Source organism: Clarias gariepinus, chromosome 28 (assembly GCF_024256425.1).
Source record: "Clarias gariepinus isolate MV-2021 ecotype Netherlands chromosome 28, CGAR_prim_01v2, whole genome shotgun sequence".
NCBI classification, from domain to species: domain Eukaryota; kingdom Metazoa; phylum Chordata; class Actinopteri; order Siluriformes; family Clariidae; genus Clarias; species Clarias gariepinus.
The window spans coordinates 15,073,130-15,183,796 of NC_071127.1; the positions used below are offsets into that span (position 1 = coordinate 15,073,130).

Below are 110,667 nucleotides of genomic sequence, written 5' to 3' on the forward strand. Positions count from 1 at the left end.
TTGCTTTTGCGTAAAAATTGCTGTTATATTACTGTAATATTTGTGTTTTAATTTAGGTGAAAGTTATGTGCATGTATTATCTTGTTCAAAGAATGATTTATAGCCACGTTTTAACTTCTTAGCAGATGTCTAATGGTGGTTTGGAAATGCTTTTAATTTAATATACAGTAACGGTTTTCATGACTTTAGGGAAAATAAAAGGAAATATAAATATCTAAATAAATAAAAAAAACTTTTAAACATATTTATATTAAATAAATATATTAATGTTTTTGTTGAATACAATCATGACTGTTGTATGTTGCATTAAAATAAATAAATAAATAAATAAATGAAGGTGTTATCTGGAGCATGACTTTTTTTTTCCCTAAATTATTATTTTGGGTAAACATTTTTAAAGATTTCTCAGGGATATTCTGCATCACAAATTCTAAAGGGGGAAATGAAATGAAGGCAGTAACTTGACTGTGTATAAATAAAGACATTATGCTTAGAGCTGAAACGATGACCTAATGCATATCTAGACTTTCTCTCTAGACTCAGTTAAATAAATAAATAATTACTTCATTAAAAGCTTTAAAAGGTTTGCATTAAAAAGACATTATAACGCCCCTTGACCTTTTTAGGATACTTACTGTAGTATACAACTTTAGTCATGAGTCATTGCAAAGCATCTCATTAGCCAGGCCTACGGTTTAATTACACTGGTATTTGTTCTATTGTGAGGTTATGAGCCAGCTGTTTGTTATCTCCCTGTAGCACTGAGGGGGACCCGGTCTGTCATGAACGTTTGCATGTGTCATGCTTTCAGCTGCTGTAATGCTTTATTCACATGTCTGTCAGTAACAGTGCGGAGTGCCTTTGCTTGCATGACATGACAGCTTCGCTCTGTCACACTGTGTGTGTCTGTGCTGTGAGGTCACGGCGGTGCTAACGGGGTTAGTCGGATGACCGCAAAACCGGAGAATGTCTGTCCGTGACCTGTGGCAGCAGGAGTGTGTATGACATCATGAGATCAGAATGTCTTTGATGTTATGGAGCAAGGGCAGCTGAAGGGAAAATATAGCATATTCATGACCTCAGAACGGATCCGAGGTACCAGTCAATGTGCCTTTCATAGCGGCTGAGATTAGATAGATTATATAATTTCCGAGGTCAGGAACAGAATGACTGGCTGACCTTTGGGTTGCGGTTTATTGATATGAGAGACAAAAGCGAGTAAAGAAAGTCGGCAATGAACTGATAACGAGTGACTGAGAGACATGTTAAGACCTTTTTTTATATAGCTTATGTTGCACTATAAAATGTTTCAGCATTGAAAAAATTGTAAAAAAAAAAAAAAAAAAAAAAGTATTGCATTTACTAATATGGGTAATATTTTTAAGCATAAAGATTATCTGTAGAATCCTTATAATGTCTATCAGTACTGCGTAAAAGTCTTGAGCCACCATACATTTCTTTATATTAAATCAAACTAAGTGATGTAAATTAAATTAAAGAAATAATTAACAAATGTTTTACTGCCAAAGTGTTTAATAAAATTAAATAAAAATTAAAAAGTTGTTTGCTCAGCAGCAACCTCATTTCCCCTCTCGTCTGTTCCAACCGCTCAGCATTCAGCATCACCAGTATACAGTATACTAATCACCGGCCTGATCATCTCTCATCACCAGCGGCATCTGCATCCGTTTCTCACTGGTTTCTGTCTTAAGGTGTTTTTTTTTTTTTTTTTTTTTAATGATTCATAAGTGGCTTCAAAAACAAAACACATTCCTCTGAAACTGGACTAGACTGAAATGATAGACATAAACGTCCTGCAGGAAGTCTGGAGAATTATTCCCTCAGACTATATTAATTATACAAAGTCAGGCTCTTTGGAAGTGAAATATAAAGAAATCTCAAGATCCTAAAAGAGTCTCCAAATTTTGCACAATACTATATGCTATTAGGTTGGGTTTAAGATCTAATATTTTCAGTATTTCCTGAATTATTATTTTAGGTAAACATTTTTAAAGATCTCCCAAAGGTATTCCACATTACAGACCCTAGGGTGCAAAAGAAGGGAAGGCCATACTGTAGGTTGATTTCTGACATTATGAGAGAGGGCTGATAATAATGAATCAGTTTGAAACCAAATGCAAAAAAAAAAAAAAGGTATTAGAATTAAGGTCTTTATCTTATTCGTTCCATTTTCCTTTCTTATACTGTACTTTACTCATAAGTTCATTGCAAAACATCTCACTAGCCGGGACGATGGTTTAATTACGCTGGTATTTTTGCTATTGCGTAAAAGTTAAATTGGTGTTATGTTACTGTAATATTTGTGTTTTAATTCAGGTGAAAGTTATGTGCATGTATTAGCTTGTTCAAAGAATGATTTATAGCCACGTTTTAACCTCTTAGCAGATGTCTAATGGTGGTTTGGAAATGCTTTTAATTTAATATACAGTAACAGTTTTCATGACTTTATGATATTACTCACAACAACTTATACCTTTTCTATTGTTTTAATATTAACTTGCACTTTTAGTGCTTGCTATGTCTTCATTTTTGGTTTTTGAATTCCACAATTTTGTGCAAAAGTTTCTAAGTAATCACATGGGTCAATGTATGAGATTAAAAATGAGGCAAACATGTGCACAAAGCAGTAAACATAAAAATAGTGGAAAATCTTAAATATTCAATTTTTTTAAATATTGAACGTTAACAATAGTTACTCTTTTTACCTTTTTCTACCTAATATCCTCTCACTTATTCATGATGCCAATAATAACCCACTATGATTTTCCCTGGACCACCAGAAGACAACGTCGAAACATTTTACCACCACCAGCAACCAGCGATTAGTCCATTGTGAAGATCTTATTTCTGTTATTTCCTACATTTCTTCATCTCTTAATCAGTGCTCTCCCTTTAACCCACCTGTTGTCCTTGTATGCATCTCTTCACTTATCCGTGCTGTGCACAGAGATGCTTATGGCTCCAATTATTGACGAAACGGAGACTTAACTGACTACTTGCAGGTCAGCATGCATCTGTTTTTTGTGCTGAAAATAGATCACAAAGGGATTTTCCATGTGAGCAACCAATAATCAAAGCCATCTGACTGGGAACTGAGAACAAAAACATTCTTCATCTTCAAGCCACAAGGTCAAGTGCAGCCTGTAGAACCCAAAGCCTCGAAAAAGAAAAGACTCTTTTATTTATTTATTTATTTTTCCTCTCCTACAGTCACATAAGGCCCTGTGCAGTGCAGTGCTTTATCATCTAGCTCTATCATCTAGCTCTATCACAGTCTGGGACAGTGATGTAATTTCAAGGACAGTTCTGCTGGCACGTCCTCGTTAAACGACCACGGATGCACGTTCCTGCGTTAATCATGTACATCTACATTCCTTAAAATGCCACACAGGTTGAGCACGCTCGCTTGTCTCGAAGATCAGTATAATGTGTGAAATGATGGGCAGGGCTCAAAAAGGTTTCAAAGGTGTACTCCAAAAATAGAGAGATGTATCTGCAAGATAGAAGATAAAAGAACAGCACCTTCATACCTGAATTGGGGCTAATTATCTAATTCAGATGTTCAGAATTTGATAAGGACTTGCAGATTAAGTGTCTTAAATAACTGCACGTACCCATCGTTCCTGTTTTAGCTCAAAAGAGCAAATAAAGTTTATTTAGACTTGAATTCTGCAAGACGATGATTGACTAACATAAATGTTACAAGTTCAAGTCAAGTTCAAGTAGGCTTTTATTGTCATTTCAACCGTATGCTGTTTAATACACAATATTCCTCTAGGATCAAGGTGCAACATACAACATAAATTATCATAAATTAACTAAGAAATATAATTAGCTGACTAGCTCGAAGAAGACAACATAAATTAACATAAACTAACTAGCTAACTAAGAAACCTAATTAGCTGACTAGCTCGGACAAGACAACATAAATTAACATAAACTAACTAGCTAACTAAGAAAGCTAATTAGCTGACTAGCTTGGACAAGACAACATAAATTAACATAAACTAACTAGCTAACTAAGAAACCTAATTAGCTGACTAGCTGAGACAAGACAGTTTGACAAGACAACATAAATTAACATAAACTAACTAGCTAACTAAGAAACCTAATTAGCTGACTAGCTCGGACAAGACAACATAAATTAACATAAACTAACTAGCTAACTAAGAAAGCTAATTAGCTGACTAGCTTGGACAAGACAACATAAATTAACATAAACTAACTAGCTAACTAAGAAACCTAATTAGCTGACTAGCTGAGACAAGACAGATTGACAAGACAACATAAATTAACATAAACTAACTAGCTAACTAAGAAACCTAATTAGCTGACTAGCTCGGACAAGACAACATAAATTAACATAAACTAACCAGCTAACTAAGAAAGCTAATTAGCTGACTAGCTCGAAGAAGACAACATAAATTAACATAAACTAACTAGCTAACTAAGAAACCTAATTAACTGACTACAGTAGCTTGGACAAGACAACATAAATTACCACAAACTAACTAGCTAACTAAGAAACCTAATTAGCTGACTAGCTCGGACAAGACAATATAAATTAAAATAAACTAACTAGCTAACTAAGAAAGCTAATTAGCTGACTAGCTCGGACAAGACAACATAAATTAACATAAACTAACTAGCTAACTAAGAAAGCTAATTAGCTGACTAGCTCAAACAAGACAGATTGACATTTTTTTTTACCTTTTTTTATACAAAAGAGAAAACATAAAGTGCGCGTGCAAATAAGAGTGACAACGCGACAAAACACCATTATGAGTTATCCACAGTGTCTATTTTAGCCAGGGGCAGTAAGAATTAGCTTTATATTTTCTTGTTGGTTGTGCATGCCTTCCAACAAAGTCACAAAGTGTCACTAGATATATACCAATATACTTGTACATATCAGCCCAATTAGAATTTTTTTCCCATGGAAAGGATAGATTGGGGTGGAACAATTATACCTGTACTATGGTATTATTTTACGGTATCATGGTATCATGGAACACTATACCAATAGACAAATCTGGCCTGTCAAGTTGCCTGCATGGGCCATACAACAGCTGTTTAATTGCTAGCATTGAAAAAAGAAAAATAGTTGGTCATAGTGGTGGGAGCAAAGATATAGGGCTACTCTCCATCATTTTGGTTTATGACTATGGTGCATGTGCAACTTTTTCCTCACATGTGCAACTCCTGGAGGTTGAGAAGGTTGGTAGTTAAATAGAATGGTACTGTTGTTCCTCGGTTTAGAATGTTCCAGTAAATGATGATTGGCGTTTATGGAGAATTCTACTTATGCACCACTTTTTAACTTCATCATTAAAGCCTGGCTTGCATGCACAGGCGCACGCTAAGATATTTAGGTGATTCTCAACTACAGTATGCATAAACAAATCAATGTCAGACACGTGTGAACTCCACCTAAGCTGTTTGCTCTAAGCATAAGAACTTTAGATATGAACGAGAGCCAAAAACGTGACAAAAAATGGGTGCCAAAACTCATTCAGGAAGGCTAGAGAACTATTTCTCAATATTATATTATATTACATATTATATTACATTATACAAAAAAAAAAAAGAACAAGAATGTCTGGCTCTATTTTGAAGCAAAATATGAAGAAATGAGTGCTAGGTTGAGAACAATGAACAGTACTGTACACTATCCGATAAATCTATAGAGCAACAAGGTGTTTTAATTGGGTTTATTGATTTAAAACTACCCATATCTAATGTGAAACTCCAACAGGCTTTGGAGTATCATACAGGTATGAGTACTGTATATACAGTGATTTTACAATGACTTTAAATGCAGCTCAGTCCTTTAAACTTTGAGAAATGAAATGTTTTATGAAAGAAATTTGATTTTGAGCATTCAAAGAACGAGCGAACAGCTTGACCCCAAAATTATTATTATTTTTTTTTTCAAACATTATTATTATTGTTTAAACATTATTATGGTTCTCAAAATAAAATGTTTGTTATAGACAGCCTTACATGTCAGAGAATAATAATTTGCCTAAATGAGTAAAAGTCTGACAATGGTGTTTATCATGTTCTGCTGTAAAAACTATTATTAATTATACTGTACTTCTTCTGCACTTTAAATCTGCCTACATAATTTCTTTTTATTTCGTTTTTAACCATCTTAAAATGTAGAGACATAGCTGATTGCAGTTTACTTCCCATTACCCAAATTGTTCGTACAGCTTTCAGGTGACTGCCTTCAGTTTCCTCCCTTCCTTATCATTAGTTTGAGAGCGTGTTGTGAAATATTGCATGGGCGACAATTAGTTGTGCTTCCATGACCTTTCCACGTGCATACTGTATTATCTTACTAATAGTACTGATAGCGATGTTTAATGTCTTTCCTACAGTATATAGCTCTGTGTTATTTTTTACTTTATACTTTACAAAGTACATATTGATATTGTAGTCAATGAGAACTTGGAGAAGTTCCCTCACCTTTGACATAATTTCTACTGGTTAATTGAAATCTTCCAAGCCAGTAGAAACTTTTATTATTATTATTATTATTATTATTATTATTATTATTGCAGCATTATAGCTACAACTTAATTAATTTTTATTTACAATTTACATATAATTTATTTGTTGTTGTTGTTGTTTTTGGCCAGAAGTACTTACTTGGAGCTGTTTGTAATAATTAATAATTAATTAAAATCCGGCAAATATGATGTATAGCCAGACACTAGCTTCTGAGGGATCTTTGCCCATTCCTCTTGAGCAATGTCCTAAATGTCCCCCCCCCCCCCCCCCCCCCCAGGACTTCATCTGAAACCAAGCCTTGGTGGACTTACTGAGATATGCTTGGAAACATTGTCCCGTTGAAGCTACAACGACAGCGAAGTTTCAGCTTCCTCAGTTTCAGATAGCATGACATTTTCTCAATGGACACTTGCTCGAATCCCTCTTTCCCTCTACATGCTGCAGGTTTCCAGTGCCAGAGGAAGCCAAGCAGCCCAAGAGCATCACTGAGCCACCGCCATGCCGAGTGAATTTTTCTGCATATGCTTCATTCTTTCCCCTCCAAATATACTGCTGATATATATATATAATATACCTACTGTGAAGCATGGGGGTGGAAACATCGTGCTTTGGGGCTGTTTTTCTGCAAAGAGACCATATGATATAACATAGCTGATATAATATACTTTATGGGGCCAAAAGTTTGAAGTTTTGTTTAATCAGTCCTACAATAAAATATTCCATGTGTTTTTATATGGTTTTTGGTATATTTGAGCTGAGTTTTCTTATGTTTTAGTGTCTGTAGGGGGTTACATTTTGGGGTGTGGGCATGGAGACCTTCTGTGTTCGATGTATGCTTTGCGACAATGACAATTGTTTAAAGCACTATACAATTAAATTAAACTGAATTAAAAAAAAATTCCTATCTACACTATACAGTATGCAGTACTGTATACACAATATATATTTGCAGTAAATTTAAAGTCACGGATATAAAAAACAATATATACAGTATATATAATTTTACGAAAAAAAAAAAAATTTAGTGTTTAAGCATTGCTAGCATACAGTACTGTATGTGGCAATAAAATAATAAGATGACAGGGCATGTTCTTAATGTGCGTCAGTTCACCCCGGTCATCGCAGGTCCTTTCTAAGAAAACAGATGCTATGTTGTTGTTGGTTTTTTTTTGGTGGGAAAAAGTCATCTGTGGTTAACTGGGGCATTATTGACATTTAAGAGCGGTTTATTCTTCCGTCAGTCTCACTGTTTTAGCTATATCTCCATCCCACGCTTTAAACGGCGAGGAGCTCCTCTCAACTGTAATCATCGCTGTTCACCCTTTCCTCTGTCTTGTAAACTAATCCTTATCACTGCGAGTGGGCGAATAATCTCTCCACTGAAAGGTCACAGTGTTGCCATAAATAAACAATACTTTTGGTGTAATGTTTCCTTATTTCAATGCAGTTGGGGTTTTTCCGTTCTTCTTCCTTTTGATTTCTATAGTTAACCTAGACCTGCAGTAACTTTTTTTTCCTTCTCATTTAAAAATAGAATGTGTTTTGCCAGAGATGGATGGACATTCCTCTGCGGCATGTTGCTGCCTTACAGCTTCAGGGTCATTAGTGAATTAATCCCGTAGCTCGGTCTCTCAGTCAGTGTCCGCGTCTGGATATTTTGACGCAATTATGTTCATAGAGTTCTTCTATTCCATCACCAAAAAAATAAATTGACGGCAATGCTTACTTGATGCTATGCGTAAATGCAAATTCGTGTGTGTGAGTGTACAGTGGGGCAAGTATTTAGTCAGCCACCAATTGTGCAAGTTCTCCCACTTAAAAAGATGAGCGAGGCCTGCAATTTTCATCATAGGTATACTTCAACTATCAAAGAAAAGCTAAGAAAATAAAAATCCAGAAAATCACATTGTAGGATTTTTAAAGAATTTATTTGCAAAATATGGTGGAAAATAAGTATTTGGTCAATAACAAAATTTCATCTCAATATTTTGTTATATACCCTTTGCTGGCAATGACAGGGGGCGAACATTTTCTGTAAGTCTTCAAAAGGTTTTCACACACTGTTGCTGCTATTTTGGCCCGTTCCTGTTGATGTTTTGGGGCTGTCGCTGGCCAAGACAGACTTTCAACTTCCTTCAAAGATTTTCTGTGGGGTTGAGATTCTGAGGGTTCATTTTTTCCTTTACATGAATCAGTCATCGTGGTCTCTTTGCAGAAAAACAGCCCCAAAGCATGATGTTTCCACCCCCATGCTTCACAGTAGGTACAGTATGGTGTTGTTTGAATGCAACTAAGCGTTCTTTCTCCCTCAAACACAAAGTTCTACTTTGGTTACATCTGACCATATGACATTCTCCCAAACCTTCTTCTGGATCATCCAAATGCTCTCTAGCAAACTTCAAATGGGCCTGGACATGTACTGGCTCAAGCAGGGGGACACGCCTGGCCCTGCAGGATTTGAGTCCCTGGCGGCGCAGTGTGTTTCTGATGGTAGCCTTTCGAGGGATCAAGGGACATTATCAGTGGTCTTGTATGTCCATTTTCTAATAATTCTCCCACAGTTGATTTCTTCACACCAGGCTGCTTATCTATTGCAGATTCAGTCATTCCACAGTCTGGTGCAGATCTACAATTCTGTTTCTGGTGTACTTTGACAGCTCTTTGGTCTTGGCCATAGTGGAGTTTGTAGTGTGACTGTTTGAGGTTGTGGACAGGTGTCTTTTATACTGATAACAGATGCCATTAATACAGGTAACGAGTGGAGGACAGAGGAGCCTCTTAAAGAAGAAGTTACAGGTCTGTGAGAGCCAGAAATCTTGCTTGTTTGTGTGACCAAATACTTATTTTCCACCATAATTTGCAAATAAATTATTTTAAAATCCTACAATGTGATTTTCTGGATTTTTTTCTTTTATTATTATTGTAGTTGATGTATACCTATGATGAAAATTACAGGCCTCTCTCATCTTTTTAAGTGGGAGAACTTGCACAATTGGTGGCTGACTAAATACTTTTTTGCCCCACTGTGTTTATGATGCAATACATGGGACTGAAGTCTCTTCCAGAGCGTATTTCCACCTAGAGCCCAGTGGTCCTAAAAATGGCTCTAGATCCATTGCAACCCTATCTAGGACAAGGAAATTAATTACCCTGGATAAATAATAATTCTTGCTTGTATTCTAACCCTTGCGTACGACTACGATATTTGTAACAGCTCTAAGAAACACTTTTACTATACAGTATATCATAAAGCACATGGAGACCTGATCATCATACCCATATTTGGTTCTTCCCAAAACTGTTGCCAAACAGTTGGAATGTCTTTGTATTCTTTAGCATTTAAAATTCCTTTCACTGGAACAAACCCAAACCTGTTCTAGCATCACAGTACCTCTGTGCACAAATCAAGTTCCATAAAGACATGGTTCGCCAAGGCTGGAGTAAAAGAACATGAGTGTCCTTCACCTCAATCCCATCAAACACCATTGAGATGAACTGGAACACGACTGCAATCCAGAGCTCTTTACCTAACATCAGTCGATGACCTTCAATCCTTGTGTAGATGACTGAACTGCAGCCATGCTTCAAAATCTGGTGGTAAGAATTTAGGTTATTATATAACAGCAAAGTGGAAGTAAATCTGGAATGGGATCTTCAACCAAGCATGGTCAGATATCAGTGCATATGATTTTGTCAATATGTAGGAATAGATGTTACGACTTTCTGGCTATGTATAAAGAGCAGCACAACATTTTTTTGGACTGTGTGTCCAGTTGTCTGCCTATCTGACATGTTTATCATTAGATCGATATCTCAAGAATGTTTTATGTGAGTTATATAGAATTATCATTGTAACCAGCAGATGAACCAGTTAGGTTTCAACATTTATTTAAAAAACGGGTTTAAGTTCAATTGTCTGAGCTGTTTTTTTTTCAGTAGGCTCCCTGATTTGGACCTGTGTGCTGTAAGTTTGCATGTTCTCCCTGTTCTTGGTGGGTTTCCTCTGGGTACTCCGGTTTCCTCCTACAATCCAAAGACTAGACTACCTGGGATTTCCAAATTGTTTATAGTGTGAGTGTGTTCAGGCTTGTCCCCTTCCATGGATTGGAACCCCATCCAGTGTGTACCCCGTCTCTTGGAATAGACTGCCGGTCTTTTTTTAGAATAAGTGCTATAATAAATAAATGGTCTTCCTTTCTGTTTGGAGTAAATGTTACGGTTAGTTCATGCATATGATGAATGAGTAACAAGAAGGACTATACTAGTTATACTCGTTTTTGAACTCAGTGTTATACAGTACCAGTATATGCTGTTTGCCATAATGGTTTACTGGTTGCATAACATTTAGTGCAATTGTGATGCAGGTTAAAAAAAAAACGGTTGGGTTATTTCCAGTAGCAAACATAAAGAACAATGAAGAGGGTTATGAAACCATTTTTGAAAGACTATACACAGAAGGGTCCATATAAGTTTAGCGTAACATTCTCTCAGACGCTTATGTGTACAGTACGTGAACATAAACTCGTATAATATCTGCCATTTCTTTTAAACAAAGCATTTGTTAAAACGCATTCCTCTGTGAACAAGTGAAAGAGAAGGTGTTTTCGGGGCCTTGTGAAGTTCCAAATAGCCCGTATCGTTGCAATTGGAAGGAATGCATTGTTTACACTAAACAGTTCCCTGATAACGCTGGTATGAATCTGCAACAATACAGCACTACAGCATTCAGGTCAAGAATGTGCACGTGTGCTTTAAACGATGGAGGTGATATGATTTTTTTTTTTCCTTTTTATCATAAAATGAAACAATAATTTAGTACCTACTGGAAACGATTCGGAAACTGATAGAGTCTTACCAGCACGTAAAAACTATTTATAACTCATATTACGAATTTGTATAGGCAGAGAATAATGTTCAGAGTTTATATATATATACTGTATATAATGTTGGAAACATCATTCCAACTGTAAAACATGGTAGAGGAAACATCACGATTTCGACCTGCTTCATGATTAATGAATATAATAATTATAATAACGGAAACATCATGATTTCGACCCTGATCGGGGCCTGACCAGCTTGCTGTCATTGATGGAAAGATGAATTCCAAAAGTGTATCAAGAGATCACAATTTATGACAAATTTTTGCAGAAAAACATGAACTTTCAAATGGTATACCGCATAATATCTATCTATCTATCTATCTATAAAATATACATTTGAATGCAGATATATAATCAGCCAATAACATGGTATCAACTCAACGCATTTCGGCATGTACAGTAGATGACGATCTGGTGACGGTCAAACCAAGCATCAGAATGAGGAACAAGGGTGACTTCGAAACATGACGTGTTTGTTGGTGCCAGACGGACTGGTATTTCCCCAAACTACATATCTACTGTTAAAGGGTCGGAACGAAAGAGAAAAGATCCGGGGAGTGTCCGTTCTCTGGGCAAAAATGCGTTCTTCATGCCGGCGCTCAGATGAGGATAGATTGATTGGTTCAAGCTGATAGAAAAAGAAAAAATGGCACCAAGGAGCCCATTACTACCACAGTTGGATGGATCCATGCTTTCATATTCTTTATTCCAATTATGAAAGCATGACCTTACCATCTGAATGTCACAGCAGAAATTGATACAGGCAACGTTTTTCCAATCCAACCCTGTAGCCCATCTGCCTTAAGGTTCATACGTGTTGTGCCTCCAGCATACCTTGGCATAGCCTGGTGGTAATGAGATGTTATTTGAGTTGCTGTTGCCTTTCTATCAGCTCAGACCAGTCTGACCATTCTCTTCTCTTGTTGTTTTTGGCTCGTTCTCTGCTACTCAATGTTTCCTAATAAACTTGCTCTTGTTTGAGTGTATAATAATAAGTACACTTTCTTCAGAAGCACACCTGCCGCGGCTTACAGTATTTAACACCACAACTTGAAGGAAGGGAATCCGATTTCATCCCTACCTTACTGTTACTCTTCAAGAGCTAGAAAATCGCTTTCACACAGCATAAGGTGCCATTTTAATGGAATATTTATAGTCAAATACCACTGGGAGGAAACCTATTGTAGAAACTGTGGGTGCTGGTAGATAAAGATATAATTATAGCACCATTTGTATGCCGTGCATTCTTTTATATTTGTTCAGGTCTGGGCTGATTCGTACAGATAAAGGCGGGAATGGGGGCAGAGGGTATTGTGTCTCTGTAAGTGAGTGCATATTTTAATCAAGTTTACATTCTTAGAGAATAAAAAAAAAAAAAACGTTCTTTGAATAGTTAAGGGCTCTTAGCTTCCAAAGGGGGTTACTTTACATCACTACATAAAAGAAAATTCAGCTCCTTTAACTAAGCATAGCTGCTTTACCATTTAGGTATTGATTATCATGATCTACTGTACATAACCACATATTTTTCATAATTAGGAATCCTGACTGTGATTCCTAAAAAAGAAAAATGCACAGTAGGGTGTAGGATCTAAATGTGAAAGGGCGTTCAAGTTAAACAGGACTTGTCAGGAATTTTCTTCAAGACTTTAAGCACAATATTTACATTTACATTTAGGCATTTGGCAGACGCTCTTATCCAGAGCGACTTACATTTTTATCTCATTATACATCTGAGCAGTTGAGGGTTAAGGGCCTTGCTCAAGGGCCCAACAGTGGCAACTTGGTGGTTGTGGGGTTTGAACCGGGGATCTTCCGAACTGTAGTCCAATGCCTTAACCACTGAGCTACCCCTGCCCCAATATGGTGATGAGACTCTTCCATCCATCCATCCATCTATCTAGAAACCTCTGTAGTCCAACTAGGGACCGTGGAGCCCAATGGTGATTACTCTTTTAAACGGCTTATTCCCATTTTACCATCGTGGTGGTACCTCCAGTCAACATTTACACACTACGGGTAATTTGGGAACGCCTATTAGCCTAAGCTGCATGTCTTTGGACTGTGGGAGGACTCCGGAGAACCCGGAGGAAACCCACTAGGCATGGGGAGAACATGCCATGCACACAGACCCTGGGGGTGCAAGGCGAAGGTACTAATCACTAGGCCGCCATGCTGCCGATGAGACTCTTAGCTGCATCAAAGCATTTCAAAGGAGCGAACGTTTTAAAGAATGCCCATAAAATCTAATACTCACTTACTCAGTCATCCTCTATATTGTTTTATACTGTGTACAGCCTATCCCAGGAGACTTAGGGCGCAAAGCAGGATACACCCTGGATGGGTGCCAATCCATTGCACACTCAATCACACACTACGGGCAATTTGCCTAAGCTGCATGTCAGTGTCTTTTGACTGTAGGAGAAAACTGTAGGACCAGGAGGAAACCAGGGAAACTCCATGCACACAGGCCACAAAGTGGGAATCGAACCCAGACGCTAGAGTGCATTATCTGAGGGGTATATCATCAGGATCATTAACAGGCACACGTTGCCGGGGCTCTGAGACCTGTGTTAACCTGTTAAAGAAATATCATAATATTGGACCATTAAATTATTTTTAGAGTGTCTTCGTATGTGTACCTCTTTAATCACAGCATGATCGAGCTGGCACAAGCTCCACAGGTTTGTGCAGAACCTTATGATGCATCAGAGTGTCGTCTGAACAAATGAGTCAATAGAAAAAAGTAGACATGAGGAACAATGTACGAAAAATTTATACATTTGCTTATATTTAAATAAGGACCTAAAAATTGTGACAGATTTTAAATAAATTAAATGTCTCTAATCATGAACATTTAATTTTTTTTTAAAAAGAAGCAAGTTAAAAATTGACTCAACTGCATGTGTCATATGGTACTTCACAACATTTTTGTGGTGTGCACCAAGAAAACAGCACAGGCCTGAATGTTTGACCCCTGCATTAATACGGGTGTGGTGGCTCTATTGAGCATTTGAAGGCATTTTTTTTAACCAGTCTTTGCCTCCACTTGTCCTCTTAGAGTGAATCATGGCTACAAATCAATATAAGCCTATTATGACTGATCACCCTTATCCTTACTAATGAAACATTTTCATCATGATACCAGCATGACTCTGCCCCATCCACAGGGCACAATGGCTCGATGAGCATGAAAATGATGCAAATCATATACTTATGGTATTTATGAGATTTTTGACATACTGTATAGTATGTAGACAGTAACATATGAAGCTACATTTCTGAATAATTTAATTACTATTACTATACTGTCTTTTTAAGTGCATGCCTAGGTTTTGCCCACACACCTTTTATAAGGGATTTTATTCCGCTGTCTTTGTTGGAATTTTATTTTATGACCATAGTATTATAAAGTATGCAGGTGGTGTTGTTCGGGTTTGATACTCACTTTACATTGTTGTTGTGATGAGCCCCACTGTGGTGGTGGTGTTGGCAAACTTGATAATGTGAATCCTACAGGAGCTGTGGGTCAGCAGCATAAACAGCAGTAGGCTCAGCACACACCCCTGAGGTGCTCCAATGAAGTCTAAATTCAGTTACATTGCATGCAGTCCTGCTTTTAAGGGTTGGAGGTATGAGGAGTTTTCCCTTAAGCTCTGACACTTCAGCCTTCCTCAGCACCAGTCAAATGGTGGTGGCTGAAAAGCACTACGTCGGGACAAAGGTCTGGCTCATGAAGCTGTTCATTTGGACATCAGCCAGCTGGACCTTGCAGGATTTGAAAATGCAACCTGAAAGGTTGTCATGCTCCATAGCCTTGTGTATGTAGTATAAAAATAAAATAATGAAATGGTAGTGTTGTCATAAATGTTTTATGTTATCTATATATTTTTTACACTTTGCTCTCCGTTATTTGTTTTGGCTGTTTAACTCTTAAAACTCAAGCCGCACGGATCGGTCCCGGCAACACAGCATTGGTCAATGACTGGTTAATGAGCTTCATACATCAAACTAAGCATAATATTTCAGATACTGTAGAACATATTACTTTTAAAACATAAATTTTGCAGCTACCGGTGTATGGGATTAACATTGCAAAAATGTCAAACTCACCAAGTACTTGTATTATTATTATTATTATTATTATTATTATTACTGTTATAATTATAATTAATAACTGAAAAACATTCTTACAAAAATTGTGATCAAATGTTTTTATGATTTTTTTGCATATTGATTACACTTTAATGATCACACAAAGATGAACTTGAGTTTTTTAAGGAAAAAACTGTCCAAACCTACCAGGCTCTATTTAAAAAAAAGTAATTGCCACCTTGCTAAATTATGAATAAACTAATTTTTTTTTGCAAAGCTAAGTTAACTTTTACTTGCCACACCCAGGCCTAATTACTCCCAGAACTTCTGAATCAAGAAATCATTTAAATGGAACCTATCTGACAAAGTGACGCACACTAAGACACCTAACAAAAAAGGCAACATGATAAAAAGAAATTCAAGATAATTCATGTCATTAACGTATTTCTGTATGTATTATTAATATATTAGTCTGGAAACAGTAACCAAGCCATTTCTAAGGCTTTGGGACTCCAGTGAATCACTGTGACAGCTATTATCCAAAAATGGAAAAAACCTTTAACTAGTGGTAAACCTTCCAGTGTACCAAAATTACTACAGGAGCAAAACGAAGACTCGTCCAGGAGCTCATAAAAGAAGCCAGAACAACATCTAAAGACCTGCAGGCCTCACTCTCCTCAGTTAAGGTCAGTGTTCATGATTCAACAATAAGAAAGAGACTGGGCAAACATGGCATCTATGGGAGAGTTCCAAGGGGAAATCCACTGCTGACCAAAAGGACACAGAGGCTCGTCTCTCATTTGCTAAAAAAAACCAAACACCTTAATTATCCCCAAGAATTTTAGGCAGATTTGCTTTGGACCAATAGACAAAAGTTCAACTTTTTGGAAGGTGTGCATTCCGTTACATCTGCCGTAAAACTAACACAGTGATTTATTACAGGGATTACTTTTTCACATAGGGTAGGTTTAACAGTTTTTTTCCCATTTAAATAAATTAAATCGTAAATGATCAGAATAATTTCAAAGTGTGACAAATATGCAACAAAAAACAGGAAGGGGGCAAATACTTTTTCACGGCACTGTACGTGACCCCGTGCTGAAGCACTGTCTAAAAAAAATAAATATTCTGGATTTTTGCAACGACAGCGTACGTGCTGAGGATTTAACCTATGACCTTGTTTTTATCCTTATGATAAATCAAGAGACACACAAGACCCCACACAGTCTCTCGCTCCAACCCTCTCCGAACCGACTGCTTACATAAACAACCCGGAGTGAGATTAGATCATCCTGGACGCTCATCCTCATCGCTGTCATTCTGGAGATCCTAATCAGAGCTAGACGAGCCCCAAAAGTTTTAGTGTGAGATGTTAGGGTACGAGGCGGGGTACACCCTGGTACACGGGGTGCCAATCCATTATAGGGCACGCACACATCACACATACTGTACACACTCTATTCACACACTACGGGCAAATTGGGAACGCTGAGCGGTCTAATCTGCATGTCTTTGGACTGTGGGAGGAAACCGGAGAACGCAGAGGAAACCCACCAAGAACATACAAACTCCATGGACACAGAGATGGGAATCGAGCCCGGACCCCAAGCACAGGTGGAGAACATGCACGCAGCGGAACATTCCCGAAGTGGGAATCGAACCTGGACCCTAGAGGTGTGAGGCGACAGTGATAATCACCAAACCATGCTGTTACCGCCATCTTGTGGCCGGAACGATAAAAAAAATAAAATAACTAACTAATTAACTAAAATAATTAAGAAATAACTGGTATGAATACATAAATCATCATTCACACCAGGTGAAAAAATAAATTTGTGTTTTATTATTATTATTATTATTATTATTATTCGAGGTGAATAATAAGTAATAATATTTTGCTTACAAAACATACAATGTTCTTTGCCCTTTATCTTAGCATAAAAAATGTTATTACAGTAAACTATAGTACAGTACATCATATACTGTATCATCATATACCATAGTATTACCGTGGTACTTGAGTCACTGTTCCATGGTACAGTAGATGTCATCATCCTTACTCTCAACACCCTTATAATCACCTAATAAAGTGGCCAGTGATTATGATTATACTGTATATAATGAGATATAAAGGGCATCTATAAATGTAATGCAAACACTCAGGCAGGAATGGGTTACACAACTTTCACACCCTAACAATAGCAGACAAGTTACATAAGATGAAGATAAAGTTGGAGTCAGTAAGACTTGACGAAGTCATAAACCAGTGGTGGCCAAAACCACCTGAGTGACTAGCATGATAGATGCGTTTGATGTTCTAATACAGATGTAATTCACTCCCCAGTCTGAGGATGTAGATCATATCCCAGTAAAACACTATTGCTCATTTTATGGATAAATACATAGCTGACGTGGTTTCTATGGCTACTTCCTTTATTGGCCTGTAAATATTATTTTGCTCATATACTCCCACAGTGAACTGAGCGCTTTATTATCTTTATTGATTTGTGGATGTTGGCAAACCCCTTTTTTTTTATAGCTTGTATCCGACCTCGTGGGTGAATTCTTTGTTAATAGTCGAGTAATTGTGTAATCAGCTGTATGTCTATAAATGCTGACGATAAAATAAGAGCATGTGTGCAATTTTTTTTTTTACACAACCAGACCCACATTCAAATTCAAATTTTCATATTCATATTTGTCACATACACAGTCATACACAGTACGATATGCAGTGAAATGCTTATACGACCGCCAGTGACCTTAAAAAGAAAATAAAAACTATATATAAGGAATAAATATTAATAAAAAGAAATACGAAAGAAAATGTAACTAGTAAAATAAACTGTACAAGTAAGGGCATAATAAAAATATTAATATGTGTGTGTGTATATATATATATATATATATATATATATATATATATATATATATATATATATATATATATAAATATTACAAAATATAGAAATATAGGGATATAGGGGGGAATATATATATATATATATATTCCCCCCTATATCCCTATATTTCTATATTTTGTAATATATATATATATATATATATATATATATATATATATATATATATATATATATATATATATACACACACACACATTTATTTGCATGAAAAGTGACTTGAGAAAGTGTCATGTGCAATGGTCAGATATATAAATATGTATTGCATGAATGTGTCCATGATTGTCCTGTCAATGTTTAATGTTTATGTCCTGTGTGGTGTGGTCCATATGCACAAAGTTAAATAAATATTTATTTCTGAATTATGATTATACAGGAGAAAAAGATAGAATGAACTGAATCATTTACAGTATATGACAGATAACACTAAGGAGCTCATCAGGAATCAAACTCGTCACACAATCATGACCAGTGGATTTACATTCCACACATCCCCGGTATAAATCAGATTAGATTATTTCTAAGATAAAGCAAGTAAAACAATAAAAGTGAAAATTAAACAAATATGTTTTAATTAAACAGAAATGCATAAGTGTGCACAGCTCTTAACTATTAATTTATTAAAAAGCACACATTTACTGTAATACGGCACTCATATATATATATATATATATATACACACAGTAAGAGGCTACAAACTTAGCAGTGTGAAAATGCTCCAGACTTATGCGTTTACGTTGAAACTCATCAATACAGCCCTGCTGGGATTGGAACTGACAATCTTCCTATGAGACGCCCAACAGCTCAATCACTGGACTAAATACAGTTTTAACAAGGTGGTGTTTATATAAATACATTATATATAAGGGCAATTTGAGAACGCCAATTAGCCCACATCCGCGCACACACACACGCACACACAGACCCACACTATGGCCAATTTGGTAACCACAGCCAGCTGACAACTCCGTGTCTTTGAGGGAAACCAGAGTACACAGAGGAAACCCACAAAACACAAGAACATGCAATCTCCACATCAGAGGTGTGATCTGAACCACCGACCCGGCCAGTGTGAGGCGACAGTGCTAACCACTAAGACACTATGCTACTGGTTCCTTTTTTAAAGCTTACAAAATGTTTAAAATTTAATTTATATATATAAATGTAAAACAAAAACAAAAAGTAGAGGGTTACAGAGTAGTACAAAAACAATCCACTAGATGGCAGAAAAGATGTAAACATATAAATATAAGTGATAAATTTATTTAAAAAATATATGTTAGTTATAAAATAATTTAAAAAAAAGTGCAGGGGTAGGAAAAAATTTGATAATCAGTGATCATCATTCATCATTATTGGATTGGAACATAAACAATATTCTCTTCATCTGTATTAATGTTATACAAGAAAACACATACATCTATAAACATACTAGAACACTCCTAGACAATAAGAATATTTTCTTTTGACTGTGTAAGCCTGCTTTGCAACAATGATCCGTGTTAAAATCGCTATAAAATATAATAGAATTGAATTGAATCAGTGATATTTACTGATTGGTTAATGAGATTAGTGATGATCAGTTATTATTTGCAGCGATCAAAAATGATCAGTAATTTGTTGAAGGGATTAGTGATGATCAGTGATCGGCTGAAGGGATCAGCGCAGTGTGAGGTGACAGTACTAACAACTAAGCCACTAGGCTGGTGGTTCCTCCCTTAAAGTAAAACAAACAAACAAACAAACAAAACCAAAAAGGAAAGAAAAACAAAGCAGAACGAAAGCAATTTAATACATGCCAGAAAAGATTTATATGCTTAATTGAATTAAATTTGATTTGCTATTGTAAGTGAGGAAGTAAGTAAACAAACAAAATTAGCCTAACCTGCATATCTTTGGACTGTGGGAGGAAACCGGAGTACCCGGAGGAAACCCACCAAGTCCGGGTAGAACATGCAAACTCCATGCACACAGAGACGGGAATCGAACCCGGACGTGCAGGGTGACAGTGCTAACCACCACACCACTGTGCCGCCTAAAAGATTTAAACACTTAATTGAATTGAATTTGGTTTCCTATTGTATGTAAGTAAACAAACAAACGAGAAAGTTGAACAAAGTAGTAAAGAAACAATCTACTAGATGGCAGAAAAAGATTTAACCCTTACTTGAATTCAACATTGTTTGCTATTGAAAGTGATTAAGGAAGTAAACAAACAAACAAAAGCAAACCATTAGATGGCAGAAAGTATTTAAACACTTTATTTAAATAAAACATTGCTATTGTAAGTGAAGAGGTACACAAGCAAACAAAAACAAAACACAAAAGGAAAGAACAAAGTAGTACAAAAACAATCCACTAGATGGCAGTAAAGATTAAAAAACGTATTTGGATGAAACATGGCTTGCTATGCAAACAAGCAAACAAACAAATAAATAAATAAATAAAACGTAAGTTTGTAAAAAGTAACCATGTAAGCTATGTTAAGAGAAGAAATATCGAAAACTAGCTCTTATCCACTCTCAAAATCTACAGTGTGTTACACAGCAAAAAAAGAAAAGAAAAGAGGAGTTGGAAACAACTTGGCAACCCTGACCGCAGCGTGTATAACACACACACAGAGCCGAGGCAGGTCGTGTGACTGCTCTGATAAACCTGATTCATGTCTGCGTTGATTTCCAGCACAGACGGAGTTTTATTTTGTTAGTTTTTTTTTTTTCAGATGTGTTCCGAGTTTCTGGATCTTTCCACTCGATTTTATTTTCAAACAGATTAAAGTTCACATCTTATCTGCAGCACAAACTTGAAAAAACAACTGAACTGAAGCTGTGCTTAATTTATGGAAGCGTCTCCTAAACACACACCGTGAGCAGGTAAGACCAGGGGAAGGTTTATCTTACATAATAATAATAATAATAAAAACACACGAGCTATATTTATGTATAGTTGTCACGCGCGCGCACACACACACAATTATATAGACACGCGCGCGCGCGCTCGCGCTCACGCTTTCCTGCTGTAACCTGTTGCTTGTGTACACGGTTACAGGCTAAAGCTAACCCCGCTAGCAGGAACTTTGGAATTTGAAAGTTAACGATTTTTAACGTTCACACCGCGGCTTCATCAACGTCTTAAATGCTGTGTTATGAATATGAATAAAGAATTATCAGTTATATTAACGGTCTTGAGTGTTATAAAGTAGAATGTTTTGCTTTGTTTGAGCGCAGGTAAGTTACAAGTTGCTAGCAGTTTAGCCAGTTAGCCAACCACACAGCTTGTTGTTTTTAAGGTCGTGTACTTTCATTATTTACACTTTATAAATAAATAAACTCTTTTTTTTGTGTGTGTGTTGGTTGTACCGACTGATATCATTACAAACCAAGACAAATGAATTATTTTAACGTTATTTGCTCTAATTCACATATACACCTGTTGTATGTTAATTAGACTTTAGTATTACACTTGTGATTTTATAATTCATTCAAGGGAAAGTAGCAACCTCTAAAAGTCGCTTGGTGACGTCACAAGGTCATATGCAGACTTTTTTCAAAAATTATTCATGATAGTCCTGTGTGTGTCAAATGACATACAGACAGGGTGAGGGGGCAATTACTTATGCCAAACTCTAGCACTATTAGTACCCGTCACCGACAGGTTAAGAGTTTGTAGAAATAGTTAAAAGGTTAAAGCTGATGATAATCAGTGATATTGATATTATTTCAGGTTGACACTCGTGTACATGTCAGTCTTTCTGTACGACAGAATTCTCTGCATGATTTATCAATTAACAGAAAGAAATAAGTTCATCAGCCAAATACACACTTCCTGTTTGGTATTTGGAGAGTGAATCACAGATGAGAAATCGAAAAAGTAGATCAGATAAAGTTTGATCTTAAAACAACTCCAGCGAGTTAAAATTCACTTATACCATTTCAGCAATGAAAATATAAACTAATCCCAGTAAAAATATTCAGTTTAGCCTTTCTGATTAATATCTATTGGTGCAGGTGTTTGTTTACATTGAGCAAGTAGCTGATTAGTATGAGGAGAATCACCAATCACCTCCGGATACTGTAATATCACAATTCTTACATGCCGATTCACTTACAATTGCACTTTTATAAATATTGCGATTTTTATATATACTGTATATTAGTGATGGTTCGCTCATGAATGATTCATTCTTTTTGAACGAATCTTTTCAGAAGAACAAGTAGTCTCGGAGAATGATTCGTTCATTTTCTGCTGGGTGAGCATGCGCAAAGCATTGCGAAACCTCTGTAGGTTATGTACAGGAAACAGAATTAAGTACTTTTACCTTTGAGTCTTTTCGATCCGAATCGTTCGTTCTTTTGTCATGTGACTCCCATAGACGCTATGCAGTGCAATAGATAAAAAAAATAAATTAAAAAAAACGAATGACGCAGACTAGAAGTTATGAGAGGTGAGCTACTCATGCTGTTTATTATAGTATGTCCTTAGCTGCATTGTAATATTTTCATTAATGAAACTATAGACAAAGTTTGTGTATCTAGACGTACTGGGGGACTGTTAATTGAAACGTTGTCAAAACCTGTGATTTATAATCCGGCACATGGTGGCTCATAACTTCACTTCTACTCAACATTTTGATTTTGTTCATGGCTCAGGTTTAACTTTATGCAAATAAATTCTATAACAGACAAAACGGTACATTTTGCTTAGATCTTCTCATATTCCATAGATTAAGCCACAGTTTGTACAGAGTGACCACTTTTTCTCATGGGTAAAGTAGCAACCTCCTTTGTACCTTTGTTCTTGATTGTCCTTTGTGTGCCAGATTACATAGAAACATGATAAATGGGAAATTACTTATGCTAATATTGTTGTACATTAGTTTATAGTTTTATAATCAGAAATAATTTTAATAATAAAATAAAAAAATTATTAATTAATAGTCCGTTTCCTAAATAAAAAGGATTTTTACTCATTTATAAAAATACTGTTATTCAGGGTAGATGGTAGGTGTTTCGCCTGCCATGCGGAAGGCCCGGGTTCGATTCCCAGCCAGTGCCCAAACCCCAGCCACTGGATGCAGTGCTGGTCCCAAGCCCAGATAAAAATGGGAGGGTTGCGTTAGGAAGGGCGTCCAGCGTAAAACCTCTGCCAAGTTGTAGTGTGGACTGGGTATTCCGCTGTGGCGACCCCTTGTCGGGAGCAGCCGAAAGACCAAGAACAACATAATACTGTTCTTTCTACTGTACTTCACGTGACAGTGAGTAGTTGTAAGGTTAAAGTAAAGAAGTGCAAGTGCTGGTGATCATTAATCGGTTGATGAGAACACAAGTAATTAGCGATCAGGAATTGTTAAACTGTCTTAGCTAGTGATTGGGTGAAGCGATCGGTTCGTGATTTGGTTAATGTGAACATTGTTGTGCATTTTATTTTACTATATAGAAAATAGTAGATTGTAAATAATTTCTAAAAAATGAAAGAAGTCTTGTTTAGTGATGGCACTACGTACAAACCAACCTTTTACATGTTTACAAAATATTATGTTTTATACTGACCAGGACAAAGACAAAAAGAAGCTCTGATTTCACAACACAGAATTTCTAAGGGGGGGAGCAGTCGTGAGCTATGATTGGATGATGGGATCAGTAGTAATCAGTGATTGGCTGATGATGTGTTTCCCCACAGGTCTAAAATATACTTGCGGTCGTGGGCCGCTGGTATTTCCTGCAGTGAAAAAGAGGTCTACTACATACAACATGTTGAACACTATTCGAACACCTACACATATGTGAAGAATTAATTGAAATAAAAAAATAAAAAATTAAGAACTAAACACTCTGAAACTAAAAGGATGTTTTATTCAGTTGAAATCCAGTTAGTTCTTTTGTCTTATTAACTTGCATTAAGAGGAAATCTGAGCGAATGCGACGTTTATAGTTGTTGTAACTTGAGGGTTACCAGGTACTCTACTTGCTTGTTCAGGCGTACATTATGTAATGATGTTGAAAAATAAACAAAACTCTCTACCACATGACACAATCTCGTTGTAAAGGCTGTTTATTTCCACAATGGGGCGGCGCTCTCGGTCATGCATTATTCATCTTGTCACAGGTGATGTATTGATGCTTAATGGTTTTAAAAACATGACGTTTATTGTTAGGAAGCTTGCACAGAGCGTGGGTGTATGGTTCTAAAGAAAAATGGGAATATTCAGATGTGTATTGCGATTCTTCTGTGTGTCAGTACATGTTGCCACACTAAATCCAAAATCGGAATCGGACGCAGTTCCTGTATAATTCTACAGGTGGTACACTTTAAAGTACATGCAATCCTCGACTTACAAACGAGTTCTGTTCCGGGAGCATGTTTGTAAGTCGGATTTGTTCTTAAGTCCAACAAAGTGGGTCTTGTACGCCTTACACAAGAATATACAATGTACAGCACACCAATCCACTTAACTAACTCTTCCCTTACCTAAAAACCGTAACCATGCTCAAGGAAATGAATCTCACAGTAAAATGTAACAGTGTCATTTTGTCTTAGCGCTGTTTTATACTATATTGGACTGTGAACTCTGAGGATTTATTCCGAAATATTCAATTATCATGCTCCCGGACTGATTCATTGTACAATTTTGTACAATACAGGGAGCTACTTCTGCGATTTGTTCGCATCTACGAATGTTTGTAGAACCGCAATCCGTTTGTAACTTGAATGTTCGTCAATCAGGGACTACTGGTATCAACCACAATGACTCTAAAATCAAAATCGTTTCAGTTTCTCTATAATCCTACTGGTGTTACACTTTAAACTATTTACCCATGGGCAGGCAGCACTGCATCCTGTGTGGTACGAGCAAATCATTTCCTAAATTTGTTCAGAATTGTAACAAATTCTTTAAAAAAAAAATAATATCGACTCTGGATCTTTATGAAATCGGAATACTTAAAATTGCGATACACAATAATCGGCACTCGGGTATCGTAATATCGTATCGGGTCATCCTTTGTGATTCCCATCTTTACATTTTACCACCTTAAATATGTAAACATGTATAATTTCTTTTTAATAGATTTTAAAGATTATAAAGTTTTTTTTTTTCTTTCCATCTTTACTGAATATAGTGCTGTTTAGATCTACAAGATAATCATACTGTAGATTTGTGTAATTATCCTGTAACGTGATTTAAATGACTGATTTAAAGCTGCAGTTTAGTACGACTGATTTCATCCTGATGTTTTAAGGTTAAGGTCAGTACTTCATTGTTACTTTTGTTTTTTTGTTTTTAAAGAAAAAACCTTGTGAGGATTGTGATTATGCTATAAACCGTCGGACTGTGTAGTTTATTGTGTTGTGAATCAGTAGCGATTGTGGTTTTTGGGTTAAAGCCAGCCTCCCGCTCTGAGCATTCCTCCCGAGTGTCACCAGCGAGTCAGGACAAGCGTGCTGCCCGGTGGTGCAGATATACACACACACACACACACACACACACACACACACACACACACACACACACACACACACAGCTGGAGAATAAACTACCCGAGGCTCTGCTTTTAAGATCTAAAGAAATGGAACCGATTCTGACTTAAAGACTGACGACAAGTTTATAATCTGTGAAACGCTGCTCCGAAGGTAAGCCGTTTATCTTCGTGTAAGCGATCTCGTACTTTGTGGAAAGTTTTAATAAAAAATTCTGCACAAGTACCGAGAGACGAGAGACGGCTGAGAGACACTGCTTCTTGCGAATCTGATATCTGTACGCAGTATCTGCACGGTCTTGTTTATCGTGTTTGTGCAGGAAATGGTTCCTATTTTCCTTTTTTTTCCTTTTTTTTTTTTTTTTTTTTTTTACATTCCCAGAGCCTAATTGTCAACAACACACATAAACAGAGCCGACGGTTAGGGAGAAAACAAACAAACAAAAAAAGTAGATTTTTAAATAATTTTTTTTACTTTTAGTTTGAGAAAAATGCATTTTGCTTTAAAACCGTGTCTGAGAGTTTCTTCTGAACACGTGTAATTCCCTTAGGTTTGCATAATTGAATGTTATCAGATTCATTCAGTGATTTACCCGCGCAACGAGGTGTTTAGCAGTCGGGTGCGGTAGGAAGCAAATTGGGAAATCAGGAAACTTTTTTTTTTTTTTTTAAACACAGCACTTTAAAGTCTCCTCAAGCCATAATCTGATACACACACTTTTATTATTATTATTATTATTATTATTATTATTATTATTATTGCTAATATTATTATTTCAACACAGCTTTCTTTTTTTTCGTCACACATACATGCTGTATTCACACATTTATACCGAGCATTATGTTTTCACTCAGTAATAAGAGTTTTGCCATTTCTAATTAACAGGCGATTACGTTCTCAACAGTCAGGCGTAAAACTTTAGAAGAGTTTCCCATGAACACGTCGGTCTGTGAAGGAGAATGAGTTAAACGTGTTTACTGTGTGAGACACTCCCAAATGGTTTCTCATTTCTAACATGGGTGCGTACTTTCTCACAGGGAATTCTACAGCATATGTAACTTTTCTAACAGGAAACAATAAGCTCAGCAGTATTTAAAGAGAATCTTGTGATTTTTTTTTTGCATTGCGATTTTTGAGTTATTCACTTAGCTGTAATGTTTTTTTTGTTTTTATTTATTCCAAGCAGCTTTATTTGTTTACAGACTTCATAGTATTAATATCTACCAAACGTACCACATAAACACTGAAATGCTGTGTAACTTGTGTAATTGATTAGTACACAAACAATAATTAAATTTTTTGTCCCTGCTAGGTTTTTTTTTTTTGCTTTATACTCCAGTCCAGTAGATGGTGGTATTACGCTAACCACCAACAAACTTCAAAAGAAGAAGCGATACAGTTGTAAAACACAGAAGAATTAAATTATTTGTTTTTTTCTGTTAAAACTCTATTGTAGATCATTTAACTATTGAACGTTTACCTAATAAAAAAAAAAGAAATCGATTCTGAATATAAAAAATTGACTCTTTGATTGAATGAATTGATTCACCCAGAAAAGTTTCCTTTGCTCGACTGAGTCATGTATACTGTAGTGGATCGTTTTTTCCTTTTTATTTATTAATTTTTTTTCCTTTGTGGAATACCTTTCAGGTCTTGTAAATTAAACTTTTGCAGAAGTGAACAGGAAATGAAGCCTTTTTTTTTTTTTTTTTTTTTTTTAGGCAGTCAGCATTTCTAGCCTGTTACAGATTCCTGGTTTTGAGATGATGCAATTGTATTTATTTATATATTTATTCATGTTATTTATTTATTTATTTATTTGTATGAATCAATTGGTCAGTTTTTGATTCAGAATCAATTGACACTTTGTAAGTTTTGTAAAAAGTTTTCACAACTTTTGCAGAAAGTACAAACTCCAGTATTGCTTCATTTAAAAAAAATAATAATAATTGTGTGTTTGAGTGGTTTGTGGAATAACGCCACTTACTGAACTGGAGTGTGTAGGAAAAGATTTTCTGGGGGAAAAAAAGATAATTGTTTTTTATAAAACATGTTAATACTTGGTAAATGCCTAAATGATTATTCAGCAAACTATCCAGTACTGAAACTCACGCATTTGCGTTTGTCGACGTGACCTCGCTCCGGCCGTACGCGTTTCCCAGTAGTGAAAAGGAAGTTGTGATTTGCATTTGTTGATGGAAATGGGTTTTGACGGAGGAAAATAGTATTTATAGTCAAGTATCATCATGAACAGGGTTTGAAAAAATGTGGCAGAACAATTCCTTCCCGTCCTCTTTTCTTGATTCTAACAAATGATTAACTAAACTAAATTATTCACGTGTGTGATCCACAGCTCTGCTTAAAGACTCGGTGTGTTCTAAGATGCTTTTCTGCTCACTACGTTTGCAAAGAGTGATTTTCATTTTATGCTTCACATCAGCTTGAAAGTGTCTGGCCGACATTAACGAGCCGTTTTTCCTCACAGGACTGACGCTCATGTGGTTCTGCAAAGGCAGCTGACGTGAAAAGCCTCGATCAGCAGTTTCTGAAATCTGGAACCACAAGATCACACTGAGCCGACAGCTGCCTCCTTTTACTCTCGGTCAGAAACTGTGTCCTGCGTCACTCTTGAGACTTTGTCGATTTCGACATCGAATCGCGTGCACAGTGTCTCATTTGTTAGCCATCGGCAGCAAGACGACTACAAGAGAGACGAAGATATGAACCAGACTGTTTTTAAGGAACCCAGAACTTGTTTCAAAATCTCTGTGAGTGATACGTGTGTAAGACGTGTGAACCCCTCCCCCCCAGTTGAACTTTGCTCTTTGCTCTGAAGAAGGAAGCAAATGACACGGTTATAAAAAAACGCGTATATTATATCATTTATCTCCGTCTTTAAACCCGCTGAACCGTTCAGCGAGCCTGTGGTTGGTTACGTGTTTACGCAGTGACTCGCTACTCCACAAAATCCTGATGATGATGATCATTTGAATATAAGCGAAGCTAAAGGACAGCTGTGTACATATTGGACTGCGTACCGCGCCTTTGTTCTGTCTGAGGATATTGTTGTCCGTGGTGGAAAAGAAGGGGGCGTGGCCAGACATGGGGAAACACTCATTTAAGGAAAAGCACGTAAGAGTCGACAGCAGCGTGAGAATTTATTCTGGATCTGTAAAACTGACTAACAAGAAGCTATCAGGTGTATATAATTTATTAATCATTCCTAAAAATAAAAGTAAAGAAGCTTGTGCAGGAGCGCCGTCGTATTTGGAGAATTTTTCTTTGCATTTCTGGTCTAACCTGCTGATTATTTTTATTTATTTATTATTTTTTTTTTAAATGGTATACATGTATAATAAGATTATACACAAATTAGTTTTTAACTTTGCTTTAATAGAAAATTCAGCCGTATGCTCCTAATAAAACATGGACTATTAAGTAACCCACAGACTGAAACCTGTTTTTATTTACAAAGGATAAAATACAACTGAAAATGAGCCGACACCTACAAACCAGGAAGTTGCTGTTGTTTTTTGTTTGTTTGTTTTTAACTTGAGGCTGATGATCATTCCTGATTTTTGTCAATCCCTGACTGATCGGTGTGTCTTTAGTCATACTGGACGCCTGATCAGGTACAAGCAGCTACCATAGAGACACATATATACCCCGTGTCCACTGCTCTGGTTCCCGTGCCGGTTCCCAATTTTGGAACCAGTGCCGCGCTTTTCCACAGAAAAAAAGTTGGTGCCGGTGCCCTAAAATAAGCACCGAACCGGCCCCTGAACTCTGCTGGTCTGGGTGCGAGAACCCGTGACGTCATGAGCGGTGGGCGGAGTTATAGGGAGCGTTAAAAAAAAATGGCAGAGAGCCAAAGTCCATTAATGTGGAGCGCGGACGAAACAAAAGCGCTTTTGGCATTTTGAAAGTGCTTTAAGAAAAAAAAAAGGTGTATGAGGAAATAAGAGAAGAACTAATAGTCGCAGGCTTCACACAAACAACCGACCAAATAGTGAATAAGCTAAAAAAAAAAAATGAAGAAAGACTTTCAGCGGTTATAACACGTCGAATAAACTGCTTTTGGATAGTGAAATACATTTTCATACTAGTTTGGAGAATAACCAGTAATCGTGGAATCTCGAAATTCAGACCCAAATTCCACATGTTCGGAGGGACATTATCTTGAAGTGCTTGACTAAATTGCACAAACCAATAGCGGTCAGGATACGCTGCACGAGGTCTGCTATTATTTGGATGTCTATAACCCCGGTATCGTTTCCTGAGAACACTTGACCCCAGAGTCTGGTTCATTTTGGTACTTCAGTGAGAACACAATCGTTCCAGACTTTGGGAACCGTGCCCGAGTCTGCTTAAAGAGGTTGTCTCAGGGACACTACAGCACACTCGGCGTGGATTGAAAGCCAATCGTAGCTGAGAATGAAAGCAGATCTACGTTTAGATGGAACGTCATCAATCCGTCCTCTGACGTACACAGCCATGGCTGATAAAGTAGGAAGAGCGTTGCTCTTGACGTTCCAACCCCCCCCCCCCCCCCCCTCTTCTTCTACTTCTTCGTCTTTTGGCTCTTCCCTTTTAGCGGTCGCCACAGCTAATCATCTGCCTCCATCTAACCCTATCTTCTGCATCATCTTCTCTTATACCAACTAACTATCCATAAATCTCTTCTTTGGTAAACCTAATATAAATCAATCATGCTTAAGGTGAAAACTCTCTTGGAATCTAATTAGCCTTGACTGCTAAAGTTCATCTTTCTAATAAGCAGTCGTGGGTATTTAATAATCATAATTTTTATGGCTTTTCCTATTTTCTCACTTGTGTGAGCTTGTAGCTGTATGTACCTTGATCCACATCTCATTTTTTTTATAGTATATTTAATTTAAATGATGTACAGTATAGCAAGTTAAAGTAACAGGAGTGACTGTTTTACTGCGACAGGCTAAAGATACAATTAAAAAATTGTGTATCAACTTCAGCAGCGACCTTATTTCCCCTCTCGTCTGTTCCAACCACTTAGCATTCAGCATCACCAGGATACTAAATCTCTGGCCTGATCATCTCTCATATAATACATACACCAATCAGCCTTGATGTTATGTATGTATAAATATTGACTAGATCCCCCTTTCCCCGCCAAAACAGCTCTGATCCACCGAGCCCTCTGAAGGTGTGCTGTAGTTTCAGGCACCAAGCTATCAGTAGCAGATCCTTTAAGTTCTTGTAAGTTCTAAGGTGGGGCTTCCATGGACTTGTTTTTCCAGCAATTACCTTGGACCCTCAGTTCGATTAAGACCTGGTGATTTTGGACACCTTTGATTTGACCTGTTCCTCCATCATTCTTGAAGGATTTTTGCAGTGTGTCGGGTCACATTTACATTTAGGCATTTGGCAGACGCTCTTATCCAGAGCGACTTACAAAAAGTGCTTTAATGTTTACAACATTGGATACATACTTACACTGGGTTAACTAGGTTAATAACTAAGTACCATTAGTCCAACACATCTGAGTTTTTTTTTTTTTTTTTTCCTTCTTTTTTTCTTTTTTTTCGGGGGGGGGTTAGTCCAAGTACTGGAGAAACAGATGCGTCTTGAGTCGTCGTTTAAAGATAGTCAAAGTCTCTGATGTACGGACATCTAGAGGAAGTTCATTCCACCACCTAGGTGCCAGAACAGAAAAGAGCCTGGATGAATGCCGCCCTCGATCCCTGAGAGATGGTGGGATGAGGCGAGCAGTGCTGGAGGATCGGAGGGAACGTGGTGCAGTGCGTGGTGTAATTAGCGCAGAGAGGTAAGTGGGTGCTGGGCCATTTTTAGCTTTGTAGGCAAGCATCAGTGTTTTGAATTTGATGCGGGCAGCTACAGGAAGCCAGTGCAGGGAGCGGAGGAGTGGGGTGGTGTGGGAAAACTTGGGAAGGTTAAAAACGAGTCGTGCTGCTGCATTCTGGATCAGTTGCAGAGGACGAATCGTGGACAAAGGCAGGCCTGCCAGGAGTGAGTTGCAGTAGTCCAGTCTTGAAATAACAAGGGACTGAACAAGCACCTGAGTAGCCTGTAAAGAAAGAAATGGGCGAATTCTTCTGATATTATAAAGAAGAAATCGACAAGAGCGAGTAAGGTTAGCGATGTGTGGGGAAAATGACAGATGATTGTCCACGGTTACCCCAAGATTGCGGGCAGTGGTTGAGGGAGTGATTTGGTTGTTGTCCATGGATATCACAAGGTCTTGACCTGGAGATGAGTCACAAGGGATAAACAACAGTTCGGTTTTACTGAGATTGAGCTTCAGCTGATGAGCAACCATCCAAAATGAGATGTCTGCCAGACATGCTGAGATCCGGGTGGAAACCTGAGTGTCAGAGGGAGGAAAGGAGAGAACAAGTTGGGTGTCGTCTGCATAACAGTGGTATGAGAATCCATGCGATAATATGACCTTACCAAGAGACCGGTCACGATATCCTGCTGCCAGGTCCATACAGTTACCATGATGGAGTGTAACTTGGTCAGCAGCAATGTTTAGGCAGGTGGGACGTGTTAAAAGCCCTATTCATATGGGATTACTCTTGGTATTATCTGGGGACGAAGCCTGCGATTTTACTTAAATACAAACAAAGCTCTGTTCTCGATTGTATTGTTGTATGGTGTACAGTGTAGCGATGTGACGCAGCACTTAAAATACTTTCAGAGCTCTCCAACCCAGCTTCTATTCCTTGCAGAAAACAAAAACCTTGAAAGAAATCGATATACGACTCTGACAAATCCTGGCAAATCGCGAACATGTGGATTCACACGGGAATAATAAATATATATTATCGTAGGACCTCTGTGTTGTAGGTCAATTTTTACTTTACAGATTACAGACGTGACCAGTTTGCACAGGATTACCATCACACACAACCTCAGCAATTATTATAAATGACCAGGGATCACAGCTCCGAGTTTAAGGAACTGGACTACGGTTGGAAAGGTCCCAGGTTCAAACCCCACAACCACCGAGTTGCCCCTGTTGTGGGCCCTTGGGCGAGGCCCAACTTGCTCAGATGTGTACCGAGATAAGTGTGTCTGCCGAATGCCTACAGTAAATGTAGATGTCCTGTGCAAACAGGAAAAAAGTAACATCCACGTGAATAGCAGGACACCACCCAGAGCATCACACCGCCTCCGCCGGCTCGCTTTCTACCCATAGTGCTTCCACATACTGTGCTTCCAGTGCCGTCTCTTTTCCAAGTGAGGACACATGTTTCTGTAACAACCTCAGCAGCAACCTCATTTCCCGTTGTGTTCACGACAATGTAAAAGAAAAAACGTTCTCTTAATGCTCACGTGTCCATTGCAGGAGCTTTCCGCAGTGGACGCGGGTCAGTGGACACAGATCCACACTAGCGCTTCTATTGGACATCGGTGAGCTGAGGATTTACTTTAAAAAAAAATCACTTTAGGGACAAAATGTCCGGTTGCTGCGTCACACTGTTTATCCCACCCACTTCCAGGTGCCATTGTAACATTATTATTATTTTTCCCGCCTTGTTGTTGCTAGCTCTGTGTACTCTCTGTACTTTCACCTCTTTGCACTGTGTAAATACACCAGAACAGGATCAGGTCACTTTAACAAACCTGTCAGTCGAGCTCCAGCTATTCATTTCCTTGTTTACATTTTTTTTTCCCTTTGTTTAAACAGTACGGGGTGCTAAAGAGCTAAAAAAAAAAAAAAAAAGTCCACTGATGTTGATTTACGCGAGTAACATGGCAGCCCAGAGCGTTTCTGGTGCTTGTGTTCACTCGCAACGCCTGCAGGGTGGAACGTACACCAGTGCATTGTGGGAGCGCCGCTCATTCCACAAGCTTGGGAAGGTGTGTAACCTGCTGTCTCAGGTCCAGGCGTGTGTCTCCGAGAATTCAGTTTTGACTAATACTTTTATTATTGTTGTTATTTAATTCGGCGAAGACTCTTTACATCGACACTGTCCTGCCTCGCTTAGAAATGACTGGCAACCCAAAGCGCTGCCAAATAATGCACAAATTTGAGAATGCATTTGGTTGTTCCAGCTCAGGCTTGCAATTCCGTTTTGGTTAATCAACCACCTGAGAAAGGTTAAATATTTTAGGTGATATCGATGTAGTATAAAATCAAACCGTATTTGATTCACGTGCGATTAAATCAGTTGTGCAGTTTAATCAATCTTAAATTGTTTGATTCAGTTTTTGCGTATCAAGTTTTTGCGTAATTTGCAATGTTTGGTTTGTTTGTTTGTTTGTTCATTTATTTGATTTCTTCATCCGTAGTAGGATTTATGGCGCTTTGCAAAAACATATTTCAACAACAGTTTTGCCACAATCTTATCTTTAATCTGAAAGTAACTGTTTTGAGACTTGCGAAGAGGTGAGATGTTTTAGCTGCTGTCAGGTATTTAACCTCCTGTAGATAGACTGAGGAAAATGAAGTAGTATTTTTTCTCCAACTTTGATGTTAGATTCAGCTTTACATCTTTTCTAATAAATCCCACCTTTAGTGATATGATTGGATATAAAAATTAGGTCTTGTCTATGATTGATTACGTGCTTTACTATCTTCTATCTATACATATAATAAAACTGTAGTCAGCGTGTCTGTACATTGAAGAAATTTTTGTGGGATGTAAGATGAGTAAAATGAGTTTGTTTGTGCAAGCATCACGTAAAAACTACTAAGCGATTTTTAATAAGGTTTTCACAGGTGTGTTTGGCCGAGTCTGAGGTAACATATAGGATCCGTTTCATCACAATCGGCCCACTGGAAGAGATGATGTGCTGCTTTGAAATATAAATGGAAAATATTTATCATTGTATGATTAAAAAAAAACAATAATCTTTAAAAAATAATTAGTTATTTTTAGAATTCAACAGATGGCACTGTACGTAATTATGAGTGTGAAATTGAAATCTGCTTAAATTGTGGAAATTCTACCCAAGAAGTCATGTTTAAAATCTAATTATTTTACCTGTTGGATACCCGGACACGCCCTGAGAAATCCCTGACAAAACTGCTAATTTTTTCTTTAACAGATTTGAAACCAATTTTAAATGTATACATCAAAAATGAATAGCAGATCCTTCTACATAATAATAAACTAAAATAAATCCAGACGTTGGAACAAAACATAGATTACCTTTTCCGTAATCACTGTGATCAGGTCATTTGAACAGAGCGCTCGAAAGCTTCACACAGAATTTTACTATCGTGAGAAAATTCACCACAGTGTTTTTATTATCGTGTAAAAACCCTTCTGTCCATCAAACGTATTTCATTCAACTGTCATTTTTTTACTCCTCTGAGAAACTTTGTTTTATTTTGTTGACACTTTTGAAAAAAGTTTTTAAAACAAGTAGATCCTAATTTAGTTTTAAAATTCTTAGAACTAAAAAAATTAAACTTAAACATTTTATCTAGTTTTAAAATCGAATACTCGCCTTGAGTATAGCCGTAGAAGCTGGAATGGTGCTAAAAAATAAAACAAAAAGCAATCTTCTTAATAAACGTGATCTCATACTTTATTATATTTATTCCGCACACTTAAAAAAAAAAAGTTCATTCCAAAATTCTATTCAAAAGATGCCACTGTACATAAAAAAATATTTTAAAAAAAGCTCTTATAACTGTGCAGTGAAATTAAAAATATATTTTTTACAATCAGTGATCCTTCCTCAGCCAAAGAGCTAGGGTATAAAAGTTCTGAAAGAGTTTACAGAGTAGCAAAGGAGGCTAAAATCTCCCTCCAGGAAACTCGTCACGTTTACTCCCTTGTGGGGCAAACAAGCGCAGGAGGGATATATTTATTCCAACAAGAGAGAAACGAGCAGATAGTCTTCACACAGCTAATATTTACTATTAATCGTGCCGGATCAGATCAGATCAGGTTGGACTGTTTCCATCGAGGTGTTTTTAATCTGATTGGGCTGTTTATTTTATAGTGACCTAAAACAGAACGCGCACAAAAATTTGTTAATGCTTCCTGCTTCGGGTTTAATCTCATTTTGCAATCAAACCCTTTATTCGATCAACCTGCTCTGCTCTGCTCTGCTCTCTGGGGAGTTATGACATGTTCAAACCTGTGTAATATGTACGTAGCTAAGATTTGCTGTGTGTGTGTGTACAGAACAACACTAATGGCTCATCAGCTCCAGAGGTTCACGTTATAAATAGTAAAACAGCAGTTAAACAGGTCTGACAGCCGCAGCAGTAATAAAATCACGTCCTATCTTCCTGTCACAGGCCATCTTTTTCAGTTACTAAAGCTGTACGTTAGCGATACAAGCTGAAATGTTGGGTTATAATGACGTTCTCAGCTTTTTTTTTTTAGATAATAATGCAATACAGCAATCGGTATTTAGTATTTTATTCTTCAAAACCTGCTGGATCCGGTATAGAGTCAAAAAGACGTCTGCAGTACTCTGGTGTCACTCGCTCAATCCATGCCTACTTAATCATGTAAAGGAATCGGTTTCTTGACCGCTCCTGCCACCTTCACCATGCCCAACAGGTTTCTACTGGGTTTAGATTTGGAGATGGTCGACCATGACTCTAGAAGCTGGACACTGTTGTCTCATAACCAGTTTTCCACCAGTTTGCACAACTCTTCAGCCAGATAGACTAGAACTAACCACCTGTATTGGGGACAACGATAAATGCAGTCTAATGGATGGCACACACTAAAAGGTTTGGTCCAGGGTCGTTTATGATTTCTTTCTACATTGCGGTAAAACAATACAGAAGGCGTCCAAAATATACAATAATCTCCTCTGAACAGTTTATATTGAGATTTATCTGCTACTTATGATCTGTAAAGTCTTCATAGGCTACGTTTACACTGCAGGTCTCGATGCCCAATTCTGATTTGTTGCCTATATCTGATTTTTTTTGATCGTCTGGTTACACGTTTCTTCAACCATGACCCGAATCCGATCCAAGTGTTTACACTTGCCATAGCATCTAAAACATCGTGCATACTTAAAGCGAGGTTCTTGCGCCACACACTAGCCAAGATGGACGAAGGCGAAATATGCTTGACGCTAGCTCTGCGATGTATGCAAAGTTCGCAAAACGTCACCATGTTTTTGAAGCGGAGGAGGAAAAAACGCCATAATTGCAGCCTGTGCATATGTTTCATTCACCAAATACTGTTTTCTTAATGTTATTTAGCCTAATTAAGCATTAACACGAGGCGGGGGCGCTTTTCCTCTTTCATGTCACTTGCGATGTTATCATTTTACACGCGGTTCCACTAGAAAATAACATTACGTCATTAAACCGCGAAGAAGTCGCAGTTTTAATGACGTACAGAACACAATGCCTCAGGAAATCCAATCCGTCTGTTTACACAACAATCATATTAGCACATATCTGATTTAGATCTGATTTATTTCCACATGTGAAGGAGGCCTGAAACCGATCTCGAAATATCAGAATGCATGCGTTTTTTTTTTTTCCTGTTTACACGGATATAAAACATATCCGATATGTGTCACATATGAGCAAAAAATCGTTTGACTGACGGTGTAAATGTAGCTTAAATGGACTTCTCCTCTGCAGCAGAGGTAAGTTTTGGTCTTGCTTTTCTGGGAAGGTTTTCATGAGAGACAGTTTTATCATGATGCTTGATGGAGTTTACAACTACTGTTCTTGTAAAAACAGTTTCAGAACTGTGTCTTAAAATACAGCGTTGTTGTTGTTGTTACTTAATTTCCTGATGCCATGTGTCTTTACACAGGTCACAGTTTTGGAATCACCAGTATTTTTGTAGAATGTAGTAAATAAATTACTAGAAAAGTGACCCCAAACTTTTGACCAGTAGTGTAAATGTCGTTCTAACATTTTGGGTTTTGCGGACGCCTCATTCCAAAAACTAGGAAATCCAAAGCTGAAGTAGAGCTGCGTATTCCTAAAAGACGACGTTGTTTATACAGTACGTATTAGACTTTAAAGCAACATAAAGGTTTTGGCAGAGAGTTGGAGATGTCATTACGCAGATACACAAACTGCGGCGCTTTTCATTAACGATGCTGTATTTAAAAAGCATTTTATATCGTAAAGCAAACCCTGGATTGTGTCGCTTTTAATGTATTATAATCCCTTTTTTTTCTTTCGTTAGTGACGCTTTATCTAGAAGTAAATGTACTGAATTAAATCATGAAAGGGACAGGCAATGCCTTGGGGACGTGGGCCTACAACCAGATGGTAGCCGTGCTATATACAGTATAACGGCACTCCAGTTAATGTGTGGAAGCACAGAAAAAAAACATAAACAACGTAAAAAAAAAGAAAATAAAAAGTAAAATGGGGTATGCTTTACTTTTGTGCTCCTGTCAATCACAGCAACACTAGCTGTGTCTTAAGGGTCTTTTAATTGTGCAGAACAACAGAACACCATTATGACATTAAAAACCTTTTTATTTCTCTATATAATCTCCTGCTACACTAATGCACTTACGCCAGTGTTTCATTAGTACTTGGAAACCATCAAGGTAGAAAGTTCTCTTGGTCCACCCGAAGCCATGATTTTGCGGATCGTTAATTCGGAGAGTCCCGGTTTGACCTGAACACCCCCTGGATAAAAGAGAAAGGATAAACACTTTTTAAGTGTGTTGATGTGTTAAGGTGTGACTCAGTGTGTTTGTTACAGTAATTATTTGTAACAGCTGTCGTCCCTAACACTGTACACTCTGTACACTCAGCTTGGAAAGACTAAATAAAGTGCTTCATGATGCCCCTGATTGTGTAATAGTAAGTAGTAGTTACTCATGTTGGTTTCGGTATCAGTGATATTTGTGTCGCAAAAAACATCTGCATATACTCGGTCCAAAAAAAAAAAAAAAAAAAAGATACTGTCACGTCAGTGTAAGAAATAATAATTTTGGAAATATTGTGGTGTAACTCGTATAATGTATTAATTTTGGGCAGAAAGTAGTTTTGACTTGGAAAATAATATTCAGACACATAGATTATGCTTTATTAAAAACTAAACCTTAAAGCCAAACAAAAGAAACCCAAATAAAAAACAAACCCTGAAAAATGAATGAAAAGAATAACACAACACAAAACGAAATGATGGGGGGGGGGGGGTATCAACAAAGCAAACGGAAAGGAAAACGGAAGCTAATTTCCCACTGGGATTAAAAAAGTCCTTTGAAAACCAAATTAAACACTAAAGTAAACAAAATACCTCAAAGCAAAAGAAAAACAAAGAAAATCCATCATTAAACGGAAAATAAATAACACAAAGGAAAATTAAGCAAAGCACAAAACTAAAAAAAATAAATAACAGAAAAATACAATAAAAAAAAAATGAAAGAACAACAAATGCCCCAAAAAAACACACACAAATAAAAAAGCTAACAGGAAACTAACCACAAAACAAAACACAGGAAAAAAAATACAGGAAATAAAAATAACAGCAATCAACAGAACAGGAAATGTAACAGAAAGCTAAAGACAGAACAACGTTAAGAAAAAATAAATAAGAGAAAAAAAAACACAGTAAATTAATTAAAATCCCACCTAAAGGGGAAAAAACAGGAAACAACACAAATGTAAACAAAACAACAAAAAATAAATAAAATGTAGCCACACACACAATAAAGAAGAGAAGCAAGATTTTTACTAAAACACACACAGACACACACACACACACACACAGACACACACACACACACAGACACACACACACACACACACAGACTTGTAAAGAGCAAAGCAAGGAAGTGGTTACAACTACACGGTGAGGAGCGACGTTTGTTTCGATTGCTTTTCGAAACTGCATTCCAAAGTGCAGCTCGACACTGTATTCATCTCCACTCAGGACACACACACACACACACACACACACACACACACACAGCACTCTTTCTCTGGCAAGTGTGTGAGTCATGTACGGAGTGCTTTGGGCGTGGCAGAGCGCTATTCAAACACTCCTATCACGGTGCACCAGGTCGAGATTGTAGAAATCTATAGAAACCTCGAGTGGCAATGAGGAAACGAAGAGACGTGACCACGTGACCACGTGACTAGTTATGTTTCTGTTCCAATTTTTTATTTCAGTCACAATTATACATTTATATTTGTTGTCTATGTAAATAATTTACTTCTATCGACTCGGATTTGTGTTTACTGTAGACTGTGTAAGGAAAAGAAAAGATGATTATTTTCCTGCAAAAACACGTTCTTAAGTTCTTTATATATATATATACATACAGCGCCCTTCACAATTATTGGCGCCCCTGGTTAAGATGTGGTTTTAGGCTTCTAACAAATTAATTTTTATTGCAGAAGCATAATCTCACACTGAAAATTGTAGGACAAAAAAAAAAAAAACACGGTTTCATATAAAACAATACATATATTTCTTAATGAGAGATTTTTTTTCGCCACTGATTAGTTGTACTCTGAGCTTAAGGACACATCTTTATTAAGGGTGCCAAGAATTGTGGAGGATAGACTGTACGTTAAAATGCTTTTTTTTAAAAAAACTTTGTGAAATAAATTAGTTCCTACTATCAGTTCCTACAATCTAATTTTTTCTAGCAAAGCAAATAGTTTTTTTTTTTTTTTTTTTACTTGTTTCAAGTGAGGAACCACAAAGTAAGTCCTGATGACATTTCCGTCAGTATAAAACCGAAACGAGTAGTTGCACAATAAAGCACTGACACTGACTAACATCGACTTTATTTACTTTAAATATAAAAAACAATTTTTTGGTATAGATTGATTTTATACTCATTTTCTTTTGATTGTGTAAAGCTGGCTCGGTGATGTTAGGACATTAAGTGTGTTGCACATTTGTCATGTTAGAATGTTAACGCCTGGTTAGTCTGGTTAGTGGATCCATGCCAAATCTTATACACACTGTACTGCTGAACTACTCGGCAGTAACACGACCACATTCTCACCACACACACACACACCCAAGGTGTGTGTGACTTTCTAATGTGCAAATTTGAAATTAGGAGATGTACAAGTAACGCCTCTCCTTAGTCGCCCCTTTTTTTTTTCCCTCCTCTGACCTTGTTAAATGTTTCATCAGAGTTAACACAGGAGCTGATAATAACGAAATAAAAAAGTTTCTAGCATGCTTCCCCACAACACGTAATCATAAACTGATATGCGAGGAATAAACAATAACAGAAGCACGCTGTGATTAACTGTTATGATCAACCTTGGGTTGATGTGAGCAGGAAGCCGTTACCACACTTACCGAAGTGGTTCATCCATCACCGTTTTCAACTGATTACAGTGTATTTATAAACTAATATTCTCTGTCATTATTGCTAATAATTTATTTAAAATTCTGTAACAGTATTAGTTGTATTCGTAGTACCAGCTTTGGGAGAAATAGTTGAAATTGTGGTAGTAAAAGTAAAAAAAAAAAAAGTAGTAGTGAAAATAGAAGTATTTCTAGTAGTGATGGTTGAAGTCCTATCAGTCGTGTTAATTATAGCGGTATTAATAGTCGTTAGATCAGTAGGTTTAGTTTTAATAGTATTTATTGATGTAGTGGTAATAGCAGTTGAATTAATAACAATAGAAGCAGTAGTAACATTGGAAGTTATGTAATGTTTATGTAATAGTAATGTTTATAGTAATAGTGATGGTAGAAGTAATACTCATAGCAGTTTTATTCAAAAGAGAAATATTAATAGTATTGCTCTTAATAGTTGTTGCAATAGTAGTGGTTGTAGTAATGGTTACAGTTGTCAGTTTGTTAGTGGAAGTTAGTAGAAATAACATTTATAATAATGGGAGTAATTTGCATAGTTATATATTTGTAGTATTGTTGGCAGTTGTACATGTAATGGATTGAAGTCCTAACAGTCGTTGACATAAATGCAATAGTAATTATACTGTTGTTAGTAGTAATAGTAGATGTGGTGCTAATATGTAAAGCTAGAATAGAAGTAGTAATCATAGATGTCATAAAAGTAGCATTAATGGTAGTTGTAGTATTGGTATTGTTTGTAGTGGAAGTAATTGTTGTCGTAGTGATACATGTACAGTAGTATAACAGTAGTAGTATTAGGAGTTGTAGTAATAACAGTAGTTTTGATAGTTGTAGTAGTGCTATTAATAGTTGTAGTATTAGTAGTAATAGTTATGTTAGTAATGATTGTACTAATCTTAGTTGGGGAAATGGTAGTATAGATGTTCTTGTAATAGTAATAGAAGTTAAGAGTATTAGTAACAGTTTTAGTAGTAAGTGTAGTTAAAGTTATAACAGTATTATTAATAGTTATAACTGTCCATAAGGCGAACATTTGAGTTACGAACTTTCGAAGAAACATAGATGTAGTTGTGTTTGTTAAATCATGTGCATCGCGCATCCCAGGAGGTGGATGGAGCTTGCACGGAAGCAAGCATAAAAGCAGTGGCGATAAAGCTGGTACAGCGAGGCTGTCATTATTTATTCTTTTAACATGAATCGTTCACCCAGCAGCACGATTATAAAAAAAAACAAGGATCATGGAACATGTTGGTTTTATACTGTATATAGCCAATTGTATTAGTATTCTAGTACCTAGACAGTGTTTGTTGGACTTACGAACAAACCTGACTTACGAACAAGCTTTCAAGATGGAACCCGTTCATATGTTGGGCACATGCTGTACGAGTAAAAGTGGTATCAATAGTCGTGTTTAATGTCATGACAGTTGACAATACTGGTAGTAATATATTAATAGTCAATATCTGTAGAGGTAAAGTAGTGGTAACAGTTGTATCAGTAATAATATTCAATAATAACAGTAGTATTATGGTAGTAAAATCGTAATTACTGCTAATTTTAGTAGTTTTTAAATCGTGGCACATTAGTATCTGAAATGTAGCTTGGCGTTTATAAATATTAATGTTGTTGTTTTATGATGACCACTGTGAAGGAGAATGTAATTTAATAGGTATGTAATACTTTTAAAATTTTAAGATTTTATTATTGCTAATGCTCCACTACTTTCTTTTTTTCTAAATTTTAGATACCCCGAGCTGCTGCGATATTGGAATGGAAAAACGAGGTAAGACAACAATTTGTTTGTATATCTATCTATTTTATTTATTTATTTTTTTCACAGTGTGATTTTAGTTATTTTTCAAACACTCAGCTTTAAACCAATGAAACGGCCTGGTCTTTTCTTCCTGACAGCAAGTCATTAAAGTGAAAGGTACAGTCATCGGTGACATCACTGAAATGCAAATAGGTACACTAGGTAGGCACGCGATTCGCTCCAGCCGATCACATGACCCCAACGTCTGTCGAGTAGGTGATACCTGATCTCACTTAGCACAGCATACACACCTTCAGGTGTGCCGTTCTCTGGCTCTTTGTGTTTTCGCGTGTCTGTGCGTGTACACGTCTCAGTTTGTGGACTCTATGGATGAAGAGAATCACGTTGTAGGACAAGGAATTATCTCAGGTAGGAGAAATTCTGTTTAAGAACCTTAGTGTTTGAAAGAATTTGTGAAAAGCCGGTATTTTGTGTGTTTTTTTTTTTTTCCACTCCCTGTCTGAACGGTCACGTGACTTTGTAGCCTTTTCATGGCTGAGTGCTTTATCTGTTTCAGCACACCTGATTAACTTTAGCCGTGAGAGTTTCAGCAGGGAATATCAGCCTGTGCTTTGTTCTAGTTTATACCAGAGAGAGTCTCTTCTTTCTTTTTGTTGCATGCTTTAAGTTTGAAGTGTTTTTTCTTCTTCTTTACGCCTCCGGTCAAACAGCACAGCGTTGTGTATAGTTTCTGTTTAGCAAACAATGTGTTTAGTACCTTTACTTCTAACTGAAATAGTGTTTAAGTTGCACGTCACCTTGCTAATTTAGCTTAACGTCACCTTGCTCTTTTAACTTAGCTAGTATTTATTATTGTTTAGTATATTTTTTATAGAAATGGCACCAAATAACTTTTTCTTGTTTGCTCCCAATCTCTAAAATCAATCAATACCCAGACAACTATTTTTTTCTTCAGAGTTACTAAGCTTTCTCTCTTTAGTTTTATTTTTTAGACTAAAGTACTTATGAGAAGAATACATAGCATAAATCACAGCATGTACACAACCATTTAAACTTGTATGCAAAATCACTTGCATTTGAAATGCCATAAATATAATAAGAGTCTAAATTCAAAAAATATTACAATCCTTACTTTTATTACTGGATCAAACCATATTTTTCACCTCCGTCATCCGGTCCACCATTTTAGCCTGGTATTACTGGCGATACGCATGATTGGTATTGGCACATTTCCAATCATACGTACGGTATCTGATCAATGACGTTTCTATCAATAATAATAATAAAAAAAAAACTATAATTTAATCAATTAATTTTTTTCTTTTGTGATAATTATACTAGTATGCGGTAGTATGAATATCAGAAACAATACAAAAGTGGTGGTTTTGGTGATATTAGTAAAAGTACTAATAGGAGTTTAATTATTAGGGTTAATTGTGTTAATAGTATTAGTGCCAGCTGTTGTAATAGAAGTAGAGGTGATAGTAGTACTAGTAGTAGTAATACAGATGCATCAATACTGTAGATATAGTGGTAGTCACAATAGTAAATTTCAAATTCAAATTTTATTTGTCACATACACAAACATACACAGTACGAAATGTAGTGAAATGCATTATACGCCTGCCATTGACCCTAAAAGAGAGTTAAATTTTACAAATAAGAAATAAATATGAATAAAAGAAATACGATAGAAATTAAATTAAAAAATTAAATTAAACTAGGAAAAATAGAACTAAAAATAAAAATAGAAATGTGCTAGGAAAAAAAAAATAGAACTAAACTAACTAACTAACTAACTAACTAACTAGTAGTGTTAATGATCTTAGTTGTAGTGCTATGTTATGTTATTGTTATGGTTATTAAAGCATATAGGTATAGTATGGTATAGATGTAATATTAGAGGTAATACTTTTAATATTACAGAAGTAACAGTCGTAGGAATAATAATCACCAGGGATCACCCGATATGATATTACAATACCTAGGTGCTGATGATTACATTTTTGTCTCTAATCGTATCATAATCTAATAATTTTCAAACCCTTTAGCCACACACCTCCCCCCGCCCCAGATGTTTTTACAATTCCAAACAAACTTAGTAAATCATTTGCTCCTGCTACAGGATGCCACGCTGCCTGTTAATGTGAAATTAGTCTTGAGCACTCCCCCTGCAGGATTATAGAGAAACTGCAACATTTTAGTATCTCAAGTACATTTACATTTAAAAAAATCATGAATTGATGTACAGAAAGTCTTGATATGTAGCTAAATATATTTTTTTTTCCCATCTCAAGAAGATGAAGGTCGTAGTACCAGTAATGGAAAATATAATTGATGTAAGAGTAATAAATCATAGTAATATTAGCAGCAGTGCTAGTGGTAGTAATACTAGTAAAAGACACAATTTTTATACTTGTAGTTTTTGTTATAATAGTATGGTAATATGAGTAATAGTCACAGTAATAATGATAATTGTACTAGTAGTAATAGTTCTCATGGTCACAATAGTAGTGGGATTCGTAATAGTTCTTTTTATATTTGTGAATGCAAATAATAGTAATTAATAATAGTGGAAATAATATTTATAGTAATAGAACTATTAATGGTAGTATAAATTGCTGGGACTAGTAGTGGTGGTCGTAATACTACTATAATAGCTAAAGCAGAAGTGTTAGTATTAAAGAAAAGTAAAATAAAAAAAAAAAGTAGAACATCAACGTATTGATTCTTTAGGAATAAGATATCGCTCCTTCTTCCCCAGGTTCACAATTTACACACATTGATGGCAAATGGAAAAAAAAAAAAAAAAATATATATATATATATATATATATATATATATATATATATATATATATATATATATTTGTATCTAGTTAGTGATACGATTTCCTTCATGTTAAAAGGCATCTTAAAAGCAACTTTCATGACATTAGATATTAAATGAAAACCTTGTGGTGATAATTTGAGATTTTCTTTTTCTAAATAATTAAATTTTTATTATTTTACATTTAAAATGTTCACACTTGAATTCCAGTTAAAGGTGCAGTAACCAGTTTGTGCTTTAGAGGGAGCTTGTGAATCCGTCCGGTGCTGCTGGAGATTTCCTTCACACGATCATCAGACCTGTTTAATCAGCGTTTTAGTTTTGAAGAAGTAACAGTTGCTTCCAAGAACAATTGTGTGTGTTTTTGGAATCTTTATGATCCACTTCCTTCTCAAACATTTTATCCAAGACTGTTTGCACAAAGTGGATACTGATGGGTTCATCATGTACTTGTTAGTTTTTGCCTTAGAGAGATTGCATATGATGGATTATATAGTTTTAGGGGCACTGTTTGGGTGGAAAAAGAGAAGAAAAATTCAAATTAAAGAAAAAAGTATCAGAGCAATACAGAAAATGGCATTATAATTTAAGATAGTCACAGTATTGCAAAAGTAAAATTGTTGACTTGTGTATATAAAAACAAAAGTTGCATTACTTCCCTAAAGAAATTGCATGTAAAATAAAAGACATAATACTAGATAACAAAAATTGAGAATGTAATCCCAACAACTTCAGAAGAAAATTAATATTCAAAGGAGTACAGACGTCTGGTCATAGCCATAAAGTTGTCATTGTTTTATTACAGTACATCCAGTTGAAAGGTGTTTTAAAAATAAGTTGCTGAAATAATTATAAACAAACATTTTGTTCCAGGTAGCTTAACTTGGTTTATATTATACACAAGTCATTTAAAACTGTTATTTTGTGTATTATGTTATTAGAACACAATGTTTACTCTCTGTAATTATGTGATATTACAGGTCTCACTAAAAATACAACTATTGAATAACAGAACACAGAACCTTAGTCATCCTCTCTCGACCATGGCAAATTTTTCAAATGTATAAAAAAAAAATGAACAGAAATACAAAAACAACAATATAAATATAAATTTATTTGTAAGAGAAGTTTTTGAGATAAAAAGTCAAAATTCAAGAAAACATGCAATGTCAATTCAGTTCTAACAAATCGCTAAGTATGAACGTTGTTAAAATCTGGAACGGGGTTTTAGGGAAATTCTTGATTCTTTTGTTGCCTGAGAAAAGTCAGTGTTTGCCGTTCAAAGAGCATGTATGGAAAATAATAATCAGGGCGATCAGTCCTGCAGATATTAAGTTCTTACATAAAGTTTTATATATATATATATATATATATATATATATATATATATATATATAAATATAAATATTAGTGTTGAGATTAAAAAGTCTTTTAACAGTACTCAACTACTACACAGTAAAATGTACAAATCTAATAGAATAAATTATACGGAAGTGATATCATTTCACAACATCATTATTGGATTTGTTTCTAAAACTATACAATATAAATCAAGCCACTACATTTACTATTAAATCTATGGTAAAATATACCCGAGTAAACTGGTATGTTAAAACTTCATAGTATCGCCAACAGTCATCCGACTCCACAGTTTCCGGTCCTTCTGTAGTTTGTTCCAGGGTAAAAATGGTGCACCAGGAGGTTAAGTGTTTATTTATTTGTAAAAAAAAATTGACTTAAAATTCCTTAAAATATACCAAATTATGGGTATCAATGAAAGAAGATACTGTATTATGTAGTGTAGTATATAATACTGTACATATATACATACACGTCCAGGCCATTATTTATAATGAATTATCTATTTAATATAATTTTTAATAAATTCAATAATAATTGAGATTAAATTTCAGCTTTCAGCTTTTATTAATGGGTTTTTACATTCAAGTGTAGAAATTACAGCACTTTATAAATGTACCAGAAGGTAGTAAGTCAAAATGATCTTAAACCGTCTTCTTTTTTTCAAGGGGACTTTGCGTTGTGTAGTTACACAGAATATTGTGTAATTATTAGAGTAAAAACTCCCTTTTTTCTTTATATAATCCCCCCCTACACTAATGCACTCATTCCAGTGTTTCATTAGTGCTTGGATACCATCAAGGTAAAAAGATTTTACAGTACACCGGAGCGTACCATAATCACCGTTTAAACATAGGCCACGATCGTCCTTCGCGGACGTACAGCCCATCTTTAAGACGTTTGCTCTATTCAGATATTTAACTGAGGCCAAGAGCCTCATCACCGAACTGTGCTTGAAATCTTCTGTAAATGTCAATCTATTTTTACAACTTCATTCACAAGAAATGCCATCATGACACACTCTTCCACACACTCCGTTTTGCACTGTCTGACCATGCGGTAATGGGAAACCCGTGTCGCTGACCAGTGCGACTACCAAGACGCGCTCAGATCTCTCCTGCTCGTGAGACGACATGTCCTTAAGCCTTTACTGCAGCTCTCTTGTTTTGGTCTTCTTCAGTTTTAGCTTCAGCAAGTGAAAGGAATTCAGGTTACAGAGCATGCTTCGGGTCATCGTCCATCTGAAGTGTTGTGCAATGTGTTTTAAAGCATTTGGCTGAATCGAGGCTGATAATATAACCCTGAACACTTTTACTTCTTTTCTCAGCAGTCACATCATCAATAAACACAAGATAATACGGAGGTCGGGATCCATAGCCATTTTGATATATACCTCAAGATAGATTTTAGACTAACGGACGATTGAAACGGACCAGACCTTATATTCTTTAACATCATCTGAAGTCAGCAAGCCATCCGAATCGGTCCTTGAGCAGTCGTTGCAGTAAGGGAGGAAATCGATGTCTGCGTGGAACATCAGTCCTGACAGATTTAGTAATGTTTAACGCTCTCATCTTAAGCACCGTGAAGAAAGAGACACTCACTTTCAGCATACATTGTGCCCTACTGTAATTTAAACTTTGGGTCTCCCTGTGTATATACGGGACACGTAACAGATTCAGGTCTGACATCGTCTCTGCTCAAACATGATTTGGCGTTTGGTTTTCCTGGATGTTTGTGCATCCAGATGGGTCACAATTTGGACGTAAAGTTACAGCACGCTATTGTAGCAGAAGGAAAATTGAGTAACGCAGAAAACTAAAGAAGGATTCTCCAAATGCTAAAGGAATTCCAATGTAAGAAACAAATACCGAATAATACAGCACCTGAACGTATTATAATATTTGATTATTACTGCAGTACAGTATAACCAAACACATGCAAGTTATTTTTATCGTTGTTTGTTGTAAAAAAAAAAAAAAAAACAATCCAGAAGAACAGCTCAAGCAAGTTTAACCAGATTTCTTCATTTTCTCCAATATGGAACAGTCTCGTATCCAGCCACACTCGGTTATTGTTTGTGTAACAGCACAAGTAGGCGAGATCATCGTGTCACATTCTGGAAAGTTTGATTAAAGATTATTTCTCAGTCAGGAGATCCCAAGTTTGAACCTCGACAGTGCTACCTCCAGGCTTGAGGGTTCGAATCGTGCCTCCATTCTGGTTGCATGGTGTTTGCATGTCTGTGTGTTTGTGTTTCCTCCAGGTACTCCGGTCTATGTTGATTGGAGCCTCCGAATTGCACATAGTGTATAATTGAGTGCGAGTGTGTGTGTAGACATTTACTACAATAATAACATGTATATAGTATATATAGTAGGGATAGCAATCACAAGGGTCCAACCAATACAATAATATTACGATATCCAGGTGCCCATTCGATTGGTATCGTACCACTGTTAGTACCACAATTTTTTATTTTTTATTTTAAATACCCCCATTATCTATAAATAATTGTAGATTTTGTAAAAAAAAAAAAAAAAAAAAAAAAAGATTTTCTACTCGGGTATGCAGCAACAACGTTGAACAAATAAGTTATGAACACACAAAGTATAAAAAAATAAACTAACGAAAACGTTGTAAGCAAATTTAACCAAAAAAAAATCAATGATATAAGTAAAAAAATATATAAATGAATAAATAAATTAACATCTCTGTAAGGTATTTATAAGTAATGGGTATGAAAGACAAAGTTGATTAACAGTTTCCACCAGAAATTTTATGGGAAAGAAGAGAATATGTTCTTGACCCTTTACAACTTTGTTAAAAAATATATTCTTTTAATAATATTATATTACACCCATTCTATACCAATGATAATTAAATAATTATAATGAATTACAATGACTAATGAATTTCATCTCTGTCTTTGTATTATAATGTCGTCATGAATACATCATGGTCAAATCTCTGGTTTTTAGTTTAGGTGAAGACGACAGTGATGGTTTGCTCTCATAATTACATATTACCTGGCCAAAAAAAAAGAAAAAAGTCACACAGAAACAGAATTTGAGTCCCTAGATGTCTGTTATGTCAGGAAAAGAAAAACTCCGCAGATGTGATAACCTGGTCACTCAATACATTCAGGTCGTCAGCTGACTTAATTTTTTTTATGCTACATAAAGTCGCTGAGCCTAGAACTGACCAACTGAATCTTAATTCAAATTTTCAAATTTCGTTACATATGCAACGTTCATGCAACTGACTCTTTGTTTAATTAGCATAGTTTTGGTTTTAACTGTGTGCACAGGATGATATGTAGTGAAATGTTTTAACAAAACATGGGTGGTCCATGACCTAAAAATTAAAAGAAAAAGAGAGTATTTTAAATAAAGAATATAAAATAAGAATATAATTATAAAAAGAAAAGAAAAATAGATTATGAAAAAATATTCAATTAAGGAATATAAAATCTGAAATATAAATATAATTTTTTTTTTAAAGTACAGTATAGAAAATATAGAAAACTTTTAATTCAACATTCAAAGAACTTTGTTAATTCCGGAGGGAAATTGCTACAGTATGTCTTGGTAATACAGTTGCTTTGATTAATTTACCGGAAAGAAAGAAAAAAATTAAACTAAAGGAAAAAAATGACAATAAATAGAAGTAAAAAATAGAATTAAATATAGCACACAGTATATATGTGTTACATATTGCACTTGAAATGTAGTTTAAATGAAAAATATTGCACAAAGGTCTTGGTAATTAGATATTGCACTTGGAACTTACCTTGAGTTGTGGGAACAGCAGTGTCAGTGTCAGTAGTTTGGCTGGAAAATCGACATTATGAACTGGAAATAAAATAATAAAATTAGAATTGAAATGGAATTGAAATAAAAATGTTCTTTCCCGGTTTTGGTAATGTGTTGAAGTAGCCCAATAACTTGACCCTTCCTAAATGGTGACTTTTTATAGCCAGGTTGTGTATTTAAGGTCACCGTATGGTGCGGCATGTACGGCATGTGCTGATAAATCGATTTATGATAATTGCATGATAAATGTCGTAAAACCCGATGTTCCGCTTTTATTAACTTGATCAGTTGTGTTAATGTCTCTTTGCAACAGACTTTTTTTTTAGATAGTTTGTAGCTTTGCTTTTAACTGTGTGCACAGTGAAGCATGGTGGTGGCAGCACCGTATAGAGAGTCATTGCTTTTGTAGGATTTTTTTATTTTTTTCTCTCCATAATCAGGTACTGATATTTGTTGAGGTGCCTCATGTACTGTAGCTAGACAGAACTGTGCTTATTCATTTCCTATTATTATTATTACCTTTCTATTAGACGAAATGAAACCTTAATAAACAGTCCTTGACTTCTCTAAAACTCTGATTTGATACTACCTTGTTCCCCACAATGCTTGGTTTAATCCCCGAACAGACCTCTGATCTAGAGGTCATTATGTGTGCTAACCATGCAGCACAATTACAGCTGCTGTAAATCATTAAAAGTTTTATCCTGGGTTGTAAAAAAAAAAAAAAAAAAAAAAACAGGCCAGGAATGTGCGCAACAGCTCGGGTCAAAGGGGAGGCGAGTTTCTCACACACCTGCCATTCGCCATTCCTCTCGTTGTAATCAGACGCTCGTCTGATGTCACTTCCTGCCACTTGCAAATTCCACCTCACTAGCAGTTCATCTTGCAGCGAGCTCTTGGGTTACCTCTTCTATGTAGAATGACGTGTGACTTCTCGAGGTTCCTCCTTCGCCTTACGGGAACACAGGGTTTATCCAACGCAGCCGCTTCGCTTCCATGTGGAATTCAGGCGCTGAAAAGTCTAGCAGAGGAATGACAGGAATGATCTGAGCCTGCTGCAATACCTCAGGCTTGCAGAGTAACTTATTTACCAAGTCAGAGGGAGGGACCAACAAGCGTGCAGAGAGAGAGAGAGAGAGAGAGAGAGAGAGAGAAACTCGTATTGTGTGCGAAGGTGGGACCGATAAGGAGACAAACGGAGGGAGGACAGCGAGCAAGCCGTGCAGGCTTGGGTTACTCTTTATGTTCGCTTTCTGACTAGGAAAAAAAAAAGAGAGCGAGGATAAGACAGTGTTTTGCCCTCCCTGCCTTGGGCCCGGGAGCATGGGCCAGGGCGATAGCACACAGGCTCACACACAGGCTCACACACACCACTCTACTCTTAATGCAGGTAAGTGTGTGGACTCTGACTCCTTAATATATTCAGAATGGCCTCATTCTACAAACTGTTGAACTTGTCGGGAATATTGTGTGAGGGTGTTGGCTGGAGATCGCGCCATACAGAGCATACGAGTACATTACAAGCTTCCTGCTTTTAATTCGAGCTTTGCCTATATGAAAACCAGAGAGGAAATATCCAACGCGTGTGGTTTTGGTCGAAGCCAGCATCACATCCTGGTGATCTTTTTGCTTGCTTAATAAGCACCGTCTCCTTTCTCAGACGTTACCAAATCGGCAAACTCTGCACATTTGATGATCAGTCAGAATTGTTAGCTTCTACCAAAATAAGATTGGAATCGGTTCTGTGCGTAATACACATTTGTTCATAGTGTACAAGATGTTGTGCTATATTTATTTATTATATTGAATGATTGAAAATGTTTTTAAAAAGTTGAGAAAAGAACTGAAAGGTCAACAAGGATAAAATGAAGGACAAACTATTTCCATTCATTCAATATTTTCAGTCATTTGTAATAAAGATTATAAAATGTATAGTAATTTTACTTTATGTGACATTACTGTATTACAAGCAAACATTAAGGTAAAGAAGCCTAGATTTCACAATATATTATATATCGTACAAAAAACCCGAGGTACAAGGTTATTACATAATGTCGGTCAAAAGTTGAAATATTAAAATAAATGAGTATTTCACGATAATTTTAATGAGGGTATCATAACGGACGGAAGCAAACTTTTTCCACTTTCACAATAAAGGGTATAAAGTCATAAATTTTATAGCACAAGTAAAAAAAAAAAAATTGCTTGGGTATTAATTGTATTTGTTGTCCAATCTTTGAAATTTCTAAAAAGACTGAAACATGCCACATGTATACTTATTATTATTATTATTATTATTATTATTATTATTATTATTAACAATAACAGATGTACAATTCGAATAATTGTTTAATGTGTTAAGTAAGGATTGAAACACAACAGTCCGTACAATTATTGTTTATCCCTTTGTAGTTGTGCAAGTCATCAACCTGTCACCTTTTTTTTTTTTTTATATTATTTTATTAAGAAGTTAAAGTTAACCAAGAAACCTTGAACACAACAGTCCTCCATCCTGACATCTTTCCTGTCAGAGGAAAGACTCTTTTTTTATAAATAAAACATTCAATATCACTTTACAGAATGCTCCATCATATTAAACATTATGCGTCATTGTTAAACAACACGTTTATTTAACACTCATTTATCATGAGTAAACTTTCCTGTTATTAAGACTCGGAGCTAACCCATATCTCAGACCTTTTTGGCAGAGCAAGCCGCATTGTGCCGAAGTAAAATTCCCAGTGGTTTTCATCGCTCAACTCTTAGCGATTTGGGTCAACGTTACATATAAAACGTTAAGAAGTACCGCTATGAATCGTGCCGAAGTCATGCTGAAGTGTCTGCCGTGGCCAGATGTTACCACGTACCTACTACATCTCATGATTTGCTATGAATTGCAAGACCTGCTTTGATTTCTCACAGTGATTTGGATACGCGTGACTATAGAAGCTGACAACCTGCTGCACAATTCTGTCGTAAACATCACCATACGCTGTGTATTTTCTATTAGAGCGTGCTATTTAGTAGCTTAGAGTGCAGGGTTTGATTCAGACATTTTATCAGATTTGTGACCGCTTTTAACAAGTGCACCGGCAGTGATTGCTCAGAACTGTTCACAATCCAAATTCAAGTACTGTAACTTACGAACTGCTTTGGCTTTTGTAAACTGCATAAACAAGGAGGCTTTTATAATTTTAATACTCTGCATTCCATTATGTTAATTTCACACACACTCAGTCACTGTTACACATAATCTGTTTTCTTTTAAGGCATGAAATTCAACTCATTGCTTATTAAGAGCATGGATTTTTTTTTTTTTTTGTTAGACCTGTCAAGCTTGCACATTTATAGTAGGTATTACAGGTTCATACTGTAGTTTTTTCATAGTTAAAGTTAGAACCCTTTCTCCAAGAACTTTAATATCTGTTTGTAGCATAACTGTTGAAACTGGGTTAAATGGCATAAGTGCTATTCAGACGTGATAAGATTTCTGGACTTCGGTCAGTTACACAATGTTCCTTTAGGACGGCTGAAAGAATTTGGTTGTTCTGCAGCTAATAAGTGACGTCTGTGTAGTGCTTTCACTGTGCATGGTTATCATATTAAACCTTCTGTTCATACCCCCCCACACACATTATATCAATACAGACTCCTTGCTTTGACCTTTGAACTATTACAAAGACTTGTTTTAGCTGCATGTGGCTTGCGTTAATAGGCATGATCGCGGTTGTACTTCTAGTTTAACCGCGGAAGTAGCTCTTTTGTACTGTACAACATATAGACACTGCAGTGCACCAGATACCAATATTTACAGTTATATACAGTATTTTCAGGGTGTAAGTGAATGTGTAAAACATCTGAAGTAAATAATCCTAATTTTGAAAAATCCTTAACAAAACAGAGTTCACAGTCCAATACAGTGGAAAACAGCTCTGAGACAAAATGGCGTCCGGCATTCCCCTCACGATTTAAAGGCACGGAGACAACACTGTTACATTTTACCTGAGATTTATTTCCTTACATACAGTAATGGCAGTGTGGGAGAAGGGGACAGAGATTTAGTCAAGTGGATTGGTCTGCTTTGTATTGTATATTCGTGTCAAAGGCGCGTGAGACTCGGACTTGAGAACAAATCGGATTTAGGAACGTGCTCCCGGAACGGAACTCGTTTGTAAGTCAGGGATTTACCGCATTTATATTTACCTTGGACTGTTTGTGTGAAACATCCAGAAGTGCTGCATCTGTTTTTAAGTATTCTCTAAATGTAGACTCATCAAAAGTGGAAAAGCCTGCTGTCAGGTTTCAAGCCTCTGGCATAGCTTTGGATTCCTGTTCCTGCCTGATGCTGTTGTCATATGTCTAAGTTATTGATTTGGCAAGTCGTACGAATGTCTATGCTTTCTTAACCAAGTGTAGCAGAGTGGTGCAAGTTTGCCTGCTGTCTTGTCAAAGTATAAACAGAGATGCATCTTCCTTTATTAAGTTTTATACCTTGTTCGAATCTGCTTGCTCCCATCAATGACCAATACAACTAGAAAACTCTGGATTGCATTAAAATACTGCATGCATTTACTAATATACCGCATGAACCTCTCGTCTGGATGTGTTACAGTACATGGCCATACTTTATCTTGTTCATGTATGTGTCTGTGTCACTATCAGTCATGCCAGCTGCATGCGTGTCTCTGATCTCACTTGATTAAGGCTCCCTGAACGTACTTTTTCTGCGAGTACTCCGATACTCACTCGGTCACGTGCCTCGCTTTCTGTTGTGTAACACAGCTCCTGTAAGGCTGCCATGGAAATACAGGTCACGCCGTAGTCTCTGACATCACGCCGCCTTTTATTCTCAAACACACACACACACACATGCGTGTGTCTGGGAAACATGTGGGCCATTATTATAGAGAGAGTCACTGATCCTCACACCTATAATCCCTTGGTTTCAGTCCAGCCACAGTCTAAAGTAAAGACGATGAAGTTTTCACGTAACTTTATTGACTTCTGTATAGGACAACATGAAATGTGCTAATAATGGGAGTCTGTATGTGCTTTATTACTCTTCCTGTAGAATAAGCCCGAGGATTTGTTGCCATGTGTAAACACTGAAGGGACTCCCGGATATGCACACACACACACACACACACACTCATCTCGCCGAAGTGGTCATGCAAGACTTGCCTCATCTTGTGTCTCGGACCAATTTGACTTCTCTCTCGCTTTCTTCACTTCTTTTCTACATTATGCACTTTATTTATTTTTATTTTATTTTATTTGAGCTTATGCAGAAAAACAGCTGACGAGTGTTAAGTTTTTACGAGAGTTTTTTATTGATTTTTAATTTCTTAAAAAAATCAACTACAGTCTTTGCAGAAAATGCAAACCACTTTGAAAATCTCAATGACCAAAAACAATTAAATTAACTGATGAAACAGTTTGTCTGCACAGATTTACAGCTCTAGAGCGAACATTTAATATTCACAATGTATAAAGTTTAAAAAGTGGCTGTAAGTCTCAGCTGAAATATTCATTTTAGCATTTAATTTTTTTCCTAAGCGAGAGAGGAAGAGAGAGAGATTGTTATGACTGTGATGGGCCGCTGTTTTTGTTTTGGCTCCATTACATGTAAAAGATACATCTGACCTTTTTCCCACAGCCACAAACCACTACTTCATTGTTGCTTCCAAAATCCAGAACGCTCCTCAGATTTTTAGACGTGATCCTGTTTTCTCAAGTATCGGATTTTCAGATGTTGTTTTGAGAAGTGCACCTTAAGAAAAATACTAGAGGAAACCCATAAGTCAGAATTAGTTACAGTACGAGATGGACGAACCTTCAAGGTAGGCTTTAAGGAAAAGCTCCAGTGTGCTGCAGAGTTCCATCGAGCCTGGAGACTTGATATAAAATTCGTGAAATGATCGCGGTGGATGTCAAGTTGTATATTTGGAGCGTTTGGGGTCCTCAAAACAAGCATCTGCAGCCATCCTTCTGTTTTTTCGGCCTTATGGAAAATTAATACCAACCTGCCTGTTATAATAACTTAAAAATGATAATAATAATAATAATAATAACCAGCTGCCTGGTTAATTTAGGGTGGAGAAAGAAAGCATCATGAAAAAGCATGTTTTATGCTTTTGTGATTTCACACTTTTTTTTTTTTTTTTTTTTTTGTCAGGACATAGCTTTACATCTCCATCACACCTACACATATAAAAAATTTGAATAGACTTAAAACACACACACCTTCAACATGTCATGTAACGCATTCCCCTCTCTACAAGCTTCTACAGATAGAGATATCTCCCTTTTTTCTAACAACGTTCCCTCTCTCTTTCTCACATTCTTCCTCCGTAGATGACGAGGTCGACAACCAGCAGAACGGCACGATAGGGGGCGACACCCCGAGCTCTGGCACCGATGGATCTGCGTCCAAACAGAAGGGGAAGTTCTCCAACCTGGGTAAGATCTTCAAGCCCTGGAAATGGAGGAAGAAGAAGGAGAGCAGCGAGAAGTTCAAGGAGACGTCCGAGGGTACGGATTCCTTTTTTTCCGCGATTCGAACCTAACCGAGTTTCCTTGTTTTCTGATATTTTTAGGCTTTTTAAACAATGCTGGATTGTGAATCCAGCCCTGCGGAACGATAAAGTCACTGCTTTGTTTCGTTAGCTTGTTTGTTTATTTACAATCTCCTCTAAAGTATCCAAAGTAGTTCTCAAATTTGTTTCTAAGAAAGAATAAAATGCCTGGTGAATGCAGAAAATTAAAGTTACTTAGATCTCCGTCTCTCTGAAAGATTCTCAAAATCCTCGTGTTTTGTAAGATTATCATTTCTTTTTTTTTATTTGCTGCACTTCTGTCACCTACTGTACAACAGTTTCAAGACCATTTAAAAAAAAAAAATGATTTCAACAATCATCAAACCAAGTTTCACAGTGTTAGTTAAATATGATTAGTAGTTAAAATAGCTAGTTTTTAAGTAGCTTTTCATTTTTGTGCTCAAGCAGGCAGGAACGACTTGTACACAAAAAAAGAGACACATCAGAACCACTGTCTTTTCTTTGCCTTCTATCTTGTCTTATTTGTCTTCTCTGTTTTGATAGTCCTGGAGAGGAAAATTTCAATGAGGAGACCCCGACAGGAGCTGATAGACAAAGGAGTACTAAAGGAAATCTCTGAGAATGGTACATCAGCTGTCAGGAGACATTACATACGCACGATCTTATAATTTAGTCAAGCTTTTCTACAGTTGCCTTGATAAGTCTATATAAAAATACTTTGCCTTCAGACTTCAGATACAGAATTTATGGATCCAATCATTTTATTCTATCAATAGTGTCCGCTAGTTTTAACGTGCTTTACTGTGTGTTGCAGAAAATACTAACGCAAAAGTTCCCTCAGTAAAGAATGGCCACGTATCCGGGGACCAGGGGTCAGAAGTGGGGTCGGAGGTCAAGTACAGGCTGCATGGCGAGGACGGAAAGACTTCTCTGGCACCGGAGCCCGAGCGGCGAAGCCGGATACCGTCGGACGTGACCCGCAACCGGCAGCCCCTAGACGTGGACGCGCGGACACGCATCCCATCGGACTCCGAGAAGCGAGAGCGCGACGACGCGAGGTACCGCGACCGCAGGGACGAGCACCGTGAACGCAGAGACGAGAGAGGGGACCGGGGGAGAAGGGACGACAAAGAGGACCGGGAGAGGCGAGATAGACGAGAGGACCGCGATTCGAGAGGAGATTGGCGGGACAGGAAAGACGAGAGGAGAGAGAAAGACGTGAAAGCGGACAGGGAGCATAAGAGGGACGAGCGGGACGAAAGGGAAAGGAAGGATGGAAAAGAGCGGAGGGACGATCACGAGAGAAAGGAGGAACCTCTGCGACGCGACGATAGAGACAGGAGGGACGATCGGGAAAAAAGGAAAGACGACAAGGAGAGACGCGAGGAGCGGGAAAGGTACGAAGAGCGAGACAAGAGAGAGGACGTCGTGAGGAAAGACATGAGGAGGCTCGAGCTGCCGAAGCTGATCAGGCCCCAGTCCGAGATGGATATGAGGAGTGTGTCCGACGTGGGACAGAAACTGCGGCCCGTCTCCGAATCCGACCAGAGGAGCACACTGCCACGATACACACCCACTCAGGACGACCTCAGGGCACGCACAGGTGAGGCAACACACACAAATTTTATTATTTCATATCTTATAGTATCACAGTATCATTATTTCACAGGTGAATGAGACACAAATGTATTAAGTAGCTGTATTACATTAAGACAAGATCAAACAGTCATGTAGCACGCCATGTTGTGTGTGTGTGTTCTCTCAGACACGCTGTTTCCAAAGTCCCGCATTGCGTACGTCTAAGTTTGTGCTTTCTCTTTTCATTGTGCCGTGTTGCAGGGTTGTTTTTAAAGTGTTCCACAATCTTGTTGTGCACAGATTGGAGTCGCTCTGCTCATCTTTACTTCTGAGAACGTCTGAGAACGTCTCTAGGACATCCCTTTTATGGCTAATCATGTTACTGATCAGGGCCCGTATTCACAAAGCTTCTTAAAATTCTCTCAGATAGCTCCTATCTTAGCCCAAAAAGTCCTAGCTGGGAGTCCTAGACTAAAAGTGATTTAGGAAAATTCTCAGAGCAACTCGCTTTTTGTGAGAATATAATATATGATATCATAATGTTTGCATATAAAGATATTGTATAATCATGACTACAGGCTTCTTTATGCCAAGTTACTGTTATAGGCTAAATGTCGTAAAGTTAAATTAAAACAACCAAATGTTGAAAATGTGAAGCAACCGATTTGCACACAGTAGTTACTATATTTAAATTCTTACATTAATTTACTATACTGATTTTATTACTTGTAATTCATTTTCAGATTGATGGAAGCAAAATGTCTCTTTTTTTTTTTTTTTTTTTTTTTTTTTTTTCAAATTTCCATGATTGTAGGACAGTCTATTTAAGTTGCACTTTTGGATGGTATGTAGCCAACAATCCAAGAGAGATGGAAGGAAGTAAAACAAAGAGAAAATCAAATTGGACAGAAGAGCAGTGTTTACTTTTAGCTTTACGTTCAGTGTTTGGAGAATATTTCTTCTTTCCGCCATTTTGTCCTCTGCTATAGAAACTTTTAAGCCTCTTAAAAGTCCTCCTCTCTACTCTTACTGTAACATTTTTTACCTTAGGGGCTGTTTTTAGGGCTAAGATGTTTCGTTAATCATTTTTATCTTAAATTTAGGATAACTCTTAGTTAAGGGAAAAAATTGTTAAGTTCATAATTCAAAGAATTTTCTTAGGATTCCATCACTAGGAGCAACTTTCAGGTGTAAGAAGTTTTGTGACTACGGGCCCTGATGTCAATTAACTTGTTTGAATCTTTTCGTTAATTCTTTGCTTCTTCAGCCCTTTGTTGCCCGCGTCCTAGCGGTTTTTGGGACCTGTAGCAGGCATCAAATTTAAAATGAGCTCATTTTAGTGGATAAAGTCTCATTCTTTAAGTTTTTATTTTATAAAAAAAAAAAAAAAGGGTGCCAATATTTCAGGAATTCAGGTTGTAATTTTATTTAACTGTATTCATCAAAACAAGAAGTAAAAGCATGCACACGTCCTTAAACGTTACATTTTATTTAATGTACGTGTTTCATGCAGGTAGTACCATAATCATGTATATAAATTATTAATGCATTTTTAATAGCTGACTAATTTTGTTCCCTGTCCATTTGTCTGTCTGTGTCCATGTGTCTGTCTGTTATCTGTATGTCTGTGCTAGCCTCTATGGGCATGCGCTTCACTCCTTCCTCCGAGTCAAAGGAGCAGCAGCCCCCGCCCAAACAGGCCATCCTTCCCCCAAAATGGCTGATGTCCTCCACTGAATCTGGACAGGCCTCGTCCCCATCATCTTCCTCGTCCTCCTCGTTGTCATCGTCCTCCTCATCCTCAGCTCCGCCCATTGCCAAGCCACCTCCTCGCACCGTCTCTTTATTGGTGGACAACACGTCTCGTCAGAGTTCGCTTCCCGCGGTGCAGATAAGAAATCAGGAGCACCCACATGCTGCCCCGGATCACTCCGCCCCTGGTACTGCTCCCACTCCTGCCCCTGTTCCCGCTCCAGTTCCCACTCCTGCTCCTACTCCTGCTGCCGTTCCCACTTCCGCCCCTGCTCCCACTCCCACTCCTGCTCCACCTCCCACCACATCCGATGCCCCCGTACCTGTCAAGATGCCACCTGTTCCCCCTCCCAAACCCACCAACCGTAACAGTACAATAATCCTGCAAGGTGAGCCATGTCTGCTTAACGCTTTTCTTGTACTGCATTCCTTCTAATAGCTCAAAACCTACAGCTGATGGTTGTTTGCTTTACGAGGTGTGTGTTTGCTTTTTGTACCTAAAAGGTCGAAGTACTTACTGCATGTTCAGGTCCTGGAGGACGGGAAAGCGTAACGGGAATGATTTTTTTTTTTTTTTTGTGTGTGTGTGTGTTTACGTTGAACTTTGGTCGAGTATTTTTCCCAATGCTAATTAGAACTGATCTGGATGACACTACCGCTCAAACGTTTGGGATCACTTTCAAATAACTCCATGCTCGTACCTGATTTTTTTTGTTAAGCAATGCTACAGGTGTCCAAAATATACAATAATTTCCTCTGAGCAGTTAATATTGAGATGTGTCTGGTACTTACTCTCTTTAAATCCTTCTTAACGGCTCTTATCTGAGGTACAGTTGGTTAATTGGTGATTTCTGAGGCTGGTATCTCTAAATGAACTTTTCCTCTGCAGCAGAGTTAAGTCTTAGTCTTGCTTTCCTGGGAAGGTCTTCATGAGAGACGGTTTCATCGTAGTGCTTAATGGGTTTTGCAAATGCACTCGACAATACTGTTTTTGCAAGAACTGTACTGCTCTCCTTATGTGTGAACACAAATCATCAGCAAGCCAAACCCCAGCAAGGGTACGGTTTCTAAAATCCCTGGTATTCACTCCAACGTGTATTGAATGAGGGGGAAACCAATTAGTTAGCATTTTAACTAAATGCCAAAACATTTATGGACTGAAAAGGCAGAACTAACTGCTTGAGCAATCAGAACAATTAGCATATGAAAAATCCTTAAATTACAGCAAAGAAAATGGTGTCAATTTACACATAAAAAAAAAAAAAAGAATTGGCCACTTACCGACCATGCTTTAAAAGACATGAACATTACCGAAAACTGGAGTAGCAGTCACATGGAGTGTAATGCTCAAGTAGACCAGAGCAATAGTGATGGGACGGGGTTTGAACAAGTCTTTAACGTGAATCAGAAGAACGAGTAGTCTCGGAGAGTAATTCATTTATTTTCTACTTGGCACGCATGCTCAAAGCATCGCGAAAAACCTTCATAGGTTATGTACAGGAAACAGAAATAGTGTAGTTACCTATCGAGTCCGATTCTTTCATCACGTGACTCCCATAGACGCTGTGTAGTGCAATAGATTTAAAAGAACGAACGACCTGGACTAGAAGACTCGTGAGAAGAACTTTTTATTTCAGTTTCCTGTGTAATGCACTGCATAGCGTCTATGAGAGTCAGGTGACAAAAGATCGAACGACTCGGACCAGAAGATATGAGAGGTGAGCTGCTCATTCTGTTTATTATAATATGTCCTCAGCTGCATTTTAATATTTTCATTAATGATACTATAGCCACAAATTTGACGTGTCAGGGTTCTGTTAAAAAAAAACGAGTCATGAAAATGATCCAAACTTCATCACTACTGTAAGATGGCTGCTCACTCTGCGTCTTAAAAACATTGACGGTTTTTGTTGCTGTTACATAATTACCTAATTCCATACGTGTTTGAAATCCGCAGTATTACTGTAGAATGTAGAAAATAAATCCCCCCAAAAAAGTGATCTCGAACTTTTGAGCGGTTGTTAACATCCATAAATTCCTATAGAAGGAAGCTCAACCCCAAGCATGAGCGCACACATGTTTGTTTGCTGCGTGTTTTTTCCAATGTAGTGTGTGTACTGTATTTCATTAGAGGTTATTAATAAGGTTGGCTTCCAGAGAATCTTTAAGCACATCTAATAGATGTACAGAGAATTAAACTTCCTGTTCGAAGATTCATTTGATCAACTTTTCAGAACTGGAAATGCTGGCTTGAGACAGGATGCATATTTCTGCAAGGAATGCATGAGTGAAACAGATAGTTAAGCATGTGCAGAGAACAATACAGGTGTCTGTGGTAAGTGTGAGAGCAGGTATGGGCTTGTCTCTGCCAGGTGTGGGCTTCTCCGTCTCTTTCTCTCGTTTGTGCTGATGATCTATAAGCTTAGCACTCACAGAGAAAGAACACGCATCTTTTTTTTCCCGCACCTGCTAATGGTGTGCATACAAGCGTGCCACACAGGCTGTGCGAAGAAGTAAATTATTACTGTTTGCACAAAGCAATACTCTGTCTCAATTAATGTGTTCAAGGTTGATGGTAATCTTTGCATTTAGATATGATCTGTTTTACACCTTGTGCAGGAATTCTCCGCTAAATAAAGTCTAGTGTGTCAACGAGTCTAAAGGTCACCTAGTGAAGAGGTTACATGCGTGTTTTTTTTATTTAATTTTTTTCTCCGCAATACACTAAACATGGTGTCGCCGTAAATTTTGGCTCAAAAGTGAGGCCATATCAAATAGAAATGATGTTTTTTGATTTCTATTTTAAGTTTTGTTTTTCACGCACACAATATATGCAGTGCTGTGGAAAAAGCACCTAGATTAATAAATTAAATCATCGTTTAAAGACACTTGTACTTATCCAGGTTATCTTTGTGCAATATTAAAATTAGTTTGATGATCTCAATTATTTACGTCACAAATATGAAAAAAAAAAAAAGACATTTTCACAGCACAGTATATGACTGCTTCGGACTTAAAATCGAAAGGTAGTAAAGATTAGAAAGATTATAAGAGGAGCATTGCACAAGAAGAATGCAATTAAAATTTCCAGTTAAAAACAAAAAATAAATAAAGATAAAAATGTAAAAAATTTATATAGAATATAAATAAAATAGAATTTAAAAACAATTACACAGAATGTGCAGAGTGTAATTATAAACTGAAGTATTAAAAAAAGGTCATAAGGGCTCTCAGTTCAGGTGTTTTACTGTATACAGATATGTTTGATCCAACTCATAGTGGTGTTTCACATTACTGCTTTTTATTTTTCGAGACGCGTCTAAACTTCCGCCTCAAGAAGAATAAACTTATTGATCTGGACGTTCATCTTTGAAAATGCAGTTTTTATAGTTAACTTTTCCTTTTCTTAGAGTAAGCCATGCCGTGTCGGGCTTTCGGTTCTGTTTTTTGCGTATACAGTACATGGTAAAATAGTGCCTTAATTGGTTCTGATGAGTGACGCATATAGCCACGCGCACCTAGAGGGGGAAAAGCACTAAATTATTGGTATATAACTGGACGTGTTTTCTATATTTTACTCCACTTCTGTTTTATTTTATTCTTTGTACACAATGTAAATTTTTTTTTTTTTTTTTTTTTTTTTTTTACAGGTAAAGGTTTTTTTCTATATTTCTAACTAAAATTGTACTTCATATCGTACTGTGTATGTGAAAAATTTTTGACTGTCACGTGGTTCAGATAAAAACCGCAGCTCAGGCATTGAGTGTTGACTGATGTAGTAGATCTGAGACGCACTTTTTTACTTGAAACAGGTTTTATCTGGACTTGGGACGGGCGCTAAGGTTGCTCTCTGGCTGTGTTTGGGGCATTGAGCGGGCCAAGCCTACCACCGAGCCGCAGATGCCTACTTGTAAAGATTTTGAAATCAATAACATGAAAAAGGGTAAACAAAACTAGGGTGTGATGGAGACTGTAGACCGAGGGCGATCAGTCTCATCCGTAAAGGGACAGGGTGGCCGCAGGCGTATTGAAGGCAAAAAGTACTGGATAGTTTATTAGAGGTTAAGACTGACAAATGTAGTCTACTTATAGATACTGATACTAGTATCTTTTGTAAAAATGGAAAATGTGATAAAACAAAGACTATTTACACAAACATTCAATTGTACAATAGTCACAAAAGAAATAGAAAATCTGTCGATAGGTTTTTTGTTTCGGGTTTCTTGAAGAACTTCGAGGTACTTAAGGTGAAGACCATTTTAGATCTACAGAAAGGAAGGACTAACGAAAGTGCAGGTTTTAGGCAGGCAGGATCTGGCTCATCCTCTTGTACACTGTTTGATAAGGAATAATTGGGAGATGTTCATGAAGGAGAAACTTGTCCTTGTCTTTACCGCCACATCTTCACTGGGTCAAGACTGAGTCGTAAACCTAAAAACTAAATGTGTGTAGCAACCAAAAAAAACCAGCCTTCTTAAAACCAGGGCTTTAAGGGACTACAGGTAGCGGTAGATCTGTACCACCAGAGAAGACCACCATCTGAAAGATTGTTCCACTAGCTGTCAACTAGTATTCTGCATTCCTCCTTCAAAGGTGTACAAGGTGAACAGAAATGTGGCAAGAACTTTGTAAATGGCCTATGCTTTACTTTCTTGCTGAGGCGTGCAGTTCTATGTCTGGTAGTTAGTCATGCAGGACACCAAGACCAGTATGGGATTTGACTCTCCCAGAACTCCCTGTGGCTGACAGGTGAGCCTATACTGTGAAACCATGAGGTGACCATGAGCAAGTGTTTGATGTCAGTGGACCATTAGGAAGTGTTTGATGAGGTAGCTAGGGATTTGGGTCTCCAAGCTCCTTTTTTTGGATACAGTAAACAAAGCAACGAGACCATCCTTCCAACCCGACTTTGACTAGCTTGATTGTTTACACCTGGTTAGGGGCTCGACCAGGAGGTTGGGTAATTTCAATTCGATAGTCATTTTCATTATGGACCAGGTGTAGTGAGAACGTTTTCTGGAACATAGGGGAGCTGATGGCGCCTAGTTGGGGATACAAATATAATGTACCCTCAACCACACTGCCTTGATTTATTTCTCTTTAGCCGCAACCTTACCAAGGCATGGTAAAGCTCAGACTCCTCTGTCCTGGACCAGACGGAGATGGCAGACTGAACGTGGTGCTTATCCCTCTCTACCCAGCTATCCCTGTCGCCCCCATCCTTATCCAGGTGCCCCCGCCCTCTGTACCTCCCGATGCCACAAAAAAAAAAGCATTACTCCTCTCCAGACCCAGATCATGCATGTGGTTTGTCTCGGTGGTCCTGTTCCAAAATGCACAAGACGCTCTGTCAGATACTTGCTCTCCTCTTTCCTACATACACGCAGCGTTAGATTAATACCTTCACAGGCTTCATATGGATAAGCACTTAGAATAGCTTGTAAAGGAGAGAAGTCAGGAGCTTCTTTTGCATTGGGATAAGACCTAGATGCCAGACCGAACTAACACCCCATGATCATCCACGGCTAAAATGCACCATATACATTATGTATTTCCGTGTGTAATTTATTTATTTTGTGTCCAGCATGATGGAATACCAATCATCGTCATGCTTCCATTTACAATTCTCTAACAGTTGTGTACACCATTAATTTTTGTTTGAGCACATGTCCTAGGTACTAACAAGTACATGAATTATGCGACTATAATACTTTGCTAATTACTTTTGACGATAGTTATGATGTCAGCTATTTAGGAGTGCTCAGAAGTTTAAAACTCTCTATCTTTTCTCATCAACACGGCAGACGCACCCCCGCCACTGGTGGTCTCAAACCCGGTTCCGGCCAAGCGTTCTCCCCCGATCCCGCCTGCGAGGAGGCTGCTCGTCCCTAAACGCAACTCGGAAGAAGCCTCGTCCAATCAGGCCGAGCCTCCCGCCAGAATTTCCTCCCCCAGCCAAGCAGAAGATACCAAACAACCCAGCTCTCCGGTCGACGCGGTGTCTCCTCCACCCTCGCACATCCCTCCGTCTCCACCCGGTGTCGCCGTGGATCCACCGAGCCCCACCACCGAGCCGCCGAGCCAGCCTCCACCCCTACCGCTACACATCCAGATCCAGCGGGCACTCGCCAGCCCCAACCCCGTTATCCCCAACCCCAACCCGGATGGCAGTCATCGAGCCCACTCCCTGTTGTTCGAGACGCCGCCAGAAATCATAGTCGAGTCGAGCGGTCGACGTTCACTGCCTGTCACCATCGAGCCGCTTAGACTGTAAGACTTTTAGATTGTTAACATTTAGAAACAGTGTTGTATCATTTACACAAACCGTTTTTTTTTTGTTTTCTTTTCTTTTTTTCACCTCACAACATGTTTTTTCTGGTTCTCTCAGGCCTGAGGATGACGATTTTGACATTGAAGAAGAGATGCAAAAGCTGCATCCTCCACCTCCTCCTTCGTCACGGCAAACCCTGCCACCAGAGCTGGAGACGGGGAGCAGGCGGGGGTTAGTGGGAGACCACGCTGTTATGGTCATCTTCGAGGATTCGGACAGCGACTCAGACGGACCCATTCACTACAGAGACGACGATGACGATGATGAGGAAGATGAGGAAGTGCCCACAAGTAAGATGCACCAATTTCACCGTTCATTCATGCAGTTGTTTTTGTTTTTCCCCTGGTGTAGCAGCAAATGTTAATGAGACCTCTTAGGGTGCTAGGCTCTTTCCTAATCGGGGTTTTGTCTCTTCTAGCTGGTCTGGCAGGCAAAGTGAAACGAAAAGACACCCTGGCTCTAAAGCTGGAGAAACAGCAGGAAAGGGAGGAGAAGCAGGGGCAAGCAGACACCTGGAAGACCCGCGAGCAGTGGGAGGCATTACGCAGCCAGATCGGCTCCACCCTGACACGGTATGTATGCTGTGTGTGTGTGTGTGTGTGTGTACACATTTGTCACAGCAAATCAACAGATTGTCATTACATAATAAATAAGCATATGGTTCGTGTTAAAGGTTGACGTGTTAAAGGTTCCATATTGTATCGTTTTTAGGAGACTGAGTCAGAGACCGACACAGCAAGAACTCGAGCAAAGAAACATCCTGCTAGGTCAGTATTACCGACAAACTTGAGCGCCGTGCTGAATTCTTAACCCCAGAGAGTGTGTGTACTCTCTTCGTTTATTGAAAGTTCTTTAAACACTTGCTTTCATTAATAATCTATGTACAAGTCTATTAAACAGACCCCCCCCCATTGTAAAGTTGAGTTAAACCTTATCCATACTTTTGTAAGCAAGGAAAGGAAGAAAAGTTCTGTTTGCTTAGAGATGTCGTATTAGATTAATGCAGGCTTGTAAACACATGACTAAAAAAATAATATTCCTAGTTCCACTGAAATTATGATTTCCTACCGATACAAGCCGTCTCATGCATCTCCGAAAAGAAAAAAAGAAAGTGTATTTTTTTTCTCTTTAATTGAGCAATAAGTGCAGCAATTAAGTTTTTTTTTATATTATTTAAAACTTTACTGATACAGTCAGTGCAGTACCAGTCAAAAGTTTGGATTTATTTTCTACATTCTAGTACAATATTTTTACGATTTTATTCCTATTTTTTTCTTCAAAACTATGAGATAATACATAGTAACAAAACATGAAGTTCAGCCTTTCTGGAACGGTTCTTGCAAGAACAGTATCGTCAAGTCCATTCGCAAACTCCTTCAAGCACCATGATGAACCTGACTCTCATGAAGACTGCAGAGGAGAAGTTCATTTAGAGTCACCAGTTAACTTCAGAAATCACCAATTAACAACCAGAACCTCAGACTAGAGTCGTTATGAAGGATTTATAGATCATAAGGAGCAGATAAACCTCAATTTTAACCGTTCAAAAGAGGTTATTTGCCAATTCTCGACATCTTCAGTATTGTTTTACACTGTGGAAAGAAATAAAAATCAGAGGACCATAGAATTAAAAGCTGTATCCTGACCTGGTCGTTTAGCTTCTCATTTTCTTAAGCAACCATGTCAGGAGATATATTTGTTTTTGGAAAAAAAAATGCTTTTGAGAGGATAGGCGACTATTTTATATTTGGAAATTCCATATGAATTTCTTTGTTTGTTTAAAGTGAGGGGAAAAAATATCTAGTGGAAAAGATGTCTAAACGTGTATGTATGATAAATATGGTTGGTAGCCAGCACTTCAGATGAATCTCTGTAGAACTCTCTCTTGTTCCTGCGTGTGTGCGGACGCAGACGCGTGTCCACAAGTTTGTGTTCTGCATGTTTTCTCCTCAGCTCATGAAACTATTCGCTTCTCGTTCTAGCCAAGAATGAGGCAGACAGGCGAGCCGAGCGAAGCGAGATCAAGCGCAGACTTACAAGAAAGGTTAGATCTCTTTGTCCCTCTTTGTCCCTCATTGTCTCTCTCCCTTTCAAAGCAGTTCCTTTTTCAGTATGTTGCCAGAGGCCAGTGCGTATTCATCTAAGTATTTCCTTCCTACAGTTGTCTCAGAGGCCCACCGTAGCCGAGCTCCAGGCCAGAAAGATCCTGCGTTTCCACGAGTACGTCGAGTGCACGCATGCTGAAGACTACGACCGGCGCGCTGATAAACCCTGGACTAAACTCACTCCTGCCGATAAGGTACAGAGCGGCTCACGTTATAATCATCACGTAATCAGATCCAGATTTCTCAATTGTTCGTATCGAGTGCAAGCAGTATGCAATGGCACGTTTCCACATGCACAACGTCCTTTAGCTTGTTGTTTTCGTGTGTGAGGAAGTGCGTACTGTATATGTTTAGAGCACAGACACCCCTAGTGGGAGAAAAGTGTAAAGGCGGGTGAACTTCTTCTGAGAAGCTGAAATCACACAGCTGTAGGGCCACAAATAATTTGTACTATTTGCATTATAAGTCATGCAGTTACTCAGTACTCATTACTTAGTTGTACTTTTTTTTATTTTTAACTTGTGCTTGTTTTAGTGTCTGCTTACTTATAATAAAGACAAATATTAACACTTTAGTAAAACGAAGTATTTGAATTAACTCACGTTGATACAGAAAAGGTGTATTATAAGTCTATTTTTTCTTTAAAAATTTTAAAACCAGGGTAAACATGAAGCAGTGACAAAATAAAATAACGACCTTGTCGTTGTAAAAATTAGCTTGTTTGATTTATATGTAGCATGTTTAGCATTTTGCTGCCAGATTGCGAAATGTTTTCCGTCCATGCAAGGTTTTTTAGTGGTGTAATTTTTTTTTTTTTTTTTTTTATTCTTTAGTTAAAACTTGTGCACGTAGAAGTACAGTTTGTCGTAGACCCATAGAGAGGTGACGATTCATGCAGCTTATTCGGCAATAAGTTGCTAGGACTTTTTAAAATCGCATTGGGACCAACTTTGATGGATTCTCGCGCAGAACAGGAATTTTACAGAAATATCAAATGTACCAAAGGCTTCCAAGCTGTTTCAGAACGTACCCCGCAAGAGGGTACAAGTCGTACCCCTGGGGCGCGCAAAAGGTGCCCAAATTCACCCCATTGAAACAGGAAGTGCTCACAAGTACATCTTCCCTGCTACGGTAACTTCCATAGGAACTTTGAAAGCAAGCAAGCACGACTCATTTTCTTCAGAAAATTCACTTCTCTAGTTTTTCCATCATATTTGCATTGAGTGGTAGTTTTTAATACTTTTAAGCAGTAAATGGGAAATCTAATTTGCAAGTGCAAGTAGAAATGAAGAAGAAATAGGATAGCCATAGGATCGGTCTGAGGAACATGGTCACATGCTTGTGCTTGATACGCCAAACTAAGCTCTCCACTGAGCCTTGAGCGTAAATGTCAGATTGTTTGTATGAATCTAAACCCCTCTTAACGCGTCTTTCTCCGTCTCGTCCCTGTTTTCCTGCAGGCTGCCATCAGGAAGGAGCTGAATGATTTCAAGAGTTCGGAGATGGAGGTTCATGAGGACAGCAGGATATACACCAGGTAAAAACATCTACGTGTACATTCAGTCGTGTAAAAAAAAAAGTGTTTAATTCAACGTTTCCTCCAATGTGTTTTTTCATCTCAGGTTCCATCGGCCTTGAGTCGACACCAGACGTCGGAGAGTAAAAAAGTTCTGGAAAGCCGTGGAAGACACTGATGTTTCAATTTGTCTGTGAGTTGAGGATCGGAGCATGGAGTGCCAATCCGCTCTGAACTACGCTGCCATGGGCTCTATGGGGTTCCTGCTGACTTTAGGACTTTAAGACGGCAGGCATCCAGGCTTGGGCTGCACACACGGCTCTCTGAAGAGATCAGACTCCTCCTCCTTCTCATGTATAGCACACAGCCTCTGGTCCAAACACCTAAACACCTGAACTGCCTTTGTTGTTTAGGTTTTGTTTGGGTGATGTGATGCATCAATACTGTCCTTTTTTATTATTTCTTAATCTGGAATCTTTATTAAGTTTTATTTATGGTAACGATGGCACTGTGATCTTTGTACTATGAACAAAACGTGGCAGTGGCATCAGCGCGTTGTGCGTCAAGGCGTTTTTTTTTATTATTATTGCAGTTAAATGCTATAAAATAGTGGCATTTTTAAAGTGGAAATTTACTTCCCACAGGCTATAAATCTAATTCCAAGGATTTAAGGACCAACCTGTGTCAGCTCAGATGATTCTGAGACTGAGAGCGTTCAGGACGTGCATCACCAGAGCTCTCTTTATACCTGAAGAGTTCTTTCTACAGCAGCGTTCCAGACTCTCACAATGATCTCACATTCAAAGGCGAGTCCAGTCTGGACTTAATTAATCTACCAGCCGAGAGGGATACAGAGTTTGTTGGATGCGTACCCACAGTGTGACTAGTGATCCTATTAGTCGGCTACTTCGTTCAGTCCCTGATGTTTGCGTGAGAGAACAGGAGTGTGTAATTTTATTTTATTTTTCTCCTTCATATGCTGTAAGCCCTCTGCCTTATAACTACTGACAGGAATACCGTATTTGGTGCCTATAATCTAATCAAATCTACTGATGGCATTACAGTATATTTACCACTGCTGTTTATCTCCCATACTGTACAGCTGTATAAATCTCAGGACTAGAGTACTACTTAAGACTACCGTCTTCTCACTGTGCATTTTACTGTTTTTATTTCATTTCTATTTTATTTTTTTTGTCGAACACTGACGTTGTGCAGTTCAGATTTTTTTGTCATTGCTGCCAAACACCAGCGTGGCACTTCTCAAGGGCTGCAATGCAATTTAACACAGATAAAAATACTGAGAAACTGTTGTTACGAACTTTAAAATGACAAACACTTTTTTTTTTTTTTTTTTTTTGTACATTTATATTGCTTTCTTTTTGGTCCGACTGTTTTTAAAGCTGTTAGTACAGATTTTTTTGTACAGATAATATACACTGTAGATTCCGATCATTGTGTAATTTTGTCTTCCAGATGTTTTAAAGATGTTTTAATTGTAATTACGGTATTACTTCAAGATAAAAATTGTGCATAAAGCACGCAAAGGTTAAATATAAGATGCATATCTATGATAGTGTAAAGTAGTGCAACATGGTACTGAGAAAATCTTTTATTTTTGTCTTTTTTTTAATGGTGAAAGAAAAGACTGATGAACGTTCACTTCAGAAGTTGATTAAAACTCTCAATTTCAGATTTCAGACCATTGTGTGTCGAGCGGTCTTTATTGGAAAAAAAGCTTCACTTAAATTGGTTATCTGTCGTCTTGAATAAATTTCTTCAACCTCAGCAGGCTTTTGAGTACACTAATCTTTATAAAGTGCTTCATACGTTTTAAACTTTCATTAAATCCTAATGAAGTCACTTATTTAACCATTTGATTCTAGACAGATTAAGCTGTAAGTACATTACACCAAATGCACAGTAGAAATCACAGCGATGGTAAATAGTGAACAGCTAAACAGCTGGCCGATTAAAGATTAGATTTTGGAGCAATGGGGGAAAAGTCATGTGGTCTGATGAACCCAGATTAAGTCAGCTGACGACCTGAACAGGAATATTCCAGGATTTGAATTAAATGGGGCAATAAATAGTGCTATAAAGATTGGACCTGAGTTCTGAGATAAAAAGCTGTATTTAAGAAAAATAAACAGAAAATAAACAACTGGAATATTGAGCCTAATATCTGAATAATTCATCAAGTATTGAGAGGATGGGGTTTCATCCTGTTTTACATTTTTGCTTTTTTTTTCCCCCCACCAAAGAATTGGGTTTTCGGCTGCAAAACCTTTAAAAAGCCCTAATTTAAACACACAATGCTCCCCCCCCCCCAAACTGATAAACATCTGGGTCTTATTCTGCAGCTGATTGCTTTTGAGCTGTCATGCACTGCTCGGCCAGTTGAGGGCGCTCTAGTATAAGCTTCCTCATTCCATCAGTCTTCTGCAGTAAACCAGTAGATGGGTAAAGTCAGGCAGGCGTCACTGTGTCTCTGCACAAGTTTAAAATCTATATCTTAACATGCGAGAACTGAAATGACATCAGGAAGACGTCTTGAGGGAAACCTGACTCGAGTGCTGCTGAGTGATACCAAAAGTTATGATTACGACTCATTCTGTTCTGCAATTATACATACATACAGTATAATAAAGACAGAAATACTAAGTATGTTAATTAAAAATCGAGAGACTTGAGTATTGTTATATCAGTGAACAGATGAGTGAGTCTCAGGCATAACAGCAACCTTTAGAATATCCCATAATATTCACGACTTATGTATGATAACATTAACATTAATATATAACTTATGGTCATGTACTGGTCTCTCTCGCTTGTCTTTCATGTCTCTCTCGTGTCTTTTTTCCTCTCTTATATCTTGTGTCTTTCACATGTCATGTGCTTCTCTCTCCTGTTGCTCTGGTCCCTCTCTCTTGGGTCTTCCTCCCTGTCTCATGTCTCTCTTTTGTGCTCATCTCTCTTTCTTGTCTTTCATGCCTCTCTCTCGTCTTGCATCTCTCGCTCAGCCCTCTCACCTCACTCTCTCATCTCTCTAGCGGTCCTCACTTGAGAGATTCTTCTCCCTCTTTTACATCTCATCTCTCTCTCTCTCTCGTGTCTCTCTCACTTTTTCTTGTCTTTCCTGTCAATTGTCTCTTTTCCTTCTCATGTCTTTTTTCCTCTCAACTTACTTTCTCGTCACTCCTGTATCTCCTGTCTCTCTCTCTCTCTCCTGTTGTGTGTCACACTCGTCTCTCCATTTCTCCATCTTGTATCTCTCGCTCAGCTCTCTCACCTCCATTTTTCGCGCTCGTCTCTCTTGTGGGCCACACTTGTCCTTTCTTCCCTCATTTTCTCTTTCACATCTCATGTCTCTCTTGGTTCTATCCTGTCTCTCTTTTGTGTCTCATGTCTTTTCCCCCTCTCACCTGACTCTCTCATCTCTCTTTCTCATTACTCATGTATCTTCTGTGTCTCTCCCATTCTCTCTTTTGTTTTGTGTGACACTCATCTCCATTTCTTGTCTTTCATCTCTCCCTCTCTCGTCTTTCTCCCTCTTGCATCTCTCGCTCAGCTCCTCACCTCCCTGTCCCTTGTCTTTTTCCTCTCTCTCTCTCTCTCTCTCTCACCACTTAAAGCTTTTGAAATTTTTAATTAACAAGCTTATTGTTTGTTGAGCTCAAGCTCATTTGCAATGGATGAGGTTCTCAGATCGATGTTAGCATCCTCTCCAGTAAACTTCCTTCTTTTGGCCTTAGATGCATTTCTACTGCTGTTATTTTTTTTTCCTTTTTTATCCCCCTTTTGATTCTTCTCCCCGTCTCTCACTCTCTGTGTGTGTGTTTCTCTAAAGCTTGATACTCCACCCATGAGAAACAGCATGAAGGCTGTTATGCAATGAGCTTGTTCTGCATCTCAGCTCCCACAGGCCTAACTGATTTACCCCAGTATTTGTGTTTAGGCTTCAGTTTTCCTTTTTGTTGTATCAATTTCACACATAAGTAGATCTTGATTGTGGGTGACGGCATGAAAAGCTACAGGGTTTCTTTAACTACGAATTACATAAATGTTGAATATACAGTCAAGTCTGGTCCTTTGATGAGGGAAAATCACATTTAAAGATTTAAAAATTCAACTTTACGTTTGTCTTCCCATCGTCTCCGCCAGCTCATTGGTCATGCACAAGCGAAAAAAGGAAGAAAGTCATCGGAAAGCTGATTGTTATTTCACATTCCATTGGCGAAAATGCAAGCGCTCCTGCGAGAGGATCTTCATTATCGAGATAAGATGGTCTTATTAAACTTTATCTATTCCCAGCTGCTAATGTATTCTGAACTACTGGCATTTTGGGGTGACTTTGACTGCGCTGTATTTGTGCCAGACAGGAAGGTTTGAGTCTTTCACAGCCGGCAGATCTCCGGGGATTTTCATACACAGCAGTCTAGAAGGAATAGTGTGGAAAGTGAATTTCAGGAAGATAAAACAAACAAAAAAAAGGAAATAAATAAATAAATAAATGCCTTGATGATGGAAAATGTCAAAGAATACCCCTACTAGAGGTAGCTCAGTGATTGAGGCATTGAGCTATTTATTGGAAGATCCCAGGTTTAAACTTTACCACCAGGGTTAGGCCCTTAAACTCTCAATCGCTGGCCTCCCAGGAACTCCTTTAATGACCCAAATGTGTGAAAAAACAAAGGGGAGGTCACGATTTTTGTTTATTGAGATATAATGTATGGGTCATTCTGGATGAGGTCGTCTACCACAACATAACCCAGGTTCCATTCCTTTCAGGTTCAATCCTTATAAAGTAGATGATGTGAGTACATACTAATGTGCCAAAATTATCCATAACATTAGTGTTTAAGCATAAACAGGTGAACTGAAAAACATTAATCTTATTGCAATGGCACCTGGAAGTGGGTGTGATATACTGTATTAGGCAGTAGGTGGCTGAGAGAGACTGGGTCCATGCAGATCCAAAACTACAGCTCTTGTTGGCAGGCTGCAGTGGTCAGGACATACCAGAAGTCGTCTAAGGAAAGGAAAACATGGTAACCTGTGAACTGGGTCATGGGTGGCCAAGTCTCATTGGTGCAAGTGGGAAGCGAAGGCTGGCCTGTTAACTCTGATTCAATAGAAGAGCTATACTAGTCAAAAACACATGGTGCATCCTGGTTTGTTGAGTTTCTTTTGAAAATGGAGAATGAGGACTAGGAAGGAAGTGTTTGATGGGTTTTCTTATGCAACAGGACTAGAGGGAGCTCAAGACCAGAAGGTGGCGGTAATGAAACATAGTGAAGGTCAACCACCAGTAAACACGAAGTAGACAACATAGTTTGTTGCATATGATGATGCATTGACTGGTGCAGACCGGGCATAGTGCCAATGCTGACCCGTGTCCCCCACCAAGAGCTCCTACCATGGGCATGTGAGCATCAGACCTGGACCACGGAGCAATGGAAGAATGCAATGGAAGGCCTGGTCTGATGAGTCACATCATGTTGATGGCAGGGTGTGTGTTCGTGCTATCCTTGAACAGAGATGGTACCAGGATGCACTATGGGAAGAAATCAAGCCAGCAGAGGCAATGGGATGGGTGTTCTGCTGGGAAGCCTTAAGTTCTGCCATTCATATGGATATTACTTGGACATGCACCACCTATCTAAACATTCCTACTGACCGAGTACAACGCTTTCACAGGGACAGTATTCCCTGATAGCACTGGTGTCTTTCAGCAGGATAATGCACCCTGCCACACTGCTCGAATAGTTTGAGAAACACAAGAAGATCTTTCCTCCAAATCCCAATCCAGTTGAGCAAAATATTCATGGAGATCCATGGAGTCTCCACCTCACATCTTACAGGATCTGCTGCTGATTGCTTGGTTCCAGATACAACGTTGGGTTAGGTCCTGTGCCTGCGCTTTCTTTCTATAAGACTTTCTGTGTGGTGATGATTAAACACCTGGCTATGGGACTACCTGCGCCTTTGGGTGACAGACAGTGGGAGGATACAGGGTGAGGTGAGACTTTTGTGTGGGTGAGAAGTGTGACTGTAGAAACCTTGGCCAATTTTATTTTATTTTTTTTAATTCTGCATGAGTAGTATATTTTTGCAAGAATGCAAGAAATAAAGACTAGGGCTTCACTATTTAACGTTAACATATAGGGTGTTCAAATCAAACTGGGACTTTTGAATAACAACACAGTTATGAGAGGAAAAGCTTTTTTTTTTTTAATATATATATATATATATATATATATATATATATATATATATATATATATATAAAATCCACTGCTACACTAATGCATTTATCCCAGTGTCTCAATAGTGCTTGGATACCATCAAGGTCAAAAATCTTCATGTCTGAAACACTGGCCTCCCAGGAACTCCTTTAATGACCCAAATGTGTGGAAAAACAAAGGGCAGGTCACGATTTTCAAGAGCTGGGCGCTCCACTTGTTGAATGTCTTCGGGAACGACTGGAGTGGGTTCAGAGCCACCTCGGCCGTCATTCATGGACATACGGACACCTTTAAAACGTTTGCACCGTTCAAATGTTTTATTGCAGCTAAGAGTCTCACCACTGTATCTTCTGCAAATGTCAATCAGTTTTACAGCTTCATTTATAAGAAATTTCATCACAAGTCCCGGTTTGACTTGAACAACCTTTGTATAATGACCCGCTTAACAGGTAATGTGTTCTTGGCGGATATGGACAACTAAAAGACCGCATCATGTGGTTGATTTTGTAATAAAAGAACAAAATTCACATTTTTCGCTACAAATAGATTATAAGTATTTCCATTTTTTTATAATATAATGAGACTCTTGTGATCCTAAAGTACTGTTTGCATCCATCAATGCAGTGAAATAATACGTCGTGATTTTGTTCTTTTTTTATTATATGAATTTACTTGAATGTTTTATGGTTTGTAAAGTGAAGGGCTATTAAAATGTACAACAAAGCTTCTACTCAATAAGTGCTGTTCACGAGCATGAGTGGCCACCTACCCTGCAATTACATGTGTGTTGAACACAAAACAAATCATTCATATTGTAGTCGTAATTCAAATTGTAATCAATAAGGCCGTGTCACACCACCAGGTTGTATATCAGGTTTCCATGAACCCATGCAGATTTATGTTTTCTCCTTTATTTCCTTATTATTGTATTCCTTAAAAGGTTCCATACTGTACTATTTCTTTAACAAGTTAATAAAAGATGAAAAAAATATATGAGAAATGTTTTGTTTTCTGAACACGCCACATTTTTGTCTATATTCAATTTCAATTCAATTTTATTTGTATAGCGCTTTTAACAATTGTCATCTATGTAAAAACAGCTACTGCTCAGCAGCAAGCTGAGGGAGGGGATCTCTTTTATGAGGTCACAATGCCGAAAAATGTCATTTTAAGCGCTGGCCAATACAAAAGTGGAAAATGGTCAAAAAGTAGGATTTTTTTGTTTTGTTTTGTACACATACACTACACTGGAGATGAACATGATCATTGGTAGATTCTCACCCAATACCCAAACCCCAGCCACTTGATGCAGTCTTAAGCCCGGATAAAATGGGAAGGGCATCCAGAGTAAAACCTGTGCCAAGTTGTTTGCAGATCAGTTGGTCCACTGTGGTGACCCTTGAACGGGAACAGCCAAAAGACTAACAACAACAACAACAACAACATATACTGGAGATCCATCTGAATGTCTATATACAATTCCGTCTCCATCCATCTAGGAACCTCTGTAGCCCAACTAGGAACTGGGGAGGCCAGCGGTGACCACTGTATTATGAGTAATTTGTGAAACATCAAGCAAGGGGAAAACATACAAACTCCATGTACAGTATGCTGATTCTGAGACAGGCATCCAACCTTTTTTTTTTTTTTTTTTACATTACATACACATTTCCATAAGTTTCCTTTAATTGTGTAAAAAAAAATATATAATAAATTAAAAGCGCTATAAAAATTACAAAGGAACCATGTCACCCTTAAAATTATTATTATTATTATTTTTTATGGATTTGGTGACAGGTCACTATTTAATATGGATTAAGCACAGTTTTGTCATTATTATTATTATTATTGATTTTATTATTATTATTATTAATAATAAAATCAACAAAACTGAACAAAAGTTATATGCACAAAAAGTTGATTCTGTTCGTTCCTTTATTCTGTGTGCACGGGGTTTACACATGTTATCCATGTGTATGTTTGGTGGGTTTCCTCCTGGTACTCTGGTTTTCTTCTGTATTCCAAAAACATGCAGAGAGTAATTGCCGTTTCCAAAAAATACTGCCCGTAGTGTTGTAATGTTGACCAGAGCTCCTACCACGGTCATAAAATTGTTAATAGATACAATAGTCATCACTTCCGTCCACGGTCCCTAGTTGGACTACAGACGATACTGGATGGATGGATGGATGGATGGATGGATGGATGGATGGATGGATGGATTATCAGTGTAAAATGAATAGAAAAACAAATGGGTAACTAATATGTAGAGTAGGAAGTGTTAGGCTGGATAGAACAACAGCTAATCACTGCTCAAGTTTCTGAACATTCTTATCGATGCTTTGGCGCTCTCTCTCCTCTGTGCCTTTTTGCTGTGACTCCCAGATACATAAACCTTTCATCAATCATGTTTCTATCTGTTACACCGATGTGGAAACTATTTAGATGCTGTTATCACTCCTCTGACAGGATGAGTAAAGTTTCTATCGATCTAATCACTTAGAGAGAAGCACTCAGCACAAACGCGCAGGCTGGCAGGGGCACGCTCTCCTGCGAGACCGTGTGGGAGGAGTGTCGAGGGACGGCAGGGTCACGGAGTGGTCGCGTCCCTGACCAACGCAGTGTTTAAACACACTGCTGACTGAAACATCTAATACAACTGAAATATACTGTATTATAGCGACAAATGTAATAACCTACTGTACGAACATTGTGGAAAAGTGATAAAGAGGAATAATTCATTAGCTGTCCAACAACAAGGTTGTTCAAGTCAACCCGGGACTTTTGATTGTGCAGAATAACACAGTTATAAGAATAAAAACTCAATTTATTTCCCTATATAATCCCCTGATACACGAATGCACTTACCCGAGAGTTTTCTTATATATATATATATATATATATATATATATATATATATATATGAAACTCTGGCCTCCCAGGAACTCCTTTAATGCCCCAAAGATGTGCAAATAGCTTGGAGGACTGTTTGATGTGGCAATGACTCACTGTAATGTGGAAGTGGTGCGGTGGTTCATTGTCCTGCTGGTTTTGTGATCAAACTAGTCTGTTTTATGATTTAATATCTTTTTGTAATAGATATTTTTTGGGCAAGTTCTGCATCCCTTACTATACCACTTTATCCTGTATTCAGGGTCACTGGGGCCCGGAGTCTATCCCAGGAGGCTTAGGGCACGAGGCTGGGTACACCTTGGACAGGGTGCCAATCCATCACAAACTACAGGCAATTTGGGAACGCCAATTAGCCTAATCTGCATATTTTTGGACTATGGGAGGAAACCGAAATACCTGGAGGAAACCCAGCAAGCACGGGGAGAACATGCAAACTCCAAGCACACAGAGACGGAAATCAAGCCTGACCGGGAATCGAACCCGGACCCTGTAGGTGCAAGGCGACAGTGCTAGCCACTACACCACCCTAGGCCTCGGCCAGAACTGTGTCCTGTGTAGGATTGGTGCCCCATATTTCCCCAAATGTTTCCTGGGTCAGGATGCAGGTTTTAAATAAATTTCAAGTATATAAAAAAAGGAAAAAGTAGATGAATATGATCTAAACTGACAAGTTGGCAGGGTCTTCCGAGCACCTGCTGTAGCATGAGAATCAAGAAATATGTCTTCTTGATGAGAACGAATATTAAGATTAAGATAAGATGCTTTAAAGCACTCATGAAAAGTGCTCCATCGAATCTAGCAACTGGAGGATTTGTATAAACGTACTGCGGCACTAATCATAGACTATCTGAAAAGCCGTTTTTTATTTCGTCTTTTCCGTTTAATCAGAGGACAGATGCATTTCCATCAGTCTGAATTTCCATCTCCTGCTAAATAAAAGAAGGGGAGAATGACTCTCACGCTGTGGTGCTGCTTTTTTAATCATCTGCAGATCAAATAATAGGAGAGCGATGTGTCTCTGTAAAGAGCGCCCTCCCACCCCTATACATCTCTGCTCTCTCATTACTCATCATCATATTACAGAAAAGGCGTCAGGAGAATTTCAGGCCTGGTGACATTTTCTCTAGGATGTAAACAGTGCTGTTAGATCTGGACCAATTAGAGTCAATCAGGGTTCTTCAAGTGAAAGCAAATGCATGCATGAAAAAGGAACGAGGAGAAATGAATATAATGATCAAATGGCTGTGTAGCATCTTTGGTAAAGCTGTTAATTTGCCAATGCCTTGGGAAACAAACAGGCGTTTTTCTTTGACGGTGTTAAAAGTGCAATTCCCAAAAGATAAGAAGAGCTCTGTTAATTATACTTGCAATATCAGCCACATCCCTGAAGGAAGGCTAACATTATGGCCATGCTGGGTCTCTAGATTATCTACTGTAGACAGTATTTTCTCTATATGTTGTACAACTACGTTCACATTATAAGCGACATTGTGATTTTTTTTTTTTTGTGAGATCGGATTTGCATTTCATGAAGATTCACATTCGTAATTGGAAAAGTGACTTTTATTCGACTCTAATACTGTATGGACACGTCTGTCCTCTGAAATGGCATGCATACATCTTTGCTCACGGCATCTGGATTAAAACATTCTTGTGCAACCACTTATTCATTTCAATGTGATTTTGATCTGAGTTGGCTGTATTTGTTGAGGTCCAGAAGAAGGAAGAAAGCCAGACGAGCACCCCATGGATGCACAGAGGCAAAAAGGTCACATGGGTTCCGATTTGACATACTAATTTATGTCATGTGAACTCGTATTGGATGTATGTCTAATCTAGGAACACATACAAAAGTGAAACAGATGTGGTTCAAAAACATCAGATTTGTCAATTTAAATCAGACCTAAAAAACTCTAATGTGTCACATTAGGGCAAAAAAAAAAAAAAAAAAAAAAATCAGATTTGAGTCACAACCTTATAATTAAACTTCAAATTATTGAAAAACACATATTTGTAATAAATAAATAAATAAATAAATAAATAAATAAATAAGTATTTTTTTTTGTTTTTCCACATTTTTTTAATATTTAAATAAATGTGCCTTTAACTACTTTTTTTTTTTTTTTTTTTGCATATACACGTTTTTGAAAAATAATATTTCCCTACACATGTGAGGGAAACTTTTATATGGTACTGTAAGTTCACTGACAATGAATAACAACATTAAAAAAAAACAACATTTATTTTTATTTTTTCAATGAAACATCAATCACAAAATTAAAGTATTCAAAAAATAAATTTTATTAAAAAAATTAATTTCCAAGTATTTTTTTTTTAAATTGTATTCTATTAATAGACAGTAGGGTCAGGGGTAGCTCAGTTGTTAAGGCATTGGACTACGATTCGGAAGGTCTCAGGTTTAAATCCCACGACCACCAAGTTGTCCCTGTTGGGCCCTTGAGCAAGGCCCTTAACCCTCAACTGTTCACATATATAATGAGATTAAAATGTAAGTCACTCTGGATACGGGTGTCTGCCACATGTAAATGTAGTGGTGGGTTCTTGGTGGGTTTCCTCCCACTGTCCAAAAACATGCAGGGTAGGGTAGGCTAATTGGTGTTTTCAAATAGTACATAGTATGTGAGTGAGTGTGTGCCTTGTGATGGATTGGCACCTCATACACTGAATCCTGCCATGTGCCCCAAGTCGCCTGCGATAGGCTCCATGTCTCTTGCAACCCTATACTGGATAAGCGGTACAGAGAATGAGTGAGTGTGAGTATAGATAGTTCAGAGATCCTGATTTAAATTTAGGAAAGAACATTAGTAACAATATCAATATAAGGCTTCTTATTTTGGACTTGTTAGACTATGCATATTCAGGTAATCATTATTATTATTATTATTATTATTATTATTATTATTATTATTATTAACAACAACAGGTTTATACAGCATTCTGGCTTTAAAAAGAATTGTACATATCACTATAATGTGTAATATATTTAATAATTAAGTTACCATCAACTTCACTAATTACTTAATTATGTGATTGAAATATAATAAAAAAACACGCCCTTAGTTATCTCCCATGTTCTTTATTACTTTCTGATTTATCGTAATTAAGAATCTCACATGACCATCCTGTAGCCTGGAACTATTTCACTTTTTTTTTTTTGGACAGGAATTTTGCATCTTCCAATGAACCAATGAAATGAAGTCATTTTTTAAAAGACAAGGATCAGTTATTAAATGTAATACACTTAGTTGAGCAGTTTCCTCATGCCTCAAGTTTAAAAATGAATACGTGAGACAATGTCCCTTCATCACAACAATAAATACATTTAAAGTGAAAAATTTTAAATTTGGAGGACACCGTGTCCTGGAATCAATAAACAAACACACAACTGCGGTTCAACAATAATATTAAAGCATACTGTATATTTATATATTTAATCCCTAGCCTGAAAAATATTTATATTTTAAGGTAAAGGGACTATTTCTGTCAGGGATATGAACCGAGCTGCTGATTAAGACTTGTTTGCTCCATGGAAATTCAAAATCAGGTGTGAGCTTTGGGGTCGGATGAGATGGTGTGAACCTGTCTGACAAACTGAAACATCTAAAAAAAAAGCAACACATCACAACTACGATCTGAAGAAATTCAAGGAGAGATGAAAAACAAGGTAATTGGCATGTTTCAGTCTGAAAAGGGTTACCAAGCCATTTCTAAAACTTTGGAATGACGGTGAGAGCCGTGATCTACAAATAGAGAAAAATTGGAACAGCCGTGAACCTTCCCACATCGACGACTCGTCCAGGAGCTCATAAAAAAAAATTAAAACCTCTGAAGAATTTAACAATAAGGAAGAGACTGGGCAAATATGGGATTCATTCATGGAAGGAGTTCCAAAGTAAAAGCCACTGCTGACCAAAAAGAACACAAAGGAAGTACCCCCAAGACTTTAGGCAAATATTCTGTGGACCAGAAAGACAAAAGTTGAACGTTCTGAAAGATGTGTCCCAGTACATCTGATGTAAACTACCACAGTGTTCCATAATTAAAACATCATACCAACAGTAAAACATGGTGGTGGTAGTATGATGGTCTGGGACTGCTTTGAAGCATCAGGACTGGGATGACTTTCCATAATTGATGGAACCATAAATTCTGATGGAGAATGTCCGGCCTCAATTCTCACGCACATTTGGATTATGAAGCAGGACAACAATCCAAAGCACACCAGCTTGTCCACCTCTGAATGGCTCAAAAATACAAAACCACTGTAAGTGGCCTAGTCCAAAGGAATTACTTAAATCCAACTGAGATCCTTAAACCGTCTGTTCAAACTCTCTAATGTGACTAAATAATAATAAAAGAGAAAAAAAAATTATCCTCCACAGCCATGTGAAAGACTCCGTGCTAGTTTTGTTTGATTGCAGTTGTTGCCGCACAACCAGTTATTAGGTTTAGGTGTCAATTACTTTTTCACATTCTGTAGGGCCAGGTAGGTTTGGAGAGCTTTTTTCCTCCTTAATAAATGAAATCATCATTTAAAAACTACATTTTGTATTTACACTTTGTTTAATATTAAAATTAGTTTGATGATCAAAATCAATCAAGTGTGACAAATATGCAAAAAAAAAAAGTAAATAATTTCACAGCACTCATATATCAAATTTAATATTTATACCAAACTTTCTCGCAAGTTAAACACGTACAAATGCCAATATTTAAACCCAGTATTGTTCTTTCAAAAGAGATTTCTCCCGAAGCGAAATTGCTTGGCTTTAAATTACATTATTTAAACTAAGTGTTCTCTACTTGTGTCAGCGCGCAGAACCCTCGCACACGGCGCACGACCAGGTGTTCCACATTTTTGCTGATTACCCACCTGATGGTGTTGCCTGGCAACTGACCCTATAACATCCCCTGGCCTTATCTCATTTTGAAACATATTCTCATTTCCTACTTGTTAAATGCTTGATTGTAAAAAGAAATTAAACAAACATTTCCTAAATGTAAAAACGACAAGGAACAGCAGTTTTACTAATTGTAGAGCAGAAGGTGAATAGGACGCTTTTGACTTCATAGAGAAGATACTGTTAATATTAGGCTGATGCTCATCCTGCAACCCAGGGTCTGCGTTTATGGAGTTTGCATGTTCTCCCCGTGCATTGTGGATTTCCTTAGGAGATAGTCCACTCACAGTCCAAAACACATGCATACTAGGCTAATTGGCGTTCCCAAAATTGCCCCATAGTGTGTATGCCCTGCTACTGTAAGGATTGGTACTCTGCCTTGTTCCCAAAGTCTCCATGGATAGGCTCTAGAACCTTGCGACCCTGTATACAGGATAAAGTGATATAGGTGAGATTTATGATCTACTTTTTTTTAAATCCAAAATGTTTTTATTTGCACTATTCATAAAGCTTAAAAGCTTTTAATGTTCTTTTGGAACATCAGCTCTACTTCCTTGGAGGTTATGTTTGAAAAGCAATTTCTCAATGATTTCAGCAGGACATTCTCTCTCTCTTATTGTTTGACTTGATATCCTGATACTTGATCGAGCCTCAAACTGTTTTTCTACTGATGCTAGGGTCACCACTCTTACTGCACTCGTACAGAGACTAGATCACATGTTGTAGTGATCCACGGTTCCATGGCCTGGATGGAAATCACATTGATCACCCTGAATCCTAACTTCAACTTCTGTACTGTACTATGTCTACTTTTCAGAACACTGCTTTAGTCTTTTGCTGAAAGACATACTACTGTATACAAGTCCAAAAGTTTTACCACACCCTGAATCTTTCTGGTACAAACAGGGACCACTGAGCCACTTGACCAGTTCATGGGCATTGATCCAGATCTGTGGGCATCACCGAATAGAAGAGTTAACCACCTTGTCAACTGCTTTTTCTTTAAAAAGATCCAAACAGATCCAAATATGTTCAAGTTTGACAAAGCCATGCTCAATAAATGGGTAAAAGGCACGGCAACCAGCAAACCTGTTAATGCACCCTGGAGTTGTTGAGGGCACCGTGTCAGAGAAACACACTCTACCCCAGCCTCCTCTTAATTAACAGACAAAACAACACCACACCAGAAGGGACGGCCTGTCCACCGAGTTACAGGATCCTCCTTTGGTCATTCAACACTATGCATGAGATTTATTTCATATTAAATTAAATCCCAGCCCTCGGTATTGCATGACGTCTGTAACAAATGAAAATGTACTTTAGAATAAAGATTAATGGCGCATCTATTAACCTAATGATTTTCTAATGTGGAAAAAGCATTGATGTGTAAAAAACGGAAAAAAAATAAAATCATATGAGACAACAGCTAATGTGTCATCTAGTGCAGGTTTCCTATTTCTGTACTGTTACAGATGACTCCGTTCCATACGCCATCATCATTACCCAAAACTGCACGCATGGTCGAGAGCATAAGGGACAAAAGATTTATACGGAACATTAAATTTCCACTGCTTATAATCATGGATGAATAAACGTGTGAGTCATGGCTTTGCCTCTTTTTTTTTTTTTTTTTTCAACCGGACTTTACTAATGGTGCCCTACAAAGGCACCATGTTTTTAAAGCTCACTTGGCCTTTTCACTCATGATATTAGGCTATACACAGCTATATTTTTCTGTTTTAATAGAACTGTCATGACTAATTATCTCCCAAGCAGTCAGAACTGCTTGTGTATCGCTAAATACACCACTAGGCATATTTGAGATCATTTCCTAGGTGGCTTTAATAGACTTGTTTATGTACAGGATGTAGTGATGCTACATGATTGATTATCAGGAAAACGGATCGGTGTACATTTTATTTTCATTTTATTGTCTCCAGGTTGCGGGAAAGACGCATCTGTCTGTGGCCACATCCTCGTACAGTCCTGATCTCGCTCCAAGCCACTTTCACCTGCTTGGTGCCAATGTAGGAGTTCCTGGGAGGCCAGCATTTCAGACATGAAGCATGCTTTCAGATCATGTCTCCGGTGTAATGAGAAAACTTTCTACCTTGATGGTATCCAAGCACTAGTGAAACGCCGGGATGTGTGTAATAGTGTAGCAGTGGATTATATAGAGAAATATAGATGCTTTATATTTCTAGCACCGTTAAACCAAGCGCACAAGCGAGGCGACAGGGCTGATTCGAACGCCCCTCGTACAGTATAATATGTAGAGTATTCCCTTGTCAGGATATGTAATGATTTTTTTCGAGCTAAATTTTTTCCTGTTTTAATAGAACTGTCATGACTATTAATTTAACTATTTCTTTCACTTTTGAACCCTTAAGGGGTTCCTGTCATTGCATGTTTTATTCGATTCCTTTCTGTGAAACAGTATGTGAGCGGGGTCCTGTCTGCACTTTGCTGCACTCGGAGGAAAGTAAGACATTTTTAGACACTCCTCAGATCAAAGACATTGCACATTCAAAAGGCAGAGAGAGGAAGCGCCTATACTGTAGCGCCTCACGTTCGCGATCAAAGATGAGACTAGAGCAGGTAGTAAATATAGGGACAGCGTTAACTTACAGTATCTGTTTTTATTTAAGCCGTTTGACTAAGCTCTGTGGTTTACTCTTGTTTTTGTTCCAGCAGCATTTACTGTAGGGTGTGATAACAGCATGAGGCGACAGTAAGGACGCCAAATGACTTTGGCAGAGACTATGTTTGGTTTGGGCCAGTGAAAGCAATCAAGTGTGAAATACAAGTCAGTCCATGTTTTATTCTTCTTTTTCCTTTCTTTTTTTTTCTTGTTTATATTGACCACTTGCCATTAATTACATATCTGCTCCATCCCTCATTCCGTACAGCAGTTGCCCGAACTGTTTCTTCGCACCGTTCTCTCCAGCCCCTCGCAAACCGAATACATAAACTCACAGCTTGATAAAGTAGTATTTGATTACATTTTTTATGCTGAAATGCAAACCAGCATTGCTGTTCCGTTGATCAATGAATGGTTAATGATTTTCATAACTAAGAGCTAATGAAAAGTAGGAGCTGCACAAACGTGATGCGCTTACAAATACATCAGGAATTCCAGACAGAGTGAATTTATGTAAGGTTTACTCCTAACATGGTAATTTAAATTCAGTCATTTATTATTGATCTTAATCATTCCATAAATTTCTCTACTAGTTATACAGTATATGCTGACCGCTACATCACAGCGCCAACCTTGATTGCTTCATACTAAATTCAACTCAATTAAATGATGTTGATTAAAGAAATGAAAGAGATGCGATTTCTTTTTTCTTACCCAGATTTCCTCGTATCCACTTCCTCCCTGCCACTAGGGGGCTCGCACATTAAAGCTACTACTACCACTCAGTCTGGAGGGCCAAAGACAATAGCGTGTTTTCTCCGAACTACGTGACGTCAGTCAACCACATCTTTTTGAACTGCTTGCTCACACACCATTTAGGGCAACATAACACACTGGACGAACAGCGCTATCTGCTCCTTCCGCTTGCGTGAGCTCACCGATGCCCATGATTGGCTGTAGAGCCGTGATTAATGTAAGAGCATAGAGTGCCTTCTATCACACCCCACTGAGAGACCTCAGACCATCAGCTTTCTCTAGGCCCCCAGGCTGTGAAAGGCTACATCATCACTCGGCAATCAAACTAGTGATCTCTGGATGATAGGGCAAGCACTTTACCACTGCGCCACTTGGAGGCCTGAACAGAAGTTTTTTCCCGGGACAGACTGCAAAGTACAAAAAGATTTTTGAAAAATTGTACAATCCCAGCCGCAACCTCTCTCACTGCTTCATTCCTTAGGTGTCACGATTTCTAAATCAGCGTGTGTGTGTGCGTGGCATAATTGCAGGAGGCGAGCTGGCGGTTCAATATCGGATTTTATTATTAAAGCAACACATAAAATAAACACCGACATAAATCATACAACGACAACAAAAGCTAGACGCCTGACTGCACTCCAGTCAGGCTATTTATAATTAACTTAATTATCTTACCTCGGTTCAGGTGAATGCTTGCGTCACCTGACCGAGGTGCAGCCTGGGAAACGAAGTCCAACAAAACAAACTACAAACATAAAAAGAACAAACCCAGGCGCTTTGGCGCCCTCTAGGGGTTAACCATTACAGTACCCCCCCCTAAAAAACGCTCCTCCAGAGCGTTACCGGAGGACCGGGACTCCCTCCCCAGCGGTCCCAGTCTGGATCCCCAATACTGAGGCGGTCGATCCCCTCTTGCGAGCAGGGCTGGCAAGCCTGCGTAATCCATGCCCGCATGCGAGGCTGAGGAGCTGGAGCGACGCTCGGCGGCGGCTGAGGAGCTGGAGCGACGCTCGGCGGCGGCTGGGGATCTGGGGCGACGCTCGGCGGCGGCTGGGGAGCTGGGGCGACGCTCGGCGGCGGCTGAGGAGCTGGAGCGACGCTCGGCGGCGGCTGAGGAGCTGGGGCGACGCTCGGCGGCGGCTGAGGAGCTGGAGTGACGCTCGCTGAGCTGGGCGACGGCGGCGTCACTGGAGCGACGTGCGCTGAGCTGGACGGTGGCGGCGGAGCCGGAGCGACGTGCGCTGAGCTGGACGGCGGCGGCGGAGCCGGAGAGTCGTTCGCTGCGTCCGGCGGCGGCTGAGGAACTGGCGCGATGTCCTCAAAGCCGGGAGGCGGAGGAAGAAGCGTGCCGTCCTCGTAGCCAGGCTGAGGGGCTGGCTCGAAGTTCGTGCAGCTTGGAGGCGGCAGATCGGCAGTGCCGCACACGACGCTTGGCGGCTGTGGAGCGGGAGCGATGTCCCCCATGTCTGGCAGAGATGGCGGCGGTGGAGGAAACATGTCCTCGTCGCCGCGCAGCCGCGGCGCGTAGACCTCCGCGTTGACCACAGGCGGGAGCGGGAGGAGGAGCGCGTCGTCCAGATTAGAGAGAGGGAGAATATCCGGAGCTACAGCGTGGCTCTCTCGAACCTGGACGAGCAGCATTTGGAGCTGCGCCACCTGCTCCCGCAGGTCTGAAATGCGCTCTCTGTTTTGCTGCGCCAAAAACGTGTAGTCATCCACTGTTAGATCCACGTCACCGTCCTGCCAGGCCTCCTCGGCCCGTGCCTCTTGGATGGTGCTTGGGACCATGTATCTCCCCGCTGCCTCACCTTTAAATGGCGTCCGCCGAATGGCGAGTCTGCAGCCTTCCCAGCTGTGCCACGCTCTTGTCTCTCGCTGCTCCTCGCTGTCTTCCAGCCAGTCCGCCGGTTCGACGAGTTTGCAGCCTTCCCAGCTCTGCAAGAGCTCTTTCTCACCTTGCTCCTTGCTGTCCTCCAGCCATTCCGCCAGCTCGGGCGAGATGGTAATAGGGCCCCCCCAAAAAACATCTGGGGGAGCGACCTCCGCTATGCCACTTTTACGGTCTAGCTTTCTGTCACGATTTCTAAATCGGCGTGTGTGTGTGCGTGGCATAATTGCAGGAGGCGAGCTGGCGGTTCAATATCGGCTTTTATTATTAAAGCAACACATAAAATAAACACCGACATAAATCATACAATGACAACAAAAGCTAGACGCCTGACTGCACTCCAGTCAGGCTATTTATAATTAACTTAATTATCTTACCTCGGTTCAGGTGAATGCTTGCGTCACCTGACCGAGGTGCAGCCTGGGAAACGAAGTCCAACAAAACAAACTACAAACATAAAAAGAACAAACCCAGGCGCTTTGGCGCCCTCTAGGGGTTAACCATTACATTAGGTTAGATGTTTGTGTTTGAATGATTCTAACGGTAGGTCATTGTGTGATTTAAGTTCTTCAGAAAGCCTGGAGACCTATAACTCAAAACTACACTATGCAATCCAGAAAGTCTGGCTCTTTGGAAGGAAAATATGAAGACTTCAATGCTGCATCAAGACTTTTCCACAGTACTGTATGTTGATACGTTAACCCAGAAGAGTGACATTGAAGGCTTTCCTTGATGTTTGCAACACCCCAGTGACTTCAATCAGTTAATCACAGGAAGAAAAGATAATCTAACTGTTTGCTGGGCTTGACTTGGCCAACCTTTTTAATGCAGCATTGGATCATTATCATATTCCCCAGCAAATCAAGGGAATGACCCCCAACTATTTTAGGGATTCATATTGTGGTCCAAGACTTGCACTTCACAACCCAAGGACCTGAAAAAAAAATCATTCTAACACACTCCCCTAACTTGTTTATCATGGTAATTAATTTGCTTTAAACAGTGTCAGGAAGGGAACCTAGAGAGTCGATAATGGAGTCCAGCATTTATGGAGAACCTGATTATAACATTATCCCAGGTACATGCAAGCAAGGTACTGTAGATCTTAATGGTGCTTGATGACTTGGATACATGGGCGAGAATGATGTTCAAACCAAGGAAGACAAGATGCATGATTATCAGAAATGGGAACGGGACCAGCAAGTTCAATCTACAGGAGATTATACCATCAGTTGTGAATAACCCAATAAAATATCTAGGAAAGTGGCATGACCCTCTTTCTGATAGATGGATACAAATGATAAAGGGGTCAGTTTTACCTTTAAGGCCTGGTTCTTCCAACGTGGTCTGCTACCAAGACCCATATGGCTTCTAACTTTTTCTGAAGTGCCTACTGTATAACATCAGTGGAAAGAATCGAGAGACAAGTGAAAAAATATCTTTGTAGGTGATTCAGAATTCCACCAGAAACCAAGTCTAGGCAGTAAAGTGCACATAGAGGACAAGTTGTATCTAACAGTAAATTAGTTAACATTTCACATAGTCCTTATCTATACTTGTACATGACTTTTCTGTTTTTCTGTGTACAAAAAAAGCTTATGTAAATGATGTAAATTACATCAACCACCATTTATTTTCCTTTAAGAAACACTCTCTGGCTTATATTTATTCAATATGAATTAAAATTGAATCATTTCAACTAATAAACTAGTTTAAATGGTGACACTAACAACAAACCCCAAACTCCTAGTGTATAAGTGGACTTGTATCAATATTCTTGTATATTACTTACAGTATACAGTACTGTGATATATACACAGCTAACAAAATTCAAGCAAACTTTACTGTAACCAACACTTTGGTGAAGCATCTTCTTGGGTTCCTACCAACAAAGCCGAGTTTAGCTTGATGTGGCATTTTTATTCCACTCTTTTTTGCAAAAATGCTCCATATCTATTCAATTGTGAGAGTAGCAACAGGTATTTTTTTAAGACGTTGTAGATCTGGGCTGTAACTGGACCATTCCAATACATTGCATGAGCTCACAAATGCCCATGATTGGCTGTAGAGCACAGCAGGCCTCCCAACCCCATCCCCTTGAGAGATCTTGGCCAATTAGCTCTCTCTAGGCCCCGGCTGCGAGAGGCTACAGCATCACATGGGAGTCAAACTAGAGATCTCTGAATGATAGGGTGAGCACTTTACCACTGCGCCACATGAAGGGGCGGTAGCTCAGAGGGTTAAGGCTCTGTGTTACTGGTCAGGAGCTTGGCAGTTCAAGCCCTAGCTTCACCAATGTTGAGCACTGGAGCACAGTTCTTACCTTTATCCATCTCCAATCCCCAAAGCTGGTATATGCACAAAATGAATTTTACTGTGTAATAAGTTATAAGTAATGAATAAAGGCTTAACCTGAGTAGGTGATGGAAGGTGACCTTTTGCTTTATTTGTCTAACAGAGCTCTGCCAGGAATTTGCCAAAAATAAGTTGGTTTGTGGAACTTTTTGGGGGCTTTTCACAATTCTCTCCAATTAGACTAAACTAGAGACACATCTTCATGCTGCCACCACCATGCTTCACCTTTAAATTTTTTATTTTTATGTGTATACCAAGCAAATCACTTAGAATTATGCTGCAAAATTTCTACCATGAACTCGGACTACAAGACATTTTTTCACAGTGTTGGGGGTGTTTATGCAAACTTAAAATGAATGATGTACTAATGTCTAGCCACCTTGCCCCATAGCCCAGGCATGAGGAGCATGAGAGATTGTCAAAGAGAGTCATTACATGCCAGATTTTCCTGCATCTCTTTTAAATGTTGCTGTAGGTCTTCTGGCAGCCTTCCATGTCTTTTTGTCAAATTTGGATGGATGTCTTGTTCTTGGTAATATCACTGTGGTGCTCTATCTTCCCCAATTGTTGTTCCGTTCACAATCTTCTATGGTACATTTAATGCCTTTAACAAAAAGTGTCCTGCACTAGCTTTTATCTCTTGGTGGACCGTTGCTTCAGCATTGAGATAAGACCAAGAAGATGCTAAAACTTTTTTTTTTTTTTTTTGTGGGGGGGGGGGGGGGGGGGGTGGTTTTAAAAGGCAGTGGAAATGTCCTTTAGTATGTTAATAGGGAAAAAAAAAGTATTATTAGCTTAAATCTGAAGGAGCTGTGTGGCCAAGTGACAAAAACCCCATACAGGTTCTCTTTAGAAAAATCAAATCTAGGTCTGCATGAAAAGAAAATAGATGTTTGGAACGAACGAAACACAATATTGTCTTTTATGTTGTAGGGCTGAAATCATCGTCACCGCACAAAGCTCCAAGCTGTGCCTTTACAGGTTCCAAAAGCTCCATGCTGACACCCAAGAAAACAGGCATTCATTCTGTCCATCCGTGCATATTTGAAAGGAATAAATGAATTGACTGTCTGCTGTCTGGATGTCTAGTCCGCAGCAGGAGTGAACAGAGCGACCGAAATTAAGTCTGGGGTTAGATCAGTGTGATGGCAACAAAACAGACTCCAGTGAGTGAGCGAGGGCCCTTATGGTGCTGTGTCCGTGTGTCTGTTTGTCTGGCTGTATGCTCCCATGAGTCTGTGATTTTGAACGAATATGACGGATCCGAGAAAATCTGTCTGGTGTGTGTGTGTGTTTCGCAAAGGGGTCCGATCTCACACTGAGCAGCAGCACTGATGGATCAATCAGCCCCCTCCAGTGTGTTATATGTTATGCCATCTGCCACTGATGTGTGTCCGTAAAATGCTATTGTCTTAATGTCACAGATTTTCTGAACCGCTCCCCTTGCGATGGTGGATGATGATAATAAAAGGGACAGAAAAGGATCTAAAAAGCCATTCCATTTTCTAAAAAAATCTTTTGGTCCATGATTCTTAGATACTTTTTTTCAGAGACAGTAGCTTGAATAATCACTGGGAAACCTTATGAATGTCGTGTGCACTGTACTGTATGTAAAGAAACTAATTAAATTTACATTTAGGCCGACACCCTTATCCAACCCGGCTCAAGGGCCCAGCACGGACAACCTGGTGGTCATGGGGTTTGAAACTGGGACCTTCCGAACTGGAGTCCAATGCCTGAGCCACTGAACTACTTATTCCCCACTAAATTAAATATTGTGACAGTATTCCAGTACCACCAATACAAATACACTTTTAAATGAAGTATTTTTAATTGCTTATAATTAAGCAATATTTCCTTGTTCCTGTGTGTAAAAAGCCCATATATGGTACTGTATGTTTGCAGAGGTTAAAGAGGTAGGTATTAAATAGACCTGGGGATTATGGAGTCCGAATTTAATTTTGCTGCTGTGCACTGACGCAGCAACGAACAGATTGGTTAGGATGACCAACTGACCTTAACATCTGCCCTACAGACAAGGCCCATATGTTTAACAGACACAAAACCTGATGTTCTCCAGTAACACAGTCCATCCCTGATACCCCAAAACCCACAATCTTCTCCACTCACAGAAAGTAAACATCATTACTACCAAACCGCTGCATCTATTCTAGGAGTCGGACATTTGTCATAGTTGACATCTCTGTGTTTTTGTTTTAAAAAGTCCTGCCCTCCATCATCTAACTTCACTCAGGGAAAAAAAATGACCTCATGTCTCAAAAGTATGATGGAAATAATGTTCAGACTTTCAAGTCATTTTATACTAAACGGACATGAAAATAATGTAATAAAAACCTGTCTAACATTTTATGAATTGCACGTCTACTTACTGTGTAACGGAGTGACGTTATTGTCTCTACATGGTGGCTGTCACATGTCACAGTCACTGAATTCAAAGTTAAAGATTAAGCCTAATGTTATCTACAGTACTGTATATAGCAAGTCACAGCTAGTGGAGTCCTGGGGTTAGAAATAATAATTAAACTACATAATGTACTTATAGTGCTTTTCCACTTAAAGTCACTTTGCTCGCAATAAGAGCAAAAGAAAAAAGAAAGGAAAAAAAGCTACAATTAAATACAATTTTAAAAGGGCTTAGACTGTACTATAATTGCTTGGAAATTATTATTTTTTCGGTCATTCATTAGGGGAAAATACAACAAAGGGAAAAGTGGACAATTATTTAGCCAATGCGTAATATGTGGTTATGTGCAAAAGTTAGTATCCCCTCTTTAAAGTCTTTTTTTTTTTTTGTAAAAGCATAATAAAAAATATATCAGGCTAAATCAGTATTAGTAGCATGGTGGCTTAGTGGTGTGGTTAACCTTGCACCTCCAGGGTCCGGGTTCGATTCCTGCCTCAGGTCTGTGTGCATGTTCTTGTGCTTGGTGGGTTTCCTCCACATACTCAGGTTTCCTCCTACAGTCCAAACATGTGTAGATGTGAATTTGGGAACAGGTATTCACAAATTACCCATGTGTAAATGCATGTTTAAATGTTGACTGGAGGTCATAAAATGGGAACGAATAAATACGGTGGGCACCATTGGCCTCCTCAGTGCCTATATGGAGACTTAAAGGTTTCCACTGTACAGTAGATGGATGAATGGATTATCAGTATTTGGCAAATATAACCTGAGGCAAACATCAACATGTTACTTTTTAACCCTGCCATAATTTATATAACAAAAATAAAGCCAAAATACTAAAAGGGCAATACTACTGTACAGTAAGTACCCCCATAGTTTAACAGCTTGTAGATCCACCTTTAGCAGCAATAACTTGCACTAATTGGTTTCTCACATCATTGTTAGGGAATTTTGATCATTTCTTCTTGACAATATTGCTTCAGTTCATTAAAGTTCTTAGCCATTTGCTTATGCGCTGCTCTCTTTAGGTCCCACCACAGCATTTCAGTTGTGTTGTGGTCTAGACTTTAATCCAAAATCATTGCGCTTTTTTTTTCCACCCATTCTGATGTGGATTTACTGTTGTCCTGTTGCATGACTAAGCTAATTCGACCAAGCTTTGCCATCGAACAGATGGCTTCACATTTGTCTCTGGAATACTCTGGTATACATTGGAGTTCAAGGTCAACTCAATGACTGCAAGGTGGCCAGGTCATTGAGATGACCTTAAACTCATCTTCTCTTGCTGCAAACATGTATTGACTTTTTATTTTATTTTATTTTTTTACACAAGGTAACAAGGAGCGTCATGCATGTTTAATTTTTGGATGTTTAAAAGGCTGCAAACTCCAAATAAATAATGGCTGCAAAAACAAACCTAGTCATTGGGCTCGTTTGATTGATGTGCAGCAACAATTGCTTCCCTGAGACCATTGCTTATGTCGTTTCCTCTGTAATGTGTGAAAATGTACCTGAACTCTGGAGAGACCAGCAAACTGCCAAAACCCCTGCTTTTGTAGAAGTCTGCAAAACTGCTGATGATCAATTAATCAGGGGCTGATGATTAGCAGCACCTGGCTGGAACTTTTTTTGCTTCATTTTTGTTACATAATGGCACAGTAAAAAAAATATATATATATCTTGTTCGTCTGAGGTTGTATTTGCCTCCTTCATGGGCAGCACTGACGTTCTTCAGGAATCGGTGCTGCATTGGTTTTTCTATGGAATAGAAAACAGAAGACATAAGTGCCCATGATCCTGCCACCAGTTTACTGGTATATAATGGATATGGCAATCTGTTCATTTTATTTTTCACTAGATTTTAGAATGGTTTAAAAACATGGACTCCATGAGGTCACAATTGCTGTTCCAGTTCCAGATCTGCTTTATGGCCTAAAGACCTTAGATACTTTCAAACCCTTAGACAATTTTCGAAACTTGCACAATATTTAAAGTACAATTGTTCAGTATAAAGTATTTGCAAGAAATATTCTCATAATCTTATTATTGCAATTGTACATCTGGTTCATTTTTTTACATGGTTAATGATTAAGTGTTTTATTAAAGCATTTTTAGAGGTACTGTAGTTGCAGTGCCGTTGCTGCCTGATTCCCTTTTATTCAAGTGAAAAGAAATCAAAGATGTTTTCTGTGTGTGTGCTTTCAACTTGCAATGTGGTAACAGGATCGATCCAGCAATTATTTTGTAAAATAAAAAAGCTTTGGCTCAGTTTGTGCGCTAAGTGTCAATTTAGTAGCAGAACTCTACAACCTTGAATAGCAGCAGGCGAAAGAGCCCAATGCCACCAAACCGGCCTCCAACTTCCATAGATCTGGAGGGCGGTTTGGTGGCATTGGGCTCTTTCGAGCCCAGTCTGATTGAGCACCCATGGGGAAAAAGGATCTGCTGCCAACAACCTGGTGCTAGACACCACAGCACACCCCTAGAGGTCTTGTGGAGTCGTGTCCAGAGGGAACAATCCTGGGCTTAATGGTTTGCATTGTACAGTAATTATATGCCTGATTGGTGATTTATGAATGACCCTTCTTAGCTAGAGGCCAATAAAATTCTGTGAGATGAAATGATCTCAGAGGAAATGTTGGCACTGAGAACACTAAAGTTTAGACTTTGTCACACTCCTTATAAATTAAGTGCAAAGGGTTCTCAACTGAAAGCCATTTTCCATCTGTGGTTCAATAATATCCCTCACAGTGCTGCCCTTGAACGCCCTCCTTTGAGTCAGCTGTGGTGCTTGACGATTCTGCAGAACAAATGTTGCCTTTAATCCATTGAAATTAAATCTTGATTAATGACCATTAAATTTAAACCCCTCCAACCCTGAATTAAGTCATTCTATGCCCAAGCCTGATTACTTATTATTAAATTGTGATTTTTTAACATATGCATTTTGGTTAATTTGTATCCCCTAACAATAAGGGTTTCTAAAATCAAACCCAAAACTACATGGCTGTGTGTGAAAAAGTGTTTGCCCCCTAAAACGTAATAGCTGGTTGGTCTGTTACAGCGCTGTGGAGGAATTTTCAAAAACCACTTGTAAATGAAAAAAAGTTTAGACCTTGGAGCGATGGAAAAAGACCATGTGGTCTGATGAGCTCAGATTGGCCCTAATCCCAGAAAGATGAGCGTGTTAGTGTAAGAAGAAAACACCATGTAATGATCTGGGGTTGATTGAGTTGATCAGGACTACTCAAAAAATGAAGTCAGCTGATGACCTTTGGGAGGCGTGTCTGGTGTCTGGGGATGGTTTCACTCTACCATGAAGACGGTTCTGGCCTCGACTGGTGTTGGCAGCTGTTTCTCTGAGGACTTGACTTGGCTGCAGTTGCTCGATAGTTCAACACTGGAATTTCCTATGAGTCTACCCGAGTCTCCAATAACTACCTGGACTCCATATTAACATCAACTGTTATGCTGAACTAGCTGCCATCTAACACACAGTATGAATGCAGATCAATTCCCGCTCTCTGTTTCACCCAAATGAGGATGGGTTCCCTGTTGAGTCTGGTTCCTCTCAAGGTTTCTTCCTATTGCCATCTCAGGGAATTTTTTTTCTTTCCACTGTCGCCCTCGACTTGCTCACCAGGGACTATCTGATTATTTTGATTCATACACGTTCACATTCCATACAAACTTAAATAATTCTTTTGATTGTGTAAAGCTGCATTGCAACAATGACAATTGTTAAAAGCGCTATACAAATAAAATTTAATTTAATGACCTGAATGTACTGAACGACCAGGTTATCACATCTATGGAGTCTTTTTTTCCTGGTAAACAGGTACATGTACAGTATTTTTCAAGACGCTAATTGTGCATCTTGTAGATAAATTGGCCACCACATTGTCTGCTGTGATCATAGCTAAAAGTAATTAAATGAAATTTAATTTTTTTTTTTAGTCCAGGCAGTGTATGTTTAAATCAAATTGTCATCTTAGAAATGCCATGAAACATTTAAAAGTTTGAAGAATGTTTTATGAATAGTCATGAAGGAGATGTCAATAGAAGCCTGTAGCAGTCTAGTGGATGCCAGTCAGGCAATTAATTACAAACTGTTAAAAAGTATTATTCAAGGCAGTGATTTGAGTTTATTTCTCTTTATACCTGTTGTGGTGAGAGCTGCGGCTTGAGTGCCTGATTAAAACATTAAAGCGTTTATCCTCATAATGATACCGAATAATGGTTGTATTCACAACCAATTCACAGCTACAGTATGAATAAATTGCTACATTACAGCATGTGATTTCCTATAATAAAGCAACCCGAGTGCATATTCTTGAGGGTCTGGAAAGGGGGAAGGCGTTCTCCGCACAATTTTCTTCCTCAGCAATTTATCATTCATAAATTTTTAAAAAGCTATTCACAACCTTTGGTGACATGAGAAAATGAGAAACTATTGACTACAGAAATTGGTTTGCATTTGGATGCCACAAACAGAGCTTGATCACTGCCTTGGGAAGCAGTGAAGACTACAAACCGTAGAATAAGGAATTCATCACATCTCATCAACACAGCGTTCCCCCGCAGACAAAAATGAACAATATCTATCTTCGGCTTCCATTGAATGTCATTGCAGATTTCTAAAGGTAAGGCGTATGCATCTTAAAGATGCTTTCCCTAATGGCTTTCTTCAAAACAGGATATTTGTCTCTCTTTTTTTCCAGCAATATGAATAACCACCACATGCTAGTTCTACTGTATTACAAGTACTATATCAGTCATTCCATTTGAATGAAGACATAAATCTGATTGACATTTACAGAAGATTTCGAGCACAGTATGTCTGTGAACCACAATCCTGGCTGAGGTGGCACTCAGCACTTGAATCCATGGATAATTTGTCATGAACTTGCAGATAAGATGCATCCGTCTGTGAGAACTGTGCACACAATCATTCACCACTTGCACATTACAGGAACTCCGCTGGGAGTTATTGCTACATCCCACAAACAGTCCTTACTCCTTAAGCCATTTTTACATGATTGGGTCATTAAAGGAGTTCATGGGAGGCCAGTGTTCCAGATCTGAGTCAGGCACTCTGATCATGGTTCTTGCATAATGAGGAAACCTAAATGGTGTCCAAACACTAGTTAAATGCTTGGATAAGTACAATATTGTAGCAGGGGATCATAAATAAAGGATGGTTTACTCTCATAACTGTGTTCTGTTATGCTCCGATTTGACTCGAATACCCTTTGTACATATACACTCACCTAAAGGATTATTAGGAACACCATACTAATACGGTGTTTGACCCCCTTTTGCCTTCAGATCTGCCTTAATTCTCTGTGGCATTGATTCTACAAGGTGCTAAAAGCATTCTTTAGAAATGTTGGCCCATATTGATAGGATAGCATCTTGCAGTTGATGAAGATTTGTGAGATGCACATCCAAGGCATGAAGCTCCCGTTCCACCACATCCCAAATATGCTCTATTGGGTTGAGATCTGGTGACTGTGGGGGCCATTTTAGTACAGTGAACTCATTGTCATGTTCAAGAAACCAATTTGAAATGTTTGGAGCTTTGTGACATGGTGAATTATCCTGCTGGAAGTAGCCATCAGGGGATGGGTACATGGTGGTCATAAAGGGATGGACATGGACAGAAACAATGCTCAGGTAGCCCGTGGCATTTAAACGATGCCCAATTGGCACTAAGGGGCCTAAAGTGTACCAAGAAAACATCCCCCACACCATTACACCACCACCAGCAGCCTGCACAGTGGTAACAAGGCATGATGGATCCATGTTCTCATTCTGTTTACGCCAAATTCTGACTCTACCATTTGAATGTCTCAACAAAAATCAACTCATCAGACCAGGCAACATTTTTCCAGTCTTCAACTGTCCAATTTTGGTGAGCTTGTGCAAATTGTAGCCTCTTTTTCCTATTTGTAGTGGAGATGAGTGGTACCCGGTGGGGTCTTCTGCGGTTGTAGCCCATCCGCCTCAAGGTTGTGCGTGTTGTGGCTTCACAAATGCTTTGCTGCACGGTTGTAACGAGTGGTTATTTCAGTCAAAGTTGCTCTTCTATCAGCTTGAATCAGTCGACCCATTCTCCTCTGACCTCTAGCATCAACACGCCATTTTCGCCCACAGGACTGCCGCATACTGGATGTTTTTCCCTTTTCACACCATTCTTTGTAAACCCTAAAAATGGTTGTGTGTGAAAATCCCAGTAACTGAGCAGATTGTGAAATACTCAGACCGGCCCGTCTGGCACCAACAACCATGCCACGCTCAAAATTGCTTAAATCACCTTTCTTTCCCATTCTGACATTCAGTTTGGAGTTCAGGAGATTGTCTTGACCAGGACCACACCCCTAAATGCATTGAAGCAACTGCCATGTGATTGGTTGATTAGATAATTGCATTAATGAGAAATTGAACAGGTGATCCTAATAATTCTTTAGGTGAGTGTATTTGCCCTTCATTCTAATCAAGTTTGCAGTCATATTTCCCTAAAGTTCTCCTAAAGTCTGCAAAGGTTTAACAAGAATGTTTACAGTTTATAGAATTAGAAATACACTTTATGGTCAAAAGTATGTGGACACATGACCGTTACACTAACATGGAATTGGTCTATTTGGAAGGCTTCCCACACACAAAGTGGGTTATGAGGATTTGTTTATTCAACCCCAATGTCATGCAGTATTGTTGGGACTGAGACCAGGGATTATAATCAGCATCAATATCAATTCATCCCAAATGTGTAAAAAGAGAAAACATAATTTTTAAATCAACAAAGATTTTTTAGACAATTGTGTGCTTTCAACTTTGTGGCAAGAGGTAGAGAAAGGCTTAAATAGGGGGTGGAATGAGTTAGAAGTTTTTTTTTTAGACCCCAACAAAATGCATATGATGTTTGCAGGCCATTCACGGCAGCATAGGGAATGCATTCTGCAGATATTTAACTTTTATTGTGTGCACATCCTGGTTCGGAGATAACGTGGGTTTATTCATTGAACACAAACTCGCTAAGGAAAAAAAAGACAAACATCCAACATAAATACAACCAAGACGCCCCCTGGTCCCTCAAGACGGGTTAATCCTTCTCTATTGTCCTTTTAGTTTTATATATATATTTTTTTATCTTTTTAGTTTTCCTCTTTTTTTTTTTTTTACTTTTTAACTTTCTATTTATTAAATTTTTTGCTTTTCTCAATGCTCCTAGACCTGGGGTTACCTAAATGTCCAAATGTCTGTTGCTTTGTGTTGGGGGCCTATATAAACTTGCGTCCAGGTGTCATGCATCCCCCTGATTGCCATCATGGCGGCGTTGCCTAGCAACTGCATGTGAGGGTGGCTGTGGGCCTGCCTGACTAGAAACCTGTGGAGTAGTTGTCTGTGGGTTTGCCTGCCGCAATACCCGCGACATTACCTTCATTAGTGAGAAGCAACAACAGCAAATAATAAAAAAAGAAAGAAAGAAAAAAAAAATTACAGTTCCATGTTTCAAAATATGAAAGAATAATGCAAGAGCATTTAAATCTTAAGACGTTAAAGTAGTAATTGAACCAAAAACATGTTCGAATATTCAAAATATTTATGCAAAACACCTTAATCTTGATCTTAATCTTGAGCTTTCATTTATTTCCCTTTTAATGTGAGCATGTCCAGCATTTTAATAAATCTAACTACTTAAAATCCATTGTCGTTGTTGTTTTTTTGACAAACTCACCAATTTTTTTTCTCAAGGTATAGATACCATGTTCGTATACCATATACCAGGGCATTTATTAACAAGATTTTTTTAGATCTTTTTGTCAGATGTTACTCTAAAGTATAATTAGCATTTCATTAGTTTTAAAGGCTTTTATTGACAATTACATTAGGTTAATGCATTACGTTTTTTTTTTTTCCAAGACCTTTGTGATTCAACTTCTGGGCCACATCCTGACTGATGGCAGCCCATTTTCGCATAACTATGTTTGGAGTTTGTCAGAATTTGTGAGGATTGACCACAAGTTCTCAATAGGATTAAGGTCTGGTGAGTTTCCAGGCCATGGACCCAAAATTTCAACGTTTTGTTTCCCGTGCCACTTAGTTATCACTTTTGCCTTATGGCACGGTGCTCAATCATGCTGAAAAAGTCAGTGTTTGTCACCAAACTATTCTTGGACAGTTTGGAGAAGTTGCTCTTGGAGGATGTTTATGTGTCATTCTTTATTCATGGTTGTGTTCTTAGTCAAAATTGCGAGTGACCCCGTACCCTTGGCTGAGTAGTGACTCTACACATGGATGGTCTCAAGATGCTTTAATCTTTTCATGACACAGGACTAGTAGTGCTCTTAATTCATGACCACAGGACCCGCTGGAATGCCACAGTCCCTACATTGGTACTCTATAAAGTCTTATGGTGCCTACCATAGTACCACATTACAACAAGCAAATGTGAGGACAGTCTATTGGTGGCCTTAAAATCAAATAGGTGTCTCCTTTGTAATCTTGGCTTAGCAAATTGAGTCAATGCAAATCAATGGCATATCTGGTATACACACACAGTAGGTTCTCTTCTGTTAACCCTTCTCACACCTCATCCCCCTTTCACATATAGCCCCCTTAATCATGTAAATGCTATCGTGGCGGACACTTGCAGTCCATAGAGACATAATTGTTCCTCTTTTTTATTCTTATAGACTGGAGACAGTTGGGAAATAGACTACCAGCCAGGGTGAACCTCTGAATTAATGATGCTAGCTGTGCCAGCTGTGCAATGGCTGTAAACTTTTAAACTTTACATCAAGGCACATAAATCTAATAGGTGGTAATTGTATGCTTCAGAGATCAGTGTGGCTTAAGTCCTTGGCTAATAATAAGGTTAAGTTTATAATGTAATGAATTAATCACTTGATCTGTCCGCTGTGTTTTGATTATATGCTTGACGACTTCAGGGGAGAAATCTAAAATGTGTGGAAAGTTCTATGCTTTATTCCCAGAACAAAGAAACCATACAAGTTTCTGTCCAAAACCCAAGTAAATACCAAGTAAAGAGTGGTTGTATCACTGACCGCCATGTAAACTACACTATAAGAGGGCTGCATGAGGTGTCCAAACGCCCTTATGTCATTAAGTATGGTCCACACACATTCTAGATCAAACCAGAAATATGTCATCCAAAGTATGATGTATAATAAAGAGAGCATCCTATAATGATAAAGGAAAGTAATAATAATAAAATGAATAATAATAATAATAATACTTTAAAGTATCCGTGTAAATAGTTCTCCTTTCATGCAGAATTGTGGCAGCTCTTCCAACTCTTCACATCTCTTGTGGCCTGATCTTATGGGTCTATTCAGCATGCATGATCACATAAAGATTTCTCAGTATATTGGTTGGGTGTTATCTAAAAAGCAAACCATATGCTCTGGTCTCTGCAGAGCTGTATAAAAAATATGGCACGAACAAATAACAAGTCCCCAACCCAACAACTTTCTTCATGATCTTTTCCAGTAAGAAGCTCTTCAATCCGGAGGATGTTTTGTTGAAAATAGATTGTACTTTTGTGTGTGCAGTGAGGTATGGTGTCCTAAATCCTAAATTCTAAGTTCTGAATATCTCATCGCATAGAGGGCCTGTGTGGTCTGCTTAGGATGCCTGTGGTGAGAAGCAACGGTTCCACTTGATCATGAAGACCATCTTGGACTCGGCTGATGCAGACAGCTGTTCTCTGATGACTTATGACTGTAGTCGCTCAATAGTTCAGGACTGGAATTCTTACAAACAGTTTTGTCCTTGAACCCCCAATACCAAACTGGACTCCATATTAACTTAAACATCTTTTGTTATACTGAACTTCCAGCCTCCTCTAATGCACAGTATGAATGCAGATCAATCCCTTCTATCCGTTATCACCCAAATGAGGATGGGTTCCCTGTTCCTCTCAAGGTTCCTTCCTATTGCCATCTCAGGGAGTTTTTCTTTGTAACCATCAGGGACAATCTAATAATTTCTTATTTATACACATTCTTTCACACATTTCCTATTCATTTCCCTAATTTTCTTTCTATTTGGTAAAGTTACATTGTGATAATCACCATTGTTAAAAGCGCTATATGAATAAAATTTAATTTTGGGGAATTGTAGGAGTTTATTGGCAGAGAAATAACCAAGTTGTTTGTGCTTTCATCCTGATATTCTTTTGTTATTACTCATTTTTCTGGAGGTTGAATAAAGGGGCGTCGATATCTCCGAGCTCCACCATGCCTGTGCTCTCTAAATCTAAGCTGTGCATGGTTCTCTGCATTGTAAGATCCTTCCTCCCGAGCAAATACTCCTGTTTTGGTTGTGCTTATTCTCTCAATCACGTCAATCACTCTGAGCCAGCTGTGTGTGTGAGCACGCCACTCAGCCTCCTGTAGCTGCCTAGACCGGCCATAAACAATTATCGCTTCTCCATTAAACTCCCGCTATAATAAAATTTCAAATTGGCTTCACATAAAATCCAGTGCCAATGACTGCATGAAATCTGGGCATTTCCTGGACCATTCATTTCTCGCATCACAGTGTGCACATTCTCATATATTCTCTTTTTTATTATTGTTCATGCTTTGTACTTGTGCCCTTTTGTGCTCGGTTCAGGTCGATTACCCATTGTTGATCAGAAAATGAAGGGTTTCACCCCATTTTTTGTCTTTGCTTTATAGACACGGCGGCTCATTGTCGGACCATGACTCTACTAGTAGATGAGCATGCACCGTTTAATAAATATACTCTCCGGGGGTTAACCAGTGATCTGTATCTGAGAGGCTGTATTCATACCTTAGTGTGCTGAAAAAAGGAAATGTCCTTACTGGAGAAATTAGGAAATGAAAAGCATGGCAAAAGGGAAATGACCTGGGGCTGCTGTCTAAGGTCTCAATTATACAGTATGGCTATCTGAAATATTACACTCGACAAAATAAGTGTAAATCTAATACTTTTGCTTGAAAAATCATTTCAATTGTAGCCTCACAATGAGAATCACATTCTCCATCACACTATGCAGCAGTATACTGTACAGTACATTTGAGGAACAGTTATTTCTGAAATGCCTCTTAAGTCAGGTTCCTAAGAAGATATCTACCTCATGTCATCTCAGAGAGTTTTTATTTTTTATTTTTTATTTTTTTACCTTGCTCTGATTTATCTACAGTATGTGAGCTCTTTTGTTGGTGGGAATGTCAAGTATTGAACGAGCTACACAAATAAAACAGAAATAAATTAAATGAAATTGAACTCTGGCTTGGTTGGTGTGTTCTATTGTTAACGCAACGGAACGTTACACTGTGCCATATATAACAAGATGAGACCTTGTGTTGAAGCAGGACATCAATGGATGACCTCAAGAGTCACATGACCAGCTGCCTGATTGCAATACTGATTTATCCTTTAGTAGACATCCAACCTTTTGACCTGGGACCTTGACTAATGATTTATTGCACAGACGTACTATAGGCCAGCCCCGAGAAACATTCCGAAAGAGTAATATTAGTGAATATAAAAATGCGCACCCCTAATTAATAATGTCATCCAGTATAACAGAGATATCATATTATTTAATCCATAATAAAAAAATTTTAACATTGTTTTGGCAGTGGCATTATACAGTACAATACTGCAACTTTTATGCTATGCATAAAAAAATCACTTTCACTGACTGCACTGTGTCTAAACAGCAATCTAATTCCAGTAAGGTAGTCCCATGAATTTCTGCAGATATTGCAGGAATAAACCCTGGTTATATTTTCGGTTCAACCACAGAAATAGCTCACATGTATTGCACAAAAAATACACACTGCAGCGCACGAGATCCCAATATTTACAATTATTCACAATATTTTCAGTGTGTGTGTGTGGGTGCGGGAGAAATGAGTCAGCCTCAGCGGTTTCAATGAATTAGTCCGGAAGCACAATGATAGAAAATGTTTGTCCTGAAAAAGCTGTCCTGATGGTGAAAAATTCTAATTTAGAAAAATCCTTAAAAAGTTCACAGTCCAATAGGGTGGAAAACAGCTCTAAGACAGTAAGGCATCAGGGATTCCCCTAGCAATTTAAAGGTGCCGGTTTAAAGACAACACTGTTACAGTACGTTTGTGTGAGAATCATTTCCTTAGGTGCAGTTCTTGGCTTTACATTGTATATTCGTCGGACTTAAGAACAAATCGGACTTACGAACAGGAATGGAACTCGTTGGGGGCTACCTATTGGCTAACATTACAATTGGCTTCCATATCAGATTCGATCTGTGGTCGAGTATACCGTACTGTGCCCGAGACGACTTCTTTAAGCAGACTCGGGAAACATTTCCGAGCCTGGAACGATTGTGTTCTCACTGATCAAAATAACACTGACTTTGCAGTCAAGTATTCTCCGAACGATTCCCAGTCATCCATGTGAGGTTATCTGGAAGTTAGGTCATGTCAACTGGACTTCTTTTTCGTTAGGTAGAAACAATTGAGAAGGTGAGAGTACAGTAGGAGTAAGTTGTTAAGAAGACAAGCAATAGGATGAGTCATTACATTAAGCTGTTACAACCAGAGATACAATTCTCGGACTGACCGACTGATAACCCACAAATAAGAAACCAGCACAGCTGGGCAGATATAAACAAATCACACACAGTACAAGAATTAAATACAAAAGTATTTAAAACTGCAAAGTAAGGTATAAAGCACATCGATTTCATAATAAGAGTCAAAAGATTTAAGGAACTTTATTTGTTATTTGTACACATGCCAACAGTATGAGCGCATTGGAAACTCTCAGAGACAGTGATTAAAAAAGAAAGAAAATAACTAAAAAGATATCAAAAAGAAAGATAATAAAGTAGAACAAACATTTAATACAAGAATAAATATAACAAGGATTTAGGCTAACAGACTATAACCATTATCTAGACTGTAGTTTTTTTTTTTAATAATCCCCAGATCATAAGGACATATTGAAGCTCTTTGGCTATGCGTGTCTATCGCTTCATTTTATTATTGTCCTTTTTATCATAATGAATGACATAAGCTAAAATAAGGTTACTCAGTGGAACTGTCATGTTGGAAATTTCTGTTTGACATTCCAAAAAGTTGCATTGCGATTGGTCAGAGGCATTTTTTCTGGGGCAAAGAAAATAGATGCCACCTTTCACACAATGAAATTCTGTTGTTGATTTGGAATGTTCTATAGGGAGGTTATCCATCCATCGTCTCCACCACCTATCTTGTGTGTGAGAGACCAGGTGACCAGGGAACTTGAGGCACAAGCCTGGGTACACCCTGGATGGGGTGCCAATCCATCACAGGGCACAAGAACACAGTCACACACCCAATTATACATTACAACAAAATTGGAAACACCAAACAGCCAATTATCTCTGGACTGAAGGAGAAAACTAAAGTAACAAAAGGAAACCTACCAAGCTCAGGGGAGCAAACTACACACACAGAAACCAGAAGCAGGATTTGAACCCCCAACCCTGGACACAGGAGGTGACAGTCCTAACCACTAAACTCCCTTGGCACACTGGTCTATCATCAATTAGATTTATCATCAGGTCAAATTCTCAAGATTGATTGATTCCTAGTCATCCAGATGAGGTTATCTGGAAGTTGATTGATTTCAGCTGGAAATCTTTCTTATTAGAAAGAAACAATCAAGAAGGTGGGAGTAAGATGGAGAGGTGTTAAAAAGACCAGAAATAGGATGTGTCGTTACCAGTGTTGGAGACCTCTACCTTTGTTGAGAGAAGGATTTTCCATCTGCGCACAGATGGCCTCTTTCTTCATCATATTCCTGCGAGTTTTGCATTTTTTCACCTTAAATGTTTGTCCCTCAGGTGAAGGTTTAGTGCTGATTCTGATCAAGGTTAAAAAAACTCACCCTACTCTCTGGGAAAATCTGAGAGATTCCTCACATAGATCCAGAGAGTCAATATTTGTAGTGTTGACCCTTCTTTTTCAAGACCTCTGCAATTCGCCCTGGCTTGCTGTTAATCAATGTCTGGGTCAGATCCTGATCTTGCATAATCAATGCATGGAGTTTGTCAGAATCTGTTGGTTTTTGTTAGTCCACCCGCCTCTTGAGGACTGACCACAGGTTCTAAAAGGGATTAAGGTCTGGGGAGTTTCCTGGCCATGGAACCACAATTTTTGATGTTGTGCTCCCCAAGCAACTTAGTTATCATTTTTTCCTAATGGCAAGGTGCTCCATCCTGCTGGAAAAGGCATTGTTCATCACCAAAATGTTCTTGGATGGTTGGGAGAAGTTGGTCTCTGAGAATATTTTTGTCCCATTCTTTATTCATGGCTGTGTTCTTAGTCAAAATTGTGAGTGAGCCCACTCCTGTGGCTGAGAAGTAATCCCACATATAAATTATCTCAGGATGCTTTACTGTTGGCATGAACCAGGACTGATGGGAGCACTTACACATCATAAGTGTAATACTTCATTTGAATCTGTAAAAGGTCTTTGTCCATCCATCCCCACACATTGTCGTTGTACTCATTGCGTTTTGTATTTTTTGCCGTGCATTAACTGAAATAAGGTTGGCCTGCCGATGTTTTTCTTTGACATTCCAACAAACTGCGTTGTAATTGGTCAGAGGCTTTTCTGTTGCCTGTGAAAAGTTGGTCAAATTGAAAAAACAAAACGAAACAAAAACATTTGCTACGTCATGCACAACAAAATTCTGTCTTTGTTTGATAATTTTTTTTTTAATTTGTGTGAGATCTTCTATTGGGAGGTTATTGGTTTATAAAAGATTCTTCTGGTCTGGAATGTTATTAAGTTTCCAAGTGTGACTCAATGCATAGTTCATTAAATCAAGGAAACTAAAATGCATGTTGAACCCCAACACTGTTCCAAATTCCATACTTGTTATTTCAGTTATAAAATCTTTAGTATTGTTCTAGGATGTGAAAAACAAAATCACTGAACAAAAAAAACACTGATTTAGAAGGTGTTCAAACTTTTGACTGGTACTGTAAGTAGGATTGAAAAGTAATTCAGTAATTCGCAGATTTAAACATGGCTTCCATATCATTTTAATGAAGTTGAAATGAGGAAAAGAGTGTTGTAGGACATGTTAGGGTCCAGGGTTGGCTCTAACCTTATTTAATGCTCCGGACCTTGGACATACTGTATAACGGATAAAAAGGTTCTTCAGACATCCCTTGACAAAACAGATTCAGTCGTCAAAGTAAACACAGGTAATGTATGGCACTTCGGTTCTATATACTATCACTACAAATTGCTGCTTAGCCACTCTTCAGCTATTTATCTACAGAATGATCTGTTGCCACAATGCAATTTATCTAAATGGGTTTTTTTAAAAAAAGGAAAAAGACCTGAGAAAATATTCTCAGACAATACAATAGCTTATGGTTCTTGGCACTGCGGCATCATCAAACTGTGAGAAACTTTTTTTTGTTCTTTTTATGGAGGTACCTGTGTAAGCAATATTTCTAAACATAAAAAAAAAAAAATCAGTAGTTTCTATTTACAACACAAGTGACTTGAAATATAACAGGTGTTCAAGTCAAACTGGGACTTGTGATGACCTTTCTGGTGAATAGAGGACTAAAATTGATTTCCTCCTGCACAGTACAGTGATGAGACTCTATCCTCAGTAAAGCAAACTTTCCTTTTGAATCTTGACGTCACCAGCAGCCGTATAAGCATTTCACTTCATATCATAC

General features: G+C 38.3%; 1 protein-coding gene across 6 annotated transcripts; it reads left to right on the forward strand.

The window, feature by feature from the left end:
- Positions 1 to 21,058: 21,058 nt before the first annotated feature.
- On the forward strand, positions 21,059 to 72,494 carry phactr4a (phosphatase and actin regulator 4a). Of its 6 annotated transcripts, none has more exons than XM_053489863.1 (15): positions 21,059 to 21,309; positions 42,917 to 42,955; positions 57,304 to 57,480; positions 58,050 to 58,130; positions 58,321 to 59,109; positions 60,719 to 61,225; positions 65,941 to 66,066; positions 66,641 to 67,106; positions 67,225 to 67,457; positions 67,586 to 67,739; positions 67,879 to 67,934; positions 69,150 to 69,211; positions 69,329 to 69,466; positions 70,733 to 70,809; positions 70,895 to 72,494. In XM_053489863.1, the coding sequence occupies exons 2-15, from the start codon at positions 42,943 to 42,945 to the stop codon at positions 70,908 to 70,910; spliced, it is 2,895 nt and encodes a 964-aa protein (XP_053345838.1). In that variant the 5' UTR covers positions 21,059 to 21,309; positions 42,917 to 42,942; the 3' UTR covers positions 70,911 to 72,494. The 6 variants fall into 6 exon arrangements, with proteins under 6 accessions (XP_053345838.1, XP_053345839.1, XP_053345837.1 ...); XM_053489864.1 differs by lacking the exon at positions 21,059 to 21,309 and adding an exon at positions 25,944 to 26,065; XM_053489862.1 differs by lacking the exons at positions 21,059 to 21,309; positions 42,917 to 42,955 and adding an exon at positions 43,219 to 43,354.
- Positions 72,495 to 110,667: the final 38,173 nt, after the last annotated feature.

Bases quoted from the DNA above. Each gene is read 5' to 3' on its own strand.
- phactr4a (XM_053489861.1), top strand. From the start codon at position 52,273: ATGGGCCAGGGCGATAGCACACAGGCTCACACACAGGCTCACACACAC. The intron at 67,458-67,585 runs GTAAGATGCACC...TGTCTCTTCTAG, and splicing joins AGATGAGGAAGTGCCCACAA to CTGGTCTGGCAGGCAAAGTG. The intron at 69,212-69,328 runs GTTAGATCTCTT...TCCTTCCTACAG, and splicing joins AGCGCAGACTTACAAGAAAG to TTGTCTCAGAGGCCCACCGT.